A 128,612-nucleotide genomic window follows, 5' to 3' on the forward strand; every position below is an offset into this window, starting at 1 on the left:
ATAAAAGATGAACATTTTCAATTCGTCCATCCTGAACTTATTTCTATAAACACATCTATCCGTCCATCCCTACACCAGCTTCCTTTCCTGTTTCTATACTTTTTTGTCAGAAAAAGAGAATACTATACAACATTAAAAATCACTCATCGATTTTTCGATATATTTCAGCATGATACATTCACTTTTCAAACCCCTAGAGTTTATTGTTTGTTAATTGGCCTTGTCTTGATGAGACGCATGCAGTTTGTGACACAAAACACCAATGTGGTGTCTCATTGAATCATTTATTATGCATGGCAGGTAATTTTAACCCTTACTCAATAAACATATCATTTTTGTTTCTGAAATAATTTCCAAACTATCTAATCAGGAGCATCACGGTATTTGTTTATATCAAAGGATGATAAAAATCCAGAGACTGAATGCGTCAAAACCAAGTGACATTGAAATTCTATAACATTTTCATGATAATACTTATTAAATTTTTATGCAGTAGAAGTCTCTATTCTTGCTGTGAAGTAACCGAACATAGTCTTTTGAAGCAACATTTAAAGGGTGATGGTTCATGTTTGAAATATGTAAGAGGTCTTCAGAATGTATGTAGGAAATTCTTGTACAAAAATAAATCGGTGTCTCTGTTAGCACCTTTAGATAATTTATCAAGGGGCACATTAAAAATATAGTTAAAACAAAAAAAATCAATAAACGTAGATTCTATTTCAAAAGCCCGACAAAATTTTACAAATCAGAATAAACAACAATGTTCTTTAAAATAAAAGATGAACTCAAAGAGATAAACTAATAACAGGATAATTTATCTATAAAGATTAGACTTTATGACGGGGAAAATTATGTTCATGCATCAAGTATCCTCGTTTTTAAAGCAAGGAGCCTTTGAAGTAGAATTAATTATGTAAATCAAATCTCTGGTTAATGTTTACTTTCCGAATTAGGTTAAGATATTCGATAATGTTACTAAAGTACCCTTGAACATTTTATATATACAAATCAATATGATCTGTCAAACCAAAATTTGGAGAGAGAGAGAGAGAGAGAGAGAGAGAGAGAGAGAGAGAGCTATGATACTGAAAAGAAACAATCATTAAATTATTTTGTCACTAAGTTTACAATATTTTCTCATCTGTTAAATTTTATTTCTGAATTAGACAATCGATCCTCTAGCTGTTTATGGTTGCAACAAACAAATGTGTGTTTGAGAATCTCAGTTCTAGCCCCAAGGTTTCGTTTCAGCGGTTTTTCCGAAAGTGCATAAATTATTATTATTATTATTTTGTAAGAGGAATCATGTCTATGTGTTTATAAATGGTAGTTTTTCTTAAAGAAGGAATGACACTCTAAGCTAAAAGAAAATACTTCTAAACTTGAAAAATCTATATACCTTTTGTATCTAATTATTTAATTTCCAGCATAGATTTATCTCAACTTTTGCCCCGTATGATTTACTTCATTAAATTCTTTGTTTATCTTGATCACTGTAAAATTATTTTTATTGAAAATTAAAGACAGGTGTCAAATCACAAATAAAAAATTCCCTCCAAACTATTTTCCTCCATTATTCCCCAAAACCAGACTGTTATTGTTATCTTTAATATTTACAATTTAAATTATTAGAAGTATATCACATGTCAATATTAACTTACCATCAAGCACAATTCGTCAAGAAATAACCATGGGACATCGCGTATTCATGTAGCGTATGAACTTCCAAACATGTATAGTTTAACTAAGACTTAATTTAAAAGTGTATTTAATTGGCATTTATAAAATTATGCATAGAAAATCGGGTGTTGATAATAACTGAATAGTTCTAGGAAGCCTAAATAAAGTACATGTAAATATAATCATCGAAACTCAAGATCTAGAACCCTAGCCTTACTGATTTCTTCAGAACAACTTGCATTTTCAATTTTATCCTGCTTTTTTCCATATTTTTGTTTGTATAAACACCATTTGATAGAATAAGAAATTTTTCATTCAAAAAAATGTTTCTATATCTAGATGTTCTAGTTAAAAAATAAGCCTATGGCATCATAAGATTTACTTATGTATATGTACATGTAAAAATTGAATAAATTATATCTTCGAGTACATCTCAGACTTTAAAAATGGTTTGTCCGAACAAATATCTAATTTGTCCAAACAAATATCTTATTTGTCCGAACGAATTTCATATTTGTCTGAACAAATGTCTAATTTGTCCGAACATATCTAATTTGTCCCAACGAATATCTTATTTGTCCGAACAAATATCTAATTCGAACAAAAATTTTTTTTTATTCAATATCCAAATTTATTTTGCAGTAAGTTAAATGAACTCAACAATAAAATCAAGCCTATCATATAGATTCATAAGGACTACTTTACAGATCTGGGAACTTAAAATAGCACATGTTCCAAACTAAAGGGGGGGGGGGGGGTTCTGCGTTGTACTCTAAATAAAGTTGTCACATTACTTTTGGATCAACCGTCGTACATTTACATGTATATACATGTACATTTATAGTAAACAACTATTATCAACCGTCGTACATTTACATGTATATACATGTACATTTATAGTAAACAACTATTATCAAGCGTCGTACATTTACATGTATATACATGTACATTTATAGTAAACAACTATTATCAACCGTCGTACATTTACATGTATATACATGTACATTTATAGTAAACAACTATTATCATCTGTCATCGAATGTAAAATCCATCCTACACAATAAGGTCAATAATAAATAAAACTTGATTAAGGGAACAAATAAGCACTATATTTCCTGCGCAAATGAATAAATAAAAGAAATAATGAGAATGGAAGACAGTTTTCTTCGATAATTTGTTATAATGCTACATCTAATTCATTTTCTTTCGTGTCGACCTTGACCAAAAATGTACCTATATGTTAAATTAAGATCCTGTCCTCGTCCATGGAGACGTAAATAAACCCTGCCTAGTATTCCATCAATCCAATGCATACGTCATATAAACATTGTTAAGCAGGTATCATTTATTACAACTCACATTTTTAAAATCTAATTTTAAATACTTTTAACGAGGTTAGAGCCTGTTACCAAATTATTAAAATTTCTTTGTCAGATATATTTTCAGTACCTATACATCAGGGATGGGATAATTGAAAAAAAGTAATTGTAATTGAGTGTAATTAATTACATTTTTCAAAGTAAGTTGGATGTTATTTGTAATAATATTGACAATTTTTTTCAATTACTTGTATTTGTAATCAAATTAATTACACTGAAAAAATACCATGTAAATTCAATTACTTTTCAATAACATTTCAATGACTTTACATAATATATATTATTTGTATTTCCATAACAGTTACATTGTACAGTTCTTTCTATTCATTTAAAACACCTTCATCCCTTTTGTTTTTCAAATTTTCAGAACATTTTTACATCCTTATAAATGAATTTGATATATTGGCTTGTTTATAATAATAGTTTGTTTTATAACCATGATGCACCATATAGAATTAATATGAGTTTAATGTTTATCTAAAATATTGTTTTACACTTCTATGGTATAGCCATGAAACATTTCAAGTTTTTGTTGCTTGATTGTCAAATAGAAAATAGTTTAATGTGTCATTTAGACCTGCCTTGTGGTCCTTTAAATCATAGCTGTTAATTGCTATCAAAACAATCTCCCAAAAGCTAGGTTATTTATACCATGCTTTGTTTAACTTCAAAGATATGACCATTACAGGTGATTTATTTGATAATTAAGAATGCTCAATCATTTATATACATGTATTTCAGAGAAAAAATCTTTATTAAATCATTATTTTAAAATCTAAACATATATCTTTATAAATAAATTTAGTATATGAAATAGTATTTTATCATTCAAGTATTATTTATTTTATGAAAATTGTTAATAGATGTTTAGCTTACCTACAGATGAAATAATTTGAGAGTATTTTACATTTGATTCATTTACTCTTAGAAACTTGCTTATAATCAAATTTCATTTTATTTTGGTGATTGATTAAAATGTACATGTAGGTCTTGTGTTGATGAAACACAATGAGATCAAAGGCATCTGATGCTATTTAATTTAAATATAATCCTTACCTAAAATTTACATGTATTTGTTCTTCAAGATTTTTGAAAGTAAAACTAAAGTAATTGAAAAGTATTTAATTACATTCTTCAAAGTAATTGAGAGTAATAAATTACATTTGTAAAAATCAATGTATTTGTAATTGCAAGTAATTGACAAAATTATCGATATATTTGAAAGTAATTAATAACATTTCAAAGTAATTGAAGCCAACCCTACTATACATAAAGCTTAATTAAAAATCAAAGCCAAAATTGGGGGGGGGGGGTCAATTTGCTAGTGCATTTAACATGACCTATTTGCACTATTATTGCATCTTATATATAAATCATTTTTTCGAAGTTTTTCCTCTAACAATTCTTATTCAAATAAATCATGAGATTTACTTCTTTCTGCGCTACACTGCATTTAATATGGCCTTTTTGGACTATTATTGCATCTTGCATATAAATCATTTTTCCGAAGTTTTTCCTCCAACAATTCTTACTCAAATAAATTATGAGACCAAATACAAATCATGTTTTCTTTCCTTCTCATAATTATACAACTTTAAATAGAAATGATAAGCTGAGTTTGAAATCTAATAGGGACTATATTTTTGGCGGAGAGGCAGCGCATGGATATATATCTTAAAATTTTGGAAAAATCAAAACTATAAAGGAAATATATGAAGTGATTAAAATAAATAACTATGCAATACAGTTTAAAAATATATCAAATAAATGTGGTTTTCCAAGCAAACTACAACATTGTTAAATTTTGAAAGCTTCCAATCTAAGATCATATATGAGCAAAAAATCGGTATATTTTTTCTTTCGTATTAAACAGTCGAAACTTTTTATATCATTTTAATTCTTTTTATGAGTGAAAATAAAAAAAAAGTTAAATATACGAAGCATATAAAATAACTAATATTCCTACAAATTTAAGAAAAATATAGTAAATTAATTAGGGTTAACCAATATCTATTTTAAAAGTTTAATCATTTAATGTAGTTAAATGTGTTTACTTGTCATCAGCTAAAATCTATGTGGTATCTTGTATATAAAACATGTACATCTAGGAATACATTTTCAGGCATATGGCTCTTGGAATAATCGTATATCAAATATATATGAAAAGGCATTTAATTAAAAGATTGAATATACTTAGGTTATTGAAACATAGTATAGATAAAAATTCACAAAAAAAATATTTTGCTTTCATAAGACCCATTTTAGAATATGCAGACACTGTATGGGATAATTGTACCCAAAATAACGCAGAATTGCTTGAAAAAGTTCAGATAGAAGGTGCTAGAATTATTACTGGGCTTAGAGTTAATTCTTCCAAATCTTGTTTGTATCGTGAATTTGGATGGGAACCATTATATCTTAGAAGAGAAAAACATAAACTTCAATTGATGTATAAAATAATTAATGGATCTGCACCTGATTATTTGTATGAATTGATTCAACCTTTTTTTCCAGTTCAACATGCATGTAACCTAAGGTCTGGATATGATAATCTGCATATACCAATTTGTAAAACAATGTCTTACTATAAGAGTTTTATTCCTTCAACTATAAAACTTTGGAACAGTCTTAGTGAGGATATCAAAATATCTTCATCATTATCTATCTTTAAAGCAAAGCTTAAAAATTGGGGAGCAACTAACAAACCATGTAGGTACTTTAACTTTGGTAATAGAAATGAGAATATCTTACATTGTCAATTGCGAAACAATGCCAGCAATCTTAATGCCCATTTTAAAAAAAATCATTTTTTATCAGATGTTTAATCATGTGAAAAGTGTGGCTTTTATACTGAGGATACTGAACATTATCTTATCATATGTCCTCATGTAACTGTTGAAAGAAATTTACTGATAAAAAATTAAATGATGTTGTTTTTGATCTTGACACTTTGTTAAGAGGAAAATGTCAATATTCCTATCATAAGAAATGTGAAATTTTTTCATATGTACATGAATTTATTAAATCTACTAAGAGACTATAAACTAAGTATATTTTAATATTAAATACTATATTAAATGTACAGTTTTACAATACGTATGTTAAAGCTGGAACAGTAAGTAAATAATTTATACATAATCAGGGGGTCATCATCTGTTTTTTTTTAAACAATATTGAGGAATGATACTTGATTGTGAATCTTTATTTTTGACTATTAGTATTATTATCATGTACAAGTGTTATTATTTATTGTCTTTGACCTGACCTATTATACAAGGAGTAGGTATGTATAGGCTTTGCCTGTTTCCCGATCCTTATTGATTTATTATTATTCAATAAAAATATGTATAAATAAAATATACACTGATGCCATGGTTAGTAAAAAAACGATATTTTTGTGAAATTCATTCAACCGCTACTCCTCCTAGCGTTTTGGTTCGATTTCATTAACTTTGTGCCGGTCATTCGGATCTTTGTTCAATAAGTTTTAAAGCATATTTTTCATTATAATTCATTAAACAATAAAATGCTTTCTTTGCTTGTTAGTTCGGGAATTAATGTCGCAGCTGTTGCAGAAAAAAATCCATAACCCGTAAGCAGGTTATTTGAATTTTTTCTGCAATAGCTGCGATAGCTGCGACGTTAATTGCCGTACTTACAAACAAAGAAAGGCATTTTATTGTTTATATTTATATCTTTTTAAAAAAAAAAAAACATTCAAAGTAAATTGAATATGTTAAATATTGTATTATAAATGTGTTTGTCAGTGTATGTCATTGTATGCATAATTGATGGAACAGCCGTTACTTAAGAAATCTATGCAGGTGGCTTGCTAAGTGTTGTTTATGGACTGATTAACGGCAATGGTTTTTATAAGAAATAAAGGAAATTACATCCACATTCAGTGGATGTAAATATATCCTAATTAATCCAGTACTGTTTTAATATTCACAATCCATTCAACATTTTCCTGTACCATTTCTTCATAACACGTCTTAAGAATACAATTTTCTGTTGTTGTTTTTTTTTAGCTTTAGCCAATATTTCTTAATTTTTGTTTTTTGTTTTCCTTATAGGAGGGAATTCTACCTTGTTCAAGTTTAAGAAGCTTATTACAAGCATTCTTTTTTAACTCTTAAAGTTTTTTTACAGAACAGTGTATGATACTTTGAAAGCATACGAAAATGTACTACTGAAGTAAGTGTCTAAAACAGAGCAATTCGTTTGAATATTAAAATAGTAATCTTTAAGTTTGCTATGAACGCTAAGAGCTTTTCTCCCCTGTTCTGTCAGCTTCTGTTCTGCTTTAGTAAATTTACCATTGAAAATTAATAATAATCCAAGATAATTAAACTCATTTACTATTTCAAATTCATTTTTGTCGTAGAACCACCTCTTATTTTCTTTAATTTTCCTCCATTTCTAAAAACTATTATTATAATTTTATCTGTATTTACAGGTAGATTCCATTTTTTACAATAACTGTGCATAGAGTTAAGTATTTGTTGTAAAGATTCGGGTGTTTCTGCCTATATAACATTATCATCAGCATACATGTACATGATAAAGAATATATAAATAAACTAATTTCAATCGAAGGACAATTCTCGTTCATTAAATGCATTTCAAAATCGTTTACATAAAAAGAGTATAATATTGGTGATAAAATTTCACCTTGAAAGAGTCCAACTTGACTTCCCAAATACTTGGAAAGGACACCATCATATTTTACACACCACACGATTTGATATTTTTATAGAGTGATGAAACATGGAGATAACGAACAGTATTCAAACTCAAAGTCCATTAAAACAATACAAATGGGAGCAGAGCAAACATGGAATGTCAAAAACAGAGGTGAGATCAGGTGCCATGGAGGAGTAGCATCCCCTGCCGACTGGTCACACTCGCCGTGTGCTCCTTGTCATGATCGGTAAATAACGGTAAAATCCGTCGACAATTCAGTGTGTAAATAATAGCCCAATAATTAGTATGAAAAACGTCAGTCAACATATGACTTAATGATAGATTGTATTTACTGACAAGGTCATTGTCGATATGACGGCTTTAAACGAGACTGTTGATATTCTTGTTTCATCAACTTGTTTGTCAATAACTTGCCTCGTTTTAGAAATTGTTCATACATAGACCATGCTCTTGCGTATCGAATTAACTGAGAGATATATACCCCTAATGCAGGTGATAAGGGTATATTGCTGCATAAGTAAGGGAAGCTGACGATTGAAAAGTAAAAGTCATCACGTTTATCATAAAGTTTTGTTGTTAGATTACCATTAACGTCTTTTTCTAGTAAAATATCCAGATATGAAACAGATGTGTCAGACTCTGTGGAATCTTTTACTTATATCATGTCGACATATGAATGGAAATAACTATTGTTAATTGATAAAACGTCGTCGATATGTCTAAATGTCGAGTTGAAGGCCAAAGCAATAGATTTTAATTATCTTCAACAATTTACCCTGTATTCCGTCAACCGGTAACAAACGCAGTGTGCTCATTGTCATAATCGGGCAAACGGAAAAATCTGAAGACAATTCAGTGTTTAAATAATGGCCTTACAAATAGTATGAAAAATGTCAGTCAGCATTCGACTTAATGATAGATTGTTTTTGCTGACAAGGTCATCGTATCGAGCATAGAACTCGCGAAATGATGACATTAAACGAGACTATTGATATCCTTGTTTTATCAACTATTTTGTCAATAGCTTGCTTTGTTTGAGAAAACGTCATCGATATATCAGAATTTCGAGTTGAAGGCCACAGCAAGGATTTTCTTCCTATCATGTAGAAGTTTAACAATAAAACCTGCTTCATAGGAATATTGAAACAGGTCGGCTAATAAAGCAGCACAAAGAGTACTCCTCGAAATTCCAACTATTTGTTAGAAGACCTGTATATTTTACAACAACTCTCAAACTAACATAACTGCCCTCAGTGAAGAAATATTAATATAGAAAGCACAAAGAAATTCAACTCTTTTTTTCAGGATACCACTTCCGCCCCAGCCCGGGTTTGATCTCTCGACCTACGAAATCTGTCTTCTAGCAGTACAGGATCAGCGCTCGGCCATCTAGGCAAGTCAAAAAAGCTTGCTTTTCATGCCGATGGAATTCTCGCGGCGGCGCCCTACACTACACGGTCATCGAAAATGGAAGTGAGAAACAGTTATTTGGACATTTGTATTGAATTAAATCTTTATTTATAAAGGACATTATTAATTATTAATCTCAATTTCAAAATTTCGAATTTTGTGTCATAATCTAAGTGTATTTTTTTTGTATTGTGGATCTTTGCTCCATGTTTCTGCTTACCGAAATATTTTTTTTAATAAAAAAAACCATATAACCTAACAACATACATATTGCACAAAAATTAAAATTTAACTTCACAGTAAATAATTCTTCTATTATGACCATATCAGAAAATATGTTTCTGTAAAAAAAAATGTATTTATATGATAATTATCATATTAATCAAATCTATTACAGATTCTATTACTAGTGTCATTCCGAAATATTAATATTTTTACGCAAACTTTGAGAATAATCATTTAAAAGAAAATAGATCGAAAGTCCACTTTTGTGATAAAGTATAGAAAACATTTTTGACTTCTTTGGTGTGTATAAGCTATATTTCAGAGACGAATAATTTCATTCTTTGTGAGATTGTTGCAAATTGTGGAAAATTAATGCTGAATGAAATATCAAAGAAAATTTTGTCACAATTGAGATTAATTTTCACTTTCTTGTTTGTCATTAAATAGGCACTTTGCTCGCCTTATTCGTGCGTAATCCGCAACTGCTTTTCTTGTTTGTATGGAAAAAAATACGAAAATTCAATGTTGAAATCTAATTCAAAAGAGATCTTTTTCTATGATATCGTAAATAAAATGTGGGAGTGCTACTTCTCTTTAATCAAATTTGTTATAAGCGCCCAATAATGAATTCTTTCGAAACACCGTACATAGCTCTGCCCATCACCACCATTACTCAGTTCTGAGTCAATAGCCAAATCGTATTGTATTTGAATTTTCAAATGTATATAATATAAATGATAATTAACATTTATTGCCGAATAACACAAGTGAAATGACCATGAAGTTTATTTATTCAGACCTCCTTGTCCATTTATTATTCATTGTTCATCAATCACTTGGAAACTAGGTTACTCGCTCCTTTTCAGATATGTTGAATTCCACACTAATTCCTATATATATGTGTGTGTAAACGAAAATTGGTTTTATTTATCAGAATTTGATATTTTGCAAAAGATTTACCAATATGATTTTCCAGAACTGGGTACTAATGGTCTGTTTTCTGTTCTTAGCCGTATCACATGCACGTAGGTGTTGTTTTCTTTATTTTTGGATTTTTTTAAAAAATATAAATTACTTTTATTTTTCTTTCAAGTTTTCCTTTTTATATAATTGATTTTATACTTTATGATTTGAAACTTTTATATGATATTAATTATAATTTTTAATTTGAAACTTACAGATAATGGGATAAAAAATATAAATATGTACCTTACATATTGAGAGTTAATTCTATTTTCACTTTTCTTGCGATAAAATAATTTTTTTCTTTTATTATTCGTTTAGATTTAGTCAAATCTTTTCATTTTATTGAAGAGAGAGACAAGTAATAAAAGTGTGTGTGTGAGGGTGGAAGATTTTTTCTTTAATTTTTTCTGTCTTGCTGTCATTCTGTCTGTAAGTCTGTTCCACTTGGTTTTCCGCACTTTGTTTTACACGCTTGCAGATGTGAAGCTGATTTCTGTTCTGTTAGTCTACCTTGATGAGTTACAGATCAAGTTGCATTTCGTTCAGCTTCGATGACTTTGAGGGAATTACAGGCATTTTAATTCTTATGGGGGACCAGGTTACACTTGCCAATAAGGGTTTGGTATTAATTATGAAATACTCTCAGATTGTTTATTTTATTATTCTGTTAAAACGGAATTCTTACTTCATTTCACGAATTAAAGTCAACAAAATCTTCAAATCTAATATTTTATGCCTTCATTTGAAATTCTCATCAAATTCAAGTAACATGTGGTATATATTGTGCTGATAATTACAAGTGACACAGGTTCATTTTTGGGTTTACAAGAATTTCATCAGAAGTTAGCGTCAAACCTAACATTCCAGGCCCATCGGGAGGTTTCTGGAAAAGGGTTGCAGGGAGGGTCTGGAAGGGGTGTACCCTAACAGAAGCAAGTTTTATTTAATTGGTATTATTTTGGGTGGTTAATGTGCATTCCTAAAGTCATTTTCAAGCAATAAATTGTTTGATTGTTCTGGTTTTACGTCATATGCAAGATTATTTCACTGTGCATATGAGACAAAGTCATCATATACAGATGAAGGACTTTACTCGGGAATCAGGGTCATTTCATTATTTTGTTTAATAAAAGAGGGTATGATCGTTATCCCTCCCCACCCCCTTTAAGGCAATATATATATATATATATATATATATATATATATATATATATATATATATATATATATATATATATATATATATATATATATATATATATATATATCGCCGTAATATATATATTATTTGTATTTGTCTATATATTATATATGTATGATTTGTGTTTGCTCTGCATACATCTAATTGTTAGCATTTGTGAATAAAATAAAGCACACAAGATGAACACAGAGCTAGATTAGCCTTGTATTTCTAAATTATTTAATTGTAGAAAGACTCAGTGCACCTACTGACTTTGCACCTCCACGACGGCGCTCAGTGTACCCATGTCCTAGATTTTACTGTGTAAGTACATACATGTATATTGTGTTATTCTAAAAAAGAAGGAGCTATAAAAGTGGAACTTCTAGGTGAGTTAAAGATAGTAATTGTAAATGAGGTATTGTATCAGTAATTAATTATTATGTATAAACTCTCGCGTGAGTTTGATTACTGGGTTTCATAACTTAACCACCTATTTATCTCGCATCATGTTTCAAAACTTTTTTATTATTTAGACTGTTTGCATGACAGCTGATTTTCTCCTCTTGTGCCCCTATCCGTCAAAATAACTAGTTTTTCACAACTCCGTGTATATTATGCACTCGTAAATCATCATGTTTACGATTAACGCGAACTGCTTAGTGCGCATGTGCATAATCAGGAATCGTATTTATCATGCAACCACAGTAATTCCAATTTCTTTTTCTACGGAAAGGTATGGGTGCCACGAAATACTTTTTTTAAATCAAAATTCCAACTTTAAAGTTGGTAATTCCAACTTCAAACTTTAAAGTTGGAAATTCGAAGTTGAATCTTGGCTTTTCCAACTTTAAAGTTGGCTTTTTCAACTTTAATCTTAGCTTTTCCAACTTTAATCTTAGCTTTTCCAACTTTCTCGGGCATCATGCATTTTATTCGTATACTATATAGTTACATGTAATTGGACTCGAGTTGCTGTTTGAAATAACAATGGAAATAAACAACTTATTTATATAAATATGAAAGTGTCTCGCGGTGGTCTGGATTTATTTCATATTTATTAGTTTCAACATCAAAATTCAAAATGAAAAAGTTTAAATAATTAGGGTAAAGTGGCGTAGTTTTAGTTCTAGATATTTTTGCTTTTATTTGTATTGTTCTTTCATGACTTTTTAACCTTTTCTATGTCCTGAGGAAGGGACAAAGCGTCCCGAAAAGTTAAGAAGTCATAAAAGCAAGGAAATATAGAAACCAAAAAAAAAAAAAAAAAAAAAAAAAAAAAAAAATGCACTACAACTAAACTACCAAACACTATGTATTTACAATTTTACAAGTTTTATTAAAAGGGGTTGGGACACAGATTTGAAGCTCTGATTTTCTAAAATTTTCTAGATAATATCATGACCTGTATGTTGCTAGAGCATTTCACACCGAGATGTAATAAATGTGTGTGTAGGAAATTCTTTTATCTGGAAAATATTTAAACTACGATTTTTGGGACGCGTTTGATTGACCATATCCTTGCACTTTCACCAAGTAAACTGTATGCATAATACTTAAGAAAAGTAGAAATTATGTTGTGAGTTTATGAAAAATATGAAAACTATAATCCAGAAAGTTTAGAGTAGAAATGAGAGAAAGCAAAACTAACTCGCCAGTATTGTCACTCCGTACTCAGTGAAAATAGGCGTTGGCACGATTAAGAACCCCTCACTGCTTAATGGTCCTGAGTGCCAAGTATAGATCTAAATTTGAAGCCCTTCACCAGCATACGGTGACGTCTCCAAATTCTTCGAATGGGACTTAAACAACACACAATCAATCAATAATATCTTAGTTTTTTTAACCAAAAAACTAAACAAAAAATAAGAGGGAAAAGAAAGGGAAAAAAAGGAGGTTAAAAAAACAAAAACGTTCAGCCACGTGTCTTTTGAAAAAATAAGGAACTAGAGTAGAGATAAAAACAGTTACTGTAACTAACTTGCACGAGTTATCGAACCTATATTTCCAGAATAAATTCGATAATGATTAGAACTTTTTCATACAACATTTAAAAGCGTGTTCGTTCAAGAAAATTTTTTTTTTGGTAGTTGGATGTCAAACTATTTCATGACTCCTTTGTTCAATATGCTCTTTTAATACATGGTATCTCAATATTCGAAACTAAAAAAACCCAACTTATTATTAACGTACATTACCTTCAATTTTAAAACTTCAATCACAGTTAAAAATATGCAGAAGTATACCAGTTTAATAATTGGCTCCAAAAAAGGACAAATAATTTCTAGCATACTGTAAACAACATTGTTATTATTATTATTATTATTATCATTGTATCTGTATATACATGTATATATCTTCTGACATGTTTACATCAAGATCATTTGATGACGAAGTCTAATAAATTAATTTTATATTCGAAGATGTCTACTAAACATATTTATGACTCTCATCGTGTTTTATAGACCTGGGATAACCCTTCTTGTAATGTTAGCCCTGGTCGTTTTATGCCTTGTGTTTCCAGAAGCTATCCAGTAACAGTACAGTCATGTGACTGTCAGTTGTGTGAGTTTTCCCCTTTATTTCTTTTCTTCATAATAAATAAAAATTAAATCACACTGTGTCTGATGAAAAACAAAAGTATATTTCATAAACCTAAAGTAAAATGATTTGTCTTTCTTTTTTCTGTAATTTAGGAGAAAAAAAATCAAATTTTTATTTAGTTGAAACTGTCGATCATGTTTGATACCATTTGTACCTGACATCTTTCTTTTAGATTTTGTTTTTGTCAATTATAGGAAGGATTGTGGATCAGTTGTTAGTTTTTCGTTTAAACTTAAGTAAACTTGACGAATAATTTGAGGACTTCATGAAAAATATATCCTGAAATGTCTTTTTAGCATGATAATGATATTTTTACTCATTACGTTTGTTTATCATGGAAATGTTTCTTTTAACAGGGCTCTCATCCAGAGGTTAAAGTAATGCTAGTATCCGCCTTATACAGAAAATATATCGGAATCTTAAGAAGCTATGATTAGAAAATCATCATCATCATCATAGAGGTCGTTGTTTGGATGATTTCCTGTATATGAAGATTCCCTAATAAGCACTTGCGCATGCGCTTTGCGCTTATTAAAATAACATTTTTGCATTTCTTGACATTTTTTAGCTTTGTAACTTGTAAGCCATTAAAATTCCCTTTAGAAATTATATTGTAACTTAAGAACATGCTTTGAATTCTATTTGATTTTGTTGTTCTTTGTTCAACACATATGCAGATTGAATTTTCCTTATTTCTAGCATTCTCGATTGTAAAGACATCAAGCGTTCATAATCAATCTATTATTTATCATAAACCACAATTGCAAGGAATATCAATAGAGTAGAGACATCCAGTATATTATGAAAATGAACTTCTTCCTTTTTCAGCTTATGGCTGCATGCATTTGAATTTTGAATTTTTGAAACAAGTTCTTAAAAAAATTGTTCCATCAACCTAAGTTATTTGGTAATATTTCAATGTCATTAAAATTTCATATTTATTACCTTCGGAGGAAAGATTTTAACTAAGACATGAACAATGTTTGGTGTTTTAAGGTTCCACCAGAGGCAAAGTTGTGTAGAGGCCGTTTTAACAGTGTCTATTCTTTTAATGTTCCTAATTGCTGTGGCCTGAGAGTAACAACCCAACAAACCATAGTTATGAAGTTTACCAAAAAAGTTCGACGTAAATGTTCGTCAGCTTCATATTGAAACTGGTTTTTTATTCTTGAGAGTTTCCTCTAGTGTACTTGCACAAACGGTTATCTTCAAAAGCGGCGGCGTAAATCGAAGGTTTTTTCAACGCTTGGATTTGCAGCTAATTAATAAACAAAATCACAAACCTCGTATATATATATATATATATATATATATATATATATATATATATATATATATATATATATATCACACCGCCGAAACACTAGATTAGCGTCAAGTCAAGTAATCTGAGGTAAGTGGCTGATGGGAGCCACTTTCTTTGAAACTGAAACACAATAAGAATCTGAGTGATGTCCTCTTAACTAATTTAATAATCTGTATAACAGATGTGCAAATAGGCTCCTGATGATGGCGGATTTGCAGCCAATTAATCAACTATCAAAATCATAAACCTCGTATATATCACACCGCCGAAACACTATATAAGTGTTGAGTTAAGTGATTTGAGGTATGTGGCTGATGAGAGCCACTTTCTTTGAAACTGATATGAGGGACAATGTCCCAATGGCTCTAATTCCCAAGAATCGCCGACCTTGTCTGCGATCCGTACTTCCTGTCATTTGATCTCACTGATTCTTTTGTTTCGGTGTTCTCATACTATTAATCCTGAGGTCTATAGTGCGAGCGATCGCGAACATTTCTGTTGGAGGTATAAGGAATTTTGGCGAGCGCTCGCGAACGTTAAACGTTCGCTCTGTTGAACAGGCCTCTGGATTTATACCATGTATAAATCTTAAATGGTTTGCATGAAGCAAAATGCACAATTGGCATTTAAATAAGGCATACCAGTCTAACCCTGTACCCACGCATAAAAAGGACGGAAATTCCGTTTTATAAGAATGTAGCAAACCCAAAACGAATCTGGAGTTGTGATTGGGTGACTGCATTAACCAGTTTATATTTATAAAATGAGTGTTCTTGGATTATATTTTGATTGGGATTAATTAAACAGGTAGATATGCAATGCTTGTATTTTATCACTCGTTACCTAAGTTCCAGTCACTCTGTTTTGTCATGTACGAATGGAGATCTGAATCACGTGACTCTCCACGCTGATTCTATATGCATTCACAACAGAATGAAACGTTGTTACGATCGGAACACTATATTAAAGTTCAAATTGCGTAAGGCTTATAAATGATAAAGCCAGTTAACAAAGAGAGCATAAAACAATAGTTCTCTTAGCTCATGAGCATGTATCTCAACTCACATCGGACAAATTGTCTGATGATGAATAATTATTGTTGACGAGAGGGCCCTCACCAAAGTCACAACATGCAAGAAATATACTGGTTTTTCAATGAGCTTGCTGAAAAGTTGAAAACTGATACATGTTCCATGATCCTAATGAGAAATGCCTCCTTTACGCGTAAAAACGGCTTAATTTGAACCAGAATTATAATAACTCCATCTTAGGTATTTTGACAAAACAAACCTTGAATTGTCACCAATGGAAGTCGGAAAGACTTTTGACAATTTAGATTAGCTTGAACAAAAAGCATTGAAGGAACTTGATCAAACACAATGGCTTCATTAACAACAAAGCTGACTAAATTATGTCGCTATGGTCATGCTTTAATCGAATACACTAAAGAAAACCGTATAAACGGCAATTAAATTCAAAATATTACTGCTGAATTTAGTATCCCAATTTAAAACATCCTGAAGAACGCATTACTGAATAAATACAAAGGTTGTCCTTGATGACATTATTTATAGCTTTCTGTACATGGCAGATAACACGAGGACGGAGAGATTATATCTACTCCATAAAATATACAAGTTTGAAACTGAAATTGAAATTGTTATTCAACTACAAGTAATAGATGCTTCAAAATACCATGATTTCTCAAGGAAGGTCTATTACATTTCAAAAAAGGCACTTACTGAAAAATGAAGTCAACTGTACTGACCTCATTTTTTAATCATTTATCGTGCATACATAACTTGAGCATAAACTTTACGGATAGCTCAGACTTCATATTGAAGAGCGAACTTCTGCGACCACATAGTGAATACTTGCGGGTCAGCTATGATGTAACATCACTTTACACAAATACGCAATTGGAAGAGCTAATGGCTGCTTTTGATACGGCTTACAGAGAAATTTACGATAGCATTTTCTCAATCTAAGCCCCGTCTGCAGCAGACCTAAGTTATTTACTCAGATTTATCCCAGAAAGTAATATATTTGAATTCAATGCACATATTTACAAACAAATCATTGAATATGCGATGGGTTCAAAGTCAGGACCTCATTCTGTATGCGATATTCGCTTACATAAAGTCATCAATGAAATTTGAAACAAGTTTATTAAATGTGCGATGAGGTATAAGAAATTATTGAAATACCGGCACATTCTAAAAAATAAAAAGATTGGAATACAATCCTCCCCGAATAACCTACTGTGTCATTAAACACAATAAGAATCTGAGTGATGTCCTCTTAACTAATTTAATAATCTGTATAACAGATGTGCAAATAGGCTCCTGATGATGGCGGATTTGCAGCTAATTAATAAACTATCAAACTCATAAACCTCGTATATATCATACCGCTGAAACACTAGATTAGTGTCGAGTCAAGTGATTTGAGGTACGTGGCTGATGGGTGCCACTTTCTTTGAAAAAAAATATACCATTAAAGTCTTTTTTATTAAAATATCCAAATTTGAAACAGATGTGTCAGACTCTGTGGTGTCTTTTATTTCAAGCTCACTGGGATATATCGAATCGACATATGAATGGAGGTAACTATTGTTAATTGATAATACGTCGTCGATATTTCTAAAAGCCGATTTGAAGGCTACAGTGTTTTCTTCTTCTCATGTTGAAATTGTTGAATAAATTATAAATTCTGCTTCATATGAATACAAAAATAGGTTTGCTAATAAAGGGGCCCAATAGATACCTATGGGAATTTCATCAGATTGCTGGAAGATCTGATTTCCAAAAACTACATAGATATTGTCAATCATAAATTCAAGCATCTTTTTAATATCAACTTCAGAGTACTTGTGTGTACAATCAGAATCTTTTTAAACAAAATTATTTTGCAAATGACAAGGTAGTATATGTACGAGTTCCATTTTTATTGAAAAAGCAGCTGCTTGCGATGTCAAAAAGCTTGGACTATAATTCAACGTGGAGAATGATTGTATTAAAGTGTTGGAACGTCGTACGTTTCAATGTTATTGATTTTTGTAAAATTTTGTGATTTCAAATTTTCTAAAAGTTCCTTGGACTTTTTAAGTATCCAATCTGATTTACACCACTTCTCGAAGATACATGTACTGTTGTACAGTACTCCTAAAGTTTCTCCTTCACTGCTGTAAATATTTTAGTGAGGAATATAAATAAAGTGAATTGGTAGAACTTTAACTGGAACCGCTATGTATATCTTTGTTTGTAAGGATTTTTATGGAGTTTTGGAATCAAGTATAGGTATTGTATGTCAAATTCATTTTGATTGTGGGGAATATTAAAAATATTTTAAACTGACATACGGTTTTTTTTTTAGAATTTCCTCCTTAGAAAGGGAGCTTCGGTTATAAGTTGGATTACCACCTGCAGAATGAAATTTTAGTTCCTCTAAAATACAATTCAAATAATAAGCCTTACAAACAAAGACAATGTTGTTACCTGCTTTTTCAGCGGGGACCAGTACATAATGATCGTGCATTCTATCTAATTCATGTTTCACTTCTGCATTGTCGAAGACAGAAGGATAGTTGATTTTCATATTGCCCTTCAATCGCTTAATGCGAGATTTCATCATCTATCTGATACTTTTAATCCATTCTCACAAAATGTCAAGGTCTTTTTCATATTTGGCCCATCGTCTGGCGAAATCGTCCACAGAATTCATAATATTTTTGAAATTGTGACACCAATTGAAAGATGGCGGTTCCTTAAATGTTGTCCCTTTTATAATAAGTGCTTTAAGGTCCCCATTATTAACTATATTAACGTCACCAGTAATGAGGTGTCCAGCAGGACTATAGTTGTAGGGAAGAACATGAACACGTTGGAGGAATATGTTGAGATGCTCGATATCTAGGCACTGTAGAGTTTTTTTTTTTTTGGTTAAAAAGTTGTTGATGAATATTTGTAAGAAATACAAGGTGTGGACTTCAACTTGAAATATGGTGGAATACAAGACTGGACTCTTTTTATGATTAAGAATGTTACTTATATTCAAAATTGGTAACGTATATAATTTACATTATGGCTCCTTGATCTAGGCCTCTGCTGGAGGACTGTTTGTCCCCAAGGGTCTCTACAGCCCAGTAGCTAAGTACTTCGGTACTAGCTTGAAAATACGAATACATATTCAATTGCTGTGGTAAAGGTTAAAAATTTATTTCAAAATTAAGGATTATCTTCCTCATGCATAGCTCTGATCCTTCGGCGTATTTGCTCCAGTCTTTGGCACCCCTTTTTCAGCTCTTCAAAGTTTTTAAATTAGATATTCCGGATTGTCTGAAGAGACATAATTGTCGAAATGCGCATCTAGTTCATCAAAATTTGTACCGTATATTATTTACATTAACTGCTCAATCCCTTTGCTGGCATATTGATGTTAAAGAAGCAAAAGGGTTCTTTCTGCGAAACGTGGCGGTTAAAAGAACCTATGATTTGCAATATCCATAATCACAGATCCGAGCCTTATTTTGGTGTCGAAAAATCCAAATTTGGACTTTCCTTGCCTTATACAAATAGACTATTCAAAACGTTCAAAGGGACAGAGTAAAGTTTGGTGCGAATGTGATGAAGGTGTAACTTGTTTATTTACATGAGGCTATAAGTGAAAAATTCTCGAGAGGGACTTTAAACAACAAACAAACAAACATAAGATTGTAGTGAATCAAGGTAGGAGACATTATAAATTATATAAAAGGTTTATTGTAAGACCGATGTCCATGACTACGCTTACATCTCTGTGTATTGTTAAAAGTCTCATCATATTCACATTGCTAAACTATGGGATTGAAAGATTCCCAACACTATCAACATTGTCATTGCTGCCATTTGGAAAGGTCGTGCCTAGTTTTCAAATCCAGTATTCTTCTTGTTGTCTACGGAAAGGTATACTCAGTAATGGGCTATTAGTATGATGGTAAATCTTTTCTAGAATTCTAATTTTGGTTGGCAAAATAGAATGATCAGGTAAAATTAGAATGCTTGTATAGAAGCTGCTGTTAATTTGAAATATATGTCCCAATATTCTTTTATTAAGTGAACCCTTTAAGGATCCTCTATACACCAGAGGAAAATATTTTTGGGAAACTGAGAAAATTATAGTGTGTTAAGGTTTAAATGTTGAGCTTATCTATCACATTTTCAACATAGGGGAACCTTGCATTTACCCCCAGGAAAAATGTTCAAAGACAATGAAGTACTGATGAACAGAAATCATTGTTGTTTACTTAAGTCGGCAAAATACCTGCAAATGAAGTGTTCAATCTATTCATCTTGGCCTATTAAAATGTTATAAATGCTTGATTTGATCACAAATTAAGTAATAAACTGTACATTTAAATTTATTTTATTCTTAATCAAAGGGCAGATAACTCTATCTGCATAGAAATACCACAAAATCAGAACTCTTTAGTGTGCAGTGTATAGAGGGCTCTTTAATAAGCCTACAAATTGTACATGCTATTCCGTGGACAACATAAGAAGATTTGAAGTTCAGATTTTCCCAATTTTCGATATAGAAACTATGTCCAGTAAGATTACTAGTAAACGCAGAGCTTGTAGTCAAAACATCACAGGTTTTATAGTTTTTACAGTATGTTGAACACATGAGATCGGAAAAGGAATCTTCAAGTATATCTCTTATAGAAACCTTATACCTTCCTTAAATATAAATAGTATGAACTGTTGGTTTTATACGAAAACTAGAAATCTGAAGATAGTACATATGAGATAAGAATCCTTCTTACAATCAAACTCCCTAAACACGCGTACTATAGTAATGTTTACATTACATTCCTCCAAGGCACCTGATTCCACCTCTGGAATTTCTGGGAGTCCATGTTTTATGCCTTGTTCACAGATCTGAATTGTTTGTAAATTTTTTGAGATCAATCACTATTCCTAATCCTCAGTTTTCATTACTGTACATATAACTATCTTATCAATAGTCATAGATATTTCAGGAAAATTAATTTCTCAAACTTACTGTATGGACTGGATTTACTTCAAATAACTTCAAAAATGAAGTTACAATAATCATTCGATTATAGTAACTTATAAAAAATAGATTTTATTTTACCAAAAATTTGATTCTGGTTGCAACAAACCTTTTGATTGGATAAAAAAACCTATTAATATTGATTAGACTGTGTTGTCTACGTCACAATGACTTGCGTCAAAAACGTATTGATCTGCCTGACATTAGATTTATTTGGTACAATCTAAAGTCATTTTAAGGGCATTCGTCTTATTTTCTGTAACACTAAATGAATTAGATAATAAGGTATAGTGCCCAATTTATACGGTACGGGGCAGTTTACACTAAATGATTTATTTAATAATTTTTATCGTAAAACAACTCATTGTCAATTTTGGCAATTTTTTTTATCAGAGGCTTTTTGCCTTATCCTTAAGGTAGTCCGATCCTCATGTTCCTAAAATAAATAGTTACGTAATTGAAAACGCTCACTTAACGTCTCTGAATTCGCACAGTTATGTGTATTTACCCCGTGATTCTTCTTCAAAGCTCATTATTATAGTTAATCATATTATATATTGGGAAAATTATCAAATCTCAAATTTATTCTCAGGAATCGCGAATGAAAGCACCAGCTATGCATTTTCTAATTATAAATTAATCAACAAATATATTTTTAATTAAAAAATTATAGGTATCCAGGCATTCGGGGAAAACTGCATGATTTTAATACGTTATAGAGTATTTTAGTTCTTTTAATTTCTCCAATTATTACATAACACTCAGTGTAAAAAGTTTGTGCTATCATTAGTGGACATCACAGATCACTTCTAATTTCATGTCATGACTAATAAGCATTGGTATTTAAGGATAGTTTAAAAGAAATAAGACTTCTCTAAAGGTGTACTTGTACTTCTATGGGGTACAAATGCCAGCTTTTTACGATTCAGTTACTACAACTTCATTGAACCTTGAATCATATTGAGATGAATGAAATTAAAATTGTTACATGAAAAGATTTGATTTTCAAGCTTAATTTTGACCCTTTTATAATTAAATGATAATTTGAAGAGTTATCCTTCCTGGCTGAGGAGTTGTTATCCCAAAGAGAAAGAGTAGTTTTTAAAAATATATTACAGATCGAGGATTCACCTAGAATTTTCTAATAACATACAATTATGAATACTAATTTTTTTTTTTTTCGAAACACCGTATGTGGCGCTATCCATCATCAGAATTTCGCAGTTCAGATTAAATTGCTAAAACTTAATACGTTTAAATATTCAAACCTTAAAAAATAAATAATAAACGATAAAATAAACGGTTTTAATACAATTTTCAATTAATATGAAAATGTACAATACTCAAGTATGATTGATCATTTAAAATGAAATGACCTCATAAATGTAGTTGTTTTTCCTTCTTGTCTATTTAATATTCATTATTTATCAATCACTCGGAAAACTGGGTCAGTAGTGCGTTTTCAGATATGTAGAATTTCCCAATGGTTCCTATATAAAATGCGAATAATAAAAATACTTTTTATTCATCAAAATAGATATTTTGGCAAGGATTCAGCAACATGAACCACCAAAACTGGATATTTTTTGCTTTTTTGTTGTTCTTTGATGTATTAGATGCACGCAAGTATTGTTTTCTTATATTTACATGTCTCTGAAGACTTTATACAATGATTAAAATTCCGTCTCAAAGTTTTTCAAAGAATTTGAAATGAAATTTTTAGAGAGTGATTTATTTCTTTTTTCCTTGTAGAAAAAATATTTTTGACTTTTTGTCAGATACATGTATTCTATTTAGATGTAATCCAATCATTTTTATTCTTTTCTTAAAAAAAAATTTGATAGATATAGAGTGTTTGTGGTGTCGATGGGTATTTGTTTTGGCTGTTTTATATATATATATATATATATATATATATATATATATATATATATATATATATATATATATATATATATATATATATATATATATATATATATATATATATATATATATATATATATATATATATATATATATATATTATTATTATTATTATTATTATTATTATTATTATATTATTTTAATTATTATTATCCTGTTAACATGTCGTCAAACTTCGTATACTACTTTTAACTGCCTTACAATCGAGAAAATCGTCAAATTTTAATTTTTACTTTAACGTATTGGTTTAGAATTCTCATGTTATTTATGATATATCTTGCTGTTAACTACAATCGATGCAAGGCTGTACGAGATCTGTGATCCATAAGAGATTTCCTATAATTGTAGAAAGACTTGAAATACCCAGCCGGTATGCACCTCCACGACGGCGCTTCCCGCAAGCATGTCCTCGGATTTATTGTGTAAGTATTGCTTTGAAAAAATATTCATTCATTTCGTTTTAAAGAATATTCTTATATTTCTCATTTTCTTATTTTTAAAAAAAGAAGGAAGAAGGGTTTGTAAATTTAGGTCTTTTACTACATGTATTTATTTTGCAATTTATTTCAAGATGGAACTATATTACAAAACTTATATAAAGGACATGCTCTCCACTAGAATTAAACCGAAGCACGGGGGTGAAAAATCTTAGGTCACATTATTAACGTGATTTGATCAATAATTTTGCATAATATATTTTGACAGAGAAAAACAATTGGAACACGAATTAATGTAATCCTACATCAATGAGATTTGATAGTTACAAAATCAAATAATACAGGCGGCGTGACACTTTTCCTTCAGATTAGATTTCACAAACCAAACCCTCTTGTCGTAGTTGATGCAGGCACGAAAAAAGATCTCATTTGCTCTGTAGCCTTAAATGCCGAGTACATTTACAAATTTGCAACCTTCCACCGACAATTGGTGACGTCTTAACATGAGTGAAACACTAAAGAAAACACCCTTGTGTAAATTGTATGCTTGATATTTCGATATTTCGAATTTATAAAGAATTTCTTGAGAAAGTCATTTTAAAAAAAATTAACATACATAAACAACATTTTAACTTCAATCACCCGGTCTAAAATATGCAGAATTACGCAAAAACAAACTATTCCACACAATGTATATAGTTTCCAACCTTCTAAATAATTTTGGCAGTAATTGAATTTAAGATATTGATGACTGCATGTTCAAGAAAGTGCATTACTTACATGTATTCCTATGACTGTTATCTTGTTTTATAGACCCTGGATAATCCTTCTTGTTCCATAAGTGTTTATCCTTGTGTTACCTACGGTTTACAACAAACAATACAGTCATGCGACTGTCGACTTTGTGAGTTAATTTCCTTTATTTTGTTTATAATAAATAAAAATCATATTTCAGTATGTCTAGCAAAAGTAAAAGATTATTTATGTAATAGAAGGATAATGGAAGAATTGTTGATATATTACTAAACATTTATACCATCGTTCTGGACTTTTCTGAAAGTAATCCATACTCTCAATCCATGCGTCTACTCTGCTCTGTTTTTTGCCAAACATAACATGAACCTTTCAGTTGTTGTAAATGAGCATTTATTAGTATGCCAAACAAAATTCACCAAATAAGGACAAAAATTAGAAATGACCATATTTAAACATATTCCTAATAATGATTTAACATATATAATGAAGACCTAAAAATATGACTATAAAAAATTTTGGCAAAAAAGATGGGACAAACCTTTAAAAAATGCCACAAACTTGTCTATAACAAGTTATAGACAAGTGCCCCATCCAGAGGAGACGAGTGGGAAGCATATAAACACCACAAGTGGTTACCACTGCATAATTTATCAGGTAAAAAATTATGAGAAAAGAATATTGTGACATCTAATCTACAGCAAAGGGGCAAAACTACACATAAATTGTTCTACGGTACAAAACAACTAAAGAATTTACTACATTACAAAAAATAAAAAGTTTTTACAACTGAACATATCTGCAACAGGGGTCGTACTGATGTAAAGAATTATGCATACATAAAGACTTGAGTAAAAACTATATGTACAAGCTAGTTATTCTATCATACCTAACGAATATATACTTATATATATATATAAAATTATTTGAAGCCAATGTCACCATACCAAATCTAAATTACTATTATTTACTCAATTTTTTTTCATTCATGGGAATAATTTGTTTCTTTAAAAGGGTATGCACCTAGAGGATGAAGTTTGCTGCAAAAAGAAGAAAAGCTAAATGTAATACTAGTGTCCATTTATTTATATATATATATATATATATATATATATATATATATATATATATATATATATATATATATATATATATATATATAAAAGTAATGTTGCAAGTGCACATTGAGTGAAATTTGTCGACAATTTGAAATCTGTAATTGAAACACTTTAAATCTCTGCCATTTCAAGTCTTTCTGTTTCAACATACAATAGTCCATTTGGATGTCTTTACTTGTAGTTTTCATAATTATGTATTCTTTATTAAAAAGAAATAAATTCCCAAGTTTGTTGACAAGTACCGAGTGACATACATAAAGAATATGAAAATGAACTTATTCCTTTTTGAGCTTTAGACTTGAAGCTTTACAAAGAGACGTTCAAGATTGGAAATATGTAGCTTACTTCAGTTCCATCTATTACAGTTAAAAAAAATGATGATAAATAATAAAATGGATATATGGGTAAAATTCGATACAGAAGTCTGAGAAAAAACTGGATTGAAAATCTAGTTCTAATTAAGTTGGTTTTTAGTCACCTAGGCTATTTTCCTACGAAAGAGTGTTATGGTCTAGAGGAAAAATAATTTCAATTTCCGAATTGTTTGAAGTTATCATATATATAAATAATTATAAGAGATGGTAATCAGATTGATTTTTGTAACCTGTTAGTCGTATTTTTTTCTCGATCGAGTAACCGGTTAAATGAACAAATACGACTTGTTTGTGATTTCTTATGAATTATAGGATTTTAGTTATATATTGATACAAAACAAATTATGAAAAAATATTTGTACTTTGAAAACCAGAATACTGCACTTTTTGATCAAAGTAAAAAAAAATGGTATGAACATGAACGTTTATTAATATTCTCTCCATTGTATTTGTAATTTTAATTTATAACAAAAATTTTCTTATCGAATTGAATGAAATATTATCGTTTTACTAACAGCGTGACAGCTTGCTTGATGGGGCGTGCTAAAATTTTGTGTGCTGATTATCACTTTACTCATCGATTGGATGTTTGATTTCAATGGAATCAATACTATTTTGCATATGAAACACAGAACCCAGCAATACCACTGAGAATACTAACCAATCGTATTGCATGATTGTTCACGAGTATGCAGTAAACAACAATTACATGTGGACAGACAAAGCAAGTTTTACTTCCTATAATGATGATATTGATAGCTATATAGTACAACAGTAGCAGAGTAGCCTTACTTATTCCATTTTTTATCTTAAATACGTATTTAAAATTCTATCCTGTCAAATCACAACAAATATGACTTAGTCATGCTTTTTGGAGGACAGAAAATAGGCTTTGACTGATCACGTGTTGCTGCTGACTACAAATGCCTTTCTGATTAACAATAATTCAATGTGATTGGCCAGTATTATCATGGTATTGTTATATTCTGGGTTTTATATGCAAATTAGTATTGATTTCATTGAAATCAAACGTCCAATCGATGAGTAAAATGATAACCAGCACGCAAACTTTTAGCAACTTTTAAACTGTCACGCTGTTAGCAAAACGATAATACATGTACTAGAAAACAAATACAAATGCATGCATTATATGAAATCCCGCACAAGCGCGGGGAATTGAGAATTTTTACCAGTAACTCTGAGAAGAATTCCAAGAATATAAATTATAATTTCTACTGACTTTATTTTATTTTTTTTTTATTTTTTTTCGTGCATAATTTTTGTATTATTATTATTTTATTTTTTCAACACAATTCATTATATACAAAATGTCCAATATCTTTTCTTTAACAGAATTGTCTGAATTACGAGAGAGAGAGAGAGAGAGAGAGAGAGAGAGAGAGAGAGAGAGAGAGAGTTACAAAAATAGTTGATTCCACCTGTTCCACTGAGTGTCAAATTTCTCTTTTTCACCATTTTTATATGATAAATATTTTTGTGTTTGGTAAAAATAACTCGTGTGATATCGCAGAGTGCACATTTAGAGGTTTTTCAGTGCATCTAGAAGTATAAATATAATATTTCAACCATAAGATTAAGATATTAGCTATTTCATTATTTCTTCCTCCAATACCTAAAAGGATGATTTTTTTGTTATGGACAAATGGAGGTTTTTCTGCTGGAGATAATATTCAAAGTTTTCAAGGAGTGATTGTACAAGATCACATTCCCATAGGATATGTTCAATCGTCTCTTCTTCTTTTTGACAAAAAATACACTGCATGCTTTGAAACAACCTTTTTTATTTTGAATAAAAAAGAATTTGTTGTCAATATTTTATTTAAAATTCTGTACTGAAACCACTGGAGTTTACAGTTTTTGGTAACTTGAAATGGTAATTTATGAATTATTTTGCTTTCCTTGATATCCAGATCAAATAATTCAATCCACGTTTTGTAACTGTTTCTACTGACGGTTAATTACAGGCTTATAGTAGGAAGAAATACTTTAATCTTTCAAAATCCCGCAGTTAGTTTTGGAGCAGAAGTAAATGTACGCCCCCCCCCCCCTTTGTAAAAACTTGAAAAATAATTTCATTAATTGACGTTTATTTTTGATACCTATTATACTATGTTATAGATATTGTACTTTAGGTGCTCTTATTCCATCAACGATAAAAGAAGCGAATATGCATATTTTACTGATAAATTGTCAGCGCATTTTTTGTAAAAATTCGCTTTTAACGCCCTATGTATATGCCTAGATTATATTAATATTGCTACAGAAGACTGGATTCAGAAAAAAACCCACTGAAATGTATTGATTAAAGCACAGATTTTAAAAAGATTTAGTTATATTTGAACAATACCATATTCGTTAATTGACATTTTCTCCTTACTTGTACATATATTTACAACTTTAGTGTTATAAATTGCAATTACAACCATTCCCCGCGATAAATTAGAGGCTTTTTGACATCATTGACAGCTGCTTTTTTCAATAACAAGAGGCCCAAGTGCCTTAACGGTCACCTGGGTATATTACAACAATTTAGAAGATCCATAGAGCATAAAATAAACTGATAGATGAAGCTTTGTTGCCCAAAAGCAATGAAATAGCAACGAAATAATTAGTCTAGCATTCAGTAACAACTCATAAAGTAAGTTCTAATCTGTCTCCCATTTATCATCATTACCATGCAAATTATTAACAAAATATTAGTGCATCAGTTCTATTTTTAACCCCATATTATCACCTCTGACATTGGCCTCTTGGTCTTTGAAGAACATTTTATAAGATAAGTTATTTTTGTCTCATTTTTATTCATCTATTATTTACAGGTCTACCCGACCATTAAAACTATGAAAGTACTTTTTGTATTATACAATTAAATTCTTGCATAATATTCTTATTCTATTAACCTTTCAAATACATTATCTACAGTGATTTATTATCAAAGGTGAATGGCAAAGGGGAATAACTTCTCTCTGTAGAATACAAATATTAAAAGAATAGGCCCAGGACAAGAACACTTGACCAAATGGTCCAGATGTTCAAATATCTGGTAAAAATACCCTTGCTTATTACTTTTACTCTTCTTCCGATATGCCCAGAAGGAGAGACTATTTTCAAAGAAATAATGCATTTTCACTACAGATTCAACACAGCCCTACCCTAACACCAGAACCCATGACCCAGGTACCCTTGATAGCCACCCCACTCGAGAAACACTAGATCCCCTGACCCTGGGACCACAAGTTTTAAAAATTTTGTAAGAAGCACCCTTGCTAATCATAACTATGCACTGTGTTTATCTGCTGAATAATAAGGAGCAGACAGGATTATTTAATAAAATTAATGCATTTTCACTATATTATCAATGGAGTCCCAAGCTTACTCCAGAACATCTGACCCAGGGGTCATGAAAATCACAATTCTGGAAGAAGCACTCTTGCTCATGATAACTATTCACTTAGTTTTTTGCTTTATATCCAGAAATAGAAAGAATATTTTCAAGAAATTATGCTTTTTAACTATATAATCAATTATAGCCTCCCCCCTTCCATCAGAACCCTGGAACCTGGGGCCATGAATTTCATAATTTTGGAAGAAGCATCCTTGCTTATCATAACAATGCACTTAGTTTGTTTAAATGATACCCAGGAGCAGAGAAGATTATCAAAGAATTTATATATTTTGACTATATAACCAATAGAGCCCTGCCCTAACATCAGAACCCCTGACCAAGGGGCCATAAAATTAACAATTTAGGAAGAGGCATACTAGTACTTGCTCATCATTACTTTCTACTTAGTTTGTTTGTTAAATAAATGGGAGCAGAGAAGAAGATTTTCAAAAAAAATAATGCATTTTCACTGTATGATCTATGTAGCCCCAACCTAGAACCAGAATCCCTGACCCTGGGGCCATGATATTCACAATTTTGCTAGAGGACCTAATGCTTATGACAATCATGCCAACAGTTTGACTGCTTGATGTCCAGGAGTAAAGAAGAATTAAAAAAAATGCATTAATTTTGGTAGTTTTAGCTCCACCCCTCAGGCCCCAGGGGGACAGAGACCATGAAATTCACAACCTTTGTTTCCCTTCTCCCATAGATACTAAAATTGTTTGAAATTGGTTCAGAGGTTTTAGAGCAGAAGCTGAAAATGTTCAATGACATTGTCAGCAAATACAATCTATCATTAAGTCATATGCTGACTGACGTTTTCCATACTAATTGTTAGGCCATTATTTACACACTGAATTGTCGAAGGATTTTTCCGTTATTTCCCGATCATGATAAGGAGCACACGGCTGGCGTCGGCAGGGAATGTTCACTTCTCCATGGCACCTGATCCCACCTCTGATATTTTTGGAGGACCGTGTTTGCTCTGCTCCCAATTTGTATTGTTTTAATGAACTTTGTTCTTGATTGCATTCTGACAAAGTGTCAAGGTCTTCTTTTTAATATTTAGCCCGTCGTCTGGCCTAATCTTCTGGTGAATTCATTATATTTATGAAACTATGACGCCAGTTGAAAGACCGAGATTCCCTAAACTTTGGTCCTCTTATAATAATTGATGTAAGGTCCACATAATTAACGATATTAACGTCACCAGTAATGACGTATCCAGCAGGACTATAGTAGTAGGGTGAAGAAGAACATTAACACATTGGAGGATTATGTTTCAGATGCTCGATATCTAGGCGCTGTAGAAATTTTTTTTATAATCAAAAAGTTTAGAAGCAATTGTCGATGTGTATTTTTAAGAAATACAAGGTGTGGACTTGAACTTGAAATATGGTGGAATACAGGACTGGACCTTTTTGTGATTGAATTGCGTCAATTCCTTTGTTGGTATATTGAAGTTTAAGGAACAAACGGGTTGTTTGAGCGGTATTTTCTTCCGCGAAACGAAAATAACATATAAAACCTAGCTTCTTCACGGTTCGTAATCTTTTAGCAATACTAGGACGTTCTGCATTCTTTGATGCCCAGATTCTGTTAGAACTCTTAAGTTTTGGCTCAAAATAGTATACCCAGGTCTCATCACCAGTAACTAAATTAGCAAAAGTCTTTTTGGTATATTTTGGGTACAATTTTAATAATTTCTTTGCATTTTCAACACGGACTCTCTTTTGTTAATCGCTTAGGAAATGAGGTATCCACCTGGCGTTTATCTTTCTAAGCTTTGGATTTTTTTTTCAAAATACCATGAACACCTGCAAACGACAAGTTTGTCATCCGAGCCAATTGCTTCACGGTATATCTTGCATCTTCCTGTAAGATTTGGTGGATTTTTACGATGTTATTATTGGTTGTAACCGTTGAAGGGCGTCGAAACCTGTTTTAAATTTAGCAACCCACCTATGAGACCTATGAGACGTTTGACCATTCCCATAAATATCACAAACCTCACGATGAACATCTACGGGGTTTGTGACAAGTAAGTACCTTCCGTTTATATGGGCCCTTATTTTAAGTGCATTAATTGTTTGCTATTTTTCCATTCATTTTGAGTACAGTGTAATGAATATACTATAAAGCAATACATCCCAAGAAATCCCGTTCGATTTAGCTTTGAGCTGAACTCAATACAAGTGCTCTTAAGGCTAATCACCGATGTTCCCCTAAGAGTGATTCGAGACAATTTATGACAGAATCTTGGAGAGGTGGATCTAAGAAAAAAAGTTACTTTTACAAATATTTTCTTCGGGTGTCATTGATAATTATAGCATTTATTTCCTTTAATATGCTCAATTATTTTGCTACCACGCGTTCTTCTACTTTTTTGCATGTAGAATTTATTTCAATTTTATTTAGAATTAATTTAATTAATCTTGAAATTTAGCGATTTCTTTTTTCTTATAGTCTTAAAATATTTTTAAATCTACGGAGAATCCTTAGTGCACAAGTCCACGGCCAGGAACACGTTAAGTTCCTAGACAGTACCGTTGTCAGAAACCTTTAAAGTAAGCACTAAAACTGGTTCGTTGTCATTAACATACAGGTGAGGTTATGATAAAATCCGTCCGGTGTCATCAAAATATATAAGAATTTATACATGATGCCTAAATTTTAACGTTTTGGACAAATTCTAAGAATAAATTTGAATTTTGGGAAACAGATACAACATTCAGTATTCCATACAAAGATTTATGTATTTGATATCCACAATACATTTTGAGGAGTTTTGGTTGGCGATCACATGCCCATGTGTGAAGCCATGATTATGAGCTGGAAAATTATATATTTCTTATAATTAATTCATCGAAATGGTATCTTTATTTTAAAATATGAAGAGAAACTTCATTTTCAATGTATTAGGCAACTGACAGCCTTTTGTAGCTAACATGTTTTAAGAAATCGCAGTTTATAAGCAAAAAGACCGTTGTCAGTACATGTTAAGTTTATCTGGTCGGGTGTCATTTTTCTTAACATGTAAGTATATAAATCAATAAAATGCAACAGAAATGATCAAATATATGCTTAATTTAAAAGAATACAAAGCATATTACAAATACATGTATATTTGAATCTCGGGGTCGTCTTAAAGCAGCTCACACCAACGTGCTAACTATTCTGCGATGTTTTTATTTTCAATTCATTTTCTCTTAGGAACCTGCGTCCTAGCTAGTATGCAAATATATACAATTCCTTGTATATCACCAGTATAACAAAATTAAAATGTTATGCTTAGGTCACATTAAGCCGCTGGTCGGGCGACCAAATTATTTTCGTATCGTCGGCTGAAAAAAACATGATCGGCCGACACTAGTATCGGGCGACGCAGAGTAGTCATATTAATTCCTAGGAACACCGATACTTTTAAAAGTAAAAAATTAATACTTATAAGTTGGCCAACCGTCACCCGATCATCGTTCGCTAGGCCGCAGTTTGATTTTCATCTTCGGTCGACAGTTGTACGAAAACCCAATTCCTAAATATCGACCGACTGACGACCGACTTTAAAAACTATATGCCGATGGTCGGTCGATGATCGAAGGTTGGTGGACGGACTATTCAATGAGTGCTTCAATTGAATCGGCTACAGACGAAAAAAAAATAACTTGACCCGACTGACATGCATAAAACTGGTCGGCCGACGAAAAAAAGAGATAAAAATCGGGCAAGACAACGGCCGATAATATGCACCTGATGTGGAAGCATCCTCAGGTAATGTAGTTTCAAGTTTGTTCAATTCATTACCTCCGGGGGTAGGATGGGGCCACAGTGTGCTATCAAAATTTTACATACGATAACATAGGAAAAATCTTTTAAAATCTTCTCAAGAACAGCAAGGCGATGATTGGTCATATTTATATGGAAGCATCCTCAGGTAGTGTAGATTCAAGTTTATTCAAATCAAAGTTTAACATAGGAATACATAGGGGAATTCATTAAAAAATCTTATTCTCAAGAACAACAAAGACTTAATTGGTCATAATAAAATAAAAGCATCCTCAGGTAATGTAGATTCAAATTTGTTCAAATCATGACCCAACAGAGGGGCAAAACAGGGGATCATAGTTAAACAAAGGATTATAAAGGATATATCAATAAAAACATTCTTCTTTAGAAAACAAAGCCATTATCAGTCATATTAGTTCAAAAGCATCTTTAGGTGGTGTAGATTCAAGTTTGTCTAAATCATACCCCCCTCCACTTAAAAAATTTAAACTTTTGAATACCTAAGTGATTTCTGCTATTTCCGAACCAAAGTGCTCAGGTGAGCGATGTGGCCCATAGGCCTCTTGTTTTTGGTGGATTTGTGAATGTAATTGGTTTGTAAATCACATTGACGTATGCTATTTCAAGCAGCGTGATTCATGTGATTGTGACGGTACATTTTGTCGTCCTATTCATATTGTCGCCTGCGACAATGTGTACAAACACTCACTGAGCATACTGCCGTCCATCAGTACATCTCGATTGACAATGCATGGCAATGTTTCCATATAGATATGACTAATCATTGCTTTGCTGTTGTTGAGAAGAAAAAGTTTAAAGAATTTTCCTATATATTCCCGTGTAAAACTTTGATCGCCCTTTGTGGCCCCAACCTAGGCCAGCAGGTCATGATTAAAAGAAACTTGAATCTAGACTACCTGAGGATGCTTCCATATAAACATCGCTAACCACCCAAAAATTTCAGAACGAGGAAAGGGGGATGCGGTTCAGATTTTTTTTTTTTTGACAAAAAAAAAAAAAAAAAATCATTTGTGTGTCAAGGAGTGTTACTGTTTAAGTTAAGTATATTATTTTCAGACTTGTCGAAATCCGTCGGTCCTGTCGGCAAGGCCGGTAAAAATTTGTCTGGACCGACAACTTTTAAGAAAACGTCGGTCCAAATGACCGTTTGAAAAAATCGAGCGTGATGCAAATTTAATAAAGGTCGGGATCGGGATGCCTAGCTGAAGGTCACAAACACAGAAAAAAAATGGCCGCGTACTCGGCGCGTTGACGATAGCCAATTAAATTTGTTATAGCAAAGTCATAAAACGTGTCATTTATGTCTTTTATTAAAGACTTTCTATCCCAAGGAAGGAAACTTGTAAGATTGAAGGCTGTTGAAAATAATCCAGGGCATTTTGGTGCTGTTATTCATACGACTTTCACAGCGTCAAAATAAGGTACATGTATCTGGTCTGACAAAACTTTGACTGGTCCGACAGAACATTTGACTTTGTCAGACCAAATGTCTGACAATGATTTTAAAATTTCGACAAGTCTGTATTTTATAATGAAATTTTACCTGTGGACAAAATTGAGAGTATATACAGGTTAAAAAAAAAACAGAATTTACAAAAGCAAAGAAAAATGAAAAAAAAAAAACGCAGGGTGGGATAGGGATTGGGGAGGGGGTGGGATGCGCCGTTGCTAGCTATAGATCCACCTTTGGTTCTTGAGAAGATTTTTAAAGAGTATACCGTATATTCAAACGGAAAACTTTTATCACCAATTGTGGCCCCACCCTACCTATGGGGGTCATGATTTGAACAAAATTGATTTTGTTTTTCTTTCTTTGTTTGTTGTTTTAATATCCCTCTGGAAAATTTTTCACTCATAAGGAGATTCACCACTTGCCGGTGGAGGGCCAAAAATTTAGACCTATTCTCGGAACTCAGGGCCATTGAAAAGTGTGAGATCTTTTTCGTGCCAGAATCTAAAAAAAATTAAAAGTATTCTTCATGTATGTACTTTCACATATTAAGTATCATCTCTTCTGATCCAGAAGTTCTTGAGAAGAAAATTTTGAAAGAATTATTCTTAAATATTCTATTAAAACTTTGCTCACCTATTGTAGCCCCACCCTTTCACAGACATGATCTGAATAAAAATGATTCTACACTTAATAATAAAGCTTTCACATAAGTTTCAACTTTTCTGACACAATGGTTCTCGAGAAGATTATTTAAAGATGTCACTAAATTTTCACTAATTCTTAACTATACATGTACTTTCTTGAATGAGGGCGTAACCATTAATTTGAACAAACTTGACTCCCTTTATCTATGTTTGCTTTCTGGTAAGTTTGGTTGAAAATGAAATTGGTCAGTAGTTCCTAAGAAGAAGCTGAAAATGTGAAAAGTTTACAGACAGACAGACGGACGACACAAGAAATGTGATCAGAAAAGCTCACTGGAGCTATGAGCTAAAAATGTGTCAACCCCTAAAGAAATATATCGGCACTTAAAAAGATGAATTCCAGTTAACAATTCTACTGAACAAATAACTTTCAATCTCATATATGTCTCTGCTCATATCCATGTATACATAACGAGAATAAATAATAGACTGATTTTTCAGATATCTCAAGAATTATGGTATTTTGACATATCAAAGTCATGTAAACTAATGTTGGACACAATTTTCTGAGCAACACCATTTCTCCCTACAGTACTGCGAGTAATGCTAAATAAATACAACTTGTTTACTTATTTATCAGCCAAACACTTTGTCCTTTTGTCTGTCTAGCTCATGTCTCTCTCTCTCTCTTCACGACCTTAGTAAATATTCAACACACCACATAGGCGATAAAATGTGTCAATGGTCACAGTACATTTTGTCGCCGACGACAAAACGTGCCGATACTTAACTGTACGTTTTGTCTTCCATTACGCAGGAGGAAGAAAAAGGTTCGTCTCGGTACAAATTGTCGCCGGCGACAATATGTATCGATGGACGACGATAAATGCAGTCAGGGTAGGTACATTTTGTCTCCGACGACAATATGTACAAAACGACAATATGTACCGTCACACCTCTCTTTTTGATGGCATGCTTAACGATACCTAAAACAACATACGATTGTCCTTCGTAGTGTATACAATACAGTAGCGACAACGGACCGATGACAACGGACTGAATTTTCGTATCTTGTCATGACAACGGACAAAAATTTAAATAAATCAAAATTTTCAGTTTTAATTTGTTCTCAATTTTTCTGTAAAGGCTTACAACATGTCTGCACCAATTGGTGTGTATATTATATTCTGTTTACAAAAAATATAACATCTCGGAAGGAAAATAAATAAAATCCACATGTGTTTTCAACAGGGTTTAATATCGCCAACGCAAACTCCTCTTTTATTATTTGTTTTTAACGGCTGAAATTCATACAGCACCAAATAGGGTACAGGGATTTATCAGTACCTTCTCAGGGGCCGAAATTCGGCCCCATTCCCAATTGAAAATGACTTCAATTTTTCCCAATTTGGCAGTATTTTTTCCCAATTGGTGAACAATGCTTTTGTATTTAATTATCTTGGAAAAAACTCAGTAAAATTGTCAGATTGTCTGTAATTTTCCTCTATTTATCTCATTTAGCAAAGCTACAGTCATAACATGTTGAAAAACATTGTAAGCAAACATCGCCGACTTTTAATCCGAATTTCCTCCGTTTTTCTGAAAATGATGATATTGTGTAATAATATAGATTTATTAAGCTATTTACACCGAGTCAATTGATCTACGAGTGAATGGTAAGAACTGCAGGCATATATATTTCAGATGGAAAAATATATTTTCAATGCAATGGGGACTTTGAGAAAATGTGTACTTACATGTAGTATAATTTTTTGCAGGAGGTTTATAATCTGATTAATCTCCAGAAACAGATTCTAATCACCTAAATTGGAATCTCATACACACACGTACTACCCTAAGTTGTAAAAATACTTTATACCCATTGAAATCAAATTTAGGTTATTAGTCTAATATTCATTATCATAATTGATCTTGTATGATGAAGTTGGATCATATTTAATTGTCTGTTTGGTTGCATGCTCAAATTAGAGTTCATGCTAAAATGTTAAATGAATTACACCTGAATACATAATGTCAGCAAGGTTTTTATTTTTCCCAATTTCATCATAAAGTCGATAATTTTTTCCCAATTCCCTAAAAATGGCGTTTCCCAAAATAAGCTGATAAATCCCTGGGGTATCAGCCCTGTTTCCCATTGCAATTCCAGACATTGTTATAGATAATTTAACTTGAAAAATGAAAAACTTCTCACAACCTGTCTGATCAAGTCATGACACCGGACGGATTTTATCATAACCTCACCTGTATGTTCATGACAACGAACCAGTTTTAGTGCTTAACTTTAAAGGTTTCTGACAACGGTACTGTCTAGGAACTTAACGTGTTCCTGGCCGTGAATCCCTATAAGACACCGCGAGTTACCCCATACCCTGCATTTTTAACTTACCCCTTGAGAAGAAGGTAAACATGGCCTATTTACACCCTTCCTACTACGCATTCAAAGGCAACATTTCTCAACATTTGAAAATTTTAATTCTTTTCCCCAGACACTCTCCTTCCCATCTATGCCCTAAAATCAGCCCATTCCACCCCGTATACATCCGAAGACATATTTATGAAAAAACCTGTGTTTTTATATGGCACTACTTGGTCAATGAAATGGGGTAAAATTAGTAACCTGTGATATATTATACTTTCTAACATCAAAATAAGGGTTACAAATTCAAACATTTATTTTAATTTCCTTTTTATTTTAATTTGTTAATTGTTTACTCGTTTATTTTCTATAATTAAATGTTTCATTTTAAACTCGTTATTATTATTGAGCACGTAGGAAATTGAAGTACCCCCCCCCCCTCCGCAATGAAAGGCTTTATATTGTTCTCTGAAAATAAAGTTTTAAAGCTTTAATTTTAAATCTGAAAAAAAATGTTGGATCCTTCCCTCAACAGTGCTGACATCATTTGTCTCGCATCACTGCAATAATGTAGCCCTCTCAGATTTTTTTTTTTTTTTTGGAGAGGGCTACAACTCCTTAGGATCTCCGTAATGGTGCAAGTGCGGGAGTGATTCACTACCGCACTGATTTCGGCTCAAATTACCAGTAAGTGGGTATTTTATTAACATATCTTACCTGGACTCATAAAATGTAGTTATACAAGACATGAATTGATCCAAAAATATACAGAGCAATCCGTGTATCGGTTATTTTTCGTGTATGTCAACATCATAACTTGAATTTATCCGCCATGTTTACTGACCTTGATCGATTTTATTTTGGGACAACCAATGAGAATTCGGGATCTAGGGGAGCGGATTTGTTTAGGATTTCCCTTATTTTAAGCATAAATATCACTGTTTATAAAAAAAAATGTCACGTGGAATGCTTTTATTTATCGAAGTTTAGTGATACCATACAACACAATCATTTATCAACACCGACATTTGCTTTATCTTTCAAGCGCAAGTCTCAGTACATCACGCGAGAACTGTCATGGCTGCTGAGGAGAACGACTAGTAAACACGCAGATTTATTTTACTTGGTTTTCGCGTATAAAGGGGTATGATGTTGATAGTGAATAAAAATTCCGTCTTGTTGGAAGAAAGTTGTATGTAAAAACAATTAATTTTGCCTGCAGACGCCCGTATCTAAAAAATATATTTGCATCATTACGTACGGAGATGCAGTGGAATTGTAGTCCTCTCCTGAAAATAGATTTAAAAAATCGGAGAGGGCTACATTATTGCAGCTAGCTTTTTCTCTTTGCTTGGCAGTTACCGTGCTTATTTCTTTGATGGAATATCCGAAAGCACAAAATATGTAAAGATTGATAGTTCTCTCTCCAGAAAATATCCACCTGCGACAGTATAGTAAAATTGTAGATCTGCTATAAAGTGCATATAGCCCAGGTAAGTATTAAACATATCTGTTAAAGAACATGGGCGTATTTGGTGTGTGATCTGTGCACAAAACATGTTCAGTTTAAATGTTCACGATTTGGTCAGCTGACCACATCTGGACAGACTTTACAAAGGGACGCACATAGGAAAATGTTACATTTACACTGAAAAACATATAGTAAGCTTATCTTGATAGTTACGATAACATAGTAAAACTGCACATATTCCCACCAATTCGCACTTTAAAAAAATCAGGTAGGAAAAGGTAAAATTTTATGTGGGAATAGTGGAATACTTGCGTGCTTAAATGATGATTAACTGTATAAACATATAATTACCGTATAAAGAGTGTTTAATCAACTACTGTTGGGATGGAGGACAGCCTGGACAGGTAATTTTTTTTTTATATAAAGCATTTTTATTAATATTTGAAGGAAAAAGAAACAAATAAATGTAATTTATTTCAATAATGTTTAAAAAATAAACAAACAAACAAACAAAAAAAGGCTGTATTTATTAAATATAGGATTCAGATGATGTCAATATCGGGAAAATATTTCCCTCTCCTATTTCACAGGAACCCATTGCATCAAAAGAATGCTAAAATTTCATGTGATAAATCAATTAAATTTTCACTTGTATTTAAACATATTTTATTGAAACATAATCAATAGGATTGGACACAAGTTTTACCAACTTAGAATTGTCCTCTCCAACACAAACAAAATGACATATACATATACAAATTTTCACTTTTCACTTTTCAAGGCCGCGCCCAGATTCCTACTTCTTTTAATAGGCTGCAATAATATATTCTTTAATTAAAAAAAAAATCCCATTTTATCCAGGTTATATTCAGAGGGAAAACGCCATGCTTTCACTTTGCTGTAGAATGTTATAGCCGGGGTATACGGCAAAAAACGATTATAAAAAATAATAATTGATATATGTTTATTTCGGCGTTGCATGCAACATATTAGAGTTTCAATGTCTTTTATTATAGTTTACGGACACAATCTCATAAATAAATGATAAATCAAGTGTTGGTAATTATATTCCATTGTTTTCAGATTTATTTGTCCTATCAGTGATATATACACATTAGATCAGTCAAACATGTTCACCAGTTTACTCTCATTTTTGTTATTTTGAGGTAGATTATCAAAAATGAAAGAACTAGTTTTTTTTAATGACAATTGCTGATCATACTAATTTCAGTTATACTTTACGGACACAATCTCATACTAGTATATGATGCAATATTAAAGGAGCAAGCAGTTAAGTCAACATTGGTGCAAGTCTTTCAGAGTTTATTGGGAATATTTATTTATTTTTAAGTATAGATGCAACAATTTCCGACAACGTTATAAAAATAAAATTTACTTCAATAACTTACGAAGTAAAATTAAAGACTTACGGTTCTACTAGGGATTAAACAGTCATTCTACGATAAATGGACCAATTCAGAGTATAAAACATGAAAAAATTAATTGTTTCAATAGCAAAATGAACAGCATAATTCTCTAAAGTACATATCAGTGAACTTGAAAACAAAGAATTGTCCACAAATCTGGTATCGTTAACTTTTTACAACAATTTCAAGATACCATTGATTTTAAAGTATAATGTTACGGAAGTTAATGCTTCATCAAGCCTTATTATTTTTTTAAATAAAGCTGAATTTGACCAATTTTTCGTTTCTGATGTTCAGTAAAGAACGCTAAAGTATGATTCATGAAATCTCGCATGAATCCGAATTTAGATTAAATTTTCGGGAAAAATATCGTTACGGAAGTTAATCGTTACGGAAGTTAATTCCCATCAAATAAAGTTTAAATTCTCTTCAATAGTTAAAATCAAAGTTTGTTTTAGGATATTAAACAAAAGTATGAAGCATTTCGCTCCCAAAATAATAAAAAAAAAATAATAAAACAAGATGTGTTTGTGAAACACTGATGCCCCCGTATGGCAGCTTATGGCGAAGGTTAAAGTTTCTCAAATGCAAGTCAAAATCCAGGCCCAAAGATAAAAAATGTTTAATTTGAAAGCCCTAGCTGCAACTGTTCAAAAGTTATGGCGAAGGTTAAAGTTTTTTAAAAGTAAGTAAAACATCAAGGTCAAGGTCAAAGTTGTTGGTATCCAAAGGAAGGTCTTGTCACAAGGATTACATATGTAAAGTTAAGTATGAAAGCCCTAGCACCAACCATTCAAAAGTTATGGCCAAGGTTAAAGTTTTTCGAAAGTAGGTCAAACTCCTATGTCTATGGAGGGTAATCGTGTTCAAAAATCAAGACTTGTAAGTTTGTAAATCCAAACTTGTAAGTTTGTAAATCCAAACTTGTAATCGTATCAGTTTCATAGTCTACATATGTAAGTAGGTAATTCCGACATCCTAGCATGTAGTTCCGAACATACAACTGTGTTGACTTTGAGTTTATACTATGAATATGTGTATTTTTGATGTTGTAAACTTTGTTTTTCGGAATTTATATTTTCCCGCTCTGAATAAAACACAAAGACAATTGACAAGTCTACAAATGTAAAGTCTACATGATTGTCGAATTTTGATAATGAGAATCTATGGAGGGTCATCAGTGCCACAATTATTTTTAATGGTCTTATTTTCTTTTTATTCAAACTTTTTGTTTTCCAAATTAAATTCTTCATTTTTATGCCCCCGGATCGAAAGATCCCAGGGGTATATTGTTTTTGTCCTGTCTGTCTGTTTGTCTGTCTGTCTGTTGTCAACTTTAACCTTGCCCATAACTTTTGATTGGTTGGAGCTATGACTTTCATACATCACATGTGTATTCCTTGTGACAAGACCTTTCTTTGGGTACCATCATATTTGACCTTTTGACCTTGACCTTGGAGTTCGACCCACTTCTGCAAAATTTTATGAGACTTTAACCTTGGCCCATAACTTTTGAACAAGTGGTGCTTGGGGTTTCAAACTTCACATGTGTATTCCTTGTGACAAGACCTTCCTCTGGATATCAACCTCTTTGACCCTTTGACCTTGACCTAGGAGTTTGACCTACTTTTGAAAAACTCAAACCTTGGCCATAACTTTTGAACGATTAGAGCTAGGGCTTTCATACATCACATATGTAATCCTTGTGACAAGACCTTCCTTTGGATACCAACCACTTTGACCCTTTGACCTTGACCTAGCAGTTTGACCTACTTTTGAAAAACTTTAACCTTGCCCATAACTTTTGAACGGTTAGAGCTAGGGTTTTCATACTTCACATATGTAATCCTTGTGACAAGACCTTCCTTTCGATACCAACCACTTTGACCCTTCGACCTTGACATAGGAGTTTGACCTATCCAAAGGAAGGCCTTGTTACAAAGAATACACATGTGAAGTTTGAAATCCCAAGCACTAACTGTTCAGAAGTTATGGCCAAGGTTAAAGTCTCATAAAATTTTGCAAAAGTGGGTCAAACTCCAAGGTCTAGGTCAAAAGGTCAAATATGATGGTACCCAAAGAAAGATCTTGTCACAAGGAATACACATGTGAAACATGAAAGTCATAGCTCCAACCAATCAAAAGTTATGGGCAAGGTTAAAGTTGACAACAGACAGACAGACAAACAGATAAACAGACAAACAGACAGACAGGACAAAAACAATATACCCCCGGGATCTTTCGATACGGGGGCATAAAAATGTCTTTTATCCTACTGTACATAAAAAGAAATCAAACCACTTCTCGCAAAGATATGCATGGATCTCCTTTCATGCCAAATCATAAGCATGTCGCTTAAAGTGACACCGTGACGGACAAACGGGAAAATTGACAACAGTAGAATTTTTGCATGACGCATGCAAATTTTGTTCAGTTCTTGAAGATATTAGGTTTCAGAAAATTACGGATTTCAGAACCTAAAAAATCTAATTTAATGGAGAACAAGATGTGTTTGTGAAACACTGATGCCCCCGTATGGCAGCTTATGGCGAAGGTTAAAGGTTTCTCAAATGCAAGTCAAAATCCAGGCCAAAAGATAAACCAGAAGTCTCTGATGAGACTGTAGCTCTACTGGTCTGTATGTATAACAAAGTAGCACTTGGATTTGAAACTTTGCAACATGCAACAATAAATAGAATTATGTATCTTAATGTAGTCTGCTTCTGTGCCAAGTTATATTGAAATCAAACGAAAACTGTAGGAGGAGTAGCATTTTGAAAGTATTTCACAGAAATTTCTATTTTTAGTAACCATGACAACACCATTCACTGAAATCAAAAACCGAAATACATATTATGTATCGTAGGTATTCTAATTGTGTGCTAAATTAGATTGAAATCAGACCAAAATTGTAGGAGGAGTAGCGTTTTAAAGGAATTTCACAGAAATTTCTATTTTTAGTAACCATGGCAACACCGTTCATCGAAATCAAAAACCAATGCACTAAATTATGTACCTTAGTATAGTCTACTTGTGTGCCAAGTTATATTGAAATCAGATCAAAACTGTAGGAGGAGTAGCGTTTTGAAGGAATTTCACAGAAATTTCTATTTTTAGTAACCATGGCAACACCGTTCATTGAAATCAAAAACCGATGCACTAAATTATGTATCTTAGTGTAGTCTACTTGTGTGTCAAGGGGTACACAAATGGTTTTCTTCGAAAAAAAATGTCCAAACTGGAAAATCTGGGGTTTCGTGGGGGGGGGGGGGATTCATACACTGTAATCAGGCCTGACACTATATGTGCGTGATCGTTTCGTGTTGATAAATTAAAAGTGTATACAAGTTTAGCGAACATAATTTACGTAAGCCAAAAAGAAAAAAAAAACTCGAAGGGGGGGGGGGGGGATACCGACGCGCGCGAGTGAGTGCTTGATTTGCCTTTGGTTCCTCTACATTTTGTTTCAAACATGAAGGTAATATGCCCCCTTTCTTACATCTGTTTATTTCAATTTGGAGCCAAGAATTTTGTATACACATATATGACTACCGGTCGATGACATTGTCTGACATTTCTCTCAGAATACAACCTCCCCGAAACATTTTTGCTTCAAATACTTTCCCATATATATGATTCTTATGTATCAAAATGTTTTGCTTAGATTTAAAAAAAAAAGTCAGCAAGAGCTAAATAGAAAGGAAAAAAACCTACGCAATCAAATATAAATTAAATTTTGGGAAAACACATTATATAATGCATCTCATAATTATAATTATTTAAATTGATAGATACCTGCACGTCCACTTCACTTGGCATTTCAGTTGCGATGGCTAAAAATGGGGTACTAAATCAACTTTCTGCAAAATCATCTGATTGGTTGAGAGATATATACCCAAATACACATGTAAATTAGCGAGGTCATAAGAAAGGTTATGTCACAAGTCGTTTAGAATACTCGTTTCCTACTGTATTGGAGATACAGGGCGGGGCCCGGCTCGAGCTATCGCTCTCGCCTTAAGCCCCGCCCTGTATCTCCGATACAGTAGGAAACTCGTTCTCTAAATATTACTTATTTGGTCACTTTATAAAGATGCACACTTTCATCTTAATTATTAAGGGTGGTTTATCCATATTGTTTCCTTTCAACGCATTTATTACAATTTTATTTGGGATATATCTGATTTTTTTTCGTTTTAACGAGGCCGAGTCTAATTCGAGTGCGCATGACTCTGCGCAGCTTTTTAATTTCATGCAGTCATATGTGCAACATTACAACTTTCCCAAATATTGTGATATTAATACAAAATTAACATTATCTGTAAGACCTATGGGTCTGCATGAAAATGTGCTTTTGCGACAATAATTAGGAATAAACGCTGATTGGTAACGACGTCACTGTTTTCCAATTTTGTAAGGAATGCATAACGCTGAACATGCGCAGATCTAGAGGGGGCGCCCCCCCCCCCCCCCCGGAATTCGCGGAGTTATTAAAAGTATATACTGAAGCAAATAAAAAATGACTTTGGACCCCCCCCCCCCCCCGAAAACGTGGTCCCCACCATCACCATCACGAAATAGGTATTTTTCACGTATGGGAAATGGATTTTCGTGCCAGTGGGTTGTTTTTCTTTTATGTTATTTTTTTATTTTTAATTTTTTTTTTTTTTTTTTTTTTTGCTTGTTAAGAAATTTTCTGGGATTAATACGTTTGGGAAGGGAATTTAGGTGTTTTTTTAATTTGCTTATCAAGAAATTTCTGGGTTGGAATTTTTTTTATTTGGGTGTAAAACCCCCACCCACCCCCCGGAAAAAATTCCTGGATCCGCGCCTGCTGAAGAATGACACATGACTCACTTGTGTATTCAAGACGTCCATGGATATTTTACTAAAACTGTTGACAGAACATAAAAAGAAACATACTAGCAATCTAAACATTGCTATTTTTTGCCAAAATAATTCATCTGAGCCGCTGCACCGATAGATATATTTACCGCAATATTGCAATTTTAAAGGTATTGGGCATTGAAAAAATAAACTTTGTAATAATTCTTAGCCTGACCAACCTAGACGGTCAAGTTTTTTGAAATTTCACAATTTGGTGACTTTTTACAATAACTTTCATGTACTTGGCTGAAAAAGAAATCTCATGGGCAGAAATACAAAAAATATGGAAAAAATATGATAATCTTGCGCTTTTCCTATAAATTCCCATAAGGTCCAATAGTAAAATTTGACAACTTTTGAGATGACCCCCTAGGAAATCGGGAATCTGAAAACAATTAATATAATGGTAAAAATTAATTCAACAAAAATTATCAAAATATCCAAGGTAGAAATAATTAGACCCGGCCTCGTTAAAAGTAACTAAATTCAGGACCCCCCCCCCCACCCCAAAAAAAGGGGACAAAAGGAAAAAGCGAAAAAAGGAATAAGAATATTGCAAGAGTTGCCGTTCTTTGACCAAACGGTAATGAGCGAAATAAAATCATTTATGTACTGGTGTTAAATAAAAGCATTTTAAAATGAATTTTAACATTTGTTACAATAAAAATTTATGCATGAATATATTTAAAGGGGCAGTTAGATAGCTTCGGTAATTTCTATGGACATTTTTGGTAATTAGCCCTACCCATGGCGGGGCAAGAACCAGACTAGTTATCTGGTTCTTCAAATTTTCCATGGTCTTGTAAATGCTTCATGTGAAGAGGATTTCCTGTATTTAATGAAGTGTTAGAAATACATGAAAAGTTCCACGATGACTGCCATGATCATGATGAACAAGTTATTATTGATTTGTTTACAAGTTACATTGGTATCTTTCGTGATTCCAGCGCCAGCAAAGGTTCCCATTGATCCTTCGAAGCAATGGAGATTGAACTGGTGCCATTTTCCGCCTAGTGATTTATATTTTGACGAAAAGGGTCCAAGTTTAAAAAAATGTGTAGACAATCTAAATAGCACAGAGAAAACCATCCCACTTTGTGATAAATTTGTTCAAAGTCTGAATAATATTACTTGCCATAATAAGGTTTTTCAGATAGACGAAATTTTGAATACCATGAACAAAACAAATGCTACAGTAATTAATAAATACTGTAGTGGGTTACTAGCATCCAGTTTCAAGAACACTGTCGAATGCAACGAAACGTGTACACCTAGCAAATTTACAAGAGACATCTGTACATTATTATATTTCGGAAAGAACATAATGGACACAATTCAAAGTAAGTATTATTTTTAATTTGCTGTAAGTTATAAATAAAACAGGTCCAGCACAATACCCTGATAAAGCTATATAGCTTTATCAAGGTATTACAAATACCTTGATCAAGTCAAGTTCTGAGTTTCTGTCAGTAAATTCACTCATGCATGTAAAGTACTCAAATGCAAAGAAATCAGTAAAAAAACATGTCATGTTAGCAGTCAGGGGTGAGACTGAAATCCATCATTTCTGAAAAATGATGGATAATCGTCATATTTACCAACTATGTATTTTCGTCATTTTTGTCAATATGACTATCATCATATTTTCTTTTTCAACTGAATTCTTCTATCCTGATTACAGAAAAGTGAAATTTGAATTCACCGCTGAAAGAAGAGTGTTTACGCAAGTTTCATTTCATCCGGGTCACTAATTACTGCCGACCACGTGCGTTAGAACATCAACATGTAAGGTGAAAGTTATTATTTAGCGGTAAAATGTCGAATTTTGGTAGAACTAATTCGCCATTTTTAACTGGCTTTTAGCCCTATAAAAACATATAGTACTCCGTCTGAAAGAATACGTACTTGTAGAGAAAAGTCCCGACAAAAAGTTAAAGCCATATAAAAGTAGTGTACCCCGTAAAACAAGCAAGATATTTCAGTGCGCCCAGACCCTCCATTTTGAAAAAAGACGGAATATTGTCATTTTCGTCTTCTATCCTATTTAATGCAAATAAATTGACAAATAACTCTTCCACTCTTACTTTTGCTTGGGAAATTTGTACTGTCAACATAACCAGTATTGTAGTCAACTGTATTAGAGAAATGAAGTGTGTTTATGATGTTTTTTGTCCTTTTTTCGGTTGGTGGATCTAACATTTTTCAAAGAGAGGTAACTCAGTATTCTAGAAACACTCTAAATTTTTATGACTGTTTTTCGCCATTTTCTTAAAAATGACGAGTTTAAGTCATTATAAAAATTTTATTTTATGACTAAAAATCGTCATTTTAAAAATGACGGATTTCAGTGTCACCCCTGACTGGTTAGGAGATGTTCTTTTATGCTGTCTTTTTGATACCTGAGTACTTTTCATGCATGAGTGAACACACTGACCACAACTCATAATTCGACTTTTAAATTTAATTTTTAAGATATTTTTTTTTTTTTTTTGGTATTTTCATTACATAAAATACCTTGATAAAGCTATATAGCTTTATCAAGCTATATACCTTTATCAGGGTATTGTGCTGGACCTGTAAAAGTACTAAATCAGGTCCAGTACAATCAATAAATTTAGATACATAGCTTGAATTACCTACTATAGCTTTATTTAGCTACTTGAATTAGATTCGTTAGGTCACCTGAGTCACTCACTGACTCGGGTGACCTATTGCTGTTTTCATCCGTCGTCATGCATTTTGTGATGTGCTTTGTCCATTAACATTTAAACATTTTTCAGCTTCTTCACTGGAACTGCTGAACCAATTACAACCAATTTTGGCATACAGTATATATATATATATAATTATATGAGTGAAGGGGAGCAAAAGTTTTGAATTTCATGATCCTTGTTCCCCTGGAACCTGAGAGGTGGGACTAAAACCATCGAAATTAATGCCATCTTTAAAAATCTTGGTCTTTACTCCTGGACATCAAGCAGGTGAACTGTTGTCATAATTGTAATAAGCATTGAGTCCTCTACCAAAATTGTGAAATTCATGGCCCCATGGTCAGGGGTTCTGGCGTAAGTGCGAGGCTCTGTTGAATATATAGTGAAAATGCTTTACCATATTATCCCTATTACAGTGTAACCACCCAGGGTGCTTAGAAAATTGCGAAAAGGGGGCAGTTATTTTGGTATTCTAGGTATAATTTTCGATGTCATATTTTAACTTCAAAAAATCTTTTGAAAAAAAAAAAACAAATTCAGAGAACCACTAAAAGATTGTCTAAGTTTCCTTAGTTAATCCATTGAAATTATGCTATATGATTCATTTTTCCACCAAGAAATTAGAGAATACACAAGGAGAACAAATTTTGTAGGTAACTTTCACTTTCAGAAATACATAATGATTAGGTCATTCTAAAAATCTTTCGCTTTCAGGAATACTTTACGTACGAGTTACCCAATAACCAAGTTTCATTTTCACTTTCTTCAAATTATGGCAGACTTTCGATACGATTCTAGATGATTTTAATCACTGTACAGGGGGCCCTTATTTCCCGACAATTGAAAAAGACCTGGGGGAGGGCTTATAGGGGCAGGGGTGGTTAATAGGGATTATATGGTATTTCTTTAAAAATGTTCTCCTCTGCTCCTAGGTATTAAGAAAACAAACTAAATGCATATTTATGATGAGGAAGAGTGCCTCTTCCAAAATTGTGAATTTCATGGCCTCTGAGTCGGGGGTTCTGGTGTTAAGGTGTGGTCCTAGTGATTATATATTATAGTGAAAATACATTAATTCTTCAAAATCTTCCCCTCTGCTTCTGGGTTTTAAGCCAATTAACTTAGTACATGGTTATGATGAGCAAGGTTGTTTCTTCCATATTTGTGGATTTCATGGCCCTTGGGTCGGGATCTGGTGTATTATGATTATATAGTGAAAATGCATTAATTCTTTGAAAATCTTCTCCTCTGCTCCAGGGTATAAAGCCAATGAACTAAGTACATAGTTATGATGAGGTAGGGTGCCTCTTCCAAAATTATGAATTTCATGGCCCCTGGGTCATGGATTCTGATGTTAGGGTGGGGCTCTAATAATTATAAAGTGAAAATGCATTAATTCTTTGAAAATATTCTCCTCTGCTTCTAGGTATTAAGCCGATAAACTAAGTTTACAGTTAGGGTTGGATACCGGTACTCGGTACCAATACCGTACCAAATAGTTACTTCAAAAATTCTGGTAAAATACCGTTTCATATAATACCGGTACTAATAACAGTACTATTTCTTAATCTTAGAAAGATTTTAATCCATTAAAAATGATTTAAAACTCGCTAAAATAGAATTCTCCGCACACTGAAAGGGTAGGCTAATTAACGAAGTGGATGTTAAGTATGACTATACGACGCTTGCTTTCGACTGCCGATATTCGAGGTAAATCAGTACGTATATCTCTTTTATTAAAAAAAATTAAATACCTTAAAATTAATCGTATTATTTTTTTAACTTAATTAATAAAAACTGATAATAAATGTAAATTAAAAAGGCAAAATGTCACAAAAATGTGATGTGCATTTCTATCCATCTTCTAATGTTTCGTTGTTTAGTGCGACCAAACAAAATGGGTTCTAGCAACCACGGAAGTTGTGTATATTTGTGATTATGTATCTATTCAAGTTAATTTGTTTGAGATTCAATTATTTTGTTTTGTTGGTCATTTATTAAAAGGTTGAAAAATAAACATAGTTTATAAGCTCATTTTAGGTTATAACATTGAAAGATTGATGATTGGTGAAAGCATATTTGTTATGAAATGAACCCTTATTCTCATTCATCAAGGTATAGTACCATATTGTTAAAAATACCGTATCGTTTCAAAAATACTGTTATGGTATGGTACCGTTTCATCCTTAATGGTATCCAACCCTATTTACAGTCATGATGAGGAAGGGTGCCTCTTCAAAAAATGTGAATTTAATGATCCCTGGGTCAGGGGTTCTGGTGTTTTGGCAGGGCTCTATTGATTACCGTTATTTTTGGGGTATATGTCGATGTCGATGGGGTTTATAGGTCGAAAGGCTCATTTTCAATAGCAATTTTTAAAAAATCCTTAGGTAGGATGAATTCGGAAGATAGGACGAGGCTTTGTTTATCAATTTTCTAGAGATTTTTATGTAGATACTACATATCAGAACATGTAAACCTCTTTAACTTAACCCCTGATATTAACATATTGAGAAAATAAACTGGTATTTTTATAAGTACAGCATTTTAATAGTGTTTTATACAAACATAGTTAAAACTTCCTTGAATTGTGATGTAACATATTTTCTCCAACTTGCCTGTTCAATGCCGTCATAGTTTGACTGTCGCTAAACACATAAGTACGGTAGTATACAACAGCTATAATTAGGGAAATACCCGAAATCAAACAACAATCATTTCCATTTCAGAACATCGTGGACACATTCTTTTATTCCGTGTTATTTACTGAGGTACAATATTAACTTCGATGACCGCCATTTTTATATTTCTTGTCCAGGGATTTGCTAAGACAAGCAAATGACCATTACATGTAACAGTGAGCAATTGAAATTAATCATATTAACATGCTATAATTTTGCTTGAGATATTGTTGTAAAAAAATTAATTTAATTGAGAGTACATTCACAATTTAACAGTCATCATGAATTTCACAGTTTTGTTTGTTCAATGATGTATAGCACTAATCCCCCTGTAATGGCGCGTGGATCTGTTAATCATGTCCCACAGATGTTTAAACCAACACAGGTGTTAACACCATTCAATACACAATGATTGTGTACCCTTTATCTGTCAGACAGTTAAAATTCTATTAGAAGCCAATCTTTGTATAATTCAGTGTACCCTTTGGAATATAAAACAAAATAGTTATGACTAGCAGTATATTTGGTAAATAATTTTAGGAATTTACTGGCAACAATTTATTTCACGCATTTTACATTTAAAGAAATATCACAAAACAATGAAAAAATATTTAGGTATACTATTTCAATTAATCGTTACAAATAAATAGTAAAAAAAAAAGATTACAATTGGGATTGTGAAAACTCTTCCTTATTTTAAACTTTGATACGGTTGCGGTTTTATTTTTAGTAAACGATTGCAACTTCCAGCTTCACAAGATGGACACAGCATGTTGTAAATATACTTTGAGACATTATTATGTTCCCCAAACGAAGTTTGGGAACATATTGTTTTTACTCTGTTTCTTATTATTATTATTATTATTATTCTTTTTTTCTACTTTCTTCTCAGGTACTTTTTTGTCTGGGAGTGTTCTCATAGAACCACTCATCCGATTGACATGAAACCTTTTTAGGGTTAATAGGCATGTTGTGTAGGTGTTCGGAACGAAGGTCATTTTGCGCGCACATACATGCACGTGCGCGCGCGTGCAATGAGTGAAATGACCGATATACTTGATGAAGCCGTAACTTTTATATTTCTTGATAAATTGCTTTGAAACTCAAAATATAAAGATATATTAGTAGTCTAGACAAGATAACACGGTCAAATTAGCGTGAACTCACGTGCATGCACGTGTGCTCTTCTCTGATTGGCTGAAACAAAAATCTCAATAATTTCCTTGTTTTTTGACAAAATACTTTGAAATTTAGAATATAAGTATATATTATAAAGTGCTACAACATGTTATATAGGAAATTTCTTGAAAACACGCGCATGCAGGTGTGCTGCAATCTGATTGGTTGAAACTTTGAATGTCCATAACTCCCTTGGTTTTCAACAAAACAGGATGAAATTTACGACATGGATAGGCACATAGAGCTCCTACATTATGATACTATCAAAATTGAATGCAAGGCCATGCATGCGCATATGCTGAATTCTGATTGGCTAATACTTAAAGGGTTACATCTCTCTTATTTTTCAATGAAATTCTTTAATATTTAACACAAATGTATTTATTGTGACACACTATAAGAAAATTATTGTGAAAAATGTAGAAAACATGTGCAAGCACTTGCGCTGAAATTTGATTGGCTTAATACCCATATGGCTATATCGGAGTAGTTTTCCAATGAAATACCCTTAAAAATAAAGTGTCCATCTATATAACAAAAGTATTGTCTAATTTATTGAAACTTGTAGGGAATGGGGCATCATAAGGGATTGGGGAGCCGTTTGGGGAACATCTGTGACGGTTCCCGTTACAATTAGCACTAGTTCACTAGATGATATAATAAGTTTTTTTGTACATCGACGGATATTTAATGGAACTTATTTTGTAAGAAATCAATGGAATAAATATTTAATTCTTTAATATTTTTTTCTCGGTAAAATATTTTTAAAAAATATGAAAATGGCACTGATTTGATTTAAAATTGACGTAAATTTTACTGATTTGGGGGCATTTTTCGTAAACTTGAGTCTTAGATAGGTCGATTCGTTAATAGGACAACCCCAGCGGTTCTGAGAAAAAAAGTATCATCCTATCTCCCAAAAATTACGGTATATAAATGCTTTGAGAATCTTTTCCTTTGCCCCTGAGTATTAAGCAAACAAACTAAATGCAATAATATAAATGTAAATGTATAATTATAATTAATTAAGTGCCTTTCTCTGTTCCTGTGTATCTAGGAGGCAAACAGAGTAAAAAAAATTAATATTACTGAAGCTAGAAGCAAATGAGAGTTATTCCCCTTTGCTAAATTATGTTAATCAAGAAATCCTTGTATATAATTTAATTAACAGGTTATTTGATTGAATGAGGATACGTGAAAGAATATTATATTTATTTGATTGATTGAGAATACAAGAAAGAATATTATAATTAAATCTTTTGTTTAGTTATTTCAATGCAAATTTTCACAACTTTGCTTTTTATTTAAAATAGACAAAAAATCACATGTATGTGACTACTTATATTTATACTAGGAAGTTTTAAAAAAAGAAACTTGGAGTAAAAACATTTTAAACATTGCTGCTTTTGAACACTTTTAAGCAAAAGATGTGTTTCCATTCTTTGTGTAACTGTACACTAGTAAATTGTGTGTGGTGAGGCATGAATAACAAGCAATCTGAGAGTATTGCATTAGCAATACTAGTCCCCTACCGGCGTGTGTAATTTGGTTCCCGTTAAAAATTGAAAAAGCCATAATTCCGTCAAAAATCATTGAAGCAGAATAAAATGCAAACTTGATCTATAACTAATCAAGGTAAAGTTACATACCAAAAATCAGCTCAATATCTGCAAGCATTTAGGAAAAAATTGCAGAAAACCCTGAAAAATTGAAAAGGTCGTAATTCTGCCAAAAAATCATTGAAGTGGAACAAAATTCAAACTTAATCTGTAACTCATCAAGATACACTCACATACCAAAAATCAGCTCAATATCTGCAAGCGTTTAGAAAAAAAGTGCGGAAAACCAAATGGGACTGAGAGACAGACAGAGGGACAGAAAGACGGACTGACAGAACAGCTAGACAGACGGACGGACAGACTCAGAGGAAACCTATAGTCCCCTCCAGTTTCACCGCTAGGGGACTAAATATGATTACTTCAAATTAACTATGCTGAATGAATTACCAATCTAACCAGAATTGGTCTTCTTTGTTATTTCATCCAAGAAGTAACTGTTTGGGCACAAATAAACTGTTGTATATGGTCCCAAAACTTTTAGATTTTTGATTATAATTGTACTAAAAGAGACACATCTTCAGGCCATCATTAAAAATATTTTTGTTTGATGTACTCCGACCCACAATTTTCAAGGTGGGTATAGGTAGGTAGGTAAAAAGCACAGCAGCACAGACTTAAGATTTATTGATGTTTTCATGATAAACTGGACAAGACAGATTTAATATTTATTGCTTTAAAAAGTTCCACGAAAAAGCGTCTTAGAGAAATTATAAACCTATAAAATGAAACAATGTCTATTATCCTGGAAACCCCCCCCCCCTAAAAAAAGAAGCATTCTGAGAGTATTGCATTAGCAATACTAGTCCCCTACCAGCAAGTGTAATTTGGTGCCCCTTAAAAAACTTGAAAATGCCATAATTCCGTCAAAAATCGAGGAAGCAGAACGAAATGCAAACTTGATCTATAACTCATCAAGATAAAGTCACTTACCAAAAATCAGCTCAATATCTGCAAGCGTTTAGAAAAAAATTGCGGAAAACCCTGAAAAATTGAAAAGGTCGTAATTCTGCCAAAAAATCATTGAAGTGGAATGAAATGCAAACTTGATCTGTAACTCATCAAGATACACTCACATACCAAAAATCAGCTCAATTTCTGCAAGCGTTTAGAAAAAAATTGCGGAAAACCCTGAAAAATTGAAAAGGTCGTAATTCTGCCAAAAAATCATTGAAGTGGAATGAAATGCAAACTTGATCTGTAACTCATCAAGATACACTCACATACCAAAAATCAGCTCAATTTCTGCAAGCGTTTAGAAAAAAAGTGCAGAAATCCAAGTGGGACAGAGGGACAGCTAGACAGACAGACAGATGGACAGACTCGGAGGAAACCTATAGTCCCCTCCGGTTTCATCGGTAGGAGACTAAAAATTCACATTTTAAGTACTGGAAAATAATAATTGTGTAGGGGCTATTTTGACAGGTCGGTCGGAGTACATCAAACAAATCATTTTGTATTGTTGGCCTCAAAGTGATTTTTTTGTGAATTATTTTCAGATCACTTCAAAGTTGAAAATTATCACTGCACCAAAATGCAATTTTTTGTACATCCTGAATAAAATGCTAATTTAAGCAATAAGAATGATTTAGTAGCTAAAAAAAGATACCTCAAATAGGTAAATAAAGCTGTGTAGGTAATTCAAGCTACGTAGCTAAATTTAGCAAATGTACTTGAGACCTGCTGATAGGTGGAGTACATGTTCCATGGTGTTTCGGCTACCTATTAAACATTGCAGTTATAGAATCCTTCTTTGTTAGACCTAATTCTTGATGGGCATGAATCTATTCACGCCAATTATTGTTCGCCTTAAGTTTATTAGTCCTAGACAGGTCCAGAACAATAAGCATGATAAGTACTGTGACTATTAATAATTATACTAGCAAGTTTTAAAAAAGCAACCCAGGGCAAAGATAGTTTAAACATTGCTGTTTTTGTAATTTTTTAAGCAAAAGATGTATTTCTGTTGTTTGAGTAACCGTGCACCACCTTGTTTGTGGTGAGGCATGGATAAGTATGCATGATTACTTCACATTGTGCTAAATTATTACTAATCAATTTAAGCATGTTATTTTTCATTCAAAAATTAAGTCTGTTGTTTTGTAACAAAGAGCTAAAGCCACGAACCATCAAATTTGGCCCTGTGTTTTTCACAAAAATAAAGTTTTGATTCAACAAGAGTCCTATACATTAAATGTTAGAGGACAACATACTTATTTTCCATACGTAACTTATTTTGTTAAATAATGCGCCATTAGGCACATGCGACGGTTGGAACATGCGATGGTGTGATAAAAGCGTTAAAATATGCCGATTTTTCGACAGATTTTCGACAGATTTTTCCAAAGTTAGTTGTGGCCACAGTCAAGAACAACTTTTATACTTACCATAGATATAGATATTGCCGATACAAATCTTTATGCTTATTATCGTTGTTGTTCGTGGGTGTGGCCAATATGAAATTTGATTTTATATTTAAATTTTGACGCATCAAATAATCACTAATTTGTGAATCAATCGTTAACATTTAATTCATACAACAATAAAAAATTATAAATTTCACAAAATATGCGAAAAAAGCAATTTATTGTTCGTTTAAAATGCTTATTGTGGAAAAAAAACCTCAAGAATAAACATTTTCTAAAATAAATATCTGGCAAAACATTTTTTTTATTGTGAATACATGTAGGTCCATTATATATGACGTTACTAATAATACGTCAGTTATGACGTCATAAAGGCTCTAAACTATTTGGAATGTTGCTGAAAAGTTTTTATGCTCTGGAATGCTGTCATTATTTGTATGATTTAAGCCCAACTGGATGATACCATCAGATTATTAATTATCAGAAATTCACGCCAAATTGTTTTCTTTACTGCCCTTAACACACCCACCCCACCCCCACCCCCACAATACCTGCTATTTTAAAGCTGTTATTAGACCTACAATTTTATGTTTAAGCATTTTTTTTAAATATATATTTATTTATTTATTTTTGATATTCTTGCGACAAGTTTAATAATGTTGTGCGTGTTAACAGACATGACTCAAATTGTAAACAAATTAAAAGAGAATGTAGCAAAGATATCACGCTAGACCTCTGTAAAACAAACGAAATAATAAAAACATGCTTGCTGTGCAAAGTGAAAATAAAAAAAAAAAAAAGGAATTAAAAAACGCATTTGGATAATCATCTACATTTCGGCTAAACAGAATCTAGGTCACGGGCGCGGGTTCATTAAGTGCAAGTGTTTTGACGAAACCCGATATCGATACACACATGCATATATACTATAACTATATTCTTTTGTACCAGCATATATAAGCTATCGATATAATAACTGTATATTTTAAAAAATCCTCTGAGATGATTCTTATGCATGTAACACAAAAGGGTGAATTTCCATCCTGCTTCAAAAGCATATATATTTTTCAACTATGTCTGCATTTAATAAATTCGAAGAGAGGATATTGATGATGCATGTGTACATATAACACATAAGTGATTTTGTCATCATTTGTGAAACATAATTCAGTTACACCCCAGTGAGCAAAAATGCATAAAAAATATCAGAGTATGTCTTAGAAATCCAGTATAAAATGTTTATGCATCTTTTACTGTGCACCAAAAATTTTATTGTTACTATCACAATATAAATAATTTATGCTTCTGATCATCAGATAGTTGGGGGTAGTGGTTTTAAATCTATTTAGACAAAATAAAGAATAGAAATAAATAAAATAAAGTACACTACATACTAGTATAAATTACTCGTAAGTTTTTTTTTTATCTGCCACCATTTCTTCATTGCGACTGTAAGTATGCAGTTTTGTTTTATCTAAGAATTCAGCACCATGAAATCTCATAGAGAGAGAAAGAGAGAGAGAGAGATTCCTTAAAATGTTTTTAAAACTCAAGACAATAAACCAAGAATATATTCTTTGAAACGTATGGGCGTAAGTTGTTTATAGCTGGTTATTTTATACCCAATGAAGTAGATTTTTTTTTATATAATACATGAAATAATAATATTTTTTAAATCTATTGTCAGCTTATTCTGGTATAGTACACTTGTACCTCCTTCCTCAGTATTAATTAATTATTAGTATCATGATATGTAAAAAGGACTTATCGGGGGGGGGGGGGGGGGGGGGGGGGTAGATCCAAGACTTCCAGTTGAGGTTGAAAAAAGGGGGGGTCACAAACTAATGACAGCAAAACTTGCAATTAATGTAATTATTTAAAGGAGATGGGTGAACATGACGAGCGATAAGCCTATAGTGTGACAAACATGAAGATGAAAAATTAAATTTCTATTATATCAAAATTTTCCTTGATATTTCGTCTAACATTAAAATATACTTTATGTAAAATCTCTACAATTTGCAAAAATCCCTCAAAGATTGAAATTATTTGCCTGTGAAATATTAGACACACACTAAAGCGGGCAAAAAGAGTCATTTTCGCATACTATAACACTATTTTTCGATATGAGTGGGTCTTCACTCCACCTTTTTGAAAGTTAATCCTCAAAGTTTGCATAAAAATATACATTTTTTGGTTACCAAAAATATGGAGCAATGACCCACTATACCTTAAAAATATACTTTTATGACATAACATTTGCATCTTTTCGAGAAATACTTGAAGTCCATTAAGTCAAGGGTCATATCACAAACATGATTTAAATGCCACTGTTCGCCAGGACTTGTGTAGTCTAGTGGTTAGAGTGCTAGTCTCGAAAGTATGCGAAAGAAAATGAATCTCAGGATTTTTATTGCTAGGGTTCGAACCCCACGAATACCACATTAATTTTTTTCATAAAAGAATAAATTTTGCCGAGTAAATTTTCTTCAGAAAAGTTTTGTTTATCACAATTACATAAATTTCAATAATGAGAACTTTACTCTAAATATTAAATTCACAAACTGAACATGATTTTTACATTTCTGAAGCTATAGGCTTTCTGCACGCTATGTTCGCCCATCTCCTTTAATCCCATAAGTTGTCTTGAATTTAAATTTCTTTATTGTTTATTAATTGAAATCAATCTAGAAATTGAAAATTGCTTTATACTTTCCTACTCCTCTCATTTTTTTTCTCAGTGAGAAGGGGAGGGGTGCCTGGTGCGGCGCCACCACTGTGTACAAAAACTATTTCATAAAGAAAACTGGAAAGAAAATATAGGGACAGCTCTTATTGTTTCTGAGGGTGTTACCTTTTTAAGCAAGATTTTGTTGAATAAAATCAATCTTGCGCTGATTGCAGGACAAGAAGACAAGGATAAATGAACACCCGTACATGTCTTTCACTTATGACTGTGACCCACATCATGGCCGTAGGAACCGGAAGGGGGGGTGATAAGTTTGCCGATATATAGATTACTATCATAATCATAGATACTATATGCTTGTGCCCCTCAATAAAAACGTCTGATGACCTTTTTTTTTTTTTGTTGCTTGTCAGGAAATTTTTGGTAGTGCCTCCTCAACTGTCAACTGAAAATGTATGGCTGACCCCCCCCCCCCCCCCCCCAAATGAATTTGCTTCCTACGGGCCTGCACATATCAGCAATATAAATGCAGCTCTACTCTTTTTATAAACCATAAAAACCATTATGTGCAATGAAATCGAAAGTAGGAATTTTACACTATAGTTATGTATGCTAAAAACGAATAGTTGCTCAAGTTTAATTATTTTGTACATTTACATGAAAAATAATCATATAATTTTCGCAGATTTCTATCTTTACAAATTCCTTGCAATTAAGATATTTGGGAGAGAAATATTCGAATATTTTGCAAGAGAAGGGGGGGGGGGGGGTTCTAGCAAATATCGATAAGTATAAAATAATGAACAGGGCTGATTTATTTTCTGCTTTAGCCTTAAATTAGTGATTTTTAACAGGTTTATCTTTCTTAAGAATATTTTTTTGGAAATGTATTCCATATTATTCCAAAGAAACTCACATTTAGGGCGACAATGTTTTGATGAGTTTTGTTTGCTTAATAAACCATTCTGATAAGTTGCGACACCCCTTTTCAATTAATCTATGTCTCTGTTTCGAAAACGACGTTCAAAATATTGTTACAAATGAATAAAGGGATTAGAAACAAGTCTTTCCAACTTATTACTTCCTCCCTTTTTCCAAATCATTTAGAACTTTTATATGTTAAAATACTCGCAAGTTAAGGATCTAAGAATTTCGCATTAAAAGTCTATTTCCATTTAAACAATTTTTTTTTGCAATTACTTCTATCCATTTATTGAATTACATTGTAGTTCTTCAGTTTAGAAACATTCGTTTTAAGATCATTTCAGGTATCTCGTTATTTTTTTTTCTGACTGCCCTCTTCCCCACTTTGAAAAACAAACTTCGTGCCTGGACGCGCATTCCAAAGATCAGCTAATATTTGCAGGCGTGTAGGAAAAAGTCCGGAAAACTAAGTTAATTGGACAGGCTATCGTCATTTGAAGCAAGTCGTATGTTTTTTTTTAATGATGTTCAATACTCAATACTTACATGTAATTAGGAGCGATGCATCACACAAAAATGTGTTCAAGGGATAGAAATACAATGTTCCTTCTTAAAAATTATATTAGCATAGGGACCAGGTAGAGTGAAAACTTTCCGAGACAGTCACACAGATTATTTTTACTGTACATGTATCTATAAATTTCAATCAGTTAAACATGCAGTTGCCATCAAGACTGCGATGTGAAATCAATTTCCAACTGTCCTTAATTGTCTTAAATTAATTATGAAGTTTATTAGTAAGATAATAAATATCTATCCCAATTAATACTAGTTTTAATTCAAAGTCACATATGTAAAATCGCTCAAGGTAATTTTTCCGCCCTACGACGTTACGTTTCAAAAAATGACGTTCTACTAGCATTTTTCTTTTAAAACACTGTCATACTTCAAACTCTCTTTTTCAAAAAATATAATCGATATCGAAAAAAGAAAAACGGCAAAGAAAAGCTAAAAGTCTACACTATCAATTGACAAAACCCCGTTACTTTTTGAGACAGGGCCATTTTTGATGGTTCGTGGCTCTTGCTCTTTACTGTTGCATATAGCCTCAAAACTTTTAGATCTTTGCAGTTGTGCTGTAGGATAGGTATGATTTAGTAAACTAGTAGGTAAATAAAACTACTTCGAGTAGGTAAGCTATGTAGGTATAATTCAAGCTACGTAGCTAAATGTACTGATTGTACTGGACCTGCTAGTATATAAACCGTGATGTACATGTAGTAGTTCATAAAATTGTAATGATTGAGATTCATCCTGCTTTATTGTGTTATTTTGGCATTTATGTTTTTATAAAATGTATTATTTAAAGACATTCACAAACAATGAAGATACATGTACATGTATTAACAAACATGTACATGTATTAACAAATTGTTTATAAAAATGTTAACATTTACCATGAAGTTTTCATCAAGTATTTTCATATGTAATATGTCTATTCATTTGCTATCAAAAGAAATAAACTTTTTTGCATTAGGCCAGATAAAATTAAATTTTATATCCTCATACCTGCCTGCCCTTTCAAAGTGCCCCTCCCTGCTGTTTATTTTTTTATTTTTATTTTTTTATCAAAAGTATTTATTCAGTTTTACTCAATAAGAATCATGAAAATCAATAAAATTAAAAAAAAAATTATCTGACTATCATATTTATTATAAAATAGGGTGAACACACCTTGGGCGAACAAGTTCTAGAACGAACAGATCCTGGGCAAATGAGCATTTATTAGCAACTTGTCTGATGGACAAGTGGATATTTTAGATAATGTTGAGCCCTGGGCTACCTAACTTACAGAAAAAAAACAATAGAAACTTATAAGTGTTTTATATAAGTGTTTTATACTTCACTTATAAGCAACTTGTAAGTCACCTATAAGTTTTGAAATTTACGTGTAAGTGTACTATAAGTCAAAGTAAGTATAAGTGAGGAACAGATTTTGTTAATACTTATGGTATGGTATTAGCCAGAATAAGAGTGGACTTAGAATTTTTACATTATACTAGACTTCTCTTGAGTTGCATTGTGGGTATTCAAGCTAACCAACCAATCAGAAACTTTGTCTCTGCAGAGATAAACAACAAGAATTTGAAACTAAGTTAGTCTCTGTGAAAGGATGTTGTTGGAGATTTCAAATTTATTTTTAGTATGCCTTCACATCAGGTACAACAAGTAGGTTCTATTCACATCATCTTTTTATTTTAACTTCCTTTGCCTGAAATTTAGAATAAATTGACTCAGTTGCTTTCAGATTTCATAATTTTGAAGAATCCTCAAGGTCATTAAATCTTAATTGATTTCTTTTTGTCCAACATTTTTAGTTTGTGAACTGAAATAATATATAAAGTTTGCATCATAAAAGAATGTCATATGAGAGGGATTTTTTTTTCATAAAATGTTAACTTGATTATTTCATCTTAAGTGCAGATGCATAATGTATATTTAAAAAAAACTTTGAACATCATGCAACCCCTGCATGATTGGAAGTTCTGTTCTAAATTAAGATCTTAAAGGCAGTGCTGTACTTCACTTATAAGTAACTTATAAGTGACTCATACTTAATAAAGTATGAAGGGCTAATACTTGACTTATAAGTCACTTATGAGTGACTATATATACGAGGGCCGTTCAAAAATTACGCTGACTTGTTGCACAGAAAATATATTTGACAACATAATCAAGCAAAAAGTCATAAATAATATAAAAGAATCTTTTTATACATGATCATCAAAATTTTATATCAAAATATTGTAAATTGGTACATGTATCAATTTCAAGTGATTTAACAGGACATCTTATGAAGTCAAGGCGCAGCAAAACCTTCAACGTCACGGGCGTTTAAAAAAATGGGAGTTTTCATTTTCTCAATATTTTCCCTTAGTATTTGATACTGTATAGTTTGGGTTACCTTATCCACTCAGAATAAACATCCATATACCATTTCCGATTCAGCTTAAAAACTATAAAACTATTATTGTGTGGTTTAGTTTGTGTTAAACCCCAAAACTGCAGATATTTCTGAAGTAAAGTTTAACGTCAGTCGATCTCAATTACATTCTTAACAGTCCAGATCAGTGTTTTGTCGATGAACTTCTTCCATCCCTCCCGGATTGCCTTTTGGCTAAGGTCTATCAGTCTAAAATTCTTTTTTATATTTTGTTGAGATGTGTCGGATATTCCGCTGGTTTACAACATGTTTAATTAGGATTATTTTGGGTCTCTACTGGTGTTTTTCCAGCATGATTCATGATTTGATAAAAGTGTGCTGCTCCGTCAAATCACGAGAAGTCATTTTTGCAGTTGATTTCGTAGGGGTCACATCGGAGAAAAATATCAATATTTCTGTTAATACTTCAAATATTACGCCAGAAGTCTAAAGACTTAATAATAAAACAATAAAAAGAAATTTTAGAGAAAATTGTTGAATAATATCGTGAAATATGGAAAATAACTGAATAAAATTTTGGATACCGCATGTTTGTTTTTCAACATTTTTGCCGTGCTCCGTACATCACCATCAGCAGTATAAAACAGCAATGATTTTATGAGATATTAAATAAAATCAAAAAAATTTACCAAGAATTTATTGGAATCTTTAGGAAATATGTTCCTGTGAAATTTCAATTCTGTATGACGTCTGTAAGAGTAAATAATAGCAGAGTCCGCGTAATTTTTGAACGGCCCTCGTACTTGACTATACTTGCATATCATAGGTCAAGCACCTCATTTGCATATAAAATCCTAATGAGTCACTTATAAGTTAAATGTATCTGTGAAGTATAAGTCCAGTATAAACAACTTATAAGTAAAAGAATAAATCACTTATAAGTCCCTTATCAGAAATTTCAGTAAGGGAAATTGACCAGTGTCCAATGTAGAAAAAATAAATTCTTATGTTCACACGAAAAGTCATGTACAGGTAAATATAACATAGCATTACTTTACTGCAGGAAGAAATGGAAAAGAAATAACACAAACTGAAAAACCACCTGACACTGATGGCAATCAGAATTCTCGAACTAAAGATGGTAATGAAACTGTGACCAAAAACGGAGAAGAGGGTGGACAATCTAAACCTAAAAATGAAAGTAAGAAAATTCTGATGCACAGTCACAAAAAAAACTATCAAAGCCAATATTATCCAGCCTCCAAATGAAAGTCCATACGCTTATATTGGAAATGTATCAAATGTTATAAATGTTCTTCTTAACTCTTATGAGTGTAGCAGGCAAACTTTCTGCAGGATGAGAGGTTCAGATCCCATGGTAGGACAAAATTACCCATATATTGGAAATATCTGGTACTGTTGAATCCTTTTATTTTGTTGAGGTCAATGTTCATGGGCAACCTAATTTTATTGGTTCATGGGGTTGTATTTTCATTGGTAACTCATATATCCAAAGATTCAGTGACTTTATATTGGTAAGTTGAGATGGTAGGAATGTTTGTAGGAATGTAAGTTCATTGGTAAGAATGACTCGCAAAGTGCCCCAACAAACAATGAGGATTCCATAGTATCTATGAAAAACCTCCTTTTTTTGTACCTCAGTGAAAAAAAACAAAAAACAAAACAAAACTTTCTGACTTATCTCAAGTTGTACCCAACACAAACATGTATATCATAATGCATATATGGGTACACAACTGTTAAATCAGAATGGGGCACACATAGTACAGACCCTGAAACGTGCTACTACCCCACACGCTCGCTGCACGAACGGTACACGCTCTCTACATGGTTTGCAGGAAACGCTGCACGATTTACACGAAACGCTACACGGTTTGCACGAAACGCTTTGCACGAAAGGCTGCACGGTTTACACGAAAGCCTGCACGAAACGCTTTGTACACGTTTCTCAAACGCTTTGTACACGATTCTCGCACGCTTTGGCCACGATCTGGGTTTTCTATTCGGAATCTCTCTGACTTTATTTAAATTATTACGGATAAATCAAAGATTAGTTAAGAATTGCAATCATTCTGATTAAGTTAAGATTAAACCTCGCTACACCAGTACTATATTAACAGAAAAAAATACTCAATGTTCAGTTGTAATTAATTAATAGTTGTCATCGAGTATGTGACCCGCCCGGTGAATTCGTCTATGTACAAACTTTTTTCATTAGACTCTAAATTACGCACTGAAAAAATCTTTTACAGCATTCAATGTTTTTACAATTCTAGTTTGATATTAAAAAGTCGTTTTTATTACTGACAAATAAACTCAGTTATTGATTTGAAAAAAAAAGATTAAATTGCGTATGCTTTCTGTAAACGGATTGATTTTCTTTTCCTTTCTTTTTTTAATTATTGGTTTATTCAATTTTTAATTTAGTACATAAATAATTTCATTTGATTAAATTAGGTTCTGCTTATAATTTGCAAAGGTAATAAGTACACTGCATCAAACAAGAACATTGTGCGTGAAAAGGGGGGGGGTAGATTACCGAGATCTTACTTCTGTACCTGGCTAAATATAACGGACACTTGTTTCAGTAAGTATATACCATTGGGAAAAAATATTATAGAAACAAATGCTCTTTTTGAGAAAAAAAGATATCCATATCTCCAGAGGGACCCGATACATGTAACTCATTAAATGCACTTTATTCAGAATGGTAAATATATCGTTTCATTACAGAGTTGAACTTTAAGTTGTCATAAAATTTTATATGGTAGAGAAGCCGGGGGATAGGTATTGTAATTCTTTAGTTCTCTTTTGAGGCATTTTGTTTATCAAATAAAAACAATATATCCACCACCTTGTAAAATCCTTGATTTCAAACCCCGTCTAGACAATTAAAAAATATATATATAATCAGTAGTTGCGGCTCTTAACAATACATTCAATATACATGTATACATGTCCAATGACCAAAAACTAAAAAATTATGCTCTAGAACTGCGTGATTAATAAAACAACTAATAAAACAACTAATATATATTTATTTCTTTATAATTTTTTATTCACGAATACACTGGCAAATTAATTCACTGTTTACAGACAATCGGTTAAATTTAAGAAATAAAATCCACGGGTATTCATTTGTACCCATTAAATACTAATAAAACAATTTAATTCATGAATTATTGTCGGTTGTCATCTTAGCCATGATTGACAAGAGCTAATACATGTAGCAGAACACATTTTCAGTTCCCGGCATGCAGAGCCCGTGATCGCTGTTGTAAATGACCTTGATCACAGTCGTAAGAAGAGTGTTGGAAGTGTAAAGAAGATTCAAATATATTTTTAAGGGGTGCATCGGGCATCTTTAAAAAGAAAATTATTTATAAAAACATGTTAACAAAAACTCAAAGTTTGTGTTTTCATTTGAACACCCCCCCCCCCCCCCCCCCCCCCCGGAAATATTTAACCCTATATGCCGATACATGTGAATTATGATTCCTTTATATGACAATTATTAATCAACCAATTTCATGCATAAAAAGACTATAAACGTCTCATCGTTTCAAAATTATTTGTATCACAATCTTGTACATGTATTATACATTTAAGAAAATTTTGTTCGTTTATAAAGAAAAAAATTAATTGTGTTCCCCGGCCTAGAATTCCCGTACTCCACATATATAGTAACGCACTAAATTTTGTGTTTTATTTCTCACGCCTGCCTTATCTATCTATGATTTTGTATTAATCACCCATATGTTCTTGTAATCTCTATATACCGTAATTGTAAAATGATGAAGAGATTCTAATAAATGAATGATAAGGACAAGACCGGATTCCTGATGAATTTTCTTTAAAAAAAAATGTTCAGTATTGCTCCCTTTAAAAAATGTATTGAATCAAATACCTTAACATTGATGTGCATATAATTAATTACTTTTAACACATTTTCTTTCCATCTTTATTTTAATAAAAAAAAGAAAGAAAATCAAACAAATATGAAATACATTACCGAGTAATTTTATTTTGTTGTTTCCGTATTTTTTTTTCTTAAAATACCACCGGTATGATATATCCGAATAATATTAGTTACAAACAACACAGAATGACATGTTAATCCTTCAACAGCCTTATTTAAAATAAAATGACTTCCGAATGAATCCTACACGTTTCTCACACGATTCTTGCACGAAAGTCGCACGGTTCTCACACAGTTCTTACACGAAAGTCACACGTTTCTCACACGTTTCTCGCACGCTCGCTACAGGGTTTGCACGAAACGCTTTGGAGCTTACACAAAATGCTGCATGGTTTACACGAAACGCTACACGGTTTGCACGAAACGCTGCACGGTTTACACGAAACGCTACACGGTTTGCACGAAACAAAAAGTGCAGGAAAGTCACATGCTTTTTTGGGGTAGTAGCACGTTTCAGGGTCTGTAATATTTATGATGGACAAAATTTTAACTAAATGGCTGACTAGCAACAAAAAAATGAAGTTTTATAAATTGATTTATTTCTTTCCTTAAAGTAAATCACCAATGTTTTTTTACTGTGTATTTGTATTCTATCTCTCCCCCTCTCTCTCTATATATAATTATATACATGTGTGTGTGTGAATTTTATAAAAAAAAAATCTTTTCAAGGAAAACCAAATAAAAATCTACAGCATGAGATTTAAAGATTAATTCTTGAATATTTATAGATAATCAGGGTCACACTTTAAAGGGGTGGGTGGGGATGGGGAAAGAATCCTTAACAGTACAGCCCCACCCCCACCCCAAATACTACATGTCCAAATGTTATATTCACATGAGTAAAGGCTGTTGCTGGTGAAATAAATTTTAATAACTACTAGTAATTGTGTCGATTTAGAAGTTCTCAATCTATTTTTAGTCCAGTGTAGAAAGAATGAAATTAATTCTTTTATTATATAGTCTATAGATAGTCCAAATATAATCTGTACAAATGCATACAGTTCATAATACTACGAGGGGTGATCAAAAAGTTCGCAAACTATCTCTATATTTACATAACCACAATTCAGATTAAAGTGAAATGTGGCACACATATAGTCATACACAAGTTCTATAAATAGCAGATGTTATATAATGTTTTGCTCCATGTTTGTGACGTCACAATGTGAAAATGACGTAAATATATAGGTGACTTGTGACAAAAAATGGTTGACTCAGTTGTACTCGAGCAACAAACGGCCGTAAAGTTTAACATATATCTCGGAAATTCCTTCGCAGTAGAATATGATAGTTTGTACAAGGTTTATGAAGACAAAAGACTTACCAGAAGTTCATTCATTAATAGGATTGATTGTTTTAATGAAGGCAGGGAGATGGTTAAAAATGATGTTTGACAATTGTTCTGTTGCCCAGCGAAAGCAAGCCGGTAAAAGCCTTAAGGATGTGTCCTTAGTTTAGCAATTTGTTTTGAAAGATCACCAAGTTGCAATTAGAAAAATAGTTGAATATCTGAACAATAATATGATTATTAAATCCCTAAAATATCATTTACTTTAGACTTTAAACATATGAGATATGAAAAAAAGAAGGCACCAATACTTTTTCCACATTGGATAAACGACGCTCCCAAGACAAAGGACTCTGGTTGTGATGGTCACCATGCTAATTCTGGGAAGGGATATCATTATCCACTCATCCTATTACCGAGATTTGGCCATTTCTGACAGATGGTCTGTTCTTGTTATAAAAAATAACTTGCATGGTAAAAAATATAAGACTCAGAAAAATCTCTTAGCTTCTGTGAACAGACCGCTATGGAGCATGTCACGTGACCGCCTGGATCATGTGATTCGCGCATGGGCAGAACAATGGCAGATGTGCATTAAAATCGGAGAGGACTACTTTAAAAAATAATGAACACTGAAACCTCATTTTACTTCTTTTAAGGAAGTAATTCAATTTGTTCACGAACTTTTTGATCACCCCTCGTACATATTCACTGGTCTTGATGCGGTATTTACTGGAGGGTCAGTGCGCATTCAGCCGCATTGGGAAGTCACAGGCAATACCTCAAACAATGTTGAAAACGATGGTTTCAACGGCTGGAGCCAGCTCTGTATCAGAGCAGTAAAATTGTAAGGCAAGTCTATCGCAGGGTTATTTTCCAAACATTTCAATGTCTTATACACAGCAAAAAGAAAACACAGAAGTTATAAGTTGTAATCTGGACATTTTTTTATTTTCTACGACAGAGATTCGTTAATGAAAATGGTTTCATCATGCAACCTTCAATGTCTTATTTATTCAAATCCTGACTATAAAATAAAACAATTAATGACTCTTTCAATGGTGAACATGGTTTGTTATTCACCAGCTTCGTCTCGATCAATATTGATATTTTTCTGGTGAATAACAAACCCTATTCACCACTGAAAGAGTCCATAATTGTATAATATTTACCTGGAAGGTCACATGCAGGTGAACATAGCATAGTATTTTTTTCTATAATGTTGCATCACAGTCAATCAGCAATCTTGGAATTATTCAATGATATATTCACTGAGACCAAAGGATGAAGTAATATTGCACTTTGAGGGGTATAGCCTAATCATTATTTTGGTTGACAAAAACCCCCCCAGCAATAATTGTTTTATTTTGAAATTTAATGATGAAATGATACAAACTTGTTAAGTAAACCACCATGAAATCTTTGTACATTGTTTACAATTGTTGAAGGGCAAGCTGAATGCTAGCTCAGTTGACACAAAAACTGACAGAAATTGCATATGGGTTATCACTCGATTTTTTTTTTTGAAAAAAAATAATGAAAGGCATTTGAAAGATATTTCTTTTTACACTTGCAAAACTTTTGTATGAAGACCTAATCTATAAAAAAAAATACTTACATGAATCAATAACTTATCATAGATTGTAATATAGACAATCATTTACTGAATAATCTAAACTTGAATGTTTTACAGCCAAGGAAATCTCAACAAATTCTACAACTATTGTTCAATCAAAGGAGACAACAGAACCTACTCTAGGTAAGAAATGACATGCACTTATTCATAAACTTCGTTTTTGAAAGTAAAGTTCTACAATTTTTTATATATGTCTGTTCAGAGTTGAACGAGTTAAGAATGAATTCGGACAAGTAAAGTTTGCAACTTATCTGGTGGACAAGTAGATATTTTAGTTAATGTTTAGCCTTGGGCTTCCTTGACCAGTGTCCAATGTAGAAAAAATAAATTCTCATGTTCACCTGGAGCTGTCACAGTAGCTAAGTCAGAAGAGTGCTCACTTCATGATCGAAAGGTTGTTCGTTCAAACTCCAGCCATGACTGACCTAAGTGGATAAAAAATATGTAGCAACTGTTTCATTGCCAAGCCCTTCAGCACGTTGAGGGTCTTTCAAATGAGACTCAAAAATTCAGGCCCTGTGTCATGGCAGACTTGCCAAGATAAAGATCCTTAAATGTTCAATAGCCCTGAGTGCTGAGTAAAGGTCTAAATTAAGCCCTTCACTGGTATATGCTGACATCTCTATATGAGTGAAAAATTCTCAAATGGGAGATAAAACAACATACAATCAATCATTATGTTCACTTGGAAGGTCATGTACAGGTGAATATAACATAATATACTTTCATGTAAATAAGTTGAATCTGATTTGTTGAGAAACATTTGTTAAAAAACACAATTACCCACTGAATAATGAAGCTACCCCCTCCAGCATAGCAACATTGTTTAAAGACTGTTGGAGTCAGCTTTGTATCTGAGCAGTTTTTAGCTCACCTGAGCCGAAGGCTCAAGTGAGCTTTTCTGATAACTTTTTGTCCGGCGTCCATCTGTCTGTCCGTCTGTCTAGCTGTCTGTCCGTCTGTCTGTCTGTAAACTTTTAACATTTTCGACTTCTTCTCAAGAACCACTGGGCCAATTTCAACCAAACTTGCCACAAAGTATCTTTGGGAAGGGGATTCAAGTTTGTTCAAATGAAGGGGCACGTCCTCTTTCAAGGGGAGATAATAAAGAATTAGTGAAATTAATAGCATCTTTTAAAAGTCTTCTTCTCAAGAACCACAGGGCCAGGAAAGATGAAACACATGTGGAAGCATCCTCAGGTAGTGTAGATTCAAGTTTGTTCAAATCATGACCCCCGGGGGTAGGGCGGGGCCACAATGGATGATCGAAGTTTTACATAGAAATATATAGGAAAAATCTTTAAAAATCTTCTCCTCAAGAACAGCAAAGCCATGATGAGTCATATTTATATGGAAGCATCCTCAGGTAGTGTAGATTCAAGTTTGTTCAAATCATGACCCCCGGGCATAGGGCAGGGCCACAATGGAGGATCAAACTTTTACATAGAAATATATAGGAAAAATCTTTAAAAATCTTCTTCTCAGGAACAGCAAAGCCATGATGAGTCGTAATTATATGGAAGCATCCTCAGATAGTGTAGATTCAAATTTGTTCAAATCATGACCCCCAGGGGTAGGGCAGGGCCACAATTGAGGATCAAAGTTTTACATAGAAATATATAGGAAAAATCTTTAAAAATCTTCTTCTCAAGAACAGCAAAGCCATGATGAGTCATATTTATATGGAAGCATCCTCAGGTAGTGTAGATTCAAGTTTGTTCAAATCATGACCATAGGGGGTAGGGTGGGGCCACAATGGGGGATCAAAAGTTTTACATAAGAACATATAGAAAAAATATTTCTTCTCAAGAACATATAGAAAATATATTTCTTTTCAAGAACAGAAAAGCTATGTTTAGTCATATTGATATGGAAGCATCCTCAGGTAGTGTAGATTCAAGTTTGTTCAAATGATGACTCCTGGGATAGGGAGGAGCCACAATGGGGGATCAAATTTTTACAAAGGAATATATGGGAAATTTAAAAAAAAAACTTCTCAAGTACAACAAAGCCATTTGTTATAATGACATGGAAGCATCATCAGGTAGTTTAAAATTCAAGCCCCCCCCCCCCCCTCCCCCCAGTAATCATTTCAATACTGAACTGATTTGTGCTTTTGCCTAGCCAATGTGCTCAGGTGAGCGATGTGGCCCATGGGCCTCTTGTTATGATATCTGTAATTTTAATGAAAATGCAGCCAACCACCCTAATTTTAGATATGATACAGTCTGTAGGGTAATGATACATACAAATGAAGAGTAAGCTGAGACATACTTTCTATTAAAAAATGGGAAAAAATGCATGGATCTGACTGTGTAATTATTATCAGAAAGCTGGTAAACCCATGGAAAAATGAACTGCCTATATAGGCAGTTATTAAGCAGTACTTTAGCAGTTTTATGAATTTTAAGCAGTTTTCAAGCAGTTTCAGGCAGTTTGATTTTTACTGTTGTTTCATAACTGCTAATGCCTGGGGAGTAAACAGTTTTCATAAGCAGTTTTCTAAGCAGTAAGCAGTTTCCTTAGCAGTATGTTTAAGCTTTACCCCTACTGGGGGAAAGAACAGTTTTGTTAGCAGTATTTAAGCAGTTTCCTTGGCAGTAAATATTCAATTTAATTGGGATCAAGATAAATTCCAATGTTACGCTCAATGATCAATAAATATACACAACAGGAACCAAACAACTGACCGCCAAAATTGAATTTTGGCTGCCATGTTGTGTAGTTGGACAAAAGGAAATAGAGTCATGAAAAGGGGGCCTACTGGCCACAGTTATGATGCAGACATATAATATCTGGTAGCACACTATATTTTATGTGTTCTTAATAAGAGAGGTAATTAACAATTATATATATGTTCTGCTTGAATCATATTTCAATGGTATGTCTCATATATTTCCATTGCACCTTTTAAGAATCACTGACTCAATTCCATTTAACTAAAATAAGCAAAATCTTTTTTTATTTAACCACAACTAATGTTTTAGAAAAAGAATGTACTTTTTTTTATCTATATTGATATTGAAATTATTGATGTAGCTTACAACAGGGACCTATATAAATGGCATAAGCAACTCCTTCAGTGCCATGTTTATATATATATTTACCAAAAACGTCGCGCACAACACTACAAGTTTTTCAAACTACTTTTTTTCCTAGTAAAATGTTTGTTTTCTGATTAATGTTATCAGTGTTCTTTTTGTGTATCGGGATGGGTTTTTAATAAATTTTAAAGCATACAGTATTAGATAATTTAGTTATTAAGTAAACAACCACCAAAATTGGCAAATTCTCGGAAATACGACCGATCAGGGTATGCATTGATTTTGAAATAAACATAATTACTACTAAGATAAGAAGTATAAACAGTTAAAATAACAAATCTTGAATAATTTTTTTGATAGGTAAGGTTTTATTCTAAAATACTTGATAGCATTAGAGATATATTTGATCAAAATTGACTTACGAAATCCCGCAACTAAAATATGAGAAATTGTGAGACTTGGGAGAGTCACCTATCCCGTTATTATATAGGTCCCTACGTACAAGTACATGGATTAATTAATTTTCATAATGTGGATTGTTTTAACATTTTTAGTATTATGAGTTATATAAATTGTATATTTAAAATTGGCCCAATTAATGGATTATATTTGTTAAAAATTACAGTTTTCAGGAAATATGTGCATGTCCTCAAAATGAGATTGCTTCACAGCTAGTTAATTATCAGTACATATTAAGCAGTTGTCTAACAGTTAATTAAGCAGTACAAAAACAGTAGCTTTACAGTTTAATAAGCAGTACCTAAACAGTTATATCGAAGGGAGCAACTAGTCCTGAAAAATCTTACCAAAATAACTGTTTATGAACTGCCTATGAACTGCTAACAAACTGCGTAAAACTGCCTAACAACTGTTAAGGCTGAGAAAACTGCCTATTTTATTCAAAGGTTTATTATGGGCCCAACATGCCATAAGCAGTGCAGAGAAGGTTTAGAAACTGCTTATAAACTGCTAACTTAAAGATGGTTCAACTGTTAAGGTTAAGAAACTGCTAAATAACTGCCTTCCACTTTGCCATGGGAAACATATACAAGTTAGAATGCATCATTAAATTTTATCCAAATTGGAAATAATCAACTTTTGATTATAGTCTGTAGTTTACCAATAGCTCAGTGGTAGATAGATAGACCTAGATGCACTGAATGGCAGTTTTGCATTTGATTTTACAAGTCCCATTTCCTACACATAAACTTCTTGTGTCCCATTATCAAATTATGATCATTAACAATATAATTAACCATAACCAGATATAAGTAATTTATTGTGGAATGATCTGGAAAGTAAAAAAAGGTATATGATACATTTATGTCTGTTAGAAGAGGATATTTAAAAACTGTTCCCAATTGCTTCTCCAGTAAAATAATGAAGGAGGGATACTAAAAAGACTGTATTATAAGTGATTGAGTTCTTAAAGGTGCTTAGACACAGATTTGAAGTTAATATTTTCTCAAATTTTCTGTATAATATCATGACTTATATATTGCAATAGCATTTCACACGAAAATATAATTAAAAACTTATTTTACCTGGAAATTATTGGAACTACAAATTCCTGGACGCGTTTGATTAACACATCCTTGCACTTTCACAAATTTTATCTTTATCCTTAATATTTAAGAAAAGAAGATTTTGTTGTGTACTGTAGATTCCTAAATATACGCGAGGAATAAATTATCGCGTAATTACGCGATAAGCACCACTCGCGAAATAAAATTACTCGCTTTTATTTTCATGGTGCTTTAATGTATGTAAAATTTCTAGATAAATCATCCATTCGCGTATTACTGTTCTCGTGATTTGACGCCCTTGGGCCATTTCGCGATATTAAGTACTCGCGTAAAATAAGGAATCTACAGTATTAATGAAAAACATTACATCTATAATCCAGAAAATTCAGGGTAGAAATGTGCGAAAGCAAACCCCCTCACTAATATCACATGAATATCGTCAGCCCGTGCTCAGTGTTGTGTACAGAGTTTAACAAATTGAATACACCCGTGAAACGTAAACTGTTTTTGTAAACAGGGCACGAGCTCTGTTATTGTTAATGTTTACGATTCACCGGGTGTGTTCAATTGTTAAAGTCTGCACACACCACTGAGCACGGCCTGACAATACTGTGAGTGGGTTTTGCTTTCGAACATTTCTACTCTGAATTTTCTTGATTATAGTTTTAATATTTTTCATTAATACACAACAAAATTGCCACTTTTCTTAAGTATTAAGAATAAAATTAAAATTTGTGAAAGTGCAAGAATGTGTCAATCAAACGCGTCCAGAAATTTGAAGTTACAATAACTTCGAGATGAAATAAGATTTCTATTATATTTTAGTATGAAATGCTATAGCAACATATAAGTCATGAAATTATACAGAAAATTTGAGAAAATGTTAACTTCAAATCTGTGTCTAAGCACCTTTAAGTAAAGTTGATATGTAATCAACCTAGACAGAGCAGTTTTAAACACAAAGCATTGAAAGGCTTGGATAGAATATTTAAACAATATATTATACAGCAAAACTCGGTTATAGCAAAGTCTTGGGGACCAGCAAAATTACTTCGCTATATCCGTTATTTGTTATAATCGTATAACAAATTCGTTAAAGTATATATAGCGAATTTGCAATATAGATGTTTTTCCTTCAAGTATGACTACCAAATGTATTTTGGGAAGTATCAAATACAAAAATTATCTTGGAGTTCAAAAATTTTCAGATGAAGTGAATCTCAAATTTAAAATACTTACAAAAATAGTGTCAGTTCAATATTTTAAAAATTAAGATCTTTGAAAGTTTGCTATAATTAAAAGATGTAAATTTTGGGGTTTTATTTAACCTTTTGGGGATACAAAATCAGTTCACTATATCCAAAAATTTGGATGAGTTAATTATATCCGTAAAAATGTACAAGGAATTGTTAAGGATTTTGCAGGGGTTTCCAAAAATTGCACTATACGCATAAATTTGCTCTATTTATGTTTGTACTAAACTAGTTTTACTGTAGTGTACTTTAAAGAAGATTCCAACCAAGAACTAATTATTTAGCTTTCCCATTGAGGCATGCATTAAGAACACTTGCACAGAAATTGTTGGAACCCATTTCTGCATAATCCGTTGAGTTGTAGAACTTTTTAAGGTATTTTTTTAGCTCACCTGAGCCAAAGGCTCAAATGAGCTGTTCTGATCGAAATTTGTCCGTTGTCTATCATTGTCATCGGCATTGTCGTTGTTGTAAACTTTTCACAATTTCATCTTCTTCTCCAGAACTATTGGGCCAATTTCAACCAAACTTGGCACAAAGTATCTTTGGGTGAAGGGGATTCAAGTTTGTTCAAATGAAGGGCCACACCCTCCTCCAAGGAGAGATAATTACGAAATAGGGAAAAATTAATGGCATCATTGAAAAATCTTCTTCTCAAGAACCAATGGCCAAGGAAAGATGAAACTTATGGGAAATCATTGTCAGGTAGTGTAGATTCAAGTCTATTCAAATCATGACCCCGGAGGGTAGGGTGAGGCCACAATGGACGATCAAAGTTTTACATAGGAGTATATAGGAAAAATCTTTAAAAAATCTTCTTCTGAAGAACAGCAAAGCCATGATTGGTTATATTAATATGGAAGCATTCTCATGTGGTGTAGATTCAAATTTGTTCAAATCATGACCCCGGGGGGTAGGGTGAGGCCACAATGGACGATCGAAGTTTTACATAGGAGTATATAGGAAAAATCTTTAAAAAATCTCAAAAACAGCAAAGCCATGATTGTTCATATTTACATGGAAGCATTCTCAGGTGGTGTAGATTCAAGTTTGTTCAAATTATGACCCCCGGGGATTAAGGGTGGGGCCCCAATGGACGATCAAAGTTTGACATAGGAATATATATATAAAGGAAAAATCTTCTTCTCAAGAACAGCAAAGCCATGATTGTTCATATTTACGTGGAAGCATTCTCAGGTGGTGTAGATTCAAGTTTGTTCAAATTATGACCCCCAGGGATAAGGGTGGGGCCCCAATGGACAATCAAAGTTTGACATAGGAGTATATAGGAAAAATCTTTAAAAAATCTTCTTCTCAGGAACAGCAAAGCTACAATTGGTCATATTTATATGGAAGCATCTGCAGGTGGTCTAGATTCAAGTTTGTTCAAACCATGACCCCTGTGGGGTATGGTGGGCCCACAATGGATGATCAGTTTTACATAGGAATATATAGGAAAAATCTTAAATCTTCTCAAGATCAGCAAAGCCATGGTTGGTCATATTTATATGGAAGCATCTTCAAATAGTGTAGATTCAATTTTGTTCAAATCATGACCCACAGGGATAGGGTGGGACCACAATGAAAGTTCAAACTTGTTGGAAAAAAGTCACAGTCAAAAAAATATGTAAGAATCCTTAGTTAGTGTAGATTCTATTTTGTTCAAATCATCCCCCCCTCCCTATTACGGGTAGGTCAGGACCACTTATGCAATTAAGCTTTTCAATACTAAACTGATTTTTGCTTTTTTCCTAGCCACAGTGCTCAGGTGAGCAATGTGGCCCCTGGGCCTCTTGTTTGTTTGTTGTTTAATGTCCCTCTCGAGAATTTTTCACTCATATGGAGACGCCACCACTTGCCGGTGGAGAGCTGCAAATTTTGACCTAGACTCGGCACTCAGGGCCATTAAGCAGTGAGGGATCTTTTTCGTGCCAGCACCTACTGTGACACGGGACCTCGGTTTATACAGTCTCACCCGATTGATTGATTGATTGTATGTTGTTTAACGTCCCTCTCGAGAATTTTTCACTCATATGGAGACGCCACCATTTGCCGGTGGAGAGCTGCAAATTTTGTCCTATACTCGGTACTTACGGCCATTGAGCAGTGAGGGATCTTTTTCGTGCCAGCACCTACTGCGACACGGGACCTCGGTTTATACGGTCTCATCCGAAGGACCGGTCTCCACGTCCCACAGTGGGATTCTAACCCGCGACGTAAGGATCAACTCCTTACTTCGCGACTCTAGAGCAGACACTCTAACCACTGCGCCACGTGGGCGACCAGTCTCACCCGAAGGACTGGTCTCCACATCCCACAGTGGGATTCAAACCCACAACGTAAGGATCAACTCCTTACTCTGAGACTCTAGAGCGAACACTCTAACCACTGCATCACATGGGTGACATATCTGAGCAGTTGAAATGTTAGGCATGTCTGTGGCAGGGTTATTTTCCAAACATTTCCATGTCTTACACACAGCAAAAGGAAAATACAGAAGTTATCAGTTGTAATCTGGACATTTTTTAAAAAAATTTTCTACAACAGAGATTCGTTATTGAAAATGGTTTTGACATACTACCTTCAATGTCTTATTTATTCAAATCCTGACTACAAAATAAAACAATTATGGACTCTTTCGATGGTGAATATGGTTTGTTATTCACCAATCAATCAATATTGATATTTTTCTGGTGAATAACAAACCCTATTCACCACTGAAAGAGTCCATAGTTGTATAATATTCACCTGGAAGGTCACATGCAGGTGAATATAGCATAGTATTTTTTCTATAATATTGGATCACAGTCAGAAAGCTAGGAATTATTCAATGATATATTCACTGAGACCAAAGGATGAAGTGATATTGCACTTTGAGGGGTATGGCCAAATCATCATTTTGATTGAAAAAAAAAACCCAGCAATAATTGTTTTATTTTATAATTTAATGATTAAATGATACAAACTTGTTAATTAAGTAAACCACCATGAAATCTTTCTAGATTGTTTACATCTGTTGAAGGGCAAGCTAAATGCTAGCTCAGTTGACACAAAAACTGATAGAAATTGGATACTTTAACTTATATTTTTTTTAAAAGAGTGGGTCATCACTCATTTTTTTATGCCCCGGATCGAAAGATCCCGGGGGTATATTGTTTTTGTCCTGTCTGTCTGTTTGTCTGTCTGTTTGTCTGTCTGTCTGTTGTCAACTTTAACCTTGCCCATAACTTTTGATTGGTTGGAGCTATGACTTTCATATTTCACATGTGTATTCCTTGTGACAAGACATTTCTTTGGGTACCATCATATTTGACCTTTTGACCTTGACCTTGGAGTTTGACCCACTTTTGCAAAATTTTATGAGACTTTAACCTTGGCCATAACTTCTGAACAGTTGGTGCTTGGGGTTTCAAACTTCATTTGTGTATTCTTTGTGACAAGGCCTTTCATTTGGATACCAACCACTTTGACCTTTTGACCTTGACCTTGGAGTTTGACCTACTTTTGAAAAACTTTAACCTTGGCCATAACTTTTGAACAGTTGGTGCTTGGGGTTTCAAACTTCACCTGTGTATTCCTCGTGACAAGACCTTTCTCTGGATATCAACCTTTTTGACCCTTTGACCTTGACCTAGGAGTTTGACCTACTTTTGAAAAACTTTAACCTTGGCCATAACTTTTGAATGGTTAGAGCTAGTGCTTTCATACTTCACGTATGTAATCCTTGTGACAAGACCTTTCGTTTGGATACCAACCACTTTGACCTTTTGACCTTGACATTGGAGTTTGACCTACTTTTGAAAAACTTTAACATTGGCCATAACTTTTGAATGGTTGGTGCTAGGGCTTTCATACTTCACATATATAATCATGTGGCAAGACCTTCGTTTGGATACCAACTACTTTGACCCTTTGACCTTGACATAGGAGTTTGACCGACTTTGAAAAAACTTTAACCTTGGCCATAACTTTTGAATGGTTGGTGCTAGGGCTTTCATACTTTACATATGTAATCCTTGTGACAAGACCTTCCTTTGGATACCAACAACTTTGACCTTGACCTTGATGTTTTACTTACTTTTAAAAAACTTTAACCCTCGCAATAACTTTTGAACAGTTGCAGCTATGGCTTTCAAATTTAACATTTTTTTATCTTTTGGCCTGGATTTTAACTTGCATTTGAGAAACTTTAACCTTCGCCATAAGCTGCCATACGGGGGGATCAGTGTTTCACAAACACATCTTGTTTTGAGAAAAAATTATGAAAGGCATTTGAAAGATATTTCTTTTTACACTTGCAAAACTTTGGTATGAAGACCTTCTATAAAAAAAAAAAAATACTTACATGAATCAATGACTTATCATAGATTGTAATATAGACAATCATTTACTGAATAATCTAAACTTGAATGTTTTACAGCCAAGGAAATCTCAACAAATTCTACAACTATTGTTCAACCAAAGGAGACAACAGAACCTACTCTAGGTAAGAAATGACATGCACTTATTCATAAACTTCGTTTTTAGCTCTTCTGAGCCAAGGGCTAAAAGAGCTAATGCTATGGCCATTTGTGCGGTGTGCGTAAACTTTTTAGAATTGGGCCATAACTGAAGAACCCCTTGCCCAATTATTGTCAAATTTGTCACAGGGTATCCTTGGCCCAAGGGCTCCTGTTTATACTAAAACTAGGGTTGTGACCCTTAAACAAGGGGAGATAATTAGGAAAATAGAAACAAAAGTACTGGTTGCTAAAAAATCTTCTTCTCAAGAACCATTGGGCAAATTATCATCAAACTTACACAAAAGGATGAGGATATGTTGTAGATTAAAGTTTGCATGGGGATTTACCCTTGGGCAAAGGGCGTGGTCTCAAGGTCACTTCAAAGTTGACCAAATATTACATTTTATTAGAATGTTGATATTTTGCTTACTATAAGGACAAGGATCATCAAATCTTGTCAGTTGATGCATCTAAAGACCTCATATCATGTTGACTCAAAAGTAGGTCACAGTAACCTTCTTTTTAAATTTTCCGGCCATTCTTTTTCAAAATGATTTAGAGGCATATTTTGAACAATTTAAGGCCTATAATCATCAAACTTTGTCAGATGATGTATCTGGGTCCTCGGAGTATGTCGACTAAAAAGTAGGTCACCTTGACCTATTTTTTGAATTTTATGGCTAATCTTTTTCAAAACAATTAAGGTCATTAATTCGAATACTGAGAGGTTTAGAATCGTTAAATCTTGTAAGATGATGCATCTTGGGGTCATAAAACAGGTTTATTAAAAAGTAGGTCACAGTGACCTACTTTTTGAACTTTGCAGGCATTCAATTTCAAAGCATTTTAGAGGCATAATTTGGACATTTTAAAGCCTATGATCATAAAACTTTGTAAGTTGATGCATCTTGGGTCCTTTAAAAATGTCAACTGAAAAGTAGGTCACCATAACCTACTTTTCAATTTATATGACTATAATTAAATATTTCAGGTACTAATTGGCTTAAAATCATCAAACTTTGTCAGTTGATGCGTCTTGGGTCTTCGGAGTAGGTTGACTGAAAAGTAGGTCACCATGACCTAGTTTGGAAATTTATGGCTTTAATTAAATATTTAGGGTACTAATTGGCTTAGAATCATCAAACTTTGTCATTTGATGCATCTTGGGTCTTCGGAGTAAGTGGACTAAAAATAGGTCACCATGACCTCCTTTTGAAAATTTATGGCTTTAATTAAATATTTTCAGGTACTAATTGGCTTAATATCATCAAACTTTGTCAGTTGACGCATCTTGAGTCCTTGGAGTACGACAACAGAAAAATAGGTCACCCTGACCTCCTTTTGAAATTTTATGGCTGTATTTAATATTTTCGGGTACTTTTTGGCTTAGAATCATCAAAATTTGTCAGTTGATGCATCTTGGGTCCTCGTAGTAGGTCAACTGAAAAAGTAGATCACCGTGACCTACTTTTGAAAATCTATGGCTTTAATTAAATATTTCAGTAATTAATAAGCTTAGAATCATCAAACTTTGTCAGTTGATGCATCTTGGGTCCGCAGAGTTAGTCGACTGAAAAGGAGGTCACTGTGACCTATTTTTGAAAATTTAAGGCTTTATTTAAATATATCAGGTACAATTGGCTTAGAATCATCTAACTTTGTCAGTTGATGCATATTGGGTCCTCAAAGTATGTCATCTGAAAAGTAGGTTACTGTGACCTACTTTTGAAATTTTATGGTTATAATTTTAAAAATATTTGAAGTATTAATTGGCTTAAATTCATCAAACTTAGTTGATGCATCTTGGGTCCTCAGAGAATGACAAGTGAAGTAGGTCACCATGTACTAACTGGCTTAGAATCATCTTGGGTTCTCAGAGTGTTTCATCTAAAACGTAGGTCATGATGACCTACCTTTGGAATTTCAAGGGTTTATCTAAATATACAGGATACTTATGGGCTTCAAATAGAAGTGATAGGTTGTACAGTTTATCAGAAGAGTGATTCAAGGCCCATGGGCCTCTTGTTGAAAGTAAAGTCGTTTTTGAAAGTAAAGTAATTTTTTTATATATATCTGTTCAGAGTTGAACGAGTTAAGAATGAATTCAGACAGGTTAAGTTTGTAACTTATCTGATGGACAAGTAGATATTTTAGTTAATGTTTAGCCTTGGGCTTCCTTGACCAGTGTTCAATGTAGAAAAAATAAATTCTCATATTCACCTGGAGCTGTTGCAGTAGCGAAGTCGGAAGAGTGCTCACTTTGTGATCGAAAGGTTGTGCGTTCAAACCCCAGCCATGACTGACACAAGTCGATAAAAAATTTTTAGCAGCTGTTTCATTGCCAAGCCCTTGGCATGTTGCGGGTCTTTCAAATGAGACTCAAAAAATGAGGCCCTGTGTCATTGCAGACATGCCAAGATAAAGATCCTTAAATGTTCAATAGCCCTGAGTGCTGAGTAAAGGTCTAAATTAAGCCCTTCACCGGTATATGCTGACGTCTCTATATGAGTGAAAAATTCTCAAATGGGAGGTAAACAACATACAATCAATCATTATGTTCACTTGGAAGGTCAAGTTCAGGTGAATATAACATAATATTATACATGTACTTTCATTTAAATAAGTTGAATCTGATTCGTCAAGAAACATTTGTTAAAAAACACTATTACCCACTGAATAATGAAGCCATGCCCTTCAGCATAGCAACATTGCTTGACAATGGGTGATATTCCAAAAGATATTGACTGCGCAGAATTTATGCACGCAAGGTTCACTGTAATATGTACTTGTATAAAACATTCAGTATATAATAAATATTGCATGTAGTTGAGTGTAACATTGAAAGTTTTCACCCCTCGAAAACCATTGTCAACCTCGGCTGCGCCTTGGTTGACAGTGGTTTTCTTGGGGTGAAAAATGTAAATGTTACACTGAACTACATGCAATATTTATATAATAATTTTTTCTACAATGCTGAATCTCAGCAAATCAGAAAGCTAGGAATTATTAAATTATATAACAAGGGCACTGCAAAGTGGAGCATCCCCATCCCCTCACAAAAGAGTATATCGATCCTGATATGAATTATAACTTGCGTAGTTTCTGTTACGCACACTCTCCCTCACTTACCCCCCCCCCCCCCCCCCCCCCCCCCCCCCCCCCCCCCGTCAGTTTGATTTATTTATCAGTGTAAATTTATTTGAGGTGATCCTTATTAATGATTTCTGAGTTATAACTGAATATGTGTGCCATAGTAATCAATATTATTATTGATTACATGCAACTTTATATCAGCCATTCTGCAGTGAACAAAAACAAAAGTAGTTTGTCACTGAAGCACAATCATCTCTGTCTTCAATGTGCTTGTTTCCTAATTTTGTTTGTCAGATGCTCTGCTAATGTTGATTTTCAAAAGTTTGGTTACAGCCAAAAAAACCCCCCAGTTTTCAATGACCAGTTTATTTATTAATTTTTTTGTGCTTTAATTTAAACAATATGGCATAAAAACATATGAGTGACATGGAACTGAGACAACCCATGACTGACAATTTTACTCTTCTTAGGTAATTCAAGCTATGTAGCTGAATATATAGTGATTGTATAAGGGCTGTTGAGAAATAAATGTTTACATGCTTGAAAAGTACCGAGAATAATCATGGAAATGTAAACATGTAATTGGCGACTTCACTGTACGTTGGCAATTCAAGCTAAGTAGCTAAATCTAGTGAATGATGTTGACAAAAATTTCCAACCAGATTGCACACAACTCAATATTTTCACTTGGAAAAAGCAAAATACTGTATGTTATGTTTTATTATTCCCTTGTTCAATTTTATTTATTTGATTGAAATACAAGATCACACAATAGATGAATGTATAAAGAAGAAAAACATGAAAAACCTCAGTAAAGCTTAAGGCCTTTCATTCTATCTTCAGAAGCTTTACAAAATAAACAACTGTACAGTAGTAACATAGTAACATTACACAATGATAACGGGAGTATATGACATCATAATTGTGAAGTCAAATATATGAGGGGTTATCAAAGAGTTTGTGGACTAGTGCCATAAAATTAAAACTGCTTTAGGTACATCAATTCTAAAACATTTAGTTAGTATCATCTTTTAGGAAATTTATCCCTTAAGTAAGTGGTCAGTCTTGGATTGATGTTGCAACCTCTATGTATAGAGTGGGTTTCCAAAGCACTATCCTTGCTTCGGATAAGAAAGTTGAGAAGCATTTCAAGTGATAAATACATTCTTTTCACAATATTCCATGAAGGTAAAATAGTCACTTGTCCAGTTTGTCTAGAGATTGCCTTGTCTGATTACAAAATGAACTGGTAACAGACAATCAGACAAATGTTAATGTTGAGCCATGTAGCCTAGTGGTAGGGAGTTCACTTCATGATTTGGAGGCCTGGGTTTGATTCTTCTTTGCCACATCAAACCTAAGATGTAAACATTGGCAGTGACTGTTCCTTCAGTAAGTGCTTAGAAGTGCACTTGAAATGGAGTCTTTTGGATTAGCCCCTAAAATCTGAGTTCCTGTGGCAAGGAAGGTAATGGTATAATAAAGAACCCTCACTGCTCATTGACCCTGAGTGCCAAGTAAAGGTCTTGATTAAAGAAAAATCTTTACAAATCTTCTCAAGAACAGTCAAGCCATGATTGTTAAATAATATTAATATGAAAGCATCCTCAGGTAGTGTAGATTCAAATCATGAACCCCCGAGGGGCCACAAAGGGCAATCAAAGTTTTACATAGGTATACATAGGAAAAATCTCAAGAACAGCAAAGCCATTATTAATTATATTTGTATGGAAGCATTCTCCAGGTAGTGTAGATTCAAGGTTGTTCAAATCATGATCTCCAGGGATAGAGCGAGACCACAACATGTTTTACAGAAGGTTTTACATTGTATAGGACATATCTTAAAAAATCTTCTCAAGAATAGTAAAGCCCAGATTAGTCATATGAATACAGAAACATCCTCAGGTAGTGTACTCAAATCATAACCCCAGAGGACAGGGTGGAGACACAATGGGGAAATCAAAGTTATACATCGGATTATATACCCCTGCGAGAGTATCAAGAATAATTCTTGAACTTTTAAGAAAAGTTCATGAATTATATTCTTGAATCTGCTCATGAAATATTCATGAAGATCCTATGAAGTTAAAATTGGACACTCATGATTTCATGAATTTTATTCATGAAAACCAAGTTCAAGAATATTCAAGAATAGTGGGTTGTTCATGAATTACTTACTACTCTTGAAAATTCATGAACTTCCTTATAGAATTCATGAAATCATAGTGTCCTGCGAATTTTAGCTTCATTAGATCTTTCATGAACATTTCAGGAACTTTTTAAGAATATTATTCTTGAATTACGTAATTTGACAGAATGCCAAATTGGCAAAACCACTGTGAGTACCCTCAAAATACATGTACATAAACATTCTATTTAAAAATTTAATAATATATAAATAATGACTACAATATTCTAAACTAAATGCTATGTATTAAATTAATTCATTGAATTTATAAATGTATACAGCTTTTACCCAACACACTCATAAACAATTACATGTACAGCCTGGATCAGTTTCAGAATCTTAAACAACGCTTGTGTTCTTCTTATGGCAGGTTCAAGTAAGTCAGATGCCTGTGGTGCATTTGTTATCCCTGTCAACTTTGCTTCTTGACATTCCAAAAATGAATATTTCTCTATGGGTGTCTGCTGGATCACTCACTAATTCATCCAAAATTGAAATCCATCCTTTAAATCATGACGTGGTTTTTTTTTCTAGCTCTTTTACAATAGGCCTTGTTTTTCATTTCACTCTCCCTGAAATTACGTATACATGTATATAAATGATATGCCAAATAGAAATAAATATTACAGGGAACAGGATACTTTTAAATAATATGGGAATTGTGGTGATGCTGCAACTGGAGGCCAGAAAAAAATATAGGAATTACCTATCTTTGATACAGAATACTTGGTCTTTAATTTATAAAGAGTCAGGAATCCTCAGAGACGAGTCAAAGTCAATTTGTTCTAATCAGTAAAGAAAATTTAAAAATGATTTTAGTTTCAATCTAGAATCAAGTTTCCTTTTTTTCTTCAATTTGAGCTAGTCCATGGGCACACGGGGGTGTGTATGCCCCCCCCCCCCTTCCATTTTTTATTATAAAATTTTGAAAAAAAAATATTCTGAGACAAAAACACACAAGTTTTTTAAAATAAATTTTTAAAATATATTTCATTAAAATTCATTTCATTTAACAATAACTGAAATTATATTTCTCTCCGAGTTATTTTTTTTTTAAATCACGTTTGTTTGGCATGCGTGCAACAAGTGTGCTAATCAACAAATTTGGAACCTAAATAATAAAAGAATTATGTTCTTACCACATGCTTTCTGTATTGCAGTCCTTCCTTTCGATGAATATAATAGTTAACACTCCATTAAAAAATGTTGACAGAATCTAGATCTATAGACAATCTTCTGACAATGCAATGCACATCTTCCTTCCTTTCAATCTGTTGAAAATTTGGCGCTCGCATTACTGCTTAACTAATCAGTAATGATGTTATAAATCAGCTACCAGAAGCGTCCAATCAAACGACGTTTTCTAAAAACGATTGAGGTTGCGATTCAAATCATACCCGTAATATTAATTGGCCGCTAATGTATTCTTGTTTGGGGTACCTTGATAAAAAATGGTAAATATATAGGCCTAGTTAATCGTGGACTGGTACTATTAAATAAAGTTTTACTTTTTTCATTATATTTATGCCAACGTTTCTACAAACTTTAAAAAAATCTTTGAATAAAAAGGGTGTGAAAAATTATTGATACGAATTGCCTCGCTACCCGCTAAAAAGATGGCGGCTTTTTTGTTTTTCGGTGGGCGATAGAAGTTTGTAAACTTGAGAATATACAATATAGACTGCATTGGAGGTTATATTTTAAATGCACACCATCCAAACAACATCCACAGAAAGACCAGCACTGTTCCGCCTGCATTCATCAGCTCACAACATGAGTAAGTTTTCATCTGTTTTATACATGTTTACAATCGCGGGATGGATATCGGGTGCACAACCTGCAAGGTTGTTGTTTCAAATGTTCTTAAATTAATTATATTTTTATGGCCCTGTTTATTGTTTGGTTTGTTCGAATTTCAAAATGAGATTGGCAAGGCATTTGCTTTTTTCTCAAGAATGAAACAAGAAGGAGATAAAATACGATTTAAAATTATATATACAGTGTTGTTAGTTGACAGAGTTTGACACAATCCGTGTCCTCACAGATCACTTAGTAGGCAAAAAGTACCGATATTATGTGGAAATATTTTTATAAAGTATTTAAACTTGATATTTTTTTTTAATTATCTAGCTTATTGAATTCAGGGAAAACGATTGTGTTTCTATTTATACATCAAAATTATTCACATAAATTGAAACTTAAGTCATCACAGGCATACTAGACGTATATATTACCTACTTTGAAACTATGCAGATAGTTGCTGAATGTTTTGTTTGTTTTTGTTTTGTTTTTTGTCAATGTCTATTCATTTAAAATATAACTTTCATTAAGACCGTACAATTTTTACAGGTCTAACAAAGAAACAACTAGAACTGAAATATCCCAAAAGACTGAAGAATCAGAGGCAAGAATCAGCTATGTTTATCAGTGAAGGAGAATTAACACTGGAGTATGATTCTTATGGAACCAAGTTGTTTTGGATCTACTCATGCAAGCACACAATTTGAAACCGACATCATAGACAAGACTAATATGATATCTTTTCAGATGATCGGCAACATGTTTATTAACTTCACAATTTTTATTTTCTACTTTAAGATGATACCTTATAAAAAAAATTAATATATAATATGTTGTAAATTTTAGAACCATTTATGCCCTTGAACAAAAATGTTGCAACAGGCATGGAGGCTTTTTTTAAATAATAAATTATAAGTTTTAGGGATCAAATAGTTTTGTTTTTTTTAACATACTGGACTGTGAGTGATGATAATCATTACTTGAAAACATTGATGATTCATGTATTTCTTAAATGGACATGAGAAAATACAATTCTTTAAATGTGTATGTACCACAATTATATACATCTTTTGCATTTTAAGACGTAAATTTACGTAAATTCCCTGATTTGCAACTTATTACTGATAGTCTATAATGATGTTAAAAAAAATCCAGCAAGCTTTTCTGTCTATTTAGTCTTTCTATTTCAACATTGAACAGTATTGTAATACATGTATTGTTAAGCAATTACCAATGGAGAACACTCAGTTAATTAAAATTGTACTTAAAATTCAATATCAATAAATTTGAATCAATATAGAATTTAAATTGTATTGAGTCATGAATAATCATGAATAATCATGAAACTTGTGTTGCTGTGTAATGTTGAAGATTTTCGAATTTCATAAAGGTTCATCATTGTTCATGAAGTGTAAATTTTTTTCAGTATGAATGTGTTCATGAATTAAATTCATGAACTACTTTTATGAAACTATTATGAATCTTTTATGAGCATTCATGAACAATGATGAACAACTCATAAAAGTTCTTTAAGTCATGAATATCATCTCGCAGGGGTAGGAAACATCTGATATCTATATAAACCACAATTAAAAAAAATAAATATGCACCAAAATATTAAACATCAAAATTGAAATGAAGGGCCACGCCCTCTTTCAAGGGGAGATAATTTAGAATAAGTGAAAATGGAAAAGGGACATCTTTCAGATATCTTCTTCTCAAGAACCATTTGGCCAAAAAGATAAAACTTACATAAAGGCTTTATTATGTAGTTTAGATTCAATTTTGTTCAAATCTGAACCTGTGGGTAGGGTGGACCCACAATGGCCGATGAAGGTTTGACATAGAAATACAATTGTACAAATAAAATATCTTTCAAAATCTTCTTAAGAACAGCAAAGCTATGATTAGTCATTTTTATATGGAAGCTTCCTCAGGGAAAAGAAAATCTAGTGTTATGTTGCATTTCTGATATTGTGTCACACTATGACAGAATAACACTTTGATATTCTATCACAGTACTGTGACAAAATAACAATTTTCTTCAATAAATAAATTACAGCCACTGTATTTCACTGTTGAAAATGTAATAAATGGCTTATTTCCAACAAAATTTATATGCATAAGAGAATGGTTTTGCAAAATCAGATTTTATGGGAATGTTGAAGAACAACTAGTTGAAATTGGATTGGAATGTCACATAAAATTGACATGTCTATAACTGGTAGTTAATTTGTAATGTTTTCAAATATTCCTTATTCTTAAGTTTTCTTTGTAGCATATATTAAAAATGTGTGTTTATAAAAGTAGTTGCAATTTTTGAAAATCAAAAATGAGTGATGTTTATTTTATTGCTATTATCTTCATGCTTTAATGTCATGTCATTTTGAAAATTTTTGAAATAAGAGAATTTTAATACTGTAGATGGAAAAGATAGTGGAAAAGAAACACAACAGACTGGGAAACAAGGTGGCCAAAGTGGGAAGGTGAATTCTGGAAATGATAATGGAGGAAGTGGGAAACCAAACGACAAAGGCAAAGTAGGGAAAGAGGGTAAGAAAAATTGTGATGAGCATTCATTAAAAAAAGCAACATTATCAATGATATCCAACCATAAATAAAAAATTAAATATGCCCCAAAATCAGGGTTCGACACTAACGTTAGTCCGTTAGTCTCAGACTAATACATTTTCATTCGGACTAATAAAATATGTGGCTAATTAGTCCGAATGGACCAATAAAAAATTCTGAAAAAGAATATGAATAAATTACCGATGTCCGATTCTTGACAACTTTTACTAAGAAATCCTGCGTGTATTTTTAGATTTCTAGCTTTTGGCGGGAGTTACGCAATACCGGGTCAATTCAGCGCTTAATTTTTCGACTGATCAATATGAAGTATAAGGTTTTAGCGATCATGATTTAGTATGACACTTTTAAGAAAGATGTTGGACGTTTTGGATGTAATGTAAAGATAAGAAAAAAAACGAGATCGGGAATACGATCGTACTTGCTGATTGTGAGATTTCATGAATCTGTGGAATAATATATTTCACGTAAATACTTTGTTTATTTCAAAAAATAATACGTATATTAATTGTCATGTTAAATTAATGTAAAAAAACATTGATGTTTCTTTTTTTTGACGGACTAATAAAATCGCGTGCGGACTAGTAAAAGTAATGAAGCACTAGTCCGGCTGGACTAAAGCCTTAAAAAGTGAGTGTCGAACCCTGAAAATATTAAACATCCAAATTGGCAAAATGTTCTGGATTGCTGGCAGTTTTCCTGTATATCTCGTAAACATTAAAACTACGTTGGACATTATGCCCCATAACTTAAAATATGGGTATAGAAAATGAAATGTAAATGATCACATTTGTCTGTTGTACCTCTTGCTGTCTAACTGTCTGCTGTCTGTAAACTTTTCCCATTTTCGACTTCTGATGAAAAACACAGAGCCAGTTTAAACCAAACTTGCCACAAAACATGCTTGGGTAAAGGTTATTGACATTTGTTCAAATGAATGGCCACGCCCTCTATCAAGGGGAGATCATTAAGAATAAGTGAAAATGGAAAAGGGACATCTTTCAGATATCATCTTCTCAAGAACCAGTAGGCCAAAAAGATAAAACTTACATAAAGACTTTATTACATAGTTTAGATTCAATTTTGTTCAAATCTGAACCTGTGGGTAGGGTGGACCCACAATGGCCAATCAAGGTTTGACATAGAAATACAATTGTACAAATAAAATATCTTTCAAAATCTTCTTAAGAACAGCAAAGCTATGATTAGTCATATTTATATGGAAGCTTCCTCAGGGAAAAGAAAATCTAGTGTTATGTTGCATTTCTGATATTGTGTCACACTATGACAGAATAACACTTTGATATTCTATCACAGTACTGTGACAAAATAACAATTTTCTTCAATAAATAAATTACAGCCACTGTATTTCACTGTTGAAAATGTAATAAATGGCTTATTTCCAACAAAATTTATATGCATAAGAGAATGGTTTTGCAAAATCAGATTTTATGGGAATGTTGATGAACAACTAGTTGAAATTGGATTGGAATGTCACATAAAATTGACATGTCTATAACTGGTAGTTAATTTGTAATGTTTTCAAATATTCCTTATTCTTAAGTTTTCTTTGTAACATATATTAAAAGTGTGTGTTTATAAAAGTAGTTGTAATTTTTGAAAATCAAAAATGAGTGATGTTTATTTTATTGCTATTATCTTCATGCTTTAATGTCATGTCATTTTGAAAATTTTTGAAATAAGAGAATTTTAATACTGTAGATGGAAAAGATAGTGGAAAAGAAACACAACAGACTGGGAAAGAAGGTGGCCAAAGTGGGAAGGGGAATTCTGGAAATGATAATGGAGGAAGTGGGAAACCAAACGACAAAGGCAAAGTAGAGAAAGAGGGTAAGAAAAATTGTGATGAGCATTCATTAAAAAAAGCAACATAATCAATGATATCCAACCATAAGTAAAAAGTTAAATATGCCCCAAAATATTAAGCATCGAAATTGGCAAAATATTCTGGATTGCTGGCAGTTTTCCCGTATATCTGGTAAAAGTTAAAACTACGTCGGACATTATGCCCCGTAGCTTAAAATATAGGTATATATAGAAAATGAAATGTTAATGATCACATTTGTCTGTGCTACTTCTTGCTGTCTAACTGTCTGCCTGTCCGTAAACTTTTCCCATTTTCGACTTCTGATGAAAAACACAGAGCCAGTTTAAACCAAACTTGCCATAAATCATGCTTGGGTAAAGGTTATTTACGTTTGTTCAAATGAAGGGCCACGCCCTTTTTCAAGGGGAGATAATTTAGAATAAGTGAAAATGGAAAAGGGACATCTTTCAGATATCTTCTTCTCAAGAACCATTTGGCCAAAAAGATAAAACTTACATAAAGGCTTTATTATGTAGTTTAGATTCAATTTTGTTCAAATCTGAACCTGTGGGTAGGGTGGACCCACAATGGCCAATCAAGGTTTGACATAGAAATACAATTGTACAAATAAAATATCTTTCAAAATCTTCTTAAGAACAGCAAAGCTATGATTAGTCATTTTTATATGGAAGCTTCCTCAGGGAAAAGAAAATCTAGTGTTATGTTGCATTTCTGATATTGTGTCACACTATGACAGAATAACACTTTGATATTCTATCACAGTACTGTGACAAAATAACAATTTTCTTCAATAAATAAATTACAGCCACTGTATTTCACTGTTGAAAATGTAATAAATGGCTTATTTCCAACAAAATTTATATGCATAAGAGAATGGTTTTGCAAAATCAGATTTTATGGGAATGTTGATGAACAACTAGTTGAAATTGGATTGGAATGTCACATAAAATTGACATGTCTATACAGTGCCCACTGTGCAATCCGACAACTGTGCAATCCGGCACACTGGACTTTCCGACCTAATATTTTATTCCCAAAATTTTCTTTATAATTTATATAGAATAAAACACTGTATATTCCGACCACTGTATATTCCGAATTCCGGCGCTTTTTTGTCAACAGAACTAGATAATTACTTTATGATTTCACCTGAGTAATCCGACATAATTACACTGGTGTACCGTATAATTAGCCGCTGGCCAGGTAACGTGAATGTCCCGTTTGGTCACAAGATTGGTCTACTTAGAGAGTAGTTAATTACATGTACGAGTTTGAAAGTGTATATGTAAGCAATTATAAACGAACAGTTTTTGAATTAAAAATTAGGCAATCATTTCTCTGTTGTTATATATATGTCCCTGTTGTTATCAATTTTATTCTCGCACTGAAAAAATAGCATCCACGCGACAGAAAATAAAAAGAGTATATGGTGTTTAGATCGCCTTTACCTTACAGAATAAATAAGATTTTCAGCTTGAAATTAAAATCAAATATGCATTCACGGTCCTTCGTAAAACCATGTTATGAAAAAAAAAATGAGTACGGCGAACTACTGTGTAACACAATACACAATTTGAAAGGCAGCATCTTGTCGTATAGAAAACGCTTCATTTCCGGATTAATATACACTGAATCAAGCGAGGCTGTGTACATAAAAGATTCGCCGAAAGCAAAAAATACTGTCTTCAGTTGCCCATTAAATTTAAAATATAATAATAATACAATCGCAATCACAGTTTTAGAGTTACGTCCCGTTTGTATGAAAAGTCGCGTGACGGTATTAATAGCACAGTCTATGTTGAGAAATAAACAATGGTGAAAATCTGTAGAAAAAAATACCACTGTGTAGAGAAGGTAGACGAAATATTTACTTTAATATCGACTGTAGTAAGTAAAAATTAAATTGCAACATCTCGAAGCGATCGGCAGTTCCATGTTTTGGCCATTAAAAAAAAAAAGAAAAACATCGTATATTACTACAAAGTACAGAGTTTACTAATGCTATATCACAAACACTGTTTCTCAAAGAAATGCTAATCAGATCTATTTTATACAGCAAAGAAACACACAATTATGCAAACACTTTGACAATTAAATATAAGTGTATTCTTAACCTATCGAAATTTTTTTTTGTATGAAGTCGTCTGACACATATGATAATGCTCAGAAATATTCAACACTGGGTAATCCGACACACTGCCTAATCCGACATTGATTTTATTTCCCGCAGCATGTCGGATAAGACAGGTTTCACTGTAATTGGTAGTTAATTTGTAATGTTTTCAAAAATTCCTTATTCTTAAGTTTTCCTGGTAGCATATATTAAAAGTGTGTGTTTATAAAAGTAGTTGTAATTTTTGAAAATCAAAAATGAGTGATGTTTATTTTATTGCTACTATCTTCATGCTTTAATGTCATGTCATTTTGAAAATTTTTGAAATAAGAGAATTTTAATACTGTAGATGGAAAAGATAGTGGAAAAGAAACACAACAGACTGGGAAAGAAGGTGGCCAAAGTGGGAAGGGGAATTCTGGAAATGATAATGGAGGAAGTGGGAAACCAAACGACAAAGGCAAAGTAGAGAAAGAGGGTAAGAAAAATTGTGATGAGCATTCATTAAAAAAAGCAACATAATCAATGATATCCAACCATAAGTAAAAAATTAAATATGCCCCAAAATATTAAGCATCGAAATTGGCAAAATGTTCTGGATTGCTGGCAGTTTTCCCGTATATCTGGTAAAAGTTAAAACTACGTCGGACATTATGCCCCGTAGCTTAAAATATGGGTATATATAGAAAATGAAATGTAAATGATCACATTTGTCTGTGGTACCTCTTGCTGTCTAACTGTCTGCCTGTCTGTAAACTTTTCCCATTTTCGACTTCTGATGAAAAACACAGAGCCAGTTTAAACCAAACTTGCCACAAAACATGCTTGGGTAAAGGTTATTTACGTTTGTTCAAATGAAGGGCCACGCCCTCTTTCAAGGGGAGACAATTTAGAATAAGTGAAAATGGAAAAGGGACATCTTTCAGATATCTTCTTCTCAAGAACCATTTGGCCAAAAAGATAAAACTTACATAAAGGCTTTATTATGTAGTTTAGATTCAATTTTGTTCAAATCTGAACCTGTGGGTAGGGTGGACCCACAATGGCCAATCAAGGTTTGACATAGAAATACAATTGTACAAATAAAATATCTTTCAAAATCTTCTTAAGAACAGCAAAGCTATGATTAGTCATTTTTATATGGAAGCTTCCTCAGGGAAAAGAAAATCTAGTGTTATGTTGCATTTCTGATATTGTGTCACACTATGACAGAATAACACTTTGATATTCTATCACAGTACTGTGACAAAATAACAATTTTCTTCAATAAATAAATTACAGCCACTGTATTTCACTGTTGAAAATGTAATAAATGGCTTATTTCCAACAAAATTTATATGCATAAGAGAATGGTTTTGCAAAATCAGATTTTATGGGAATGTTGATGAACAACTAGTTGAAATTGGATTGGAATGTCACATAAAATTGACATGTCTATAACTGGTAGTTAATTTGTAATGTTTTCAAATATTCCTTATTCTTAAGTTTTCTTTGTAACATATATTAAAAGTGTGTGTTTATAAAAGTGGTTGTAATTTTTGAAAATCAAAAATGAGTGATGTTTATTTTATTGCTATTATCTTCATGCTTTAATGTCATGTCATTTTGAAAATTTTTGAAATAAGAGAATTTTAATACTGTAGATGGAAAAGATAGTGGAAAAGAAACACAACAGACTGGGAAAGAAGGTGGCCAAAGTGGGAAGGGGAATTCTGGAAATGATAATGGAGGAAGTGGGAAACCAAACGACAAAGGCAAAGTAGAGAAAGAGGGTAAGAAAAATTGTGATGAGCATTCATTAAAAAAAGCAACATAATCAATGATATCCAACCATAAGTAAAAAGTTAAATATGCCCCAAAATATTAAGCATCGAAATTGGCAAAATATTCTGGATTGCTGGCAGTTGTCCCGTATATCTGGTAAAAGTTAAAACTACGTCGGACATTATGCCCCGTAGCTTAAAATATGGGTATATATAGAAAATGAAATGTAAATGATCACATTTGTCTGTGCTACTTTTTGCTGTCTAACTGTCTGCCTGTCCGTAAACTTTTCCCATTTTCGACTTCTGATGAAAAACACAGAGCCAGTTTAAACCAAACTTGCCATAAATCATGCTTGGGTAAAGGTTATTTACGTTTGTTCAAATGAAGGGCCACGCCCTTTTTCAAGGGGAGATAATTTAGAATAAGTGAAAATGGAAAAGGGACATCTTTCAGATATCTTCTTCTCAAGAACCATTTGGCCAAAAAGATAAAACTTACATAAAGGCTTTATTATGTAGTTTAGATTCAATTTTGTTCAAATCTGAACCTGTGGGTAGGGTGGACCCACAATGGCCAATCAAGGTTTGACATAGAAATACAATGTACAAATAAAATATCTTTCAAAATCTTCTTAAGAACAGCAAAGCTATGATTAGTCATTTTTATATGGAAGCTTCCTCAGGGAAAAGAAAATCTAGTGTTATGTTGCATTTCTGATATTGTGTCACACTATGACAGAATAACACTTTGATATTCTATCACAGTACTGTGACAAAATAACAATTTTCTTCAATAAATAAATTACAGCCACTGTATTTCACTGTTGAAAATGTAATAAATGGCTTATTTCCAACAAAATTTATATGCATGAGAATGGTTTTGCAAAATCAGATTTTATGGGAATGTTGATGAACAACTAGTTGAAATTGGATTGGAATGTCACATAAAATTGACATGTCTATAATTGGTAGTTAATTTGTAATGTTTTCAAATATTCCTTATTCTTAAGTTTTCCTGGTAGCATATATTAAAAGTGTGTGTTTATAAAAGTAGTTGTAATTTTTGAAAATCAAAAATGAGTGATGTTTATTTTATTGCTATTATCTTCATGCTTTAATGTCATGTCATTTTGAAAATTTTTGAAATAAGAGAATTTTAATACTGTAGATGGAAAAGATAGTGGAAAAGAAACACAACAGACTGGGAAAGAAGGTGGCCAAAGTGGGAAGGGGAATTCTGGAAATGATAATGGAGGAAGTGGGAAACCAAACGACAAAGGCAAAGTAGAGAAAGAGGGTAAGAAAAATTGTGATGAGCATTCATTAAAAAAAGCAACATAATCAATGATATCTAACCATAAGTAAAAAATTAAATATGCCCCAAAATATTAAGCATCGAAATTGACAAAATGTTCTGGATTGCTGGCAGTTTTCCCGTATATCTGGTAAAAGTTAAAACTACGTTAGACATTATGCCCCATGGCTTAAAATATAGGTGTATATAGAAAATGAAATGTAAATGATCACATTTGTCTGTGGTACCTCTTGCTGTCTAACTGTCTGCCTGTCTGTAAACTTTTCCCATTTTCGACTTCTGATGAAAAACACAGAGCCAGTTTAAACCAAACTTGCCACAAAACATGCTTGGGTAAAGGTTATTGATGTTTGTTCAAATGAAGGGCTACACCCTCTTTCAAGGGGAGATAATTAAGAACTAGTGAAAATTGAAAAGGGACATCTTTCAGATATCTTCTTCTCAAGAACCATTTGGCCAAAAAGATAAAACTTACATAAAGGCTTTATTATGTAGTTTAGATTCAATTTTGTTCAAATCTGAACCTGTGGATAGGGTGGACCCACAATGGCCGATGAAGGTTTGACATAGAAATACAATTGTACAAATAAAATATCTTTCAAAATCTTAAGAACAGCAAAGCTATGATTAGTCATTTTTATATGGAAGCTTCCTCAGGGAAAAGAAAATCTAGTGTTATGTTGCATTTCTGATATTGTGTCACACTATGACAGAATAACACTTTGATATTCTATCACAGTACTGTGACAAAATAACAATTTTCTTCAATAAATAAATTACAGCCACTGTATTTCACTGTTGAAAATGTAATAAATGGCTTATTTCCAACAAAATTTATATGCATAAGAGAATGGTTTTGCAAAATCAGATTTTATGGGAATGTTGATGAACAACTAGTTGAAATTGGATTGGAATGTCACATAAAATTGACATGTCTATAACTGGTAGTTAATTTGTAATGTTTTCAAATATTCCTTATTCTTAAGTTTTCTTTGTAACATATATTAAAAGTGTGTGTTTATAAAAGTGGTTGTAATTTTTGAAAATCAAAAATGAGTAATGTTTATTTTATTAAGGTCTTCCGTTTCCAACGGAAGACCTTCTACCGATTGTGATGATTAAGATTATTCTAATTATTCTTTTCTTTTTTTTTTTCCTAGACGCCAACTTTGACACTTCATATCTTCCTCATTTTTAAACAGATTTTGTTCAAATTTTCAGAGCTTTTAGACTTTACAAAACACTGTCAGAATACCGTAATACAATTCGGAAATTACCTTCTGTTCACGAGTTATTCCCCTTTGATTGAATTTAGCATGCCTCCGATTTCCAGACAAAGGCTCAGAAATGGTTATAATTGGAGCACAAAACGCTTTGAAATTGAAAAGAGGAAGCATTGAAGTTGTGCACATCGGTTTTTGTTTTTTGATTTTTGCATTAAAAATGGCGCTAGAGAGGGGTCAAAAGTTAGAACGCGGAAAACAGCAAAAAATTTGACATATTTTCCTTTATATCTTGAAAACTAGAAATATTTTGTTAAGACATGTAGAACAAAAGTTGTGCATAATTGCAAGAGCTTTCATATCATACTATTTAAAAGGGGCTGGCCCCTATGATTAGGGATCTTGGGCCCTTAAAAGTTTTTGCTTTATAACTCAAAAACGATAAATATTTCGATCTGGATCTTGGGAACAAAATTGTTCTTTTACACCTTTTTGATCTAATGAAAATGTTGTTTTGTTCGAGTATACCATGGGTATTGTGTAATACGTATTAGAAAGCAGGCCAGGTAAACAGATAACGTTTTTCATTCGGCAAGGAAATCAGACCTCTTCATGTGTATAACTTAAACAGACTTGCTATCAATAATATACCCTGCGGTATTTAATGTTAATTTTCTTTTTAATAAGGTTTAAAACGTGGTTTATGGTTCACTATTAAATTATTTATTACAACTAGTCTTTCTTTTCTTCTTTTTTAAATTAGATTAATAGTGTTCAAAAGCGGAGAATATTAAATCTATCTTTCTACGTTTATTATTACAACAAACTTTGTAAGTGATTTTAAACTGTATGCATTGAATAATTCACGATCATTAGCTGTATGCATATTACGGTCTCCATGTTCAGCTCAATGTTTAGTTATGTAACCCAACGCGCGAATCCCACGCTGTTGATCGAGGTCACCAGTGCACTAGCCACCTGTGGCCATAAACAAAGCTAGTATTTGTGATCGCGTATAATGTCAATTTTGTACAAAGAGCTATTAATTAATGGAAAGGTATGTTTTTAATTATATCGAATCAGTAAGATTACTTTACCGATCTTTTATAATCTTAATTCCAAACACTGGTGCAAAAAATCATTTTGAATTTTAATCGCTGTTTTTGTCTGTTCACGCAACAATACATTTTATAAAAAGTTGCTCTATCCCGTGTTGTTGTATTTTAATTCATCTGCAATTGTAATTGAATGGGGGCTTCGGTAAATAATTGTAGTTACTACGCATGCTACGCACATATTATTTTTACCATCACTCTTGTGAATGTCCATTTATTATTTATAGAATTAAATAAACATTAACATAAATAAAAATTCCTTCAAATGTACTATAATTCAAGTCTTTGTAAGATAGCAAACAGTTTCATCCATCTCTGCCGCTTTGTGTCTTAAGTGTTGTAGTCCAGTCCTCGTTTACATACACGGTGCCACAGAGAGCCGCGGGCACCTCGATGTTGAAATACATTGTGTACTCTGATAGTTGCTCTACACCGCACAAACAACTAACGTGTACATGCAGTGTAGTAATTGGCAAAGATTGTTTGAAAAATATAAACTCGCATGTGTTCGCTATGAAGCATTCAGTTTAAAATTTTATTTACAGTGGCGCCGCGTTTATCCGGACGCCATTTATCCGGACGCTTCACCATCCGGACGATATTTTTTGGGAACCAATTTTTTCCACGTTATTTTGTCTCATTAATCCGGAAATTCGCGTTCCGTATCCGGACGGTCAATTTCTACTACAAAAACGTAATAGTTCATTGAAAAATGACTCGTTTATCCGGACGGTAATTTTTCAAGAAACGACTTTTTCACACTTTGCTTGCATTCGTGTTAATTGTTGTAAAAACATTGGCCATGCAGTCAGTTTGAAGACGGTTACCTGTGACCTACAAACAATAGCGTCTGTTATTATCGTGTGTTTACCCTAATTCAATCACACGTTTATCTTTAATATTTAGCTGACACTTGTGCATTAATTAAATAATAATCTGTTCAAAATCATATTGCTAACCGTATGTACATCGGTAAATTCAGGAGAATTTTGGAGAGTTGTAAATAAAATGAACAAATAATTAAATAACGAGCGATTTCGTAATGCTCTTTATCATGTTGATTGCGTTAGTTTAAAATACTGTTTTCCATTTCTAAAAACGTAAACATACGTATATCTCTATTTAATGTACATGAACTACCGTTTACAAACGTCCATTGCTTTAGAAAAGATATATAAAACTGGCGTTACGTACAGAAGTTGATTACGTTTATCAACTGAAGGTATTTTTAATGATCGAAATTCAAACTTAGCGACTGTAGAAAAAAAAATATTGATAATCATGAAGATGGCTTGTGTTTACGAGTGTTTTTAATACTTTGTTTGTGTAAGCTTGCAGTTAATTTTATAATAACCCTGTGTAATGAATATACGGGGAATATACGGGGTTAGTTTATATTTGAACATTTTTAATGATGATGCTGAACAGTTCTGTCATATCATATGAGCTTCAATAATTTTAATATATGGCTAAATAAAACAACTGTAGATCAAAATTTGCTCAGCCCATGAAGTCACAGGCCAAAGAGAAGGCGAATTAAATTAGGAGGTCTCAGCATAAAATTGCCCATCCATTTTTTTTATTGTGTAAATTACATTTTAATATATTTTTTTCTTAAATCAATTACTGCTTTTAAAACAATAAACCAAAATATAACTTAAAAGTTTTTTTCTTTGCTGTCACATTTGAAACAAGAATGTGCATATATACAATGTACATGCTTAGAGAGTGCTTTTTTAGATGTGATTCAATTATCCGGACGATTCATTTATCCGAACGATTTCGTTGGGGACAGAGGCGTCCGGATAAACGAGGCGCCACTGTACATGTAGATACCTTATAAGAACAAAATAAAGTAAATGTATAACACCTAGAACAATGTTTAAAAATTAAAATACAAATATCGTGTGCTCGGAAGGGAAGATGGCTTGAAAGGGTGTGTCTGTGAATGCTTGGATCTAGCAACACACTTCGCAAAGTTAAGCATACTTGTGTCCAAATCCTTTAAAAGTGGGGGCAATCCCCAATCCTCGCAACCTTCCTTTTTGAATCAAAAAATATATACCATACTGAGAGTTGTATATAGAGCGGGAATGTTATTTTATTAGTCCTTAAAGGCACAACTTAAGAAATGACTTATAAATTTTTTTTAGATAAGATTGTTTCGCGATACAGCTGTGATAAATCTTAGGAACTTCTAAAGTTATAACTTAGGCATATCTTAAGATGTCATGTCAAGCATTCAGTCAGATCTATTACGACGTCCATATTACCATATAAGAGAATGAAATTTTGTTTTGTATATAAAGTGGTTATTACAAATATGCGTGTTACAAAAATGTATGTTGAAATCTTCAAAAGCTATCGAATTATTTGCATACGTGTACTCGTACATATGTACATTGATCAACACTGATCAAGTGTATACCGGGACCCGGGATAGTCTTATTGTAGCTCTTGCTTTGTCAAATCATTACTTTCATATCCCTTGCATTTAAAAAAAACATTGTTATAAAAAAAATAATAATCTGACATATAACAAGTATACATGTAGCGTGTGCAATTTATTTGGCTAGGGGCATGTACACACGTGGTTCGAAACTGTAGGGGGCTACAAATGCGGCCATAACTAGTATATTTTTGAGGTGTTATAAAAAACAAATAATACTCACAAAAGCTTATAAAATTGCTGTTCTATCGATACCTTATATGCCATGTTTCATCCACCAACAACGCCACGACATCGATGAGAAATACGTTTCTACACGGGCATTTTCTTCGAAAAGGATAGGAAGTTAATGAATTAAAATAATTAATTCTTTTAGTTAACGCATTATGTTTACCTCTTTATTTGTTGTATGCAATAAGTATAGACCTTACTAATAATGACTGTTTGGTTGTCACACCTGTGCATGTGTCGTGTGAGGTACAGCGGTAAGGTAAATTACCGAGAGTCGCGATGTGCGGGGTGATTCAGAATACCCTAAATGACTGTGGTCCATTGAATTTCTACTAGTAAATCAACCTGTCAAATCTAACATGGGCCCACATAATACGACTAAATTCGTTTCATGAATGAACTGGTTCTTAACAAATATATGTACAGTATACACTATCTTTTCTTTAGATCTGTTTGTTTATTATTTTCAACCACAATCTGAAGTACACGAAATCCATGCACATCGGCGCTACACCTGTCAATCAAAATCACTTGATATTGTGAACTCAGTCTGGTGTTACGGCAGCATTTCCGAAGTGATTCAAAATATTCTATCGGCTAATTCTAATTTTTCGCGTTGAATAATAATATTTTGGAACAAAGTTGGAATTAAGGCTGGAGCTGCATGCTGTGAATTTATCACACCTGCAGTCTGCAGTCTTCCCTTCTTACATGTATATGAAGCATCTGTTGAGTAATGAATCAGAGAGCATAATATGCGGAACAAGTTTGATTGAGATTTTTGCTTTTCCTTTAAGATAAAATGATTAATAACATAATTTATGCATCTAATAGATACATATAAATGTACATGTATAGCTTTTTAAAAACAAGAATCTGTAATTAAAAATGTGAAAGTGAAGAGTTTAGGTAATTGTTCTTAGCCAAAATTTAATGACAGTTCATTCCTTCCTAGTCTCTATATAACTTTTAATTACGGCCGTGCCCTCTCCCCTTCAAAAGATGTCTAATACATGCTTTTAAATTCTGTTTATGTATCAAGAAATTTCCACAGGTACTTGTGGACAGGATCCCCCCCCCCCCCCCCCAATTCAACCCCAATGTTTGTTGGACATTTTTTTCCACAAATTATATTTATTACACTTATTCATCTTGTGTACCATAGGAAAAAATCGAGTACAAGTACCTGTGGAAATTTCTATTTGCCCCCCCCCCCCCCTTCCCAAAAAAAACTGAAATTGTTTTCTACGGGCTTGACAACAGGTACTTGTGGACAGACCCCCCCCCCCCCGATATTCAACCCCGGGGCTTGTTGGACATTTTTTCCACAAATTATATTTATTGCACTTACTCATCATGTGTACCATATGAAAAAATCGTGAAAACCCCAAAATAATCGTTCCACACAAGAAATGCCTCACTATGTATAGTTAAAACATTAATTTTTCATATTTCTTGATGAAATTAACATTAATAAAATCAACACAAAATTAATACCGAATTACATATCACTTGAATTTATCATAAAGCAGAAAATCTGTTCTGCGGGCTTCAAGGCCAGCTCAGGAACCTAAAGATGTCCTCATTTAATTTCCAAGTCCAGTACAGAACGTAAATTAAATGAAATAAATCACACGATCACTGGGAAGAACTCAAAGAAAGAAGACTCTTGAGGAAAAGATATTATGATTCGACTTATAGACTGAAATAAACCGATATTCTCTTTTTGCCACTCTTTCCTGGTGCCCTGGGACTCTGAATGTAGGATCAGTATTTTTCTCACAGGTCCGTTGTACGGATTGTACGGGGGGGGGGGGGGGGGGGGGGGGGGGGGGGGGGGGGCAGACCTTCTGAAAATAGTCTTTTGTTGTAGTTTTAATATGTAAATTTTGATTTAGTTGCTGCTTGCACCCTCCCCACTCTTTGTTTCTCTACGGTCATACATAGGCGAATCCCAGCAAAAATGTAATGACCCCCCCCCTCCAACACACACTTTTTTTTAAATGTGTATTGCGATAGGACTTAAAATTGGAAAACATTTTCTGTATATCTCTACATCGAAAAATATAAAACAAATATTTTTTTTTATATTTCCTTTTTAAAACAACATAGATAATTATGCATAGCTAATTAAATACTGAATTAAATATTTATCTTTGCAGACAATATGCTCTGGGTTATAGAACATGATGTGAAAGCGTATCGTAATGCACCTTGTAATCCTTTGGATTTTCAGATTTAAGGCCAATGCGAAAACCCAAAGACCCCGACATTTTATTATGCTACTGTAATCGAAGATCCGGGGGGCATACAATTTTTGTCCTGTCCACCTGTCTATTTGTCTGTTAGACTGTGTTAGCCTCTTCGTCCGCAAAAACTTTAACTATGCCCATAAAATTTGATTGGTTGGAACTACTGCTTTCATATTTCTTATGTGTATTCCTAGTAACAAGGACTTCCTTCAGGTACCAACATATTTTGACCTTGAACTTGGAGTTTGATCCTCTTTCGCAAAATTTTACCAAACTATAACCTTGGCCAAAACTTTTGAACAGTTGGTGCTATAGCTTTTATACTTCACATCTGTATCCCTTGTGATAAGTCTCCTCCTTGGGTATAAATATGTTTGACCATTTGACCTTGACCTTGGAGTTTGACCAACTTTTAAACAACTTTAGCCTTGACAATAACTTTTGAATGACTAGTACTAGGGCTTTTATATTACATAGGTAATTTTCTTGTGACAAGGCCTGTCAATGTATACCTTTAATTTTGACCATTTTACCTTGACCTTTGAGTATGTCCTACTTTTGAAAAACTTTAACCTTGGTTTTAACTTTTGAACAGTTGGTGCTAAGGCTTTTTTAATACCACATGTGTATTCCTTGTAACAATTAAGACCTTCCCTCAAGTACAAACAATTATGATCCCTTGACCTTGGAGTTTGACCTTTTAAAGAAATTAACCTTGGCCATAACTTTTAAACTGTTGCTGCTGTGGCTTTCATACTAGTATATATTTCACAGTATATTCTTTGTTCAAGACCTTTATTTGGGTAATAACATTTATTTTTATCTTTTGATCTTGACCATGGAGTTTGACTTGCATTTGAGAAACTTTTAACTTTTGCCATAAGATGCCATATGGGGCATCAGTGTTTCAAAAATCACACGTTGTTCAGTATCCAAATCGGGCATAAAACATTTACAATGATCCTTTAAAGCAGTGAGTTGAACCTAATAAATTACGACTATAGAAATTATGATAATTTATTTCGATGTATGGTCTAAAAAAACGTTTATTATACCTCTGTGAAAACTAGCTTACAAGTTAAAAATCACTAGTAAAATAGAATTTGATTGGCCGAGAAAGTCATGTGTCCATCATGTTTGCCCTGCAACAAAACGTCGTGTTTCACGATTGTGACGTCACAATTAAACGAGTGAGGAGTTAGATTGTTTATAGCGACGCTGCTAACTTCGTTCGCGCGGTAACAACAACTAAAAATTCACCCCAAAAAATCACCTTAATTAATGGAATTGCATACAGATAGTAGATTAAACGTTCTTTGTTAAAATGTTTGCACTTTTCAAAATTCGTTTATGGAAATACAGCTGACATACGTCATGAGACGTCACAGTCTAGACGTTCCAAATGTCTCGTGCTGTTTGAAGAGGCGGATCTTAAAATTAAGTGAACAATGCACTCGCCCAACGGTCGCACTGTCAACATATTATCGTTGATTGATTGTGTCGATTTAAATGTGTAAAAGTGTAATGGTGTTTGAATGTTACTGGTGTGATCACACAAACTTGTCACATAGGAATTTTTTTTTAATGAAATGAGGCTATTGGTGTACCTGTAACTTACATCTCTTTCATATCGTTCTCATCAAATGCATGTTTGCTTTATTGATTGGATTTCCTTTGTAATTCCTGCATTTTGGTTAATTCGGTATTATAAACAATTTATTGCATAATAGTGAGGGAGACATAAGATTTCTTCGCAAATGAAAAATCATATTTCCCTCGGGCGTTGCCTCCGGGGAGTATGATTTTTCATGGGCGAAGAAATCTTCATGTTGCCCTCGGGGAATATGATTTTTTATGGGCGAAGAAATCTTCATGTCTCCCTTACTATCATGCAATAAATGCAAACTGCGAACTTGTCAATTCCGAAACACACAAAAGGGTATCGCTGATATCATACAGAGTGTATCATTGCCTTGATCAGGCCTATAGGAAGCAAATTCAGGGGTTTTTTTTTTGGGGGGGGGGGGGGGCAGCCATACATTTTCAGTCGACAGTTCAGGGGGCACTACTACCATAAATTTCCTGACAAGCAAAAAAAAGGTCACCAACTACAAAAAATTCCTTGACAAGCAAAAAAAAAAGAAGGTTATCAGACGTTTTTATTGAGGTGGCACAAGCTATAGTATCTATGTCTACTATAGTAATCTATATATCGGCAAAATTATTGGGGGGGGCCCTCCCTCGGTTCCTACGGCCATGTTGATTAAATTTAGGGTCACTAAGGAAAGAATGTTTTGACTGGATGAATGGTCTGAAAGAACATGTGTTAACTTGTCGAGTCGGTAACACATAGATGGGGTTTGCTTATAACCAGAGTGTGTCATGGTTTGATGCAAGGTCATTTGAACGAGTTCAAGGTCATCAACAGAGAAACAACATTCCTTAACTGTCTTTCTACTGGTGAGACATTGCAAGTTGATACCCCTTACAAGATTGCTTATAACCTTAGAATGTGGCATGACCTTGACTCAAGGTCACTTCTTCCTGTTCGCAGCTCCAACGGAAGACCTACTCGTTGCTTTGCAACGAGCTCTGCTCTAGTTGCTATTATCTTCATGCTTTAATGTCATGTCATTTTAAAAATTTTTGAAATAAGAGAATTTTAATACTGTAGATGGAAAAGATAGTGGAAAAGAAACACAACAGACTGGGAAAGAAGGTGGCCAAAGTGGGAAGGGGAATTCTGGAAATGATAATGGAGGAAGTGGGAAACCAAACGACAAAGGCAAAGTAGAGAAAGAGGGTAAGAAAAATTGTGATGAGTATTCATTAAAAAAAGCAACATAACCAATGATATCCAACCATACGTAAAAAATTAAATATGCCCCAAAATATTAAGCATCAAAATTGACAAAATGTTCTGGATTGCTGGCAGTTTTCCCGTATATCTGGTAAAAGTTAAAACTACGTTAGACATTATCCCCCATAGCTTAAAATATAGGTATATATAGAAAATGAAATGTAAATGATCACATTTGTCTGTGGTACCTCTTGCTGTCTAACTGTCTGCCTATCTGTAAACTTTTCCCATTTTCGACTTCTGATGAAAAACACAGAGCCAGTTTAAACCAAACTTGCCACAAAACATGCTTGGGTAAAGGTTATTGACGTTTGTTCAAATGAAGGGCCACGCCCTCTTTCAAGGGGAGACAATTAAGAACTAGTGAAAATGGAAAAGGGACATCTTTCAGATATCTTCTTCTCAAGAACCATTTGGCCAAAAAGATAAAACTTACATAAAGACTTTATTACATACATGTAGTTTAGATTCAATTTTGTTCAAATCTGAACCTGTGGGTAGGGTGGACCCACAATGGCCGATGAAGGTTTGACATAAAAATACAATTGTACAAATAAAATATCTTTCAAAATCTTCTTAAGAACAGCAAAGCTATGATTAGTCATATTTATATGGAAGCTTCCTCAGGGAAAAGAAAATCTAGTGTTATGTTGCATTTCTGATATTGTGTCACACTATGACAGAATAACACTTTGATATTCTATCACAGTACTGTGACAAAATAACAATTTTCTTCAATAAATAAATTACAGTCACTGTATTTCACTGTTGAAAATGTAATAAATGGCTTATTTCCAACAAAATTTATATGCATGAGAGAATGGTTTTGCAAAATCAGATTTTATGGGAATGTTGATGAACAACTAGTTGAAATTGGATTGGAATGTCACATAAAATTTACATGTCTATAACTGGTAGTTAATTTGTAATGTTTTCAAATATTCCTTATTCTTAAGTTTTCTTTGTAGCATATATTAAAAGTGTGTGTTTATAAAAGTAGTTGTAATTTTTGAAAATCAAAAATGAGTGATGTTTATTTTATTGCTATTATCTTCATGCTTTAATGTCATGTCATTTTGAAAATTTTTGAAATAAGAGAATTTTAATACTGTAGATGGAAAAGATAGTGGAAAAGAAACACAACAGACTGGGAAAGAAGGTGGCCAAAGTGGGAAGGGGAATTCTGGAAATGATAATGGAGGAAGTGGGAAACCAAACGACAAAGGCAAAGTAGAGAAAGAGGGTAAGAAAAATTGTGATGAGCATTCATTAAAAAAAGCAACATAATCAATGATATCCAACCATAAGTAAAAAATTAAATATGCCCCTTAATATTAAGCATCAAAATTGGCAAAATATTCTGGATTGCTGGCAGTTTTCCCGTATATCTGGTAAAAGTTAAAACTACGTTGGACATTATGCCCCGTAGCTTAAAATATGGGTATATATAGAAAATGAAATGTAAATGATCACATTTGTCTGTGGTACTTCTTGCTGTCTGACTGTCTGCCTGTCCGTAAACTTTTCCCATTTTCGACTTCTGATGAAAAACACAGAGCCAGTTTAAACCAAACTTGCCACAAAACATGCTTGGGTAAAGGTTATTTACGTTTGTTCAAATGAAGGGCCACGCCCTTTTTCAAGGGGAGACAATTTAGAATAAGTGAAAATGGAAAAGGGACATCTTTCAGATATCTTCTTCTCAAGAACCATTTGGCCAAAAAGATGAAACTTACATAAAGGCTTTATTACGTAGTTTAGATTCAGTTTTGTTCAAATCTTGACCTGTGGATAGGGTGGGCCCACAATGGCCGATCAAGGTTTGACATAGGAATACAATTGTACATATGAAATATCTTTCAAAATCTTCTTAAGAACAGCAAAGCCATGATTAGTCATATTTATATGGAAGCTTCCTCAGATATTGTTGACTCAAATTTGTTCAAATCATGACCCACAGGGATAGAGTGGGGTGGCAATGTGTGATCAAAGTATTACACAGGTTTTTATAGATGAAATTTTCTACATGCTTTCACGCAAAGCAAAGCCATGATTGGTCATATGAACACAGAATCATCCTCAGGTAGTGCAAATTGAAGTTCAATGTTCATTCAAATCATGATGCCAGGGGTTAGGGTGGACACAATAGGGAGATCAAAGTTATAGATAGAATTATATAGGAAATTTTTTTAAAATCATTTTCTCAAGAACAGCAAAGCACTGAGTAGTCATATAAATATAGAAGCATCCTCAGGTAGTGTTGATTGAAGGTTTCTCAAATCATGTTCCCTGGGGGGTAAGGGTGGGGTAAAATAGAAGATCAATCTTTTACATAGAAATATATATAAGTAAGATCTTTAAAAATCTCTTAAAGCCATGATTAGTCGAAAGATTTGGAAGCATCATCAGTAAGTGTAGATTCAAGTTTGTTCAAATCATGATCTTTGATGGGGTTGTGGGGGGAGGGGGTGTACTTATATATTAATACTGACCTGATTTCTGCTTTTCTGTAGCCAAAGTGCACAAGTGAGCAATGTAGCCCATGGTCCTCTTTTTTTATATTAAAATACATTGGTTACCATGCAAAGTTGAAATTATTTTTTCGAGGAAACAACTCTAATAATGAACACCTAATGTTAATTAAAGGACCCCTTTAAAAAAGGAGATAGGTTAACAAGGCGTGAAGAATGCCTATAGCTACAGATATGTAAAAATCCTACTCAGTTTGTGAATTTAGTATTTAGAGTAAAGTTATCTTTAATATTGAAATTTATGAAATTATGATAAACGAAACTTTTCTGAGGAAAATTTTCTCAGCAAAAATTATTCTGTTATTTAAAAAATAATGTGGTATCTGTGGGGTTCGAATCCTAGCAATAAAAATCCTGAGTATTGTTTTCCTTTGAGACTAATGCGCTAATCACTACCACCCCTACTAATTATTTTGTGATTTAAATTCAAGACACGTGGTGTAGGTTTACCCATTCAAGGGTTATAGGGTAGAACCGGTTTTATTAATAAAATTGGCAGTAAACAGGAAATTGCTAGTCTTTTTCTTTTAAAAAGATATCCTATAAAAATGTGTTTCCAGACATCTCTGAGAGATTTTCTTGATTTTAAACAGAGAAGGGTGGGGGGGGGGGGGGGGGTGTTAAAATCACAATTTAATCTTCGCTTTTGTGATAATTTAAAGGCAAAAATTGGAGCTCAGTAGTGACAATTTTTCCAAAATCGCCCAATACGCTGTTAAAAAAAGTGTGTAATATCTTCTACAATGAACCTGTGTTTACCTTATACGTCTATTGTTATTAATGCGCACAGAGGATCTTACTATGTACAAATGACCAATCATTGAATGAATAGCAACGTTTACTGGACAACTACATGTACATGTTTACATTTTACTTGGAACACGTGGCTCAGGTCAATCTACGATCGATATTAAATGGACTGCAAAAACCAATTTAAAAAAGAACAACTTTTTTATGAAAAAATACAATGATTAGAAACTATAAAAGATTTCACAGGCGTTTGCAATTTGTTGTTACGCTGTCAACTAGAAAATGTACATGTATACAATAAAATGTAGTCTGTGCCACGTTCGGAACACCTGCACTTCAAGGTTAAGGAAAACGAGCAGCATCCCTTAGGTATCTTAACAGTTAAATGGACAACATTTTTTTTTTTTTTTTTTTTTTTTTCTTTTTTTATTACATTACAATACCCGAGATTACATGTGTCTTTGGCCGGGGAACCCGCCTGACAATTGTATTCACCAATAGTACAACAAAGGAATACAGAGTCAATGAAATTGCCTTACAGTTTGGCTTTGCGAAAACATGAATTCTACGTTTATCTAACAAATGTTTGTAATTGTAGCATGGGAATGATATAATAAAAATGGACAGATTACTTTTCATCTACGAAATGTATGGAAAAAAAATTTGGGGGGCCTTTCCGATCACCTGTAGATTTGTTTTTTTCCCAAGCATATAAATTGCAGTAGTAACCGTAGTAACCCACATTGCAATTCAACTCATTCAGCTGATTTTTCAGTTTAAGCCATGTTGGTACCTCATTTGCTAATCTGATGCCAAAAATATAGTCCCAGTTTCCATGCAAGTGTTTTTGTCCAAAAAGAAATTTTAATACACAACTGCAGAAAATAATTTCATTAGGAATATTTATTGAAGTTTGAATGAATTTAAGAGAGACTGAAGTAGATATCTACATATATAATACAATGATGAAAACTGAAATGCAACGTAACTTTTCTGTTTACATGTTTCCCCATGGAAGTCACTTCCTAGCCTTATATCCGTGAATAATTTACCTCATCTCACTGTAGTCTCGCTAAATCTCGCCAGAGCTACTGTCAGAGCTACTCTGAACTCCTCGAGTTTTATAATTTGTGTAATACCGGAAAAAAAAGATTCTGAACACATTAATAGTGGTGACTACGCTACATAGCTCCTGATGAAAATTGGCATTTAAATCATTTTTGTCGTACCATTGACTAAATGGATTTTCAAGGTATAGTGGGTCTTTGCTCCATGTTTTTGTTAGCCAAAAAATGTATATTGTTACACAAAGTTTGAGGATAAACTTTCAAAAAATGGAGCGAAGACCCACTCATATCGAAAAAAATGTTTTGTAGTCAGAAAATGATCCTTTTGCACTCTTTAGTGCGTGTATGCTATTTCACAGGCAAATAATTTTAATCTTTGTGAGATCTTTGCAAAGAACAAGTCTCAATAAGGCTTATCTGTGGTCCCCGGTCACTTGTTAAATTTCGAACATTTATTAAAATTTTTAAAAATTAAATTTTATTATTAACTAATGTCTTTATTATTTGAATCATCATCTAAAAAGGTCAAACAATAGATATAGGCAGCATACTAAGCTGCACATTGAAGACAGGGTCCTTTGATTTTCATGAATATCAAAAGAAATCAGTGACAGGTACATGTACACACTTCAAAGCTTTCGTAAACACCAAGCCCAGGTTTGTTCCGAGTCGAGTTTGAAATATAATGTGTGTATTATATGTGTAAATGTTGAGTGAAAATATCTTTGTTGAACAACCTCTATTTTTCTAATTAAAAGTATTGTAATTTTGAATCTTTTCGCTGACTTCATTTACATGCGATCAACCTCTTTATGACCTGTTAAGAATCATAACAAGCCACATGGATTTGTATCATTACGGGCAAATGACCTGTTTAGAATCATAACAAGCCACATGGATTTGTATCGTTACGGGCAAATGCCCCCAGTAAACGTGCTAGTTCTCAGTTGAAACGTACTCAGTTTTATATAGATCAGCATGGACTTGTTTGGTTCATCTTGTTATAGCTTTTATTGCCAAAGTTTTGTAAATAGAAAATTGTATTAATATTTTGTAGTTGATTGTGAATCTTGAACATATAATATGTCTTCGAACAAGGAAAAATATCGTATCAAGATCTTCTTTTTATAGTATCTAATCTAAATATCTCCGCCCATTTCTATGTAATAGAGAAACCGTAGTCTGATCGGGGGAAAATGTTCCGGCATTTTTAAGTGCGATAGGTGTTAAAAATAGACTTGTATTTTTGGATTTGTTTAATTATTCATTATAAATACATCATGTTTTAATTAGAAATACTTCGTTATACTCAATGAAAACAAACAAAATACGGTATGCTAATATTTAACCGGTAAACCAAGGGTGTAAAAAGGGACCACACTACTATACTAAAGTAGAATACTCCCTTGGAGATTTTACATACCGGTATTTAAAGTACGAGGAATGTCCGGTAAAATCATGGACAAAGCGTTTTTATTGAAAAATAATGGGCGCACTAAACTAAAATTTTCAGCAAATGTTTATTAGCTCAGCTGAGCTGAAGGCTCAAGTGATCTTTTCTGATCGAAAGAGCTAGGTTCACTTTATGCATAAAATGGCCCTGTAGATAAACCAATTTATCCACTAACACACTATGCCCCTTTCTCAACATCAATATAAAGTAGAGACTTGGTGCTTTCAGTTTGTGTATAAAAGTTTCCTCTAAAGAGTCCAGGTACTCGAAAACAGGTTGTGTGAAATTGCGATGTTCTTGAATTTTGCAGAAAACAGGTGAATTTGAGAACCTTCAACAAAGAATTAAAATATGAGCACACCCCTCAATCCAAAAATTAAAATATATTTTATAATCTTAATAAGCACTTCTTTCGTAATATATTTGCACATTTTGGATCGGAGGTTGTGCTGTATACGAAATATTGAAAAATAGCATCATATTTTGGCCATTTTTGAAGTAATATTCGGGATATGTGAATAATGACGCAATTCATGACGTCATAATGTATTGACTATCAAGAAAATTACGTCATTTTTAGTAGAAATTCAGTCACCAAGTGTTCAAGTGATATTTATTGCCTTGTCGACTAAAACTATGCAGTTTTGATTTTTCAGAAATTTACAGGGTCAAAAAAGGCCCTAAGTGGCCCTTGCTCTTTGTCCGTTGTTGTCGTCGTAAACTTTTCACATTTTCATCTTCTTCTTGAGAACCACTGGGCCAATTTCGAACAAACTTGCCACAAAGTATCCTTGGGTAAAGGGGATTTAAGTTTGTTCAAATGAAGGGCCACTATTATTCCAAGGGGAGATAATTACGAATTTGTGAAAAATTAATGACATCATTTAAAAATCTGCTAGAAAATATGAAACTTATGGGAAGCATCCTCAGGTAATATAGATTCAAGTTTGTTCAAATCATGACCCCCAGGGGTAGGGTGGGACCACAATGGGCGATCAAAGTTTCACATAGGAAAAATCTTTAAAAATCTTATTCTTAAGAACATCAAAGTTATGATTGGCCATATTTTTTTGGTGTCTCATTAGACATTTTGAAAAACTTTAAAAATAACAAGATCATGATAATTAGGATTAATTTGTTTTACATTAAGAAGAGATACTAAACAGATATTTGATAAAAGTGTCATCAGACCTTAAAATGGATTTTAAAGAGAGATTTACCTCTTTGTCAAATAAAAGATAAATCTGTATGTAAATGAAGATTTCCAACTGATTCCTGTTAGAATTGTAAAATACAACTCTTTACCTTTCAGATTTGGCCTCCCTTAATCCTGAGTCCGAGCCTGAGGGTCATTTTATGGCTTACTTTTTGACAGCAGTTGTGTTATGTGTTGCAGGATATGTTATTTTCCACAACAAACAGAAGGTTTTTTTCTTCAGTTTTAAAATGAACGATCTGAATTTTTGTGACTATATTGGGTTTTTTCTCTTGATTACAATTTCATCTTTGAAAGTTTTTTTATTATATTCACTTCAAGTGTAGGTATGATAAATATTTTAAAAATTCAGTTTTTATCTTACTGAAAAAAACCTTTTAAGAACATGTTTATATACTTGTACCAAATGACACTGCATATATATAGCTGTGATATTTTATTCTTTCTGCAGATTGTTGCATTCATCATTGAAGGCCGAACTGGTCGAAGATCTTCACGTAGACCAAACAAAGATGGCTACAGCAGAGTGAAGACTGATGATGTTATGCCATCACTGGAAAAGTCAACCACATCTAAGAGTTATATTTATTGAGACATGAATAGTGGAGTGCTGAAAAAACCATGTATTTGCAGTGTACAAAATCAAAGGATAAGAGATTGTATATAAAGGGCTGGTTGATTTTCAAGCACATTTCGTATAATTATAGCTTTTTAGATCGACAATCTTCAAGCAAATACATAATTGGGATTTTCTTACAGAAAAAGGTTGGGGTAGTCTGTTTTTGCTTCCATTTTCCCAGCTTGCCTGTGATATACTTGTAGTTAAAAGAATAGGGAGAATTTAATATGCAAATATTATTAATGGATATACTAACCATCTGCTGATTAAAAAAGAATTTTGTCTGCAATTATCAACTTTATACTGAAGATGGAGGTCAAAATAAAATATATAGTGTACCATACAGGGGTAGATTTTGGGGTCATTGTTAGACGTGATTTAATTCTTATAGAAATATGTCTGTAAAAAGGGGTGTCATTGATACATCCAAAAACATTTATAGTGTTTAGTAAAATGTTTCCAGAAAACATAGTAAAAAAACACATTCCATATTAAAACCTATGTATATATGCAATTAGTTCATACTTTCAGTTTTGCAGTAGCATATTCATGCAGCATCACACTGCATGGGACTTTGTAATGTGTGTTTTTATCAGTGTTCCAATATTGTCATGTACATTTACGTGTTATTTTTGAATACTTGAAATATGCATATAAGATTCATTTCAAATTTAGAAGCTCAAGGGGAGAGAGTTTTAAATGCTGAGAGATTTTTCTTTTTTGTAAAAGTAAGCTACTGTTGATAAAAGTGAGGATTCACGCATCAGAAGAAAGTAACTTGCTTTTCTTTGTCCTCGATTATTTTATATAGTTACTTTCAGTTTACTTATTTTTGATACATCATTTGTATAGTCTTCTAAAAGAAGTTTTGTTAAATAATTAATACTGGATGTTCTAAATTTCAAATCTGATAGATATGTGAAACTTTGTTGTCAGACCAATAGTGAACTAGCTATGAACAATCAGAGGATAGTTTTTCAAATGACATAAGTCTACTTCTAAGACTATGCATCGGATAAGGATGCTGTAGTAATCACATTGTACAACTATCTACACCTTTTCTGACATTAACTTGAGCACCTTTTAATCAAAAGGCTTCAAGGCCTAGATGGATGATGGTTGAAAGAAGATAGATATATATATATATATATATATATATATATATATATCTATCTTAGTGGGTCACTTGGGCACAGGTCTAGGTCAGACTATATCTTCCATGACCATTAAACATTTTTTGTGAAAAAATGACTGAATATAAATATCTTTAATCCTAAAGGCTTCACATTTACCACATAGATGGAGGAATTTTTGAGAAGACACCAATAGATAATGTGTCAAAGGTCAAGGTCAGAAATTGTGATTATTGATATGATCATTATGATACAGAAACTTTGACATGTTTTAAATCAAAGAGTTCATATTTGAATAATGTAATTAAGGATTTTTTTTCCAAAATGAAACATCTATATACATGTATCTTTTACATAGATATACAATGGTTAGATGAAGTTATATGGAGTTTGGTGTCTTCAACAAATTAGAGTGCAGATGATAAATATTGACAAACAGATATGCCTATCATATCTTTTAGATGATGCAAGAATTTTGGTATTTTTAGCTCACCTCGACGATGTCGAGATGAGCTTATGCTATACCCCCGGCGTCGGCGTCGGCGTTAGCGTCGGCGTCCCAGGTTAAAGTTTTAGGAGCAAGTCCCATTCCCAAGTAACTATAAGCCCTACCTGGACCAAACTTGCATGGATGATGCATCTAGGGATGGACACTACCAAACTTGCTTCGGATGCTGGATCTGACCTAGATTTTCCAGAGGAGTGACCAGGTTAAAGTTTTAGGAGCAGGTCCATTCCCAAGTAACTATAAGCCCTACCTGGATCAAACTTGCATGGATGATGCATCTAGGGATGGACACTACCACACTTGCTTCGGATGCTGGATCTGACCTAGATTTTCTGGATGAGTGACCAGGTTAAAGTTTTAGGAGCAGGTCCCATTCCCAAGTAACTATAAGCCCTACCTGGATCAAACTTGCATGGATGATGCATCTAGGGATGGACACTACCACACTTGCTTCGGATGCTGGATCTGACCTAGATTTTCCAGATGAGTGACCAGGTTAAAGTTTTAGGAGCAGGTCCCATTCCCAAGTAACTATAAGCCCTATCTGGACCAAACTTGTATGGATGATGCATCTAGGGATGGACACTACCACACTTGCTTCGGATGCTGGATCTGACCTAGATTTTCAGTGAGTGACCAGGTTAAAGTTTTAGGAGCAGGTCCCATTCCCAAGTAACTATAAGCCCTACCTTGTCCAAACTTGCATGGATGATGCATCTAGGGATGGACACTACCACACTTGCTTCGGATGCTGGATCTGACCTAGATTTTCCAGATGAGTGACCAGATTAAAGTTTTAGGAGCAGGTCCATTCCCAAGTAACTATAAGCCCTACCTTGACAAAACTTGCATGGATGATGCATCTAGGGATGGACATGGCCACACTTGCTTCGGATGCTGGATCTGACCTAGATTTTCTGGATGAGTGACCAGGTTAAAGTTTTAGGAGCAGGTCCATTCCTAGGTAACTATAAGCCTACCTGGACCAAACTTGCATGGATGATGCATCTAGGGATGGACACTACCACACTTGCTTCGGATGCTGGATCTGACCTAGATTTTCCAGATGAGTGACCAGGTTTAGATTTAGGAGTAGTCTCGTTCCCAAGTAACTGTAATCCCTACCTGGACCAAACTTTCATGGATGATGCATCTAGGGATGTACACTAACCAACCTGCTTTGAATGCTGGATCTGACCTAGATTTTCCACATGAGTGAATTTTAGCCATATTTTAACCAAATTAGCATGCATGATTTATCTAGGGATGGACACTTCCAGACTTGCCTTGGATTCTGAATCTGATGTACATTTTCCAGATGAGTGACCAGGGTAATTTTTTTGGAGTAGCTATATAATATTATGGCCTGTTATGATTAAACTTGCATAGATGGTGCATCTAAGGATGAAAACTTCCAGACTTGCTTTGGATGTTGGAACTGACCAAAATTTTCTTGATTACTAAACAGGTCAAAAGTTTTTTGAGCAGGTCTATAATTAAATCAAACTTGCATGGATATTGATCTTGGGATGTACCCTAACTAGAAAAAAAATATGATGTGAAATTTGCCTTACATGTAGATAACATTCGTCGAGGTGAGCTTCGTAATCTTTGATTACCTATGTTTTTAATTTCATAACAGAGGTAAAAAAAAAAATTTAGGCCATTAGAAGATCAGGAACAAAACTGTTTATATTAATTTTTAATTTACACAATCTACAAAATCTTGAATATATTTCTGGATCTTTCACTTCATTTTCACTAAAGGAGATATATATATAGATTTTAAGCCACTAGCTCAAAAAATGGTCAAGATTATGGATTTAAGCACACTACCTGGCCCTGGATGACTTTGCTAGTATATTTACTGTGGTTGTAGTTCAGTTGCTTTTTTTGACTGTCATTTCTTTACCTTTATTTTTTTAATCTGATAACCAGATTTGTAAAATAAGCCCAAGGAAGTGTTCTATTTTAAACAGTAGACCTCTGTGACGACCACAATGGCCTTCAATAGGTGAACCAATTTTCATTGCTTTCACTTCAACAAATGCAGGAATAATCAGAGTACTTACCGTGTCAATTATTCTGCCATTTACATGAAGAAGCTATCCTGCTCATCAAAATTAATGACTGATTCCATCTATAAATATTACAATTATTGTCTGATTTTATACCGCGTTGACTTGGCAAAAGTAAGAGGTGATAGCTTTAAGGTCATGAGGAGTGTAAGCAGGCTTCTGATTGGCTGTTCAGGTTCATATCCTCACTTCATTTTTTTCCCAGTCTCCCTTATTGGGAACACAGCTTACTTTTCGGTCTAATCATGGTCGGTAGAAAGATTGAGCTTTTTGTCTTAAGTATTGATTATATGAGATTACACTCTCTATATAGCTTATATGATTCTTACTTTTGTCTCAGTGTACATTGCACATAGGTATGTGTGATTTTAATATGTTATGAAGTTGTTAGAGTTGCCCCCTGTTTCTGTTCTCTTATAGTTTCGTCACAAATTTTGATAATACAAATGAGTAGTTTATAACCTTTGTTCATTTTATATTAATGCTTGACGCTATATAATGTTTATGTTTGTAATATGTAATGTTACTTTGTAATATTTATTTTTTTTATTGTGTGGAGACCTATGAAATAGGCTATTTTTTTGTTTTTCATAAGTAAGCTGGTGTAAAATCAGAATTTCATTACTGATAAGTGACATCCTAAAAACACGTCTGACACACCCATAAATTGACTTATTTTGCAAATAATGTATTAAAATGGTAAATAAAAAATCAAACTACGGAACAGAGAACATCTCCAGGGTTTGTTTTATTTCTTTTGCACATGCTACAATATATGGCTATTGGTACTTTGCGGAACGAAACGGAACGGAACGGAACCAGTTGTGGGGTACCTTGTGGGGGATTAGAAATGAAAATAAAATGCTACTTTATTATGGTACATTATGTTTTTTAATAGCTAAACATAAATTTCTCCACAGTATCAATTAAAGAATTGTAAAATAAAATGCCTGTAGGAGCTAGTTTATAATTATTTTGTCGTGTTGGTTTTTCAGAGGCTGCGTCATCTGTAGTTACTAAGTAAACTGTATTGAATGATTGATATGCATTTATTATTGATTTATTATTTATGTTTAAAAAAAAGAAAAATAAAACTATCCAAATTTTCCGTCAAGAACTTGGATACATCATTTATCTATTTTATTTTTTACCAACACGTCAGTATAGAAAATAGAGTTGTCCCGCTTTGCCAGCATTAACGAAATTCTCTGGTTCCGTTCCGTTCCGCTAAATACCAGTATCTGTGTGGATATTAGTATTTAGCGAAACAGAACGAAACGCAGTGAAGTTGAAATGTCAATATGATACATATGCAAGCACCCTGTTGTTATTCAAAGGAAATTCCTCATTAAAAGAAAATACATGTATATAACAAAGACACGAAAGATTAGAAACCATCTTTGAAGAGGAAAAAATCAGGTCAAGCAAGAATGTTTATTAGATTTTTGACTTTTCATAAAGCTTGAATATTTGTCATTATAATAATGTATTTACGGCACTGGTCTTTATGTTGATAAGAAAACTCAGAGATTATAAGATATTATATGTCTCTGGAAAACTCAAATACGTTCCGTTCCGTTCCGCTAAATACCAGTACCTGTGTGGATATTAGTATTTAGCGGAACGAAACGAAACACAATGATATGAAATATATGAAGAAATAAGTTGTTACATGAATGTCATATTTTTCATTAAAAACTAAAATATACTATGAGGTAAACTAATTTGCGTAATACAGTCATTTGGAATATTCCGAATTAACCAGGATTGTTGTGTTATATAATGTTTGTGACAGCAATAATTTTGCATACAATTAATATTGTTCCGTTCCGTTCCGCAAATTACCAATACCCACACGGGTATTGGTATTTTGCGGAACGAAATGAAACGAAACCATAGGTTTCCTATTGAAGAGAAAGATAAAATTAAATTTAAAAAAAGTACGACAACAGACACAATTTTTTCAATGTGTGGTTTGATATTGTTTGATTGTGAAAAAAGTGTGATAAATATGGATTTAGATGATGTTAAATAAATATCTTTTCCTCAATTGCTCAGCATTTTTATATACCATATTTGGTATTATGTAAATGTTATTATATGCATAATATATTGGATGAATGAAGTACTTAGCGTTACAACAACCTTTAGGACAGTAAAATGTTCAGCATATACATTATTTTGTCGTGTGGGTTTTTCATCTGGTGTGACATCTGTCGTTGCTATGTAAACTGTATTGAGTGATTGATATGTATTAATTATTGATGTAAAATGACTTGATCCAAATGCTTGGGTACAGTGCTAAAGAAATATCGTTTTGTTTATAAACACGTCCAAAGTAAAGAGAGTTATCTCGCTTTGCCAACATTGACCATTCTTTGGTTCCGTTCCGTTCCGCTAAATACCAGTATCCATGTGGATATTATTATTTAGCGAAACGGAACGGAACCAAGTTACCCTTGAATCATATTTATAAATGTACGAGTATTTTATGAGTTTCAGTCTGCTATTCTTTAAATTATCGGTAAATCTTATTTTATTTTTAGATGACTTAATATCTAATAACATGGTAATCTGAGAAAAAGCTCCTGCATTCAAATAATTAAAAGTGACATCGTTAATAATGTGCAAAAGTATCCCAAATGTCAACACTGTAAGTATATAGAAATGTTTTTGATTGTTTGAAATGATTTTAATTCAAAGACACTTGAATAAAATTTCTTGGTAAAAGGTAGAATTACAAGCTTTGAATGACTTTCTAATTAACAACAAATCTCTAATCTTAAATCCTCTATCAGCCATAATTTCATGACCTGGTCGTACATAATTTAAAAAAAAAACACAATTCTTAATAATACCCTGTCAGATTCCCTCAAGACATCAAGATCAATATATTTTCAACCTTCCTGCATGTACACACTCTAAAAGAGATAATAGCAACTTTCCTTTGCGACAATCTGGGAAAAAAATCCGGGAAAATTTTTTTCTTGTCTCTTTAGTATTGATTATCTAAATTGAATAGACGGAATTCCACTTTTCATAATTAAAAAGAATTAGATTAATTGTCTAACAACAGCTAGAGTGCTTGCATATACATCATTAGATTTCAACTTCGCTGTGTTTCGTTTCGTTCTGCTAAATACTAACATCCACACGGATTTGGGTATTTTGCGGAACGGAACGGAACCAGATATATAATGTCCATTATAAAGAGTGTAAATCTGAACCTCATGAATGTATCAATAAATGTTGAATTAGCTAACAGTTCTGTCGGCCCATAACACATTACACATATAACGTTACACAATACTATTGAAACTAGTCTATAAATGTTTCAATTGATTGAGAAATGGTATTTGAGTTTTATTATCAGCATCAAGGACCGCAATATATAAATATATAATAATAAATTATAAAATGATAATGATGTGCGTACATGTGCGATTTTATAGGCTTTCTGAAAAGTCAAAAATCTAATTAAAAATCAGGCATATTGATTCTAACTGTCCTTGTCTTTTTCATATTGCTTTTCAAAATTTAAAATACAGGGTTTAATTTTTTTTTATAATTTAATTAAAAAAATAACAGAGTGCTTGCGTGCGTAACATTACAAGTATTCAATTTCGCTGTGTTTTGTTCCGTTCCGCTAAATACTAATATCCACACGGATATTGGTATTTAGCGGAACGGAACGGAACCAGAGAATCATGTCAATCTGCGGTATAATTCGACGACTCTCTTTACTATACAGACTTGTCAGTAAACAAAATAAACGATGTACCGAAGTTCTTGACGGTAAATTTGGATAGGAATGCATCATTAATAGATGAATATCAATCATTCAATACTGTTTACATAGTAACTAGAGATGTCAGCAAAAATTAATGCTTTAACTAGCTTACAGGCATTTTATTTTACAGCTCGCTACTTGACACTGTGGAGTAATCTATGTTAATTAAATAACATTATTTATTTTTTTTAGTTTTACATTCATTTTTATTTCCCCCTCAAGGTACCACACAACTGGTTTCGTTCCGTTCCGTTTCGTTCCGCAAAGTACCAATAGCCCAATATATTGATTCTGTTGAGAATTCTTTCCAATAGTAATTTATTTTTATGATACGTTTAGTCTTCTGCAAATCGTTAATAGTTCACAGTACTTTTTTTTCCTCAAGACTGATACTGTAGTTATAGACAAGATTTTCAATGTATCATTTATATACTAGCGATAATGAGTTTCCATCTATGTTTGACGACACCTTTAATTTAATTTCTAGAAAAGTTTGATTTACAGTAGTATGAGGGTATAGTATACTTTTTGTATGTGGGTGGTTTCATTGTACCCATTAACAACAATTACATAGCATGATTTGATTTAATTATTTTTCTGTTCAGTTTTTGATATCAGCGTGTTGCTTAAATAAGAAATATTGATTTTTTCATATCAATAAAATGGTATGTATCTAAATAGTGTTGCATATTTTAATTGATATAAAGACATAATCGTAGATCCCATTCATCAATGATGCAAATATCCCAAATGGTCCATTTGTGTGTATTTCGATAGAGATTAATTGTTGGTACACATTTGTATTTCGTTTTTCTTCATAGCCAAAGATGCAATGTCTCTGATAAATATACGCAATTAATTAATTAATTATATTTTAAGAGAAAATGGAATAAATATATTAATTAAAATGGAAGCTAAGTGACGCAGTCAAATCCCATTTGATTTCAAATCAAGGTTGAATAGATCACCACTTGCAGACGTTTTTTTTTTTATCCTTCATGGCTGCCAATATAATTGCCGATTTGGTCAATGAATTGCCCGTGACTGAATATGTCTTTTACTGACATTGTTTTAAAATTTGGAAAAAGTACGTGCACTCTGAGTAAAACACTAGCTGCAGATCTGTAGCTCGCAGGTTTGAAAAAATTGGGATGGACGACCAGAGAGCTACAGTGCCATCTACTGAAAAAAGGAGTATATTGTATATATACAAATATATATATAAAAGGAGTATATATGTTTCTCGATTTATTTCTCTTATTTACTAAAGGGGGGGGGGGGGGCGGCTAACGTCTTTTTAAAACATTTTTGTTTTAAGTTGAACCATATTGTAAAATTTCGGACAAAATAACATTGATAAAGTCACAAGACTCATGAACTCCACATATAACTTTTGACCTGGAAATGCCTCTGTCAAAAACTCAAAAACGGCCCTTATCTGTCATATATAAATTATTTATTTGAACAAATGAACAACAATATACAATACGATGAAAGATATAAACTTGTCGCAATTTCTTTGGCACATGAAAAATTATATAAGTGAACACATCCTCGTGTTATATTGTATATACACACAGCCATGAATATAATACGATTTTTTCTTGATTCATGTTTATGCTTACAAGTCACCGTAACTTCTCGCATTTTATTATAATATAGATAAAATAGTCAAAGAGTTGTAACGTCTGGCTTTTAAACGAACAAAATACATGTCTCAATCGCAAGTTGTAGATTAAATTTCTTGTGGAGTTGGAGGTGGTTCAGGCTCATTGTGTATTAATGTTAGTATATAAAAGTACTTCATGCATTAAGTAACCAAATTTTCCAAACTGAAGTGGTACAACAATTTTCTGAAAAATTTGCCCATGTACATTGATTTAGGGAAAATTTAGTGAGACAAAATATGTGTATCACAACAAGGGCTAGCATGAAGTAATGTTTCTCAGTTCTTCTTTGGCAGGATGTAATACAATTTGATTTATATTGTTTTACAAACTTAGTATCTGACGAGGTACCAATATTTAAAGTTTCTTGAGTATAACGGAGATTCTTGGTCAAATATGGTATACATGTATGCTGGTGGCTACGAGAGTGGATTTTCGGCATCATGTTTGCCCAAACACCGGATTAATCCATACACTGGAAGAATAGAAAGCTGAACTAGTCCTTAAGTATCACTCCCGTCTTCCATAGTACGATGACGATGATAGTTATCAATATAACCAAAACAATAAAAGTAAGTAGTCCACCTAAAATTAGACTTCTTCGGTGCGCACGCAGCCACATTTTCCTGTGAGCTTTCTTTGTCATGACCGAAAACTGAATTGCCTGAAATGATAATGTCTTGATGAAATTATGATTCCCTATAATTCGATTGATTTAATTTAATACAGAGAAGGAATAAAAAGGTACATGAAAAAATTCTTTTAAAACAGAAAATTCCATGAAATATCGATCCAGTCTCCTAAAATGTGCTCGTTTTACAGTGAGGTCACATTAAATTGCAAGCGATTGGGGTGCATAGAAACCCCCACCTCACCCTACCCCAGAATATACATCCATAGCACACATTTACAATGTATTCCATACGGTAAATCCAAAAATAAATAAATAAAAATAACGTAGAATAAAAGTTTTAAGAAAAAGGATATCGCCATGGTATATGATAAAATAATAAAACATTTATTCTACGTTATTTTTTGGATTTTCCATATGGAATACATTGTAAATGCGTGCTAGAAGAATAATTTATGAAATAAGACAAATAAAAATATGCTTCGAACCGGGGTCTATATTGCCGGGGGGGGGGGTCCCTGCCAACAAGCTCCTGTGGCATACAATACATCAACTAATAGTAGCATTTCCGCAAGTTGCAAAGTAAATGTCATTGTAATTTTCAGAAAAACACCCCACCCCTCCCCGGCCTTTGAAGATCCTCCTATTTCAGTATGCCATATTTCTCAATTACCCCAGCTTCTAGCCGCTCTCCCTGTTCCACCAAGTGCTCAAGTTTTCCCTCCCTATCTCGGATCTTCACAATATTGTCCTTCATCGCCAGAGCCACACCCTCTACCTCTTGATGAAGTTCCTCTACAGTCTTCAGTGGAACTTTTTCCTGATTAAAATAAACCCATAAAAATGTGAACTGATAAATGCACATGCAACAGATTCCCTGATGTGAACAAACTTGAATTTACAGTAACTCGGATGCATGAATTTGAATTTAACCCTTTGCTGCTCTGTTGTTCTTGAGCAAATGCAGAAGTTTTAAAACTTTACTTCTCAATTATAGTGTTTCCCTATCTCCGATGATCATAATTTAGCATAACAATTCCTGAACAATTTCTACATGGGAATTACTAATATTTTCTCCATATTATTCTTTTCTAAGATTTTGTCACATGCTGTGGTTAGACCCTAGCTTGAAAACAGAGTGAGTGTATTCTATAAATAAGGACCTACATGTTTTCTAATTGTGACTCTGTTGTCCCTGACAAGATAAATATATTTTAAACATGTATTCGTATACGAATCAAGGTGTTGGGGTGAGTGGAAACCTGGAGCTCAACCTAACAAAAATTCTTGACCAGCCGCCAAAAATGTAAATAAAAGAAAAAAGTCATCACCTTATTTTTAAGGGGGCACATCCGCTAATTAACTTTTTTTCTGTTAGTTAACTATTTTTTTTTTAAAAAGAATATTACTCGCCATTCTTCCTTGAAATGTCCCCCGCTTTAAATAAAAGAGGGGTTACTTATTTGGATCTATATGTCCGTCCGTCTGTTCGTCATTTTTTCGGCCTGTAACACTTTCGTTTCCGAATGTTTAAAAAAAAAACTCCTTAAGATTTGCTGTGGAATTTTATATCTTAACACCATATGACATATAGAAGACCTTTATTGATTTTGAGATCAAAAGTCAATCTCAGAAATTCATATATTGCATAAAATTGTTTTCATATGATAATTTAAGTTCTCTTTGAGTTTTTGCAAGCAATATAACTTTTAATTTCAGAACTTCCTATGACTAAAAAATATTCATATCGATTTTCTAAGATAACTCTCTTTAAGACCCTTATGGATGCTGAGGCGAAAAAGCGAAAGGTTTAATCCTTCTTTTCTTTAATTTTCAATCTTTAAGGTCTTCCATTCACTTATTATTTTTAAGCAGGGGACATTATAATTCCCTGAACTAACCTGCTTATCAATAATTTCCGCCAAGCAAAGCAAACATGTGCATTATTTCACCACTGGCGCCGCTAAAGATTGGCCAAGTCAAAAGTAGCACCACCCCATAATAATTCAGTATTTCATTCGCAAGAAATAGCAGACATGCAGCTATGGAAATAGAATGAACACAATAAAACCCGTGGTTTGCGAACATGAAATGCATGCAACTTCTGCAAATCTGATAAAAATAAAAATTTAATGCACTTCATTTATGTCTTTGAAACTGACTATGGAAAATAACGATATAATTAAATTACAACATCTCTTTTACAGCAAACAGTATATTATGACATCTATTGATAAGTTCCACCACCTACTAGTGGTTAAAAAGAACTTGACGGTTTATACAAACCTGTATTTCGCGTGTAGTTTCAGGTTTGTCTTTTTTCTTTTTGAAATGTTTGAATACATGTATCCTCTTCGACTTAGATTTAGCCTACAATTATACATACAATAAAAGGTCTATGAACAAGTGCAAGTACACCAGTCACCCCTCATTGAAAATGAAATCGAATCAAACGACACAAAATTTAAATTCCCTACCGTGGCCTTAAATAAAAGATAATGGCTATTTTGTTTTTCAAGAAATGTAGAACGTTAGAAAATTTGTGTTTTGAGTTTTGTTATTTCTGGCCTTGCTGCTCTTGAGTCGTATAAGAAGTTGAGTTGCAGGCCTACACTAGTTTAAAGCTCTATGGACTGCAATATTTCAATATTTTTACCCATGGATATACTGGTATATGGTCTGAGAACGTTTACTGCAAGTTCAAATGACAAAAAATTTCTTTCAGCTTATACTATCCTTGTGTCTAAATTGTAATTAAAGACATTAATTTACATTTCGAGAACGATCACGTGGCTATCGAAAGCAACATGAGTTTGTTTACAACATAAAATTTCACAATTATAAATTAAAAATTTTCTTCTATATGCTACTTCATTTGAATTTATTTATTTATTTACTTTTTTTACTCATTTATATATTTATTTATATTGTATATATACTATGTAAGATCCCTGACCATTTTCAGTCAAACCTTATTATCTCGAACTCGAAGGGACCGAGAAAAAAAAAACTTCGAGATATCCGAGGGTTCGAGATATTGAAAGTAAAATACTTCAAGAAAAAGTGCTTGGGACTTCCAAATCACTTCGATATAGCCATGGTAATCGAGATATCCGTGTTCGAGATACTGAAGTTCAACTTTTGTTAAAGGGGCAATTTCTCCTTATTTGTAGACATACAAAGAAAAGTTGTGATGTAATTCAAACATTTTAAAGGTTACACTTTCATATTAAGGCACCAACAGGCTGCCGTAAACTACAGTTTGTAGCTCTACGTATTGTACTTTGAACATGCCATGATTTTGCCCCGTCCTTTCTTGCTTTTATAACTGTAAATGCAATAAAATGAAATAAGAGTTAAACAAGGAGCTTACCATATCTCTTTATCCAATTCTAATATTGGTCCAGATTCATATAATGCTAAGCAGAGAGGATTGATTGTTACCGCAATGCAGACAGAACACAAGACGGGTTTTCCTGAAAGTCTAAAAATAGAGCATGGCATGTTATTTAGAATACTACTCACACACATGCTGGTTGTATATTGAAAGTTTCGGAAATAACAGCACACCAAAAGTGAAACATCAACAAGTTTCAAGTGTATCGTTTATCAACTGTGCCTTTTCAATTTGAAATACCTATAAGAAATAATCTTTAAGAATTCCTAGAATTTTTTTATTTTACAATTTGTTTCTTGTACTGTAAGTTTGACTTAATAATCACTTCACCCTAGATGGAAAGAATAGTTATTTCTTTTACTGTAAAATTGCAATCGTGATTTGAAACGTTATGTCTACAATATTCATAAATCAAACTTTTTACTTTAATTTCAGTGAAATAATACACATGTTAGTATTCTTAAATATGCTTACACTACGATTCTGTTTTACGCAATGTCCAAAATGAATGCAAGTTCTTCTCCAATGGCATTTAATCATCCTGAAAGTTCACAAACTCCATCATTTTATAGAATGTGTATTGTACACATCAATTCTATTAATAAACGTACTCGACATAGGGAAATATATCCTGATTTGCCATAATTAAATCAATAGATTTACAGCTTTCCTACAGGCGCTGAATTTTCACGTATATGTATTAATTCTTTAAGTAAGTAAGTATTAATTCTTTGTGTCACCTTATTTCAGGGAATTGATATGCGTCAACTTTGTTCTCAGTGCATCAGCTAAGCATTATGCAACAAGTTTCATGTTGACATTCTATGTCATCATTGCAAATATATATATATATATATATATATATATATATATATATATATATATATATATATATATATATATATATATATCCACTGCATCTGCCTCGTTGCAAATTATCTTGCAAAATATATCTACAATGTATATTTTTACAAGA

At 32.9% G+C, this 128,612-nt stretch overlaps 3 protein-coding genes and 2 long non-coding RNA genes across 5 annotated transcripts in view; 3 read left to right on the forward strand and 2 right to left on the reverse strand.

Moving 5' to 3' along the window:
- The window catches only part of LOC133202955 (uncharacterized), a 49,410-nt gene extending 40,823 nt beyond the window's left edge, over positions 1-8,587 (reverse strand). The window contains exon 1 of the mRNA XM_061338811.1: positions 8,542-8,587. Coding sequence (XP_061194795.1) covers positions 8,542-8,587 — 46 coding nt within the window. The remainder of the gene's footprint in view (positions 1-8,541) is intronic.
- Positions 8,588-11,801: 3,214 nt separating this feature from the next.
- On the forward strand, positions 11,802-14,775 carry LOC133199692 (uncharacterized). The gene is made up of 3 exons (XR_009722815.1): positions 11,802-11,871; positions 14,013-14,112; positions 14,508-14,775. It is a non-coding gene; the product is annotated as an uncharacterized LOC133199692 (long non-coding RNA).
- A 9,019-nt stretch (positions 14,776-23,794) lies between these two features.
- On the forward strand, positions 23,795-25,707 carry LOC133199699 (uncharacterized). The gene is made up of 3 exons (XR_009722816.1): positions 23,795-23,859; positions 24,688-24,778; positions 25,642-25,707. It is a non-coding gene; the product is annotated as an uncharacterized LOC133199699 (long non-coding RNA).
- A 20,758-nt stretch (positions 25,708-46,465) lies between these two features.
- LOC133203914 (trans-Golgi network integral membrane protein 2-like) lies at positions 46,466-118,882 on the forward strand. Its single transcript, XM_061339712.1, has 13 exons — positions 46,466-46,934; positions 63,768-63,905; positions 69,686-69,751; positions 79,872-79,937; positions 89,459-89,587; positions 91,346-91,474; positions 93,935-94,063; positions 95,229-95,357; positions 96,520-96,648; positions 106,611-106,739; positions 107,911-108,039; positions 113,910-114,022; positions 114,265-118,882. The coding sequence occupies exons 1-13, from the start codon at positions 46,466-46,468 to the stop codon at positions 114,403-114,405; spliced, it is 1,896 nt and encodes a 631-aa protein (XP_061195696.1). The 3' UTR covers positions 114,406-118,882.
- Positions 118,883-123,406: 4,524 nt separating this feature from the next.
- Positions 123,407-127,700, reverse strand: LOC133199707 (synaptobrevin-like). Its single transcript, XM_061335579.1, has 4 exons — positions 127,613-127,700; positions 126,526-126,609; positions 124,913-125,059; positions 123,407-124,272 (listed from the first exon to the last, which is right to left on the reverse strand). Exons 1-4 carry the CDS (start codon positions 127,613-127,615, stop codon positions 124,105-124,107), a joined length of 402 nt encoding a protein of 133 aa, XP_061191563.1. The 5' UTR covers positions 127,616-127,700; the 3' UTR covers positions 123,407-124,104.
- Positions 127,701-128,612: the final 912 nt, after the last annotated feature.

Source organism: Saccostrea echinata, unplaced genomic scaffold (assembly GCF_033153115.1).
Source record: "Saccostrea echinata isolate AGI-Se365-2 ecotype Australia unplaced genomic scaffold, CSIRO_AGI_Sech_v1 ptg000002l, whole genome shotgun sequence".
NCBI classification, from domain to species: Eukaryota; Metazoa; Mollusca; class Bivalvia; order Ostreida; family Ostreidae; genus Saccostrea; species Saccostrea echinata.

Coding starts and splice junctions, on each gene's coding strand:
- LOC133203914 (XM_061339712.1), top strand. CDS start 46,466: ATGACTGCCATGATCATGATGAACAAGTTATTATTGATTTGTTTACAA. Junction 46,935..63,767: donor CATAATGGACACAATTCAAA/GTAAGTATTATT, acceptor ACTTTACTGCAG/GAAGAAATGGAAAAGAAATA. Junction 94,064..95,228: donor AGGCAAAGTAGAGAAAGAGG/GTAAGAAAAATT, acceptor TTAATACTGTAG/ATGGAAAAGATAGTGGAAAA.
- LOC133199707 (XM_061335579.1), bottom strand. Junction 125,060..126,525: donor AAACTACACGCGAAATACAG/GTTTGTATAAAC, acceptor TATTTTAATCAG/GAAAAAGTTCCACTGAAGAC. Junction 124,273..124,912: donor GAGAGCGGCTAGAAGCTGGG/GTAATTGAGAAA, acceptor TTATCATTTCAG/GCAATTCAGTTTTCGGTCAT.